General features: G+C 45.1%; 8 protein-coding genes across 16 annotated transcripts in view; 5 read left to right on the plus strand and 3 right to left on the minus strand.

The window, feature by feature from the left end:
- Nucleotides 1–6,241, plus strand: part of LOC144142592 (putative E3 ubiquitin-protein ligase UBR7) — an 18,092-nt gene extending 11,851 nt beyond the window's left edge. For both annotated transcript variants that reach the window (XM_077674199.1, XM_077674200.1), the window contains exons 8-11: nucleotides 439–791; nucleotides 3,889–4,057; nucleotides 4,925–4,986; nucleotides 5,885–6,241. In XM_077674199.1, the coding sequence (XP_077530325.1) occupies nucleotides 439–791; nucleotides 3,889–4,057; nucleotides 4,925–4,986; nucleotides 5,885–5,977 (677 nt within the window). In that variant the 3' untranslated portion in view covers nucleotides 5,978–6,241. The remainder of the gene's footprint in view (nucleotides 1–438; nucleotides 792–3,888; nucleotides 4,058–4,924; nucleotides 4,987–5,884) is intronic.
- A 3,886-nt stretch (nucleotides 6,242–10,127) lies between these two features.
- LOC144142594 (zinc finger protein-like 1 homolog) lies at nucleotides 10,128–14,756 on the minus strand. The gene is made up of 6 exons (XM_077674203.1): nucleotides 14,474–14,756; nucleotides 14,093–14,204; nucleotides 13,264–13,469; nucleotides 12,500–12,668; nucleotides 12,045–12,171; nucleotides 10,128–11,390 (listed from the first exon to the last, which is right to left on the minus strand). Exons 1-6 carry the CDS (start codon nucleotides 14,573–14,575, stop codon nucleotides 11,171–11,173), a joined length of 936 nt encoding a protein of 311 aa, XP_077530329.1. The 5' UTR covers nucleotides 14,576–14,756; the 3' UTR covers nucleotides 10,128–11,170.
- On the plus strand, nucleotides 14,668–26,260 carry LOC144142591 (UPF0415 protein C7orf25 homolog). Of its 3 annotated transcripts, none has more exons than XM_077674198.1 (4): nucleotides 14,668–14,806; nucleotides 18,322–18,634; nucleotides 20,281–20,574; nucleotides 22,167–26,260. In XM_077674198.1, exons 2-4 carry the CDS (start codon nucleotides 18,347–18,349, stop codon nucleotides 22,803–22,805), a joined length of 1,221 nt encoding a protein of 406 aa, XP_077530324.1. In that variant the 5' UTR covers nucleotides 14,668–14,806; nucleotides 18,322–18,346; the 3' UTR covers nucleotides 22,806–26,260. The 3 variants fall into 3 exon arrangements, with proteins under 3 accessions (XP_077530324.1, XP_077530321.1, XP_077530323.1); XM_077674195.1 differs by lacking the exon at nucleotides 14,668–14,806 and adding an exon at nucleotides 14,977–15,187; XM_077674197.1 differs by lacking the exon at nucleotides 14,668–14,806 and adding an exon at nucleotides 14,980–15,037.
- A 2,437-nt stretch (nucleotides 26,261–28,697) lies between these two features.
- On the minus strand, nucleotides 28,698–37,352 carry LOC144142593 (selenoprotein N-like). Its single transcript, XM_077674202.1, has 7 exons — nucleotides 36,858–37,352; nucleotides 36,021–36,361; nucleotides 33,878–34,029; nucleotides 32,743–32,927; nucleotides 31,140–31,349; nucleotides 30,099–30,274; nucleotides 28,698–29,006 (listed from the first exon to the last, which is right to left on the minus strand). The coding sequence occupies exons 1-7, from the start codon at nucleotides 37,164–37,166 to the stop codon at nucleotides 28,916–28,918; spliced, it is 1,464 nt and encodes a 487-aa protein (XP_077530328.1). The 5' UTR covers nucleotides 37,167–37,352; the 3' UTR covers nucleotides 28,698–28,915.
- Nucleotides 37,353–37,634: 282 nt separating this feature from the next.
- Nucleotides 37,635–65,411, plus strand: Frtz (WD repeat-containing and planar cell polarity effector protein fritz). Its single transcript, XM_077674206.1, has 26 exons — nucleotides 37,635–37,984; nucleotides 38,076–38,120; nucleotides 39,792–39,836; nucleotides 40,734–40,804; nucleotides 41,371–41,430; nucleotides 41,544–41,664; nucleotides 43,352–43,551; nucleotides 44,967–45,067; nucleotides 45,863–45,925; nucleotides 46,022–46,121; nucleotides 47,105–47,141; nucleotides 47,222–47,292; nucleotides 47,579–47,629; nucleotides 49,527–49,598; nucleotides 50,485–50,576; nucleotides 51,361–51,465; nucleotides 52,119–52,224; nucleotides 53,076–53,190; nucleotides 53,682–53,805; nucleotides 57,971–58,034; nucleotides 58,366–58,468; nucleotides 59,997–60,145; nucleotides 60,636–60,979; nucleotides 63,110–63,186; nucleotides 64,078–64,106; nucleotides 64,725–65,411. Exons 1-26 carry the CDS (start codon nucleotides 37,924–37,926, stop codon nucleotides 64,764–64,766), a joined length of 2,448 nt encoding a protein of 815 aa, XP_077530332.1. The 5' UTR covers nucleotides 37,635–37,923; the 3' UTR covers nucleotides 64,767–65,411.
- Nucleotides 65,412–67,188: 1,777 nt separating this feature from the next.
- Nucleotides 67,189–75,163, minus strand: Ccdc53 (Coiled-coil domain containing 53). The gene is made up of 5 exons (XM_077674207.1): nucleotides 75,049–75,163; nucleotides 74,462–74,626; nucleotides 72,753–73,022; nucleotides 71,664–71,728; nucleotides 67,189–70,308 (listed from the first exon to the last, which is right to left on the minus strand). The coding sequence occupies exons 1-5, from the start codon at nucleotides 75,097–75,099 to the stop codon at nucleotides 70,224–70,226; spliced, it is 636 nt and encodes a 211-aa protein (XP_077530333.1). The 5' UTR covers nucleotides 75,100–75,163; the 3' UTR covers nucleotides 67,189–70,223.
- A 117-nt stretch (nucleotides 75,164–75,280) lies between these two features.
- Nucleotides 75,281–120,487, plus strand: Tnpo-sr (transportin 3). Of its 2 annotated transcripts, none has more exons than XM_077674205.1 (25): nucleotides 75,281–75,587; nucleotides 80,394–80,483; nucleotides 82,080–82,193; nucleotides 83,934–84,007; nucleotides 85,338–85,401; nucleotides 86,723–86,815; nucleotides 87,751–87,897; nucleotides 89,884–89,958; nucleotides 91,381–91,481; nucleotides 93,619–93,694; nucleotides 93,880–93,942; nucleotides 95,164–95,310; nucleotides 97,465–97,572; nucleotides 98,311–98,408; nucleotides 99,009–99,148; nucleotides 100,595–100,786; nucleotides 105,005–105,096; nucleotides 105,271–105,353; nucleotides 107,759–107,960; nucleotides 109,065–109,181; nucleotides 110,690–110,784; nucleotides 112,772–112,928; nucleotides 115,799–115,963; nucleotides 116,832–116,944; nucleotides 120,292–120,487. In XM_077674205.1, exons 1-25 carry the CDS (start codon nucleotides 75,462–75,464, stop codon nucleotides 120,350–120,352), a joined length of 2,793 nt encoding a protein of 930 aa, XP_077530331.1. In that variant the 5' UTR covers nucleotides 75,281–75,461; the 3' UTR covers nucleotides 120,353–120,487. The 2 variants fall into 2 exon arrangements, with proteins under 2 accessions (XP_077530331.1, XP_077530330.1); XM_077674204.1 differs by having other exon boundaries at nucleotides 75,283–75,587; nucleotides 115,796–115,963.
- Nucleotides 120,488–123,443: 2,956 nt separating this feature from the next.
- LOC144142598 (CUGBP Elav-like family member 1-A) overlaps nucleotides 123,444–137,954 on the plus strand; it is a 479,679-nt gene continuing 465,168 nt past the window's right edge. The window contains exon 1 of one of the 5 annotated variants that reach the window (XM_077674225.1): nucleotides 123,444–123,574. The gene's annotated coding sequence lies outside the window, so the exon portion shown is untranslated. Of the gene's footprint in view, nucleotides 123,575–124,183; nucleotides 124,333–137,954 lie in introns of those variants that run through there. The other 4 variants (XM_077674223.1, XM_077674226.1, XM_077674222.1 and 1 more) reach the window with 4 other exon arrangements.

The raw sequence follows: 137,954 nt of genomic DNA on the forward strand, positions 1-137,954 counted from the left end.
GCAGGAGCGGAAAGATTTCACCACTCGCAGCTGGTCACTTTTCAGAACAAACACGGTGAAGAAAGTTATAGCGTGGACAAATAAAGGGAGTGTCATGTCGTGACTATTAGGTCATTGTGTGACTCGCGAGCACGGCAAGCGAATGAAAATGCAGTGCGAATGGGGCTGATAACGTTTTGTGTTTCACGCTTAAAGGCGAAGCTTCAGCGGCCTTCAAATTTCTGATTTGTGTAAAGCATTCTGCTTACATGTACTGTGATGCGTGGAAAGTTTTGTGTTGGTTGCACGTAACTTTGGAAGACCTCCTGCTTTGTGCACTCTAGCAGCATTGTTCATCTCCAGCTATGCCAACCGCACGGTGTGGAATATGATGTTCAGAAATATGCTTCGCGGTGGCTTTTGTGCTAAAAAAAAATATTTATTTTGATGTTATTGCAGTCAAAGCTGAAGACAGCACAGTCGGGTCTTCGAGGGCCAGCATGTCAGTCAACGCCGGTGCTACGTCAAACGGAACAGCGCACCCTATCAAGCAGGACGGTGCGAAGGGTAGTGGCACGACGTCCGTGACTGACAGCGACCGCAACGGCGACGCTTCGTGCTCCTGGCAAGTCTCCAGACCGGCCAAGAGGGAGCGGGAAGAGGCAGAGAACGGCCTACTGTGGATTTCGGACTGCGTCTTGCGGCGTCTGCGGAGCAACGGTGGTGGAGACGTCAAGGAGGAGCTGCGCAACGAGTGCGCCTACTGGCCGCTCGGTTGGCGGTCACGCCTCTGCCGTTGCATGCAGTGCCTGGTGAGTTAACTGGTGTGGTAGGCCCTATGGTAGGCACTGTGTTGGACACTGTTGTAGGCACTCCGGTAGGTACTGTGGCAGGCACTCTGGTAGGCACTGTGTTAGATACTGTGGTAGGCACTTTGGTAGGCACTGGCTGGCACTGTGTTAGATACTGTGATAGGCACTCCGGTAGGTGCTGTGGTAGGCACTCTGGTAGGCACCGTGTTAGATACTGTGGTAGGCAGGCTGGGCTGCATTGTTGCGTCTTGGCCATACTAACAGGATTTTAGAGGATGGTGAAAATGGTGGCTGGGAATGGATCCGGACAGTGCAGGATAAGGCGCTGTTAGAGAGCTATGGGAGAGACCTTGGTCCTGTGCTGGACATAAAGTGAACGACGATGATCATGGTTTTGAAAAGTGTCGCACAGGGGGAGCTGTTCTTTGGGCTGCAGAGACAGTGGATACGTTGCTGGGGGGTTTATACGAAGGAGATTGAATGAAAGAGCTTGCGAGAACCTGAAAAACTTGGAGCATTCTTTGTCCAATTATGTGAAAATGTTCATGCGGTCTGCTGCAGATTTGTGCACTTCTGTGAGAAGATTATGCAGTGCCAACTGGTGCCTTGATGCTGTAATGTTGTTCAGTGATTAAGTTTGATGCTTGCAGTTGGTTTCATGGCTGAAAATGCAGTGCATAACGCAAGTGTAGGGTGAATGAAGGCACAAGCTGCGCCCCGTTTTCATTGCATTATATTTATAACATTTGCATATATCCTTAAAAATTGTACATATTTGTATAAGTTATACAGTCGAACCCCGCTACAACGAACGCCGCTTCAACGAAATTTCCGCTTCAACGAAATATTTCCAATTCCCCGTCAGCTAGCCATAGAAGTCAATGCAACGAAGTCCTCGCCACAACGAACCATTTGTCAGGCTTGCTTTCGCTTCAACGAAATTTTCGATGATCTGGGCTGGGTTTGAACAATTATTTTACAATAAAATAAGCATAGCGCCAGCTATCTGTAACTTTTTATACATTCAGGACGCTTAGTTTCACCGAAAATGCGCGTTGCGACCACACCGCCACCCAAAACAAAACAAAAAATAACTCATAGGCGCACGCCATTGCTTGATGGTGATAACGATGTGGCTGGCCGTGTTTACACGAGGCGCAGGCCCGCGTCGCCAAGGCGGAGCCCCAGAGCTACAGCCAATCCGTATCCAGTTGAAATTGCATGAATGTGCTCCGCTGCTGGCGCGGTGCCGTCATGTATGCGTTGTGAGCAGCTGTCCTTGCCGTTTTCCTTTTACCATTCTTCATAGCCAAGAGCGAAAATCATGTTTGCGCGTTTGGCCTTGAAGCCTAGTCATCCTATCTTAGTCGCGAGTGCGCGGTCATGTTAAATGCAAGCGCGCGCGTCTTGCCTGCCAAGGTCAGTAGCTGCCGTGCCCTGTCAGAGGATAAGATAACGGCACTGCTCCTGCCACAAGCGAGAGGGGGGCTTCCCACGGCCTAGCAGCTATCTGCAAGTAATCAGCTCGGTGGACACGCCTTGTTGTGCAGCGATACATTTTGCGCCTGCATATCTTCACCCCCCTCCGTAAGGCGTTCTTTGGGTGGTGAAAAAAACAGATAACCATTGGTATGTTTGTTATCCGAATAAACATGAGTTATTGCGCGTCACTCCTTTTTCTAAACATTGTATTATGCTGCCAATGTTGCGGAAACGCACGGGGCTATTTTTCTGGCCTTCCCGTGGTGTGTTGGGGCAGATTTCGCCTCAACGAAATTTTTCGCACGTCCCGTCAATTTCGTTGTAGCGGGATTCGACTGTACATCTGTGTGTGTTCCTAGTACAGTAAAACCCCGCTGACACGTCCCCCGGTCTTACGACGGATAACTGAGTTCCCGGCAAACTCTCCATAGAAACAATGCATTAAAAACCCCGATTATACAACGCCCGGGTGCACGCGGTCCGCTTCTTAAAGGGATAAACTGGTTTTATTCCATCTTTTATACTGCCTCGCCGCCTCGTCTCAACATTTCTTTATTCTTCATCCCCGTTTAACACTGCTTGATGTGAAAAGGCCTGCAAGCGGGCCACACCACTTGCTGAGGTGACGCAAGCAAGCAAGCGGGTACTGGCGGGCGGGAGTTAAACTTCGAGATGCCGGAAGCAGTCCAGGTGCTCGGTGGACTGCGAATTTGAGGCTTCCATAAGGGCCAACGAACTTCCTGGGAAAGCAGATACAATGCAAGCCCATGGCAGTGATCGAACACTTGCTTTCCTTGCCTGCTCGATTTAAGTTTCTTCGTTTCATGACGCCTCTCTCCCCGAGTCTCTGCTCTCTGCTTATAAGTGTCTTTCAAAGCTGCGCCGTTGCCCCGCTTCTTTCTTTGCCGCTGCTTTTCCATCGCTGCCTTGTACTATCGTTCGTTTCGCTTGGCCTTCTCAGTTTCACACTCGCCTTTTTCCCCTGTCAGGTTGCTCAACCACGTCAGTGTTATCTCGCGTGCACGCGGTGGATGGCTGGCGGGGGGCACAAAATAGGCGTTTTATTTTTAGAAACTTCACGTTTCAGCTAGGGGTCTGCAAATTACGCGAGAACGCGCTAATTATAGTAGTTTAAAAAAGTTCTTAGCCGACGTGTCACCTGAGACTGTCTACTAGGCTGGTATTTACCCGTACCCCGATTGTACGACACCCCGGTCATACGGCGCTTTTGCGCGGTCCCTTGAAAGTCGTATTATCGTGGTTCCACTGTACACGACATATACATGCAGTTTACACGTATAGCATATGCAACTGGTTCACAAATTGGTTCCCTTGTGCACTCTGTGTTTACGTGTCACCACGGCGCGCTGAAGACCAGAATCACTGGCAAAACGCACGCACCCAGCGCACTCGACGAAAGAATTCTGAGCACTTGGGCTGGGGACATGGAACTGGAAAGCAGATTGCCGAGACGATTCACCTCTGGTTTCTCTAGGCTACCCTTGTGCACAGTTGCGAGGAATCATTCTCCTAGCCCTTCGATCGTGGGTGTGCAGAGTCCGGGTCAGAACCTGCGGCTTGACGTGTCATGACAGCGTGTCTCTTCTCCTCCCAGGCCCTGTACAGCGAGCAGCGGTGCCTGTACCTGCTGGACGAAGAGGACACGGTGCAGTCGTACGAGGACCGGGGCAAGGCGGCCCGCGCCCAGGCACCCCCCGCGGGGGACCCCCTCATGTCCGCCCTGGGAACGCTGGGGCACGTGCAGCAGATTGAGGCCATCCGGGGTAGGCGTCTCCCTCTCTCTCTCCCTCTCCTCTCCCCCTCGGTCTGTGTCTCAAGGGGAAAGGTGCACTGTTGCATTTGTGAATGCCGTCAGCTCGGTGACGGAAAGTTGTGCACACGGAGGTCGACTTCTATGCAGTAGTTGACCGATTTCGTGGACCTGGAAGGGCAACGGAAAATAGTCCGAAGAATCTGCCAGTCACAAAAACTAGCCTTATTTCACTTAAATAGGACTGAAGAAGCTTCGAATGGAGAACATCTGCTTGCCCGAGGACGCGGATTCAATTCCCGGCTGTGGCGGCCGCTTTTCGAAAAGCGAAAACGCCCGTGTGTGTGAGATTTCGGTGCACGTTAACGATCCCCAGGGGGTCAAAATTAATCCCGAGCTCTCCACTATGGCGTGCCTCACCGCCTGTGTTGCGTTGGCGCGTTAAACCCTACAATCAATCAATCAACGTCTGCTTGCCTCTCTGCAAGCGTCGCGTTCCATGAGACAGACCATTTTAAACTTTAACAATAACATCACAACTATATGAGTTCCTCAGAAATTATATTTTTCAATAACATATTAGGCATGACTTCACTTTTTTGAACGAAATTTCATAATTCTCAATCTTTTCAACAATTTCACAAATCTAAATTTTTTTCACGCAAACACAAACCGTTATGAACCGTTACGAACCATTATTTTTTTCGTTCCGGAGTTGAAAGGGAACGGAACTTTTATTTATGGAACGAAACAGAAACCGAAACGAAAAACATTTCATTCCGACACCCTGCACGTGAGTTATTTGCAGTTAAAGCAGTTTATCAAACAGGCAGTGCTTCCTTTTGTGGGGGCCTTGACGAGTGTGCCATTTTTGTCGCAGGTTACAACAACCTCAAGACCGAGCTGGTGGACTTCCTGAAGAAGTTTGCCGACACCCGAAAGGTGAGTCTTCTGCCAACAGGGTCAGTTTTAGCGTCTGTTAAAGTGCAATACATCCAGTTCCCAACTAATTCAGACTTGCTGTAACGCATATATTTTTCATCTGTTTTTCTCTGTGACCTACTTTTACATATCTCAGTTCATTGAAACAACTGCGTTTCCAAAATTGGAAAATGTTTGACAATTTCAAATGGTGCTATACTTGATTCAAAGCAGAGTCGAATATTTGCTCACTCCTATTAAGCGCAAAATGCAATAGCAAGGAAAGCCAAGCTAGTTGGTAAGCTTGCATTTTTGAACGAGGTGGACGGTCAGTGCCCGTGTCCCCGTCCTTTTAACACTATTCAAAAATGCAACAAAGTGTACACTGTGTCTCGCGATCAGCCAGATGTTGGTGAAAATTGTTTGGGCCGTTGCAAGTTTTCAAGCCCAACAGTGTCCCCACATCAGTAGAGATCTCATTTGATACCCTGGGCTCTGCTATTGGGGCTTCACTTATCCATGGTGGTCTTTTCAAGAACAGGTTGTACGAGTTGACAGAATTTCATAACAGTGTTTAGGTATTCACGTTAGGTGAACGAAATCGAGTTTTTTATAATAACTAGAAACGTTCCTGTTGTCATGCGAAAACTTTATCGAAGGTTCGCTTGCAACGGTTCCACATGGAAAGAACTTGTTTAGTAAATAAGTTTATCTTTACTGCGCTTGTTTATTTATTTGCACTTTTATGAGAAAAACATTTTGTTAAGGTTCCTGGGTAGTTTGGACCTAAGCACTGCCACTACGACACAGTTTCACGAAATCCCATGTGGCTGAATATTGTTCGAAGTTGGCTTCCAATCAGTTTTGCCACATGGTTCGGACGTTGGTTTCGACTTATGTCGCTTTCTGGCTAACGCAGGTCGTGCGCGAGGAAGACGTCCGGGAGTTCTTCAGCAACATGCAAGCCCGCAAGCGACAAAAGGTTTCGGGGGTACCCTACTTTTGCCGATAGCAGCACTGCTCCTGTCACAGACCTGCCACGCGTACTGCCGTGACTCTTCTGACCTTGGTGAGGGGTGGCCTGCCTCCTCACCGAGTTGTTGTGTTCATGTATATTTGTCTCGTTTTCCGGAGTTGGCCGAAACCTGTGACGATGCCGCTTGTCGCACGACTCTTGCGGCGAAATTGACGCGCGTATTGTGCACATTTGTTATTGGAGTGTGCTTAGATGTGCTGTATCGAGGATGTATTCCGAAATAAACTGTTGTACGTGAAATATATCGTGACGGAACTTTGAATGGGATGTCCGTACTAGCGTTGCCATGGAACTACAGTCAAACTCCGCTACAACGAAATTCACGGGGATCGCGAAAAATTTCGTTGTAGCGAAAATTTCGTTGTCGCGGAAAAATCAGTAAATAAAGAAAACAGGGCAGGCGTCTAACTGGCGTCGTGAAATCTCCCACCTACCTTTTCGTCCCAATGTTGCCAACTTGCTTGGAGCTCGCTCCGCCAAAAATAGCAGCCTTTTTATAGCACGGAGTTTATATCGTAATTTGCGGTCACAACGCGTCTCGCGGCGCTTAGACCAGCGTTGTAATATGCGCGTCGTACTCGTGGAGATCCGCGCAAAAGCAGGCGTCGTAAAATCACAGCGCGGAGTTTATATTTTAATTTGCGGTCACGGATATGCACAGGATATGCACGACACTCTGGGAGCATTTTATTTCCAAAACTTGAAAAAATCGCTGATTTTTTACTGTTTGCGCTTTCGCACGAGCAACGGGAGAATGCGCTGCTCACAGTCTGCGAGGAGCTGCATGGCGACATCATCGTCATGGGCGCCAAGGAAACTACGTAAAACGTCCAAGGAGTCCATGACCTGCGACGCGGTCACTGACGTCGGGACCGTCGGAACACCATGCCCGACTTCTTCGTCGTCGGATGAATCGGCGGCGGCGGCGGAGGCGGCGCGAGCACTCTTGAGGTTCTCGGCATCACTCAGCTCCTCGTAGACGATCACGTCCGCGTCGGCATTTACGTAGTCGCTCAATGCTACGTTCTCAGGAACAATGCCGGCTTCCTCGAGAGCTGCCGGCAGCTTCTCGATGTCCGGATGTTCGGAGAAAATGTTGCTACTATATAATTTAAATTGTTAGAACTTATCAAAATTAGTTAGAGTGGTTCAGTCCGTTGCAGATCGAGTGACTTGTGTCCCGGGAAAATTTCGTTGAACCGGGAGAACAATAAAAAAGTGGTTCGTTGTGGAGGGAGTTTTAATACATTGGGGCCTATGGGATGCGGGCGGGGAATCGAAAAACCTTCGTTGAAGCGGGAATTTCGTTGTAGCGGAGTTCGTTGTAGCGGAGTTTGACTGTATACTCCGTTTCATACATCAAGTGCAACGCTGTGAAGGCTACGCAAGTAGTCCGCAAAGAAAGAAGGTGTATCGCTCCGCGCGGTTTTGTAGCCGTGTGGTCTAACGCGTCGCTCTGGAGAAAAGACGCTGAATTTTTAAGTGCATGGGTTCGACACCGCGTTCCGACGTTTCTTTTTATTTTTTATCACATCTTCTGCGAGTTCAATTCTAAATCTTATTTCGTTCCCAGTAACTTATTGCGCACATGCGGAAATGAACTGCGCGTATGGGTTCATTGGATGCATACCGTGCTCATTTGTGCGGGCCGAAACAAGCTCGCACCGATGTTTGACCAGCAGTGGCGATTTTGTCGCGATTCTGCTGGATCGTCAGTTTACCTCGTTGATTCTATCGAGAACTTTGTGTAAGAAAAACACGTTAATTCATTGATTAGTTAGCACAGCTGTTCCAACCAGGGTGAATTACCAACAGGTGCTCACTTTCAACTTTCGTTTTTGCCGTTGCCCTGATGATCCACTTCTTTCTGGGCCTGTATTAAAACACTCAGCATGTTATTGATTATACCGGGCCGCCAGCAAAGCAACGGGTTCAGTTTTTACCGAAACAGCTTGGAACCGACTTTGGCACTGCACTGTGGAGTAGCCTGAAGCACTTGGTGCGAATAACGTACCATTTGTTATTCATGGGAAAGGCGAGAAAGCAGATTTCTGTACCTTAGAATACTGATTTATGGCACAGAAACGCATAATACATATTTTAAATTTGTTATTCGCCCCTCTCCAGTCCGAATATATCCAACATTTTTGTGAATTCTTGTGCGTGATTTATTTATTTGTTCACTACAATGTTTCACCCCGGAAGCAAGAGTTATATTTTCTTGTGTGATTGAAAATGGAGCTCTTTAAGCTAGGCTCTTGTTCGCAAGAGAATCATAGATAGGTCAATTGTTTTTACATACCGAACCTTGATATGGCCTTTTTTTCTGTGTTAAGGAAATGTCTATGGTATAGGTTAATGCTGTGACAAAAAACAGTACTAGCTCGTGAGTTTTAATTTGTTGCCATACATAAATGCATACGGATTGTGTGTCGTACACACATATTGCAAGAGGAGGCTGACTTTCGCGGTTTAAAAAACAAACTCAAACTTTATTATAGGAGAGCACCTCTGGTCGATTTCCTGGTGGGTTCCGACTTCTTCCTTTCGTTTCGTTCTTCCACCCACTTTTTGCAGAAGTTATATGACTGTTCCAGCTGTATACACTTCACGACCGAACAGGACAGCACTGCAATGTAGCACGGGTCACTTGGTGACGTTAAACCCCACAAACAAAACCACACAACGAGGAAACACAGTTTGCTTTGTCGCGGTAACAAAGCCTTCTCGGTGAATCGGGTCAGCCTGAAGCAGCCCGAGCAGGCTTGACAGAAAGGTGTCCACGCTCCAGTTCTGCCAGATGCCCCTCGTGAACAAAGCCGCCACTGAGAGGTCACACATTCCTGGGAAGTTCATCAACGATTCGCCCTGCCCTGTCTTCGGAATTCCTTGATCGCCCGCAGGTACCTGCGGTGCCAAACAATGATGCCAAGATTCCATATTCTCTGATCATAGGTCAAGCTCATATCCTTCATTAACCTCCACAAGGTGGTTTTCGTGAAGTTCGGCAAGTCGTCGTCTTCGTTGACAGCCTTTCGCACACTGCCCAGTGTCGGGATCTCCCTCTTTGCGTACATGCTCTGCACTTTCAGACGGATAGTATGGACTGTGAAGCTGTCATGCTTGTCGGTTCGCCTGCTTGATATCGTCACGTCGTGAGGTCTTCTCTTTGGAGACACCAAATTCTTCCCACGCACACACTCCGCCTTCAGTTTCGCCACGGTACGGGGAGATACTCCAGTGTCCTCGCTCACAACACTCAGTACTTCCTGCACACATTTCGCCGTGAAACGCATCCTGGTACGGGCGTACACATTTGCAATTACTTGCTTGGCGTTCTTTGACAACCTTGATGTGCAAACCCTTGAAAAAATGCGTACAGGAGACATGGCCGAAGCCCGAGAGCTGGACGCCATTTTTTCAACGCTGCCTCAAAGAGTAAACAAAAAACGGCGTTCAAGGTTGCGCGGAGAGCAAAAACCTGATACGAAAGCGACAAACATAAAATACAAACTTGCATATTTCAATCGTTTGTCCGGCAATACGGGTGTTTTTTGTGAAGCTGATAAATATTTATGCTTTAAGGTTGCCGGCGAAGCATTTATTGTTTCTGGCTCACCGCAAGCAACCCACTACTTTTGGTCGCGCAAGCACACAGCGCAAACAAGAGCGCTAGCTTTGACAGCGTTGCACTTGATGTATGAAACGGAGTATAGGCGGTGGTTGTGAAGAATTTGCGATCCAGTGCGATGTGTAAAAACAGCTACAAGCAGCTCTCCACATCCGTATTAAGTGAAGTGATGTACGAGTCGCGTTAGAACAGCTTTTCTCCCAGTTTGTTAACGCATCGTGTAAAAAAGCATCGTCAGTAACAAATTCACAAATCTAAGTAAATCCATATTTCTGTTTGCAGATTTAAGGTTCCAGACGGGCCAAATTTACAAGAAAAATTTCTTTGGGAACAGACAGCGATCCAAGATTTCGCCGCCAGCCAGACATGCGCCTATTGGGTTTCCCGAGAGTAGCGAAATTAATGCTTAAAGTATATAAAATGTAAACCAGCAGTTTCTTGTGAAATTTTTTGACTGGTTACTTCAGGATGAATTGAAGCAAATTCGAAACGAACTCAAACTCTCACTTTTTTTATTGCAATTTACAGGCAGACAACATAAGCACGTAATACAGGAGTCTTGGGTTAATTTGCAATAGCACAGTTGTAGGCTGGACGAAGTACAAAATGTGTTATCCACTCCGAAAAGATTGCTTCCCTAAGTTTGACTGATGCCTTTGCTCGTGGCTGAAGGTTAAGACCAACCCCAACGTCTTGCACTTAGTCAAACCCAAACATAACGAACTTGGATAGAGCAAATTATGCTTTACAGTGAACTCTCAAAGTTATTTCATTATGGAGTTTGTTGAAATGATGTCACGTGTCGAGAATGCGATTTCATTGATGGTGCTAAATGCAGTGTTCAGGCGAAAATCACTCCCTGCTTTCAATAAATACATTCCTCTGCAATAAATTTATTTTGGAGTAGATTACTATTCATGGTGATTGGCATGGTCTTTCTTTCGTTATCACTTTTTCAATCAACTTCATATTGTTTTTAAAGGAATTTGATATTGAAAATCGTTATAAGCGGGTTCGCTCATATCAAGCTACTTCGTATAGCAAATAAATCGCATTGAATTACACTGTTCGTTAAAGTGAGCAGTTTTTTTAGCCTTTCTCGGACATCCAAGTCAGGTTCATGTGTCTAAAACTTGACAGATTGCTTCACAGATGTTGAACAGTATGCGAAGTTGTCGTTTTTTTTTTTTTTTTTTTCAGGAATGCTAACTGTATGCTGTTAAGACAGGTGGATCAAATTGCAAAACCAAATATTTCCCACACCTGTATGCACAGACTCTTTGTTGGGCTAATAGGTTGACACTTTATTTACTTCGACGATATTGAACTTCTGTAACAGCACCGACCCCTCAGAATAGCGAAGCTGCTTGGCAGAACCCCTTCCTTTAGTGTCCACTTCACAGGGCCTCCACAAATCCTAAAGATTGTAGGCTGATAGAGACCTCTTGGAAAACATGCAGACTCTTAAGTTGGGCCCATAAAGAAGTGACATTTATTTCCCTTTCCACAACGCGGAACCTCTGACGGCAGAATCGACCTCAGCGCGGCTCGATCCCGTGTGGTTGGTCGTTGACCCTGATCTCTGGGTTGAACTTGGGGTCCAGCAGGGGGTCAGACTCCGCGGCAGCCCGGCCCCACTGGAGAAGGAAATAGACGACGGTAAAGAGTCCCAGGACTATGAGCAGAGAGAGGACGACCCAGCGCTTCAGGAACGTGTGTGGGTCTCGCCTACGGCTGCCGGCCATGATTGTCCGCGACCTACAAACAACACAGAACATTCAATGTAAACATTAACTTCGGCTAATTTTCCAACGGAACTTTGGTACAATTGAGAGTTGTGATTGATTGATAATGGTAACCTCTTTACACCTTGCTGGTAATGTGTGTTATAGCACCAAAGAAGCTTGTGTATCTGTGTTCTTTCTTAATTTGGTACCCTAGGTGCCTTCTGGCATTGCGGCACATGTTGTGCTAGCATTTTAATTTCTGCACTGTTCTTGGTGGCAAGCTCAACTTAAAGTCTCCTCATTACAGGTGGTAGCCGTCTTGGTTATGCTCCCCCCTCTACTTTTCTTCCATCAGCTTTGCAATATTTTTGAAGCTACCTCTACAGGCTCTTAGGTTACTGCCTCAGTACGAACTTTAAACCTGAAGGCTTCAGGTAGATAAATATTGCTCACATGGATTGGGATGGATACAATTACATTCCAGTACAATGTGCCATCCGTTGACAGGAGGTTGAACTTGCAGACAATGTGCTTGAACATTTAGCACATTACCAAATCGATTCAAAACTTTCTCAACATAACCACAATACTGGCTGCTCACATAATGGAAACAACCCTCCTGGACTTAGTTTTTAAAGCATCAAGCAACAACATTAGCTCGGAGGTGGGAACTGGACTGACTCACTTGATCCAACGCGACAAGAGCTCGAATCCCGACCGCCGCTTGTACTTGTCTTCGTCATAGTCCGGAGCTGACGTGACAAAGTTGCCCTGCGTTGCGGTGAACACCTTCCGCGACGACGTGATGTTGCCTGTGATGCAGCCAATAAAAAACCATTAGCAGCTCACGTTTCGCTCTCTGACAGCTTGCAATAAGTAGAACCGGTGAATTGCACAAATTGGAGCAAAGAAAAAATGTATATATATACTGGTGCGACTGCCACCCTAGCTAGTCGTAACAATGCATTTCTTACATATCACTCACCGTTCTTTGCTCCCCGTATTTCAGAAAATCTTGAATATTCTTTTTTTTTCCCGCTCCCCTGTACTCAACCACCTCACCAAAACATTTAGAGCCAAAGCATTGGAATGCGCAGCTTGTTTCTGCTAGGAAGTGCGACAACTTCGAGCGGGCCTTACTGTTTGTCGCGGAGCCATAGTTGCCACTGGCTTCGGGGCCGCTTGAGTGCAGCAATGGTGCTGCACCGGAGGATGCGTTCTGAGCACGCCACTGCTGTTGGGAGGCCGATTTCACCGGACTGGGGCTGGGGGCAGAGTGGTCGCCCTGCTGTAGTCCGGCAGTTTGCTTCTGCAACGCAAATGTTGCGGAAGTTCTCAGATTAACATTTACAAAACTTTACACCTATCTAGCGAGCAGATCGTAACCCTATCCAACTCACCCTCACCCCTGAATTCTTCCTTAAAGCTATAAAGTACAGAATAAGTTCAGGGTTCTGCTATTTAGTGTACAATTTTTTTTGCATGGGGTAGATGCATCTCCTTTGAACCAGTGTGGTAATCACTGCCACCTGTTGACATTGAAGGCAACTTCTTGCTCACCCTAGACGCGAAAATGGTAGCGAGGCATTTTCAGACTGACACGCAACTACAACAGTAATGAACCCGAATTTCTCTTGGCACTGAAAAAGAAGAAAGAACAAGATTTTTTTTATATATAAAATGGTACCCTGAGCGCAGATAGAGCAATGTCAGCTGCATTGACTTGATAAGCTTCAGTAACAAGTGCGTGCAAGCTATACGTTGTTGCAATATCCTATGCCATTTTGTTGCGACCCTGAATGGCCTGGCTGCAACAGTTGGTTGCTTATCAGCTTGGTACGGTGACCAGTAGTAATCGGACTTTGTTAACATTGTGCGTTCAGAGAATGAAAGTGTACCCTCACCTGCTGTGGAATCTCGGGCAAGGAAGGCCCAGCATTGGCCCACGAAGCAGCTTTGAGAAGCACTTGCAGTGCATCAGCAACCGGCGAGTCAATGTTACTAGCCGGGACAATAGCCGATCCGCACGTTGGGCATCCGAAGCCGGCAGGAGCCGTGTGCTTGGGCATTCGCTGACAGTGGTCGTCCAAGCAGGCCCAATGGAAAACATCTGGCAGAAAAATGTTCGTACACAAAGCCTTCAGTAGAGAATACATGACATGGTATGGAGTTAATGCTGGGTTGCGGCAGCGTTGCTGATCCAGCTACTAGTACGGCTGTGACTGGCTAGTTCGTAGCATCAGATGAGAAGTGTCGGGTACCAACACAGTAAGCAGCAATCGATACAAGCAGACTTTTGTTGTGCTTCACGGCACAGTGACAACAGTGATCCTTCAAACATTGCTTATATGTAAGCTGCGAAAAACGAAGCTTATGATTTAAGCGTAGTCCTGAAGCATTCACCATCAGTTGACTTTGCAGCATTGTTGTGCAGTGCAAAGATCAATATCAAATTTTGTGATCTCGAGTGACACGTTTCAAAACTAAGGCAAAGACAGTGGCTCTAGGAAAGGTATGTTGTCAATTGTCTAAGGGGGTGTACTTCTCGTGTTACTTGAAGCCCAACCAGGTGACTTACAGTATGTTCTTCGCGCGTAAATCAGCTGCGAATACCACAACGTCACTGTGACGCAGCACGGACAAAAACTGCGTGGGCGTGGCCTCGAGGGCGAAGATCGTGTATTTAGCGCATGCGCACAGCGGGATTCAGAATAAAGGAACCGGCAGACTTACGGTAACACAGAAGTCGGGTACACGTTCCAGTGGCCAGGTCCTTCCGGCATATTTGGCAGATCGGGTCGTAATCGCTGTCTTGTAGCCACTGAAGGTAGCTCTGAACTATGCACTGCAAAAAAGTGATCGCGACATTTTTTTCGACTCGGCAGTTTTTCTTCGGCTACGTAAGACACCCGGCAGCTATTCTGACCAAATTCACTTTGGTTCGTTCGACTAAATTTTAAGAAAGTAGGCAACATTTCAGAGCAACTAACGCGAACTAGTCAAGCAGCAAGAAAAAGGTCAGAACCACAGTCTCTAGCCCACCACTGACATTACTTTGTACTGGCGCTGAGTAGACTACACGTAGGCGCTGTCAATCACAGAATATATCCTTACCGTCGGGTGTTGGGCGACCATGCAATGTTCGCAGACGTTAACCCGGTGTTCGTAGCAGAACTGGTTGGTCACTTTTTTTCGTGGACACTTGCACAGGCCCATAGCGCCGTTCTGTTCCGGGCTTGCGCGCTGCTTTGGTGATGCTCTGTAAGTTTAGAGCCTCATCGATAATCGGTCAGCGGATAAGAGGCAGCAATTGTTTTGCTTTCGATGGACCCTTCGGCTGCCGGAAGCAACCACTGTCATAGCTCGCAGTTTGCCACGACTTGCAATGGAAGTGGAAGCGATGCGAGCAGTTGTTTCGGCAGTGTCTCGAGAGCTAGCCGCGTGAAGGTATGTACTACAATACAAAAATCAAACAATTTAAAACTTCAATTAGTTCTAAAATAAAAATATACTAAATTAGCATTCAAGGATATATTTATTAGCTTTGTTAATAATTGAGTAGATTAAAAAAAGCTTAAAAATGTGCGTGATTACGTTGCGGCGCCTGTGCTTAATTAACTTCATTTTATTAGTGTTTTGTAAACAGACGGCAGATTCCGGCAGCGAACGTGAAGCAGTGTGTGTAACATTCTTTTTTGTTTTAATTGCCGTTATTTTCTGTGCCCGCTGTTGTCAGCTTGATTTAGCTCTAGTGACGCTCTCTACAGGCTGTCGTCAGTTAATCTGCATGTCTGCATGGGTCGCTGCCGCTGAAGTCTCAAGAAGCAGGTGAGCTTGACTGCTACCAGCTTCAAGGCTGTCGGCTTTCGGCTGCAGTAAACGACCTTCTGAGAATGTTGTTTACTGCGCGAAAGCTCAGAAATGATCAGATCTTGCCAAAAAACGCTTACCCGTAAGAGCTGGCGTTTTTCTCCAGCAATTCATTGCCAGCTTATTTTCACTGCACTGTGCGCGGTCCGTCACGAATGCTTACGAGTCCTCGGGTTTCCATTGCTGTGGAGTGAACGTAACGTTACTTTATTTTTTTACTTCAACTCTTGAGAGTAAATGTTCGCTTAAATATGGGTGTCAGATCAAATCTTTCAGTTTTGTCTGTAGGCCTGTTGCTACGCCCGCCCACTCGGATAATCTTCCGTAGCTTGCTTGAATCTTTGACTATAGCTTTCGGCGACTTGTGACGTATTCTCGTCCAAAAAATATGAAGCATCCTGCAGATCTGCGATTTTAATCGATAGCTTTATGCTAATCCTCTCTCCTAGTACCCGATCCCCCTTTATGGCAATGTTTTACGCTGGAGGTGCGATAGGATACACCCAGGCTCCCATGTTCATTCATTTATTGGAGTATGAGGACGCGGGTTCGATTCCCGGCCGCGGCGGCCGCTTTTCTGATGAAGGCGAAAAGCAAAAAACGCCCGCGTGTACGAGATTTCGGCGCACGTTTAAAGATCCCCAAGTGGTCAAAATTAATCCGGAGCCCTCCACTACGGTGCGCCTCATCTCCTGCGTTGCGTCGGCGCGTTAAACCGCACAGTCAATCAATCATTTATTCGAATACCTGCAGTTAACCTGGAAGACATAACAGTAGGGTGGGTAAAGGGGGTTAACACACACAAACGACTCGCACCAACACTTAAGAGCATCACAACTCAAACTACATGTTACGGTATAAATGCACGTACAACATTTCGTACAGCCTAAACACACGTTCAACCAAAATTGACCTAATGGGATAGCCAACAAACGTGGTCTTTTAAATGAAAATCTGACAGTCCTGTGTACGAGAAAAATCCTCCCGCGCAAACTTGTGTGAAAGCGTGTAAAAAAAAGTTTGGAGAGGGGTTAGAATTCGGGAGGAAGGAGCGACAAAAGGCCTATCTTGGAGCAAAGCGTACGTGCAGCGAGCTACTGCATGAAACACAGCTGAAGCGATAATGGTGGGCAAAACAATGTCCAACACCGCTACACCACATTGCAATGTCCAACACCACCAGCTGCACGTTACTTTGGAGGCTGTGTCTAATCTCACGGCAACCGTGAGAATTGACTTCGGAAAATTGTCACGGCAGTTTGCATAAAAGCCGGCTGGCCTAAAATTCGCTGAATAATATTACCTCCCAACGTAACCTAACCTAGCGTTTCATAACCTACTCATATCCAGCCCAACTGCATCATCATAACCTAACCTATATTGAACCTAATCTAAGCTATTCAAGAAGGCCTGTGCGTCAATCTCCTGATATAATCGGGAACAGCTGCGCCATTGAGCACCAAACCGACCCTGTTGCGCCAAACTCGAATGTCAGCACCCTCCTGCGCCGCAGACCGCGAGTTGAGCTGCGAGATACGACTGCCATGGTGTCCCGTGCTCTAAAACTTGGCTGAAACAAGGTGGTTTTTTTATGGTTTCGGTTTCATCAAGGCTATGAGCAGGTATGGAAGTTGGCTTTTGCTGAGCTGTAAGGCCGCAGGCACAACGCGGCTTCTCCGCCCTCACTTTGGATTTATTTTTGATGCATTAACACGGTGTTGTTTGCCAGTGCCAGCTACTGCGCCTCAATAAATGAAAAATGACCAAAAGTGACTGAAATGTTTTTGTGTCACATCGCAAACTGATAGAAAACAATAATATTGGCATGGAAAATTCAGTTTATTGGAGGTGAAGTTCAATATAATCGACCATTTTAGACGAGTGTAGCTGCATGTATTGAACAAACAGGGTCTTGGAAGCTTTGCCCTTGCTAGTTAATTTTGTTTGCCCTTGTTGTGAGGTAACTACTTATTTTAACGTGTGCGCTTTGGGGTTAGTATTACTTGTGTGTAGTATGGTCCAACATTAATTATGCCTTCTAACACGCTCACTTGACGTAGTCTACGGCGTACGTTTGTCGACTCCTGCAACACCGTGATGGGCTATGACAAAGCTATGTTCTGATTTGCTAGCACTGAAACCGCTGCTCGATAGAAAAACTATAAGCAAACGCCTTGTTGTACTGAATGCCACCGTGAGGTCCCTTAGCACTGCCATCTACCGGGCACAAAGAGAGGCCTGTTTTCTGTTTCCCTTTGACTCTGCAGTCAGATTTACCCTTCGAACTGTGATAACGCGGCACACTTGCTCCGCATATTGTATATTTCCAGGTGTAGCACAAGAACTGCGTTCCTGGTTTGGAGTATAGTTCTAGTGCACTGTAGAACTCTTATATAGTAGATAAATAGATTAAACTTAATTGGCAGGGGGCTGGCAGAGCAACCTGGCCAACCCCCTGCCGAATGGCTTTTCTGGCTGCTCCAAACCTGCTCCAAAAGGCAGTTTTGCCTGCTCCCAGGACTTCTCCCAAACCCATGTACCCTGTTCCACCCCTGTATAATAATAACCAGAATAAAAAAGCATTAACAAAAGCACTATGAGCGAAAAAAAAGCTAAAAAACGAAAAGAAAACAACGGCCATGCCGGACTTGAACCTCGGCCTTCTCGTTCAAAAGCAAGTGCTATAGCACAGCGCCGCAGGGCCAGCCGTAGGAACGAGTTTTCTTGAGGAAATATTCGTCCCATAAAGTCTCCGGGGGGCGTGCTTAGCCAATCAGAGGCGACTGCCACAAGAAATTCCTGATGGTAATTCTCACGGTTGCCGTGATAATAGACACTACCTACTTTGAAATGGGTAGGCCAGGCATCATATGTGCTTCTTACAAGGCAGCTCGTGAGCAGGAATGAGCTCGGCTATGATGTGCCAATGCTGGAGCCCGGGCGCAAGAACAGGCCCTAATGAACCATAATGAGTAACCCATGGGTAAACACCAGCTGCACGTTACAGCTACACTGGTTAAACACCCGTATGGAGTGCATGGGCGAATTTTCACAATATCACCAAGTGTCCTTCACTTTAAAATTACCTGCAGGTTCTGCAGCTCTTCGGGTGACGTCATGGTGCTTGAGCAAGACAGCGCCAGAGAGAAGGTCCTGGAGAAAATCGGCGAGGCCGAGAAGCTGCTGGCGCAGTGCGACACCCTGGTTGCCTGCCCGGGCAAGAGCAAGCTCCAGCGCAAGATCCAGGCAGAGATCAAGTTCCTCCAGAAGCTGTGGAAGACGCCTGCTGGGATCAAGGAAGAGCACCTCCGGTGCACCAACCTCGCCTACCTGTCGGCCGTTGTCACCTGCTCGCTGGCTGTCACGGGCCTGGTGGACGTGCTCAAGCCCTTCTCCTTCCCTGAGGTGAGACAGGGGCACTCTTCAACTTTGGGAGGTTAAACACGCCAAAACTACACTTGGGTTATGAGGCGTGCGCGCCGTAGTGAAGGGCTGCGGGTTCATTTTGAACTCTTGGGGATCTTTTGCGTGCACCGAGATCTCGGCACGGGCGATATCGCTTCTCGCTTACATCTGAAAATCAACCGCCACTGCTAGGATCAAACTCATGTCCTTGGACTCAGCAGCACAGCACTTTCGCCACTGCGATGAGTGAGAGGGGCATTTTAACAAGATGGCGTTACTTGGCTAAGTTGACAACAAAAGCGCTCACCCAGCTGGCACCTGCAGAAGGCTTTCACAAAAATGCACTCAAATTACTTCATCTAGCTGAAAAATTCGGCCGCCTTCGCAATTGAGATGCGAAGAATGAGAAAATAGCAGAGCTGGTGGTCTTCGCTGGCTTTAACTTGGATTTTCTTAGGTCTGCCCATCTTATCGGTCGATAGGACACTGATACCTCTGAGCGCACACCGTCCCTCTCAACTAGGAGAACGCCGGTATAGAAATGAAATTTAAAAAAGTATGCGCTTTTGTAACTCCATAGATATGCCCAGTAAAGCATGAGGAAAAAGTGTGTACCTGTAGTTAAAGTTCGAGATATGGAAGCACGGCACTGTGCCTGAGGTTGGGAGCTGCCTTGCAATCTCGCGTAAGGTGCATAGTTTGAACCTGATGTTTTATGATAGACTGTCACCGCTATGCAGTCTTCATCGTAAATTGCTTGCATGCTTTAGCGTTCTCATAAGGATATGCTTAGAAATCCACAGCAATGTTTTAATTTGTTCCTGCTGAACCTCTGATTGATACCTCGTTCCCACTGCTAAAATGTCTTTCCAGTTGAAAAAGTTGACGGGAAACTGATTTGAACAGGAATGCAAATTATGTGTTACGATTTCCACAGCCATTGCCTGCGAGATGTTCACAAAGTGGTCTCACTTTAACACAGCCTTATTTGTTTCAGAAGCCGTGTTTTATAACGACTGGTGTTGTTTGATCTTGCTGGGAGAGCCCTTCAAGAAGGCACGAACTCTTGCAGAAGCGTGTGCAAGGGTGATTATTACCAGTATATTCTGTGATTGACAGCGCGCCTACGTGTACTCTACTCCAGTTATAGGTGGCTCCGTGCTCTCGCGTTCTCATAAAGCTGACCGGGCGTGTACTATTGGTGGCATGACATGCCATTCATGTGCTTTTGAGAATGCAAAGACCGGCAACAAAAACACAATTTTTTTTGCGTAGTGCATGCTTCGTGGACAGTTCAGCGTTCTTCATGGCCACCGAAATATGTTAGTGAATAGGCTAATACGGGGCAGTGAAATGGTATTACCAGCCTTGCTGAATCCCCTGTGAGGGTTTCTTTTTTGTGGACATTAACTGGGCCGAACCTGGGCCTGCTCGTCTTTAAACGACAACTCTCGCTTTCGTCACAAACGCAACTTTCCCGGCAATGACAGCTGGAACTTTACAAGGTATTCAAGGGTTGCAGCCTGTGACCTGAAACGATGCTGTTGAGCTTGCGACAACCTTAGTAGCTGGGCCGTTTGGCTTTTTTTTTTGTGTGTGCTCTATTTCATCATTGCTGCCATGGTGTCCTTGTATGGAACTCCCAGAGTGATGCGGAGACGGAGCGTCTGAGGCGTTGTCCCGAGCGCACCATCGTGGACGTGGTGGCCAATCACGGAGCTTCGTGGATCAAAGTGGTGGCGCGGAACCCCGACGCGCTGCTGACGTCGTCCCTGGGCGACGGGGAGTACGGCCGCCGCACCATCCTCGACCAGTTGCAGGACATGGTGGAGTGCGCGGGGTGTCACCCGCACCTGTACAGGGCGCCCGACGTCAAGGTGTGGACGGTGCAAGCGGTGTGCAAGCCGCTGCGTGAGATCATCCAGGCGGTCGGAGCAGAGGTGATGGTCACCACCTTATTTGAACTCATTGAGGGGTTTGTATTGTGTGCCTTACCGGATAGCTGTTTGGTAATAGGGATGAAGCTAAGGAACAGGTTAGGGCAGGTGAATCAAGTTTTCTAGACTACAGTTTACTTTGCTATCATTGGTTTGAAAGTCTGATATCAAGCTCCCTACCCAAAAGAGTGACAGACATTTTTGGATGCCGTGTGTAGCATTATAGCCATACACTCTGTGCCGGATATAGTTTTGTCGCAGAATGTGTTTTATGCCTAGCTTCAAGCGAAACTTTGCCCGTAGACAATATGTCATGAAGTAATACCCCTGTCACACGGCAGGTCTACTGACATTTAGAGCAAATGTCATTCGCTCTAAATGTCATTAATTGGGTGCTACACGAGAATACCGCATGACATTTAGTGGCTAACTGAGGTCCGGGAGCTCATTCAGCAGCCAAATAATTAGCCTCGACAGCAGTGGTGCGTCACATGAGCAGAAAGTTCAGTAAAAAACCAAACAATACTGTTTATAAAAACTGTTAGTAAACTTAGTTTTCCCCTTCATGATGTTTTTTAAATAAGGAAAGACAAACAAGTACTAACAAAAATGAAAATCTCATCCCCAACGTGCACACTACCCTAATACGGATTTTTTACAGACTTGTCTTGGTTTGTGATGTCTGCTGATGTCACCTAACCGGTGATTTTCTTATTTTTATTAAAAGAACATAATCCTTTGTTATGTGCTAAAAAAATATTACGTATGAAAACATTCCAGATGCACTTGAAATATAATTTTGCGGTTTTGTGAGCTCGCTAACCGTCACCGCTACCACTATCAAATGACATTTGTTTCACTGTGTAGACCCGCACGAAACCGGATGTCATTAACAGCTAATGTCATTCGCTTTCAGTGACATTATATTTGCCGTGTGTATAACATTATCACCACGTTGAGCCGCTTCTGGCTGGTGTAAGGAGCGGATAATGCCAAGGTGCAAATGCTCTGGAGATAAGCACAGCGTTTGATTTTGAACAAATTTTGTAGCAGCATGAGAAAGGGTTGGGACAATGGTCGTTTGCATGACCGCTATATATAGTATATATATTAGGCTGGTTTCAATGGCCTTGTGTTGTTTCATTTCGTTGTGTACATGCCAGCAGTTTGTGTGAGGTTTTCACTTTATATAGTTTTGATACGAGCTTATTAACCATGGAAACATGGTTTTTGCAACTTCATAGAAGTAATTTTAAAAGAGAAAACTTCTTAATAGTAAGTCCTGAATTATCGATTTTATTGTAGCACGAGGTAATGGAAGTACACAGGTACTGATAAAGTCGGTTGCACCTACAAAAGCTACTGTACTTAACCTGTCTGTAGGCATCTGTTAGGGGAGGCCTTGATGAGTTGAAGCACTGAGCTCCTGAACTGCGGTAACAGGACTGCTATATAAAAGGTACAAATTCAAATGAATAGTTCTGAATAGTTGATAACTGCCTTCTCTCCCTTCTTTTAGCTTTTCGTTCTTTCCTAAACCTAAACTTTTTTGCATCGAGTGTTGCTCCACATTATTTATTTCTCTGTGCGCTCAGGTTCTCAACCAAGAGGACATCGCGCCGCCGCCGTGTGAATCAGCCCTTGACGTCGCAGACGACGACGATGTGGCGGGGGGCATCGACGACTGCTTGGAGAACATAACCACCCTCAAACTGCACGAGGTGCCCGCAGACGCCGTGTTGAATCTGGACGTTTCCAGTATGATCGCGTATGCTTCGGCGCTGACCAATGGCCGTTGCAACTTCCGTTTCCGCGAGAACGTCCTCACTGAACAGGCCGAAAATGAACGACGCAACCCCGTCCGACCTGCTCTCGACGAGCTGTTTGCGAACCGCAAGCTGGTCTGCTGCCAGTCCGCCTTCGACGACTTCTCGACCATCGTGAAAGTCATGGCCGGTCCGTGCGAGTCGAGGGCAGCGCAGAGACTCTTTGAACGTCTGGAAGTTGTTCCGGACTCTCCGTCAGAGCGTGCCGCTGCGCTTGCGCTGCGAGGGAAGATCCGGAAGAGGTCGAAGGTCATCTTTGGCACCGGTGACCGTCTGAAGGCGGTGACCGTGACCGCCAACAGCGGGTTTTTGAGGGCAGCGAAGGCGCAGGGCGCCGACTTTGTGGCGTTTGTGCACGAGTCGCGGGCGCTGACGGAGGCGAAGGAGGTGAACGCGACGCCGATATAGGACTTTTCTTGAAATTTTTGAAGAATGCTTCTTCCCCCCGGTGCTTTATCTGCGCAGTCTTCCCACAGAAGTGCTCGATAAGAGTTGCATGATAGGTCTTGGATGGACGAAAGTATGTCTTGAGATGCATGTGTGAGGTGCTGGTCTTTTCAGGTTGTGAATGGTCTTATGTGCCATTGCGTACTCGCAATTGCTGTATGTGTGCTTTTTATTTGCAATGCATGTTTATGTGCAAGGCAGCGTTCTGAGGCAGTGCCTGAGCCAAAGTGGCTAACTAAACAGTATGGTTTTTTTTTCCTGAATAATTACTTGCAACTGTCCCTTGAGTGTTTGCCAGCAGCTTTTTCAACTACACAACTATGCTAGTCTGATCTGGCAGACCCCCCTCCCCCCCATTTACATTTTTCTTTTCCTTTTCCTCTTCAAGCATAATTTCAAATTGGCATGCTCTTCCCTTCTACATTACTAGTGCTTTGGCTTCCATACTAAATTGACCGTGCTGCAGAGCTAAGCCGCATGCTAACAGCGTTCTGGGCTCACCACAACATATAGACCAGCAGCCATGACTGCTGCAATGTCTTTATCTGTCCTTATCCAGAGTTTTTGCAGCAGCACATTTGGGAGAATTCCGTGCTCGTTTCAGTCTCAAACAGCTGCTGAATTTCAGCAGCAATGGCCATGCTCAGCTTAACGTGGATGCTGAACATTACGGCACCCCTGCCTTCCCAACAAAATGCGCCAAAGTAAAGTTTGCCTGTGTCGTCGAACATTTGTGTGCGGTGTCACTCATTAGTTAAAATGAATTTGTCGGTCACTTCCAGTTATGAAGTCGCTTCCAATGCATCATCTCATCCTCTCTGTCCAGGCCAAATGATGTTCATTGCCAAAGTGCAAAAGGATGACCCTGTAAATGCTAGGCATTTAGAAATGAAGCGAATTAAGATTTTCCAGCTTTCCCCTCTGGACTGGTGGTGAGAAGTGGTGCGCATAATTCCTCGCCCAAACAGCGGAAACTTGTTGCTTCTAACTTGCATGCTGACTTATAATATCTTTGATATCCTGCGAGGCTGCATACAGAAAATTTGATCCAAGAAAAAATAAAAATATGTAATACAGTGTAGACCATTTATAACGTAACCGCTTATAGTGCGGGACCGGATATAACGCGGGTTTTTGCGACCACAGGTTTGCCTCCCATAGAACTTAATGCATAAGCATACCGCTTAAGATGCGGTTGGCCGAAGCTCAATACCGTTTATAGTGCGGTTTTTCGGCGGGTCTGCTGATCGACCGGCACAGCTGAGGCATCGTTTTAGGTTAGCAAAAGAAAAAAGAAAGGATGAAATCGGCCATCTAACGCAGCGTGCACCCCTTGCCCTCCTCTAACGTAGACACCCAAAGAAAAAAAATAGGCACCCTTTAGTTCGTGCGCACCTGATAACCACAACTGACCTTGCTTGATGCATCTCGGAAGATAGCGACAGTCTCCCCATCCGCGCGCGGCAAGTTGATTTTATTAATCGTGAACCGCATGGCCCGTTTTCGCGCACGAATCGTCCACAGCGTTGCGCATGTTTTTTTTTTTGTTTTTTTTTCGTGTTCGTGTCGACGATTCCGCGCTCGCGGTGGCTTCTTCGCGTGGCAGTGGGAGGAGCCTGACGACTTGCACCAATGGGGAGACGCGCACCTAATGGCGGGAGATTCGAAGCGCTCCGAGCCGGCTAGCCGCGCCAGAGATGTTTAGGCTTACCACCGCGGTATTTTTTGATGGGCGCTTTCACAAGCAGCGTGGATGGCAGTTTATATTCCACTTTTTGCCCACATTATTAGCTCCTTTCTTGCATGAGCATCTTCGCTTGCGCCCCGTGCGGCATTTTAGCGAGCGGTTAGAAACGGTCGCTGGAACTTACTGGTACTGCCTGCACCGCTTCACGGCCAGTGCCGACGCCATGTTGCTGCCTTTTACCGCGCCGCCCACACCACGCCAGTTGTATTCGCGCTGGCGTGCACTGCACGTTTTCGCGATACCAAATCTACCACGCGGTTCACGCTTCAGAACGTTGTTGCTGATAAGCCACCGCTCTTTCCCTTTCCGAACATTCGAGCCGCGCGAAGCCGAAGATTTCCGTTGCCCTGATGAGCAGCCGCCTTCGGCATCGTGAACACAAGGTGGGGCAAAAAAAAAAAAAAAAAAATCCCGCTGGCGGTCTTATCACGTCTTGCGGCATCTGTTCATAGACGCTAAAAACGCAGCCATGGTCTCAAAACAAACACAACGGAAGTTAAAGCCGCGCTCGCCGTTTGTGAGACTGCGCTTTTGCCCTGCAGCAGCGGCTGATGTTAAAAATAACACGAAATATAGACCGTGCCTTCGTTTTTAAGTGCTGTGCGTTTCAGTGATGATAAATATAGGTTGACTTGAGAGATAGGTGGCGATGTGGTTGAATTCGCGCGTGTTTTGGTTATAGTGCGGTACCGCTTATAGTGCGGATTTTTGCGGCTCCCGCGACATACGTTATAAGCGGTCTACACTGTATATAAATTGCTTGGAGATTGGCACTTAGCTTTCGTGGTGCGGTTTTTTTAATCTTGTGGGAAACGGTGACAGAAATATAGCTACTTGCACAACAAGCACAACAAACAGCCATGCTGCTTGGAACAAATGTGTTTTGGTAGTTTTATTTTTTTAACCAGGAAAGTTTACTGTTTGAGTTCCAGCTTGCGAGTGTGTAGAAAAAAAAAAAAATTCCTCTGGGCTCTTGGGTGGTCTGCTTACGTGCTTTGATGGTGAAAGCCTATGGCCTCCCCTGGTGATGCTTATCAAAGATTCAGGATCTTTTGGCGCGAAATATTTTGATGCGCAGGTTGGCAACACTTCATGTCGCAGTTACTCCAGGATGACGGTTGGCGTGTATCTGTTGTACTCGATATATTCCGTTGCGAGATAGGTACAAGCCCACCACTTCCAATGCGATGCAGAACGTTTAGTAAGTGTGTGGATATGCTGGCCGAATTCCAAAGCCAACGTAAAATACATGAAACTGCCCTTATTTATGAAAAAAAGAATGTGCAGAACTGAGCTGAGAGAACATTTTTTAAAGCAAAAAACATTGAGGGTAAATCTTTACAGCGGCAGCCATATTTCGTACTTTCCATTGCAGCCTTTGTAATTTCAGTGGCTATAATCGTGTTTAGGGGGATTGCAAAAGAGCAATAGTAATTTTTTGGTTTCTGTAGTTGTAAAATATTTTGTACAAAGAAGTTTACAAGGAACTTGCAGGCTTGCTATGTACTGCTTACACATTGCAGATTAAATTATGCATAATGCGAAAGCATTCCAGTGGCACTGCACCGAATTGGTTGGTGTTAGTAAGAAAAATGGGCTACCAAAGTTAATAGGGTATTACAAATTCTACAGGTATTACAATATCTATAGCAATAAAACATTATGGACAGTTCTGTGCACAAAATGCTTTATTGAAGCTGCAAATATGCACTGCAGAAAGCATCCATCATCTTTCACCGCTAGGAACGGTTTCGAAAGGCAACTTCATGAGGCAGGCACATTTGAGCTGCTTAAGATAACATTGACATGGTTTGTTTGAAGAAAATAATCAAAACATTTGCAAACCACACACACACACACAGGACAAAAGTTTCTGCCATAAAGTTTCTTTGCACACTGTTGCACATATACGATGAAAATAAATATACACAGTGAGCCTTTGTGCAACCAGGTATATAAAGTGATGTCCTGCAACAACACATCAGCTTTGAAGGCCACGAGAAAACCAGCGATGAAAAGTCTGTAGTGACTTTAAGGCCTGCTGGACTATGCTTTTAGCTGGGAGCATTCTTAAAGTCCATGAGCTGCAAAGTAGAATGTTCTATTCTAAAATTTGCAAAGCACAGGAGTTGAATTTGATTTGAGGCACCACTACAGCCACACACACAGTCGTGTTTCAAGGTGGTGGCTTTGGATGGAGGTGACAAAGTTGTTAGTGAGTTTCTACTGCTTTGTCAGTCATTATCTAGCTTAGTGTTGAAATTTTATGCTAAAACTGGTACCATTCGTATTGTTGAAACAAAGCAGTCTATTGAATGAACCAAACTTGTATTTTGTATTTGTGGTTCCTCTAAGGGGAGACATATTAGACTAGAGATAGTAAGATTTGTGCTGGTGTCAGTAAAGAATCAACCGTTCAAGGGGGTGGGGGCAAAGGTTAATGCGTCGTTTCCACTAGTTAAAAAGATCACGAAGCAGCTGTTGTATTAATATCAGCCTAAGTGCAATAACAACTGTAACAATCAAATTTTCAGGTTTTGCCAACACTGTTAAAGTAAATCGCTCTGCGGTTAGTCTGTTCCCTACGGGCATTCGGGTCCTAGCCTCGCAACTCTTTTGTAAAGTCTCCAAAAAGTTGTCTAACATTTAAACAGTTTTAAAATCTCGCTATACAAGATAGTAAAACTTAACAAGTATTTATTGTTTTTTTTAACGCCGTAAATTTCCCAAACAGCTATAAAGTTTATTGCAAAGGGCATCTAGTGCTCCAAGCATTGTGGATAGTGTACTTGTTTCTTCAAACATTGAAAACCAATATCTAAAACCCGCAATTTTGGACAAATCTTAACGTTCACATGTGGACGGATAGAAGCAACAGCGAAAATTGTTGTGACAGTTGCTGCATCTCGCGTTACGGTTGCGAGAGCAGCAGCTTCTTGCTTCAAAAAAAGCGAGTCAAAAATCTGGTGTTCATACCCCTTGAAGTAGGGCAACAGTTTGGAAGGTCATCACACCCTCCCCAATTCTATCTCCGAAATGCTTAATTTAACAAGCCTACGGAAAGGGCATGTACACCTTCAAATGAGAAGCAGAATAAAATTATGCCTGCCACAACTGCAAACAAGGATACAGTTGTCACAGCTCTTCAAGCATAATTTCACTCAGCCGGCCAGGATGGGATTCTTTCAGTGCACAAGCTCTAAGAACAAATAATTAACCACGGCTCAAATGAAGCCTAAGGCGCTGAGTGGAATAGTTCACACTTTTTGCACTGTGCAAACAACAAGCTGCCTGTCGTGATAAATTTTAACGTCTGGTCTGCTAAACGTTTGTACTAGGTCGACAGCAGAGCTGGAAATGATATGCATTGCTACTTCGACGACTTTGGTATCGTGCAAATGGACCCTACTGGACTTGAAGGACGGTTCAGTGTGTGCAAAAATGTACAAGTAAGGCATCTAGGTGCTCGATTGTCACAACTGACGTGCAAATAGAATCAATTACTGCATTAGGAGTACTATAGCAGGTTCTATCGGGGCAAGATGCAACATCCAAAACTGCAGATTTCAGCTTCTCCAGATGGAATAACAGTGTTCTTCCAGCACATTTGTGTATAGCGTAGTAACACCACTTGGCTATTATCAATGGTGTTATCAATGGTGTTATGTATTTGACCTGTGCTGAATGAAATGCAGAATTTCATACATTCATGTTTACATTTGCCATACCAATGGTGGCAGATTTTGTTAGCTAATGAAATTTAAAAATATGTATAGTTGGAATCGTCAGGCACAATGTCAGCAGAAATCTCACTCTGGAAATGGTCTGTGCATTAGGGAGTCACAGGAAAGTTATTATCACACTAGAAAAAAAAAAATGTTTGTAGTCAACGCCGCCGGGTTCATCTGAAGCAAGGTTTGCCGACTATTACTTTATGAGAAACTCGGAATTCTTACCGCGTAAGTCGTAACAACAGATTTTGTGGTCTCGGTGACACAAAACATTCCACAAACTTCGTAACAGCTACACATCGAGTAACAGCGTAAAAAAGATATTGAACTGTGGCTGCATTTGTGACTTAGTTATCACAGGAAAAAGTGAAGATATACTGGAACTTCCGACTATGTCTTAGGTTCCGACTAGCAAGTGGTATATGTAATGTTAACGCGAGAAACGACGATTCAGTTACATGGTCATTGAAATAAGCGTGAGTAAAAATATACGCGTTTGATTTCTTTCGCTAGCTACCAGCAGTGTGTGAAAGGCACTAAGGTGAAGGTTTTTGATTTCTACTTTGATGTACTGGGATCTGGAGGTGCTCCGTTTAAGGTGCATTGAAGCTGTACTTGGTGCGGGCGTCGTCGACGCAGGAGGCGAGAAAGTTGTGGTAGGCCATCTCGATGGGGTCAGAGAACCTTAAAAAAAAAAAAGAGAGAGAGAGGGAGAGAGAGAGAGGATTGAGAGGGTAAGGGAAACGAGGACTTTTTTGAGGCCAAGGAAAAGGTTCACGAATACAATGATGAAAAGAGAAGATGACTGTTCAGTTTCTCTGATGCAACACTGACCCCCTCATTTATAAGATGAACGTACAAATGTGTGCACACACATTTCAGAATTACTGTCAGCCAACGCACTGGCCAAAGCACAAGGGGTACTTATTGTTAAAAAAAAAAAAAAGAAACTATTCACAGTGAATAAACAGCAGTACAATAGTGTACAAAAGAGATAAACCATGATGTTCTATGTCTGCAAGAAAATGACCAATTTCGAAAATGTTGAAGGAAAGGGGATTTCACTCGTCTACATTGCTAAGGGGAAGAAAAGAACGACCAAACTTAAAGAGATCCAAAAGAGGCTTTTATCAAGGGTGGCAATTTATTGCAGTTCAGTTGAAAGTTAGCGCTTGTCCCGTCTCCTTTCTTGTGTACTGTCTTTGGTTTTTTGCATTAAACATATTTAAGAATTGTTGCACTCAGTTGATAGAATTCATAATAAGGAGCTGTAAGGCTGCCACCACATGTTTTTTGCCCCCCCAACAAGCTAAGTAATAAGGTGAGCCATTCCATTGGTTCTGCTTTGAAACATCATGTGATAATGCTAAAGCTGATCCCATTTGAAAGCTGAAAGCTAAAGCCTTCCGTTTGACGGTAATAGGAAACAACTCTATGGAATTTCACTTGCCTCTTGAAACCGCACTTAATTGAAACTGCAATTTAACGTCAATATGTCTACTTCTTCGCTGTATCCAAACTTCATAAGGCATGGATAAACTGACAGAAATCGCACATAATCAATAGATACAAACAGCTTTGTTGTAAGTGATCCTGACTGTTCCTGACGAAAACCAGTGTAGAAAATATTACAAGGAAGCGCGAATAAAGCCGATAAATAATGGGGGTGTGCCAATGACGATAGCGGCATTTAAGAAAATTGCACTGAAAAAACGTCACGTGTGTCTTAGGCCCTCAACAGCTCCTAAACCCCGAGAAAAATGCAAAGCTTGTTACCTGTCAAGTTCTCCCTCGTCGAGCACATCCGCAGCGAGGAGGTCGTTGGCGCAGACGCTGCCGACGACCGTTGCGTCTGGCAGGAGGCACATAATCTGGACGGGGAACTTGTACTCGCTGAGACAGGCAGCAGCCATCTTGCTCGTTCCTTGCTTGGCCTCCTCCGACGTGTATTCCTTTCATCGAGAAGAAATTTGAGGCGAAGTTTTTTCTAACGCGGGCTTGCTATTTCTCTTGCTACTGTTCTATACCTGGCCACAGTAACCTGGTAGGTCATATAGGTATGCTGCTACACGCACTTCCCATCAGTTATTAAAGCTGTCAATTCAGTGGTTCGCAGACACTGCAGTAATATTTGTGAGCAGGCTAAATTTAGCTGTTTTACATTTTTAGAGCTGTTCGGGGGTTATATTAGATTAGTATATAGCCAGGATTGTGACCTGCCATGGTAGAGCTAGTATGGAGGGAGTACAATTCCCGAGATAAATCGAAACTCAAGTTGTAATATGTGAACCTCAAAACAAATTCCACCATATTTATCTACTAAGAATATTCTGTAAGACAGTGCAACGCGTAACATCCTTCTGATTAGTAGTTATTTCAAAGTGGCATAGCTAATAGTACAGTTGTAGAAGCCGTTTCAGTTGCTGCGCAGGGTTCTGAGACGCGATGGTGAAACTGCTCACTCAAGCGAAGTTTCCATATGACAGTGGGGCAGTTTGTCCACTAGTCTAAAACTAATAACCTTGTGAGCTTGCAGTTCACAAATGTGCTCACAAGTATGCAGAATCGCAATTTCAGAACAATGCTAACTTAACATTTCGCAACTCATTTGGTCATTATCGTGACTGCAATGGACGCTTTTCCTATTGGCTGATGTCCGCAGTAGCTTTCTTGAAGCCACACATAAATCCATAAGGCAATAAATAGCCAATAAATTATATAAATTGATAATGAACATATATAATACATACAATATATACACACACACACACACAACTATATATAACCACTAGATAAGATACACGCACACCCACTCACCCGTAGTTGACTCGTGAGGCTCCAGGTGTTCACAAAGTGTGCCTCCAGGAGAGACTGAACGATGGGGGAGGCAAGCGGACCCTGCCGGAGGGTCCGCGCGCTGCCTCAGCACGACTGGTCGTCCAACGGACCCCAGGTCACGATGGAGTGCACCAACTTGTTTCGTTTCGCAGCTTCCACGACTGCGACGCTCAGATTGTGATACGGCACCTGTAAAGGCGCACAAGGGTGTCACACGATCCGTAAACCGAACGGATATTGAGTTTTTCTTCGTATTTAAACATAAGACACAATGTAGGGCAGCAGTTGATAAGGGCAATCTGACAGTCATTGCAGTACTAGAAAGAGCGGCAAAAATGCCTGTCATGGTGGCCATGAGAGGCTTCAACGAAAAATTGCTGTTGAGGGGCTGTTGTCGATGGAAGAGTTGTTATGGCTTTGAGAGACATACGAATATACCGGGTGAGCGAGGTATTTGAGAACACTATTCCTTATCGCCGTACACACCAGCAGCCTCATCATATATATCTAGACGTGTGGGTTCTTGTTCGTCGACCCCTTATTAATACTGCAGAGTTTGTTCATATATGGAAGTGTACAAGTTGAAGCAGGAAATGAAATGCCACGCGGTCCTCGCTGCCCTGGCCGCGCACCACAGCGACTTGGATATTGCCACCTTTCGGAAAGTAGCGAAGTCTTTCGTTTACAAGGTGCGGATGTGGCATCTGTGGCGACAAGGAAAAAGGCACATTCAGCGGTCAGACATCGTCAGAACCCCTTAATTTTTCCGGCAGTGGTGTTAGCCGTTGTCCGCAATGAGGGTGACGTCATGCCGCCAAACTTTTTTTACAGGACACCGCGTTAATGCTGCCGTTTACATGGATGTGCTTGCCACAGTTGTAAAGCCATGAATAGAGAATGTTTCTAAAAGCAGACGATATGTCTTTCAGAGAGATTCGGCTTCTGTCCACACTGCCTGCGTCACCCAATAGTGGCAGGGCTGACAACTTCTGCGACCCCGTCACTCCCTCTTGTGTCCTCCTAGTTCACCAGATTTAAATCCGTTCGACTACTACGTCTGGGGCGTCGTTGAGAGAGAGGCCAACAAAGGGCCGCATAATGAAAAAAAGACTTTCTGAAGGTCACCATTTCTCACTCAAAGGCCAACATCTCTAAGAAGCACCTGAGCCGTGCATGCAGCCGTTTGTGAAGCCGAATCGAATCGCATATTGCTGCTCATTGCGGATTCATTAAATAGTTATGGAAATAAACCAAGTACTTCACAAAGTCTGGTGAAAATATGTCTGATTTTGCTGGGGATACCCTGTTGTGCGCGACGCAAAACGTTCTGTTCTCAAATACCTCGCGCACCCGGTAGATGGTAGTACGTACTTCAGAGCTGTCAAGGCATGATTCGTGTTTGCAAATCCGCTCAAAAATTGGAAGCGCGCAAAATATGGAAAATGAAAGCTACCGATAATGGGTTTGTCTCCGGTCGAAGCTCCCCCACAAGCCCCCAACTTTTAGACTTGCTGCCAAGCGAGAACAGTTTGGTAACGTCGAAGAGGTAGTCTGAAAGATGCAGGAACTACCTATCACTTACTTTGAGGAAAGGAAAAAACATTTGGTCCAGCTTTTTACGAGCGTCGGCGACTGGTGTCCCTGTTGTTTTGGGACCATCTTGACTCGAGGGAGCATCCAAGCCCAATGTCATTTCCGTGACCTTGCCGATGTCCACCTCTGTGGTTTCAGCACCTCCTTTGTACCGCCGTGTAAGCCACTCCAGATCTGGAAAGGAAAATTGGCAAGCACTGATAAAAACCCACTGCTTCCCACCCTCCCCCCCCCCCCCCCCACACACACACACACACACACACAAGAGACTCAACTGCAGACTAAAAAAGATGAGAATAAAATATTTTGCCTGTTAATCTGAAGTAGAAAAGTGGTTGAACCTAAGCTCTTTAACTTTAGCCCTTGGAGTCCTTCACTACATAACATGCATCATGACCAAGTATGGCTTCAGCAAGCAAGTTTAGCATCTAAGAATTTGAAATTCCGTACTTTTTCTTGGTTTCTGTCCTGTTCACTCAATAGTCTTCTTTCTTTATGTAACTCTTTGAATGGTTGAATGTTTTCTTACTGTCTTCATGACGCTGCTGTTAAGCTGTGCTTTCTTTCGACGGCACTTAGATTAGTTTATTGCTATCATACTCCTTTGCACTAGTTTCAGGGTTAATTTATCACCCAAGCTGTCCAGTGCAAGCGGTGATGCACAGGTACATGACAGCCAATCACGTTTGGCAGCACTTCACATTTCAATTTGCTCCGCATGCCCACTAATACTCTTTTACATGGTATGTATCGCCAACTCGTACATAAAATGTTAGGTACGTTGGTCACTTCACACAAATAACCAATTTTCAGCGCGCGGCTTCAAAGTGTCAATTGCTATTCAAGCTCAAATCTGAAAAAAAAAAAAAAAAAGACAGTTATGCTCTTAGGTCATGCAAGTTGCAATTTCACACCAGTTCAGCTCAACTTCAGCCATAAGTTCTTGTAGAGTGCAAGCATAAAATTTCTCACTCGCTTACTTTTACAGTTCATAAAAATGATTGGTGCAGATCTGCGCCTTGAAGTACACCACATCACAAGGGGGTTTCTTGCCTGATTCAACAACAGCATTACTTTGCGCACGCCCAAAATGCAGCAGGAACAACAGAAGCAGTGAAACACACCAACGTTGAGTTGCCGGTGGGTAGGAACGTGAGCCTCAAAGTGGTGCAGTGTGGAGCCGTCTTCGCTGATGACCAACCGCCCCTCAAACTGAGCCGGTGTGAACCAAAGTGGCCTCTGTGGTGGACTGCTTATCTGGTATTCGATATGGGACCTGTGTCAAAGAGAAGATAGGTTACGTTGAGGGGTCAGAGCATTGGTTTTGCAACACAATGTAGATCCCGTGTTGTGGGCTGAAGTAAAAACATGGTAAAAATGGAAGAATCAGTATTGGCACTGTGTTCTCGCGGCGCCATCTGTGAGCTGCTGTGCGAGAATTCCCTAAGCTCGGTGCAATGTGCTGTGACACAGAGGAGTTTATTGGAAGCACTCCGAGTGACACTCAATCTTTTCAAGCAGGCACGTAAACCGGAGAGAGGGAAAACAGCTTAACAACATAATTTGCACTTGTGTCATTGAAATTGCAAGGCAGCTAGATCAAGTGCGGTATAAACAGAAGCATATCTTAGAGCCCTGCACGGGCCTGATTTTAAGGCCCGAGCCCGGCCCGAGCCCGCTTCGCGAAGCCAGAGCCCGACCCGGGCCCGCAACACCTAGCCCGAGCCCGGTCCGGGCCCGAGCATTCATAAGTGAGTCTGGCCCGAGCCCGGCCCGGGCCCGCCATCTCAAGCCCAGGCCCGGCCCGGCCCGGTAATTTATTTTTTGGCCTAGGGAGGGCCTGCGCGTGTGTGACCAGGCCCGGTCTTTGACGCTGAAGAAAGTTTGTTTATTATATTCCGGGCGATCAGACGGAGCATCTAGTCTGTACAAGCACGTCATGACCTGAACGCAAAAAATAAGGGTTTAGAAGTGCGCGTAGTTTAGATTTCACCGTCTGCAGTTCACGCCACATCGGCATAATAATAGCTCGTATTCTTAGACGAGAGACACCATCACCTTTGATTACCAGGCTCTTGGAAACTTCACGTGGTTGTCTCGGCCACAAGTTGGTATTGCGGAAATTTTTTGATACGCATTTGAATCAACGAGTATGTACGCGCGTTGAAATACTTCACCTGCAGTGGTTGTTAAGCGGTGGTGTTTCTCTGGCACGCGTGTTTGATTCCCGGCCACGGCAGCCGCATTTTGATTGGTGCGACATCTAAAACACACGTGTACATACATAGACATAGGTGCACAGCTCCGGGATATCTGAATTAATTCCTTCCCCTCTTGGGCATTACTTGTAATCGTATCTTTGGTATGTTATACACCAAAATATAAAATCTTGATGCAGTACAAGAAATGTCATTAAGATTGCAGTATAGTGGCCATCAGACCTAGCAAAACACGTTTTTAAAACAATGCCTACAACTAACAGCAAGAATCGCGCAAAAATAAACCAAGAATATTCATTTTGATGCTCTTTTCTACACTTCACGTCGGACCTATTAACGGCCGTGCCTATGAATTCAAGCCCGAGCCTGGCCCGGCCCCACGGTGTCGAGCCCGAGCCCGGCCCGGGCCCACGGCGTCGAGCCCGAGCCCGACCCGGGCCCGCGGCATTGAGCCCGGGCCCGGCCCGGGCCCACCAAAAATCGACTTCGGGCGGCCCGGCCCGGCCCGCGGGCCGGGTCGGGCCCGGGCTTTCGGGCCGGCCCGGGCCCGTGCAGTGCTCTAGCATATCTACAGGAATTACACCACGGCAAATTTCCACCTACTGCCATGGAGGAGTGTTAAATTTAAAGGGGATGGTAACAAGAGCAACCCACAAAATCGCACCACAGGAATTGTGTTGAACCAAATTGGAACTTCCCAACAGGTGTATGTTGCCAAGGTAACCTTCTCCCCAATCTTTTTACTTATAGTCGCCACAGCGCCGGCAACCAACTGACCTCGCGATGTTCCAAAAAACCATAAACTTCCTTCGTTCATAACAAGGGGGCGACAATAAAACATGGCTCCATCAACACGTGTTCAAAAAACGGGCTTACCATATGTGTACAGGCCAATTAAACTTGCTTGTACTCACCCTTACAAGAACAAAGTACACACAAGCATTCTTCTAGCAACAAATTTCAATTGCCGTCACCATTTTACCATAATTTTTGGTAGGAGGCCCCGTGAATATGAACAAATTAGAGGTAACGCAAACAGTTCACATACCTAAACAGGATGTCAAGTGTGCCGTTTACACGTCCCACAACCACAGCAGCTGTTCCAGATGGAGAGGCCCTTGTGAAGAGAAAGACGTTTTCGTGGAACATCCCGAAAAGTTCATGGAGCAACTGTTCGGCAGGTGTGTTAGGCACAGGTGGTGTGTAAACGTCACCCTCCACGTGTCCATCACGATGTGGCGTGTCCGCACCTTCCAGCAACCACCATGGATCACCGGGAACATTGCCTCGAGGCGGAAGGAAAACCGAGAACTTTGACAGAGGTAATGTCTTTGAAGATTGATGCGGTGTGTTCCACGACTGGAGTGCTTGCAGGTTGCTGTTGGGCTCCTGCGTTGGGTAAAACACAACTTCAGAACAACTTCAGAACAACAAATGAATTTAGCGTACACTGCTGCTTGTATGAAGGCCAAAATGTGTGGTGGCAGCTGATTGGCTATGCACGTACTTTACCTGCTTTGTACGTGATTTCCCATTCTATAGTCAATTCATTAAAGGTGGGATGCAAAATAGGTGGCATGGTTTCAACTAAGAAGAAAGGCTAGCCGGTTATAGACAAACATGAACGTGTCGTACATTTTCTAAGCCGTCATTATAACCTGAAACTACAGAAAAACCTCTACGAAATCCTAGACACAGGAAATTGACTTCGTTATAAGCGGTATTTCAATATAAAGGGGATGAGTTCCTCTTCATGCACTAAAGCGGTGAATGAAAATTTCGCATAGAGAGATAATCGGAATAAACGATTCCTTTGTAACGACGGGTTTACTGTCATGCCTTCGACAAGACACGTTCTTTTCTATACGACAGCGATTACACTCACCGATAGGATCTCTTCGGCGATGTTTTTTGTCAACGTATTCACATCTACGCCGTGAAAAACGCTTACAAAAGTGACGTTTTTATGTCTAGAAGTTCCTTGGCCGGAACCAACTGAAGCCAACAATGTACCGACAATTGCATAGATGCTTGAAAACTCTGCCTTTCTGAGACAGTCTAGGATGACGTTGTAATCTCCTAACTTACTGAGCGACGTGTTAGTTAGAGATGACAGCGCGAAAATAGCTGCCAATGCCGCGAATACTGCGGACGTAATGAGAGCGGTTGAACTAAACTGTCGCGAACTCGTCATAGCCGCTGAAACCAACACATCTCGGGTGCCTTCTGTTTTATCTGCTGCTAGTGCGTCAGCAAAACCTGACAGCTTAATGCGAGGTATCCCAAGAATTCGTGATCGCGATCGCGAGTGTTACACAGTTTTACATGTTGCTGTTTACGTTTTCGCTGCGCACACGCGCAAGCCCGCGAGCCACCTCTACCGCACAAAGCAGCCGTACTATACTTTTATAAACTGCATAACGAAACCAAAAAGGATAAAAATATTTTGAGTAAATTACATAAAACATTACTTAAAATATTTGTTTTTTAGTAAAAATAAAAGCTTTTTTAAGATTTTGTTCTTTTAAAAACATACAAGACCAACGTATCGCATTAAACTACAGCGCTAAAAATGAACATAGCGGTACAAAGAACCACAATGCTGTTTTCAAGCAGGAGAGTCATTTACCGGTTCGCTATGTAATTTTTACGTTCCTGAGGTCCCAAAACAAACTTTTGTTGTCTGCCGGCCGCAATGTGCGGGTTTCGCGAATGCTTTAGCTACAGCTTACTGTACTTCAGTGACGGGACGACAGGATGATCGATATTTTTTGGTTTAAGCTAATGAATTCTGTAATGACATCATACAATTATTTGTAATTATTTTATTGTTATTAGAATCATCTTGCGCGCTGTGAAGTGCCGGGTGGCCGGGGTTGAACGCTTTCCTTCTGGAAAAACTTCTGTTTACATAGCTTGTACTTACGTTCCTGAGGCGAACAGTCGTTACAATGGTGTCCTTATTGTGTGAGCTTCAATTCTGGACCATGAAAGATGATGTTGATGTCAAAGGTATGCGTTTTTAAGATCCCATTTGTCCTACTGTGTTGACAGTTCAACGAACTTGGATATGCAAATCTGATGTTTCGCACCCTTCGTTCAGACAGTGACTTGGGCTGCTTCAAGCTGTACGACAAAGGCGATGTTGGTAAGTAAGTCATTTGTTTATGAAGACCTGTCTTTATGCGGCACCGAATTCCCTCACGGCGTCTGTACTTCCTGTACGCGCATATTCAAAATTTTAGTTTCCATGTGCAACGAATGGTCTGTAATATAATATGGCTTAAAATTATGTTTTGTTGCGTATTTCCTTTACTCTTAATTTCTGGTTCATTCCTGCCTGACATTACATCCTCGAGGCAATGGAACTTGGTTGTTTTGAACTGAGGTTGTTTATGGCGCAGATTTTCAGTGTGTAAGCTATCTTATTCATTTTAAAAACAAACAGAAGAGCATTATGGCCAATTGGGCTCGCAACATTTGCAGTGTTGTGGCCAATTTCAGCTACTGCTGCATGCGTGTTGGTTCACTTTTTTTTTGTATACGTGCAAACTAAGTAAATTAAAAGGGGTACTGTTTGGGCCATTTGTGCTGTCTTTGCCAGTCAGAACCAGGTGCTGTTACAATTACCTTAAAAGACACTTCAAAGCCCGTGTCAGATGTGGGGGAAAAAAAAAGCAGCACGATTCGGGCAGATCACAAGTGAAGCCAAGTTTGTACAATACCACTGCAGAATTCAAGTTACTGGGTTCAAGACCTAGCCCTGTGACTGTGTAAACGCAGTGAGGATTAACTGCATGTTCTGTGAGGCCGTACGAGCAGTCATGCATCACAAAATAACAATGATATTGAGGAAAAGTTTCTTGAAGTGGTGAGGTTTATGCACATTTTAGGGGCAAAAGGCCCCTTAGGGTCTCGGGCTGTTGGCATCTCGTGTCATCGTCTCATGTAGTCATGGTACTAAAACACCGGGACACTCGTTTTCCCATGCCTGGCGCTAGAACAAAACGCGTACTAAAAGAAAAGTGCATAATGGATAAAACCGGTTCAAAATAAACTAACAGGATTTAAAGATTTGTGCCTGTCCGCTTCAGCAATTGTCAAGCACAAGCAGAAGCTGTTTGTAGACGGGTTATAATTTGTGTTACACTCAAGCACCCACCGGCTCTCAACGCTAGGCCTGATCGGGTTGGGTGGTCGGTCGAAGCAAGAAAAGCCATACTTACCTGGTGCCAGGGCCTCGTTCATCACTGAGGATGAGCCCCCGGGGCAAGGCGTGGGCAGTGCACTGCGCTTGCCTTGACCCCTCCCACTACTCCAAATTGGGGCAGATAGGGCATGCAAATTGCTTAAATCTGGTTCAACGAAAGAGAGGGCGCCACTGCCTCAGCAAGTGCGCGATTGCTCCTCCCACCGGCGCTTCTCCGGCGGCCAATCAGCGCGCGCCGTGTGGCAAAAGAAGAGACTTGCAATCTTTTGAATACACTTATACACTGCATGCGTATGAAACCCTCCTTAGGTTTCACATTAGTGGAGATCGCCTGGGATTTTTGTTTATATAGCTCTTCACATACCAGGCTGGCTTGTTGCTAAAAGCACATGTGGGCCTCTTGAAAGAGACTTTATTGCAAGTGGGAAGTTAATCCACGCCTCGCGTCATACTTTGTTGAAGTGAAGGGGCAGGGTGTAAACAGCAACCCCCCTGCACTGAAGGTTATTGTTTCTTATACACCAAAACCACGTGTAGTGCTTCCGGCGTATCGCATGACCATATTGCTTGCAGTCAACGTTCTGTTGTGGCATGCTTTCTTCGCTACAGATCCGGAGGAGCCGTATCTTGAAGCGAAAGAGGCCTATGCCAAAGGTAAGCAGCCATGCTCCTCACTGCATCAGCGTCTCACTCATGCGTGAGGGTAAGTTGCTGCGCTGGGTTGCTGCAATTCGAACGGGAGAGATAGTGGTTCGGAAAAGAAGGAAGGGGGGAACAAGTGGGTGTTGATGCCCATTTTAGTGTCAGCTGTGTGTTCGGCTATGAGGATGTGTCTGTCCACTGGGGCCCTCTCATAAAGGATGGTGACACGTCTAAGTGGTAATCTTAGATGAGTCGCAAGTGCCAAGCATGAATCGGGGCAGTGATGAAAAACCTGTGTCATGGCGCAGGGAAGTCGCTCGCACCCACACTTGCCCTAACAAATTGCATGTGGCTCAGCTCTTAAGACCAAGGGGGGAAAACATTTTGGAGATCGCTCACATACAGGCAGCAAGAATTTCGTAGCATAAAGAGTAAGTGGCGCAACTCCTGCAGTCATATCAGATGCCATGCTGAAGACCTGCTTCTCCCTAGGCACACGCCCACACCAAAAGTGGGCACGAATGGGTCGAAACTGCAACGTGCAATAACTTGAATCCATCAGTCAATCCGTAAATCTCACTCAGCCAGGGATTTCAGTCGACAACAGCTTCATCTCGCATTGCAATATGTGGTACCTTTGTGCAGTCATTCCTCAAATTTTTTGTTCGCACTCACACTTACAATGGTAAAGCTCTAGTTCAAGGAAGTCCTGGTAACAAGCCTTTTCCAGATTCACACACACTCTTTCAAAAGTCATGTCGGTACGAAGTATCGAGGCTTAATCACATTGTTTAGCAAGGCTTAGCCTGTCATCATATGATAGCGAGTGCTGTGCAACAGGAAATTCAGCACTCTACCTTTTGATAATGTGGGCTTTTATTGCAACTTTTTTCTCAATTTTCGTTACAGCCAAAGGTATCATGTGGACCCCATCCAATAAGCGACCTGAAAAGCTACGAGACTGCATTTGGGAATTTGAGGCAAGAAAAAGGCATATATATGTCTACTAACATCTCTCGCATCTATGTATCTTTGACAAGTATGCCTAGCGTCGGATTTATTTTCATGCTGATATGTATAAGGAAAGTCAACCACCACAAAGCCAATGTGGCTACAAACATTCAGGGCTTTTCAAAGTCCCCCTGTTGCACCTCAGAACATGCAAAGTTTCGTTTTTGCTTTCAGCTTTACAAGTCTGTAGTTTAAGACAAGAGGTGACTTTTGTAAAATGGATGCGGGTTTCATTCCCGGCCACGGCGGCTGCTTTTCTGATGAAGGCGAAAAGCGAAAACGGCCGTGTGTTCGAGATTTTGGCACATGTAAAAATTCCCAGGTGCTCAAAATTAATCTGGAGCCTTCCACTACAGTGTGCCTCATCGTCTGTGTAGTTTCGGCACGTTAAACCTCATAGTGAATCAACTTTTGTAAAACAGGTTTCTCGGTGCCTTCCCTAACACGTGTTGAAAACTCGCTACAAAGCCAGTTGAATGAGGGGTGCGTGTAGGAAGAAATGTGACCGTACTGCTAAATGTTTTGCCTTGTGCAGGATATTCTCAATGCCCAAAAGTGCGTTAGCGCTAGGTGGATCACCTCTGGTTTGCTGCAGGTACGTTCTTGCATGCTCGTCTACACGACTTGCCTGCACTCATATACAAGTCTAGTGTATAAGTCAGAACGCATAATATGAGCATTGGTAATGCTTTTTCGTGCTTGTTTCAGTTCTTCTTTCAAAGCGGCGTCTGTGTCTTCATTCAAGTCAACCCTGACTCTTGTAAGCTGCAAAGGGTCAGCGTTGATCGGCACCTCGTTGGGAGGTTGGCATCGGAGCACGTGACAGATGGTATGTAAATTTTATAACAATCTCAGCTGTCAGTGGTGGGATCGCTACAGAAGAGTCGATGTATGTCCCCGTTGACTGTGCCCTGGGTGTACAGTCATCAGAAAAAGTTCGGGGATCATTTTAGGGAATTCTTCTTGTCTCTTAAAAGCTTGCCAACCGTCTTCTGTGCCCTAATGAATCTTTGCTTTGACATTGGTTTGATCGAAGTGTGCATTAGGTGCGGCTTCTGTGCTGGGAGAAGTTTACTTACATGGTCCATAAACTTTTGCCCTTGACTGTACATACACACAGATGTGTAAGTGGCATGCGCTCAAGGGAGGTAGGGGATTGGCCTAGACTTGGTAGAACAGCTCAACAAATAATAGTAAATTAAAATAGTTCTTCAACTTCATTCATTCTTACTCATTTATATCCATCGATCAGTTTTTGTCAGACATTAATTTTACCCGAGAATAACTTCGCCCTATGTTGATATTCACAGCACACCTATGCCGTCTCCCCAAAGATTCTAGAAGCATCGTGAGGGGCCAAGGTCAATTTTTTGTGCAGTACTTGTGACAGCAAATGCTGTAGTGTGGTGCTGAGTGGCAGCTGAAGCGTTTGCTGTAAATTGACATGTTGGGCACATGTTTCACTTTTCGTTGGAACATGTAGGGTGTGTGTGACGGTTTGTTGCACTTCGTCACTACTACTGTCATCTAATTTTAATGTTGCCAGGCTTTTCAAACTGCGTGTTTTTCTCTGCTTCCCTGCAAGGTATATTACATTCCACTGTACTGAAAACATATAGTTGTGCGTGCAAGAACTAAGCACTGTTCTTAATAAGCACGAAACTTAATTTTCATCGACTAATCAACAACTCGAAAATGATGTACAAATTTACTTTTGAATGCATTTTGCTTGCCTTTACCTCGTGCAAAACAAAGGGGGTGGACAGAAAGTAGAAGCAGCTTTGACCAAAGGTTCAGCTCACTTGTCACCGCGAAATCGCTGAGAGTAATAAGAAGAAAAAAAAAAGGATTGCAGGAACTCCCAAGTTCAGCCTCACTGCTATACACCGATGCCTTGCTGGGAAGACGTTTCTCCAGGCATCACACAAGCAGTCTGATACCAGAGCAGGAAGGTCCCACGGCCTTTCATTGAATACCTAAGACACTGCGTGAGACCCTGCGTATCACTATAAAGCAGTGCTGGTAAATCAAGCCCTTCTAAAGTTGGCTTCTGTACTATGCACGAGTGCATTGCTCGGAAGACATTCATAAAGACAATATAAATGGTCTTGCATGAAAATACGAATGCCATAGGGCCTTTGATTATTGCATTTTCGTATGCACTGAAATTGGGACACATCAATTGTTAAAGACAGACGTGTTTCTTCTTTGAGTTCGCATAGAAATGCTTAAGCTTTTAAAAACGTGGCCCAGTCGTGGAATCAGTGGTTCACCTTTACATTAACCAAAGTCACGTGTGATCCATTCAGTTGTAACAATTGTAACAATTCAATTGTAACAAACCAATTTTCTTTCCTGCTTCTCACAAAACAAGCTGTCCTAGGACGGAATAAGTTGTCCGCCTTCACATTCACCAAAGTTACGTGTGATCCATCCAGTTGTAACAATGGTAACAAACAATTGTAACATATCAATGGTAACAAAACAATTTTCTTCCCCGCTTCTCACGAAACAAGCTGTCCTAGAGAACCACAGCCTGCTCATCGCCTACTACGAGCCCAAGATGACGTACGCCTGCTTTAGCAAGCCCCTAATCGGTGCCGATGGCGTCCGCAAGCTCTCGTCCATTGACCCCAAGCTGGTGACCTTTGACATCCTGGGCCTGCCAGGTCGGCGGCTTGAGCGGAGGCTGACTGTCAACTCCCTCAAGGACTGGGTGAGCAAGAGAATGTGAGCTAGTTCACGGGGCTGTGAAGACTGAATGCGAGTTTGGTTCATTCGAGAAACTGCTTTGTCCTGACTACAATGGCACCAATTTTATCGCAGACTTCAAGCAAATAACGGAGATATTCAAGCAACACATATGAAGCAGCGGCGACTCCCCAGATGCTTTTGGACGATTAGTCTACGACGTTACAGAATCTTGTTTGTGCGATTGGTGGCTGCTGTCATCCTAATCCTCTTAAGAAACATGACTGGGCGGTTATGGTGGGGCCTCTAGTTCCGTTTAATTGTATCACTTGAGTGGTAATGTGCAGTTAACATGCTGGTGACTTCGTTTGTAGTCTCTCCCTATTATTCATCGCTGCTGACATTGTGTAGTGCAAAATTTGAAAGATTTTCAATATTTTATTGCATTCTTCTGGTTGGAAAATTCGTTCATGGCTGGAATGAAGCTGAGTGGCTTTCCAAAGGCTGGTTCTTTCGAACGAAACAAAGTTGTATTTTGTTTTCGTGATTCCCCTGAAGGCATGATTTGCTGTTGAATCAATGTTGTGTAACAGTGCACGAAGCCCTCAATCTGGTATGATAAAAGAAAAGGGGCCTCTTTTTGTGTGTGTGAGATGTGAAAAGTATTTTCAGCCCACACTTCTTCTCACATTGCAGGGGAGATAGGCTAGATCCAAGGCCATGTTTCGTGCTTGGGAACTTTGCTTCCACATTGTGTTATTCCTACACAGTTGGCAATAGTTGCCAAGGTTTGCCATCTTGGTGTAAGTTAGCTGATCTGATTTCTTTTGTCGAGATATATACTTGCTCTGACTTCACCGTGACTGTGAAAAATTGAGAACAGCCGTCATGCGAGTTTTTTTAATGCTGGAAGCAATAATAGTGGACTAGCATTAACTTGCATGGCTATGAAGTGCCTCAGATCAACTGGCTGGAGAGCCTCTCCTTACTGAAAAAATTGTTTTTAAAGAATGTTATCAAAAAGTATGTGAGCATGTCCAATAAGTTCTTTTATGCCACTACTTTGTCTTCTGACTGTAATCTGTATTTTTTTCAGCGATTTTTTTTTGCACTTTTTTAATTTTTTTACAAGCATTAGACACACAGCTGTTAGAAGTCATGACCGCGAACATCACTTTGTTATTTTCCATAGTCGCGTTCAGCAGCTGCACGCACAGTAAACTAAAAATATTCGCGTCCAAGAGTATTTCATTCGATTTGCAGTCAGGCTTTGTTATTTAGTCCAATTCACAGTAAACGGGAGTGATATGAAACATGACTCTCCCTTACATCGAAGAATGCATGTTCATTCATTTAAGGGTCTTGTGTAAATCTCTGAGCATTGCATGCGCATATTGCTCCAGAGAGCATGAACGCCTGTTGATTTTATTTTCTACGCAGGTCTTGAACTGGTGGTCCGTAGGGGATGGTGAAGTGTGGCCCTGGATGCCGTCAACGTCAAACCGCGAGCGATCAAATATGGTTGTCTACGCTCTTAATGGGTGAGATGTAGGATTACTAATGTTGCGTACTGAATGCTTGTTTCTTTTTTTTTTTTTTTTTTATGGTGGCACTTGTATCGCACTATGCAATACTGACCCGGAAAATCCTATTTGCCAGTTTTTACTCATTGAAGCTGTCCATAGAAAACTAATCATTACTGAAGTGCACTAAGTGAGTCCTCTTGGGCTTCTCTTACGTGTGCTAAATTTTGTGCAAGAAGCTGGCTTTGTATAAAATGCAACTGCTGTGCCTTAGAGTATGAATGCCAAAGTTTTTTGGCCCAGCTTATCTGTGGGAAACAGGCACGCCGTGCATTTAAAAGGCTGGGAAGGTAATAATGTTGTGCAGAACAACGATGCACAGCATTGCTTTATTTTGTCATTCTGTTTGCACCTCTCATAGCGATACATCAACCAGCCCAAAACCCAATTTTTTAATTAAAAATGATTTAAGCATTAAAAGTTTTATCAACTTTACTTCATTAACTGTGCTTTTAGTGCCAGCTTGAAAATAACATTTGTTTTTCTGCAGAAGTGTTGGTAAAATAAAGGGCAGTTATTCACACCGTACTAAAGAAAACAAAAACATTGCTCATGAACTGAAAAGTATAGATAATGTTCTGTATCTAAAAGGGATGCGTTCGTTTGATTGCAAAAACGGAAAGTTTGCAAGGGGTGAATTTTCCTGTATACCGTATATGATATGCTCAGATCCTTCGAAAATGCAACTACAGCATTATTTGCAAAACTGATAGTACCATTTTTTTTTTACATCGCAAATTTCGTTGCTTTCAGGCCAAATGTGGAATTGCTGACCTACGGGCGTGTCGACAAGATCCCTGTCCTGGTGTCGTTTAGGTAAAACCCTCATGTCGCACATTTCTGGCTTTCCTATCCGTGAACAGAGCTGTTTAATTTTTTTCTGCTTTTACGTCTTTGTTCTCACGAATCCAGCCAGTACCAGTCAAACAAGCTTCTGATAGTCGAGGAGGACGCTTCTCGCGGCGGTAGCGTTGCCGTCGATGTCTGCATCTATGAGCTTGGCAGGGGGAAGGTGAGTGACCGTGTCACGTAGTTGATGACACCAAAGCTTTTCCTTGCCACCTGCACTCTATTTGCTGGGTGAATGTAATGCACAAAGTGTGCTGTTGTTTTCATAAACCAAATATTGTTGCTTCTAAATATGGTGCATTGATGTCAGCTGGTGAGCAGCAAAGTAAAACTGCTAGTTGGAAAAGGCAACAGCAAAGGAGTAACTGCAGTATGCCATCTCTGGATGGACAATTGCATGCCGCCAGTAAGAGCAAGAAATGTGTTCCGTAATGAATTATTGTTGCTTGTCTTAAAAGGTTTTCAGGAAATAGCAAGCTGCACACATTGTGAGTCAGCTGTTCTTGTCAATGATTCTAGAGTTGAATGCAGTGCTAGGGCGAACAGTGGTGTTTTGCAGTAGCAAAGCAAAACAGGTAAACTACTATAAATGGTACTTCCCTCGTGTTTGACGTTAGTTTTCGCATTCATTCGCTTGTCATGAGTGGTGCATGCTTAAAATTTCCATACGCGTTAATGCAGATGCTTAAAATTTTCAAGTAACAGTACTGAGGGGAAGGGGACTCGCGTATTAATATGGTTTTCAATGAAAGTACAAAAAAAAGTAGAAAGCTACTGATATTTAAATGCTCCTGATGTTCTGAAAATGAGAATAATGTATGTTCAGGTGTCAAGTGTTTTGGAATGAATACAAGTCTCTGGTTAGTTGCTTGTTGGGCTTTGAGGTAACATAGTGTTTGTTTTGAGGTAACATAGTGCTTGTTTTCTATGTCACACTCCTGGTTTTAGAAGTGTAGTGTTAATTAAGGAGCTTGTGGTATCAGATATCATCTGTTAAATTTAACAGTGCTGCATGTGGAGATCCCCCTGTCCTATATATTTTTTCTATATATATTCCCCATATGTATATTATCTATACATTATCCATATATATTCCCCGCATGCATTCTCCTTATGTTGCCATCGGTTCTTTCCTTTTTCTTTCAGTTTGAGAGGGTGTCCATGATATCAATCTCCCTCCAAGGTGATGTTGAATGTTATCTTGGGCCTCTTGTATTGCATGAATGAAAAACGGCTGCTTACAGCATGATTATTGTTCCTTAGGTCGCGTGGTTACATCCCAGTGGAACAATGCTGAAGACAAGCTCGTCTTGCTTTGCGACGACACCTCCCTGGTGAGCTCCTTTCACCGTGATTGACAGTCGTTTCGGTTGTCAACAATGTCCCTGTGAGGTTACTCAGTGCCCGTTTTGTTATTGCCCTATTCCACAGGCCAGCTAGTTAGCTTTGGAACTCTTGAGGCAATAAGCAGCGTTAGACATTAGCTGTGATAATCCGACTGCGTCTTTGCAATACTCTGTTTTGAGCAAAGCCGCGGGATTAAATGTTGCAAACCGAATTTTTGCCAGTAGAGACTTTTGGGCTGGCTCGAAGCATTCTCCTCTGACATCCCCTGTGCAGGTTCTCTACGATGCTGTGCGTCAGACGACCCACTTCACGACTACCTCCTTTGTAAGACCCCCTTTCTTCTGTCATCACTGTCATCGTCGCCGTCGTATACAAGCCCAGCAGTTCCAAAGCGATGCAAACGTTATTTACAAAAGTTTATGTGCCACATGCCACTCCCAAGCCTGCCTAAAATATATCAAACTACCCTTATTTACAAAAATAATGCATAGAACTGAGCTAAGAGGACATTTTACTGTAAAAAAATTACGTGTCTCGGAAAAAGCTCTCTCTCTCTCTCTCTCTCTCTCCCTCTCCCCCCCCATGTTCGTCTAACCATTCCTGTCTTTTGATGCCCCAGCCCATTCATTACCTCTGAATTTTCTGATTTCATCCCTCCATCGACTTACCACTAACTGTTCTCCAAAATTTTGTTTCAGATGTATATTATATGTTTCATCGAGCTCTTATTGAAGTTACAGAATCTGAGAAATGCAACGGCGGGTGGTGGTAAAAAATTGGCCTCTTTGCTTACCCTGAGGAAAGGAAGGATGTGGCACCTTTTGGCGTGTTCGCCCTCAAGTATGTTTACAGGGCTTCGGAGCTGTCCTGGAGAAATGGCAATTGTTTAGTTGGCCATCTGAATGCGGCGAATTTGTAATTTTACATAATGTATACCATGCGCACTGATGCTCATTGATTCGTTATGGGGTTTAGCGCACCAAAGCTTTGCCTAGGCTATGAAGTGCATCGTAGTGGGGGGCTCGTCTGAATTATTTTTAACCACCTGGGGATCTTTAATGTGCACTAAAATCTCGAGGCGGGGGCATTTTCGCTTGTCGCCTCCATCAGAAAAGCAGCCACCGCGGCCGACGTCGAACCCACGTCCTTCGCCTCAGCAGCACATATTAGTCGCGTCCGTGAAGACCCCGCTACTCTAGAAATAGTTACCCAGTACGCGCTTGAAAACGGTCTGTACAAGGTGGTATAGCTGTCTGACAGACTTTCCCGGACTGGCCATTCCCATCCACGACCAATGTCAACAGTGCAAACTGTGCATTTTGGTGCCACTGACAGAGTGAAATGTGCATCTTGTGAATAGGACCTTACAACTAGAAGTGTGTACACTGTGTGAATTGTGATGAATTGTGACCTCTCCCTTTCTGCTCCCCCTCCGCCATCCTCACTTCCCCACAGGGCCTCATGGCCTCTCGTCCTTAATAAAGTATTTCACTCACTCACTCTGCACTGCTGTTGCTTACGTTGAGGCATTTGTTTTTCATGTGGCCATTTGTAAACTGCAGCGTTATTTTTATTGTTGTCACATATACAAGTTCACTGTAGTAGCAATGGCAACCTAGTGAAACAAACTGTCTGTACCTGGGAACAGGTAGTTTCATGTTATTATCATCACTTGATGAAGTAGACTGTACTTGCACTTATACAGTACCTCGTAGATTACGTCACTGTCTACATGTTGGCAACTGAATAATGTGTGAGCACGCCGTTGACATCATGGTAATTCATCTCTCTACACATCATAGCCATTGAACCTTTTCACACGGTACTCAGAATACCGTCACCTTGCCCTTATTCCTCTTTCAACCTAAGTATTCGCTTTCGCATGACTTCTTTTTCGTCAAAAGAGGCACAGCTCGAAGTGTGCTAGCTTTTTTGCAGCCTGACCAGTTACTATTCCAACGCTTCTTTTGGTCAGTGCACTATTTTAGACATGTAAGGGCATCGCCAGTTCACACTTTATGTCAAACATGCCTTGTGTTGACCTGCATCCACAAAAAGGTAAACTTCGAAAGCATTTGTAAATTAAAACGCTCTTCCAACCAATAATGTGTAGGGCTTACTGGAGGGTAAGATGCTTGCAAGAATTATCTAATGGGATTCAGCTGTGACAGTGATAATCCTTTCTGCGTATAAATGAGTGAAGGCCTGATCTCGTGTACAGGTCGGTACAAAGGTCACCTGGCATCCAGGCGGGTCGGTCGTGTTCTTTGCCTCCGAGGATGGGCAGCTTCAGGTGAGCACCTCAATGCTTTCTCCAGTCCCTGTTACCACTGTGTGCTAATATAAATAGTTCTAATTTGAGTCGACGGCTGAAGGAGACTGTATGTAGGTACAAAAACCATGCTCTGGACTTGTGCAGGTCACCAGAAGTGGGCGGACTTTGTGCTTCGTGCAAGCTAGAGACAAAATTTTGAGCTTATGAAGGGGGTAGGATCGAAGCTTTGTTGTTCGTATGTATGTATTACATAGCTGTATTTTTTTCAGTCGTAGGCATCACAAAGTACAAGATCGAAGGGTGTAGGTTTGTGTACAAAATACTGTTTTATTTTTTTATTTTTAGCATTTTTTATTCTTTTGTGCAGCTGGGCTCTGGAAGAAAACAGTGCTGTACTGTGGCTGTTTCTGCTCCTTTTTGTGTGCTTCTACAAAGTTGCAATGGCATTAGTATAATTTTAAAGAAGAATAAAAATAAAGTGCTGAACATATGTGGAGGAAGAAGACAGGATACGACAGAAAAGAAACAACAAATCTTGTCTTCTTTGTTTATGTGCGTCTAGCGCTGCATGTTTTTTATTTTTCTTTAAGTATGAACCAAACCTGCTCTGTAACAAGTTCTGTCATTTATCTCAGACATTGGTAAGAGAATGGGATGTGCTTCCTAAAGTTTTGTTTTTATTTCAACTGTATTTGTTCAAAGCTTACATTTATTGCAACTTTTATTGCAACTGTATTTGTTCGATGAATTTACAAAATCAAGTGGTCAGAGAGTGGTTGAAGGAAGCATGAACTTCTCAATTTGTGCAGCTAAATAAAGTGTATAGATAAATCGGTGTGTTGTGTTCTGTTAATTCAGAACTCTGCGCTGCACTTTAATTTTTTTTTTCTCATCTTCAACGCAGTGTTTTGACACTGCGTTGTCCACAATCCAACTACGGCTCAATGATGAGCTGGCCAGCCCAGCACCAACACTGAATGTTGGATCCTACTTGAGGTACGTTTCAAACATTTCTTGCAGTTTTAAGCGAGCTTGTTATTATCGTTATCGCGGTTATTCTCTTCGCTAGAAAAGTAAGACCCAGAGGAGCTGAAATTGTGCTTTTTAAAAGTTGTGTGACATTACGACTTTACTGGGGTATAGACCAGCACCCATGCATGCGTTCATTGAACTGAGCTTCATTTTTATGCTTTCAGTTGCATTTTTTTGGCAAGCGTTCTGAATTGTAAGAAAACACCTTTATCTGGAAAGCACTGAGCTGGCGATCTCCCAAGTGAGGCATAAACAGTTCAAACCTACAACTCCTTTGCATTCTGTTTGCTTAAGATTTAGGTAAGAATCTGTGAGCTCAATTTGCCTTGTGGTGGGTATCGTCAGTGGGAACATTACACCACCTGCAAGTTTGTAAGATAGTTGAAATTGTCATCTAAGGAAACCAAATGACTTCAGTTTTTCATTTCAGCAAAAAAGGAGAACTAATTTCATGGCGGTAAATTCTTAGGCTTAAACTTCAAAATTTTGCTCAATTTTGAATATTCCAGAGTATTTGTGACATCAGAGACCAACAGACCAAGTCAAACTGCCCCGGTTTCTCTCTTTTTTTTTTCTTCTCGCCTGGCTTTTCGCATGTGCATGTTGACGTCCTGTGAAAACTTTGAAACTGATTGATTGACTGATTGAATACTTTTAACTACGGAGTCCCCAGACAACCTGAAGAAGCTGTGAACACAAGTTGCGGGTTTCCAGAACCCTTCATTAGTGAGGTGTGTTCATTTTGCAGCGAGAGCGCTACATTGCAGCGGTTGATGTGGCAGTCAAATGGTGATGCCACCTTGCGATGCCCAGGCGTACCGGTCTCAAACTGCGCTGCCCTCCTCTTCGACGGGTACGTCTCCTAAAAAAAGGCTTTTTTGTTTTCCCCACATTTTTTTTTTCCTTGTTGTTATTTTTGCCCAAGCCTCATTTGCGTGTGATTTCGGGGTGTGCCTTTGAGTACATGTACTTGGTCATTTTAATTTTCTTTTTTTGCTATCTTTGGCAGCCCACTCGCAGTGTTTTTAAACTCTTCTTGCTTTTAAGTTATGCACCCCTTGGAAGCATAAGCATGGCATGAAAATTGCAGACAATGCATGCAGTCGGGGGCAACCATCAACTTCATTCCTAAATCATTCTCACTTTCATATAACATTTCTCCCACGTTGTGTTTGGTCTACATTTGTACAGGCGCTTGTCTTATGCATGTCCAGCTGTATTTAGTGGGTCGTGCAGCCTCTGTTAGCTTTAAAAAAATGTATGTAATCAGATGTCGGCAATGTAGCTGCAACAATACAGAAATTGCAGGAGCTTTCTCTGGTATTTCTCGTGCCTTGCCCTGTCTTTCATAAAATTTGGTACCTACGAAGTGTTCAGGAATAGCAGATCTGGTTTGATTCGTAAAATAATGAGCTGCCCAATAAAAAGACTTTTGTAGTGCACGATAAAGTTACTTAGAGCTTTCAACTCAACTTTTCTTAATCGTAATCATCGTCATCAACGCAGGGGTCCGCTGGCGATCTTCAAGCTGACCCTTGGCCTGCTGACCAGGGGGCAGCTGGGACCCCTGGAACTCGTGTGCCAGTACCTCAAGCACTCGCAAGCAGATGAGGTGATTCGGCTGCCTTTGGCTTGGCTACTGCCTTTTAGCCAGCCTTCGGCACACGATAAAGATCCCCAGTTGGTCAAGATTAATCCGGAGCCCTCCACTACGCACGCCTCATCGCCTGTGTAACATCGACATGTTAAACCCCGAAATCAATCGATCATTCGAAAGTTTTTAGCCAGCCGGATGCTGTGGAGTGTGCGGTCCTATTTTTTTAAACGTCTGTTGGATTGCGACGGTCATTTGCTGAGGAAGCCAGGAATGTGCTCTTTGATCAAAGAAGTATAAACTTGCTATTTTTGTGGCTCGTAGAAATAAAAGATCCCAATTTGTGCTCTTCAGCTGATTTATAATTTTGTCTCGAACACTGGCGTTCGTATGCCCCCTCCACATATTTTTGATATACCCCACCACTTCTGGAATTCTTTTTTGAAACATTTCCTGACGCTGTGGCTTTGTGAATTACAGCTTTGTGCATTTGAGATTTATTTTTATTGAGGATCCTCTCAGTTTGCTATGCTTGTGACAGCCCACGTTCTTTTGTTGTTTCTTGGTTTGCTTATGGCTATTCTCTATTGAAGTTTTTGCTTAAATGTCTTGTTTTGTCCTATGTTGTCTTGTCCCCACATGAACCTAGCTCAGGTTCTCATGTGTTAATCACATGTTCCGACCTACTGGTTTAATAACCATCAGTCGAACTCGAGCAGAGTAATGGCGACTGAAACTGTGAAGGGTAAACCACGGCTCTGCAATGAGAGTATGGAAGTTCTGACACACTTTCAGCTTTGTTCTGATTACTGACGTCGTCTTTACTCTACTCGTAAATGATGACTATTTCATACTGTGACGCGTCGCAGGCCATTTGCCTCCTCCTGAGCCTGGACTGGGGACGGGTCGCGGAGCAGGCGTTCCACTGCCTCAGCAAGATCATCAACTTCCTGCTGCGCAAGTCACTGGACGCTAAGCTCGAAGGTAATGTTTCATGCAGTTGACTTTGTACGGAAGGCAGTGCACGCTACTGTGCTTTGAAGGTTTGCTAACAAGAGCTTTTGTCTACATAATTGAGCCTTTTCCTCATTCCTTGACCCTTGCTTGTATATATTTTTATTCTTTTCAGTCCTACGGTGTATTGTTAGTGTTCTGTTACTTTTCATTGGAAACTTACTCACACAGGCAACACTTCACATCTGTAGTATTCGTAATACACTATTGCACTTAGCGAAAATAGCCTTGTAAATAGTTGGACAAAAATTTGGCTCATGCAGTGTGAAGTACCGTTAAAGACAGTGAATTTGATACAATTGTTTTACTCCCTGTGTGTTATAATGCCAGAGCTTTGGTATTGGTACGTCATACCGATTCCACTGTTACAGCTTGTTAGTAGGCTAGTTAGGGTGTTTTGTCGGAAAAGTGGCTGTGGCTGGACCAGTGGCTTCAAAAGGACTGCATTTTTTTTTGTCCAGCTCAACTGGAGACGGCACTGGGAAGCTTCTATGGACCTGCTCAGCCGATACCGGAACCTGTAGTCGCAGAATACGGTGTGCGGGTCAGCCACCTTGCGAGACGGTTCTTCCACCACCTCTTGAGGCAAGAAATGACACAAGAAATACTTTCCTTATTTGCCTTGTTTTCTTTTCTGTTTTGTATAATGGGAATTAGTATCATGAAGCGCTGGCGGTTAGGTATACTGTGATTTCTTCTGATAGCATTGAAAACCACAAACTGCTCTGGGGATGTGCGTTGTGGTCGTACTGTAGCGAGTTATTTGTGATTATAATGCTGCTACTGGTTGTAACTTGCATGCGATGTTCTTGAGTTGTCTGTTTTCTTTTTTTGTAAAGAATGGGTGGCAGTACACTTCCTTGTGGCACACCGTGACACACGTGTGGTGCCATGGAGTTTTCAGCTTTAAATTAAGGTAAAAAATTTTTTTGTAGATTTCTTTTGCCCTCTTGGGTTCGAAACAAACTGAACCTGATAAATGACACTTTGTGCTCCTTGTGGTGAACGCAACCCAGCATCAAGTTGAGTAATAACTCGCCATTTGCAATATTGAGTGAAGTTGCATGACGAGTACAGTTTGAGGCCTAGAGGTATAAGTGCCCCTAAACGCTAAAATGCTTCTGGCTGTATTTTGCTGACACACCGCCCAAAGCCGGCTTGTGTGTGTGCCTTTCTGCTTTACATTGCGAGCTGTAAGAATGACTTCTCCTCAAGCTGTCACCATGTGCAAAGAAGCCGCCTTTACAGGTTACGTTGTGTTGGTGAGATGGTAGTATAGTGTTGGGATTGGTTGAAGCGGTTTGACGGTTCACACAAAGCGAATGTGGTTGGTGTTCACTGTTGAATATTAAGAAATCCATAGTTCATTCTTGCACTAGCAAGTTTTGACAGAATTACCTATGTGTTTGGCTTTACTGGTGTACACCAACTATTAAATTTGTCAGAACGCCCGAATTATGGACCATTAAAAGTTTTGTTCTTACGTGGGTGTGAAAATCATTTTGTGGGTCCCTCAAAGGTGTTGGTAAGTCAGGAGGAATTCGTTGAGTCAGAATAGCAGAAAGCATAGCAAGCAGTGTGGCCCCTGTTGTTCTCATTATTTTAGCATGCTTGTGTTATTTTCAACACTGTTCAAATTTATTATATTGCTGTCGTCACATCTGTTGAGGTGCTTTGTGCAGAGAAACTTGGTAAACCTGAATATCGTCTGCTCATTGCTGCGTTACAGGTATAATATGAGAGAGGAAGCTTCATTTTAGAGCTGTTTTTTCTTTGCCCTCTCTGTCAACATGACCATGCACACCGTGATATGCGCACACTAACAGAGTGACTACCAGGAAATGGACTGAGAACTCAGGGAAAGGGTGTGATAAGATAATTTAAAGGGGCCATGCAGACACAATACAAGTTTGTTTTATGCGAAAGATTTCATGTTTTATAGTGCCCTCAGCTTGTGTCCGGGAGCAAACGGTGCCGGACTCACTCAGAAACTAATCAATTTACGCCAAAATTTTGATTCTCTTGCCAAATGTGTGTTTTCGTGACATCCGCCATGAAGTCACAAGGGCGGGTATTCCAATGAACTTCCAGTGCGTCATTAGGCTCTTCAGCCTTGCTTACTGCCAGTCCTCCCAGATGGCGCTACCATACTCATCCATGGACCGTTGGCCGCTGTTGCTTTGTTTTTGATCGTATTTGCACCTGGCTTGTTTTTGTTACGGTAGAAAGTAATCGTTTCGGGAAACATGGGGTGTGCTCCACAAACAGAGCCACGTAAGACAACGTCGCTTACGCCATTGGCCAGTGTTGTGTAAGACAACTCCAATATAGTGAACTGCTGTGCAGCTAAAACAAGCATAGCGTGTCCAGTGCCAACAGCAGTGTGCATTGGTACTTCTATGCTTTTGTGTATTTTCATAACTTTAATGGTTCACCCCACAATTCTTACTGCTATTAAAAGAATGTGCCATACATTTAAGCTCAAATAGCTTGTTCGGCAAGCTTATTAGCCCTGCCTAATTTGTGTTTGCTTTTGCCGGCCTCTGCCAATCGCACAGCTGGGCTTATCACATCATCACATCATAGGTACTGTTGCAGGAAATGAGTGCTAGTGGGTCGCATGGCCATTCCCTTTTTTCCTAATTACATAGCTTTTTGAGCAAAGTGTGTGTTAAAAGTGGTGTCAGTATGATTTTAACGAGGCAATCTTTCGAATGAACCAAACTTGTGTTTTGTCTGCATGGCCCATTTTTAAGGGGGCACACTGGTCTTAGAAACTTTTTTTTTGCTTTCCAGCCAATTTCAACGAAACTTCGTGGGCTTGTAAAGGAAAGTTTGACATCCACCTAAATGCAGCCATACGGCTACAAAGGAAAGCTATGCAGCTTTCTCAGAAACTTCTCAGAAACTTCATGGGCTTGTTCAGTTTTTTTTAGTTGATTTCAAATATCTAATTAGTTTTGATTTGAGGTGACTAGTTTTTGAGTTAATTAAAAATGTTCCTTGATTGAGAACAATAGGAAAAAAAACTATACAACAAAAGATTACCAGCAAGACATGAAGTTGTCGAGAATGAAATGTGGGAAGCAGTTTTTTTGTTTTGCAATCACATACATGTTTACATCAATTCTGACGTCTAGGTTTGAACTACTCCTGCTAACCAATTAAAAATAACACTAATTAAACAACTACTGAAACATAACATGCAAAATCTGCTTGGCTTAAACACTCAGCTTCACAGTTCAAAAGAAATAATCTTCCTAGCTGCGCTACATGCTGGGATGTACCTCTCGAGAATTTTGTAACACTGCGATACCACTCATGGCGAAAAAGTGGGAGATTATGGGAAAATTGTTATTTCTTTGTTGAAATTGGGCCTCTATGGCTTTTGTAAGTACCTGCTACTGTTCAACAAACGGAATTTTTGGAGGAGAAACTGTGCAAATCAAGAGAAAAGTGATGGGTACCTAAAAAAATGCTTTTTTTGGGGCAATTTTTTGGTCGCAAAGACCCATGCGCCTCCTTAAGAAGCAGGAATGGAATCGGAAAGTCGAGGATAGAGTGCTGTTGGAAGCCTTTGAGGGAGGGCTTTGTTCTGCAGTAGACGTAAAGAGGATAATGATATGCATGCTGGTGCTTGCCTTATTAACTTAGTTGCTGCACGTGGAATTCATGCACGAAAAGTTTGAATTGCCTGTTTTTCTACTCTACTCACAGGCTTGTCTCATTGTGAACTTTTTGGGCTGACTTTCTCCTAACATCTCCCTGGTATGGCTTACACATTTCCTTCCTGAAATGCATGTCTTTCTCTCTCTCTCTCTCTCAATATGTTTGTCCGGAGAGGCTGTTCTCTTTCTAAATGTTCTGGTGCGGTACATTGCTCTGAGAGTAGGTAAACTTGATGTGCCGACGTGTGTGGCGAGATACAGCACTGAAAAGGAGCTTTACCTTGATATCAACACCATTGCGACTTAGGAGACACAGTGCAGCTTTATATTAAAGCAAAATTACCTTGTTTTAATTTAAAAATAAAAACATGTTTTCACATTAAAACAGAATAGTGAGCAGTTTCAACGTTCATAGTTCTGTAGACTTAAATAGGATACATAAGCAGCTTTTCACATAGATGAGGTGCTTGTTTGCGAGTCATCTGAAAAACGTAGCACGATCCCTGTCTAGTTAAATGACGTAACAGCTTCACTACTCAAAGAATAAAAAATGGGCATCTAGTGAGGGCTGTTCTGTATCTCTGTTGTTGACAGCGTTATGTGTAACGAATTTCGTGCTCAAAATGCAAGTCCAATTCTAAAGTCTTTTTTTTTTCATGTGCCAATGCCACCGCTGTGCCGATAAAATCATCACGGGTGCCTGTCATCCTCGGAGTTATCGTGTCTCACTAAAGCTTCCGACCCACCAGTTGGTTGTGTATCTCTTAGATACTATAATAGATAGGTGTAGCTCTTAGTAGGTGTATCTCCTAGATTCCATAATAAAGCACTAGTCTGAGACTGATGTCTTCATTTAATCTATGAATACGAACAGTCATTCAGTGAAAATTCGAGCCCTCGGTTCAGCTGTATGCAGCGGCTTTAAGCAGTGACTTCAGCATCATGCGAGAGGCATAGCAAAAACTAACTTACTTTGATCTGCTTTGCATGCGTTATGCTAAGACTCGGCAGTGCTTACTAATCTGAGAAATCTCTCACTTTCCAACGGTTCCATTTTTCCTCTCCCTCTGCAACTGTTGCAGGTACGACAGGCTGGACAAGGCCTTTCTGCTGGCTGTCGACTTGGGATACTGCGACCTCTTCATGGTGAGCCTGTATTCCCTAACCGCACTATGTCCTGCGTCTGGTCTGCTGATCTTTGGTTTGAGGCATGTGTAGGGTAATGCCGTTACTTCAGTGACAAATACAATGATTGCCAGCTGAGCGCTACATTTTGTGGTCCAGTTTAAAAATACATGTATCGACAAGCATTACTGTGTTGTACAGATGAAGCAATACATGAATCATGTGAAATCTCTCTCCGTGCACATTCGATTCGTTTAAATATGAACGTGCAGTTGTGCGGAGTACTTAAGTGCAGACTGTATTGAGCATTGGAAAGTTTGATGTGTGCACTTTGCAACTCTTTTGTTTCCAGGATCTGCACCACATTGCAAAGAGGAAAGGGGAGAATGGTCTTATGGATGTCGCCTTGCGTCGAGCCAACGCTCTGAAGCCCAGTCGCGTCCTGTCAGATTGCGGTATGTTTGGTGAAAGGAGTTATCATTGTCTTGTGCCCATTTTTTTACAGCGAAGCTGTTTATGGGTAGGATCTGGCAGATTATCTCCAGCAACAGAGTGATGTAGACAACAGTCGCACTAAGCGCCAACTCAAATAATTCCCGGGATTGTGAAACTACGTCACCACCTTAAGCATATAAAAAGAATTCATTAAAAAAAAAAAAAAAAAAAAAAACGTCCTAGGGCCTGCATATTTGAATATAAGATGGCTTGAATGCTCCTTCAGAAATGTATTCCCTGCAATGAATTTGTGTTTAGAGGTGCAGCTGGCTTTAAGGGAATCAGAATAAGCTTAGTCTCTGTAAGCTGGCATTCCCACACAGTGTGCTGTACAGTGAAACGTGGCCATCTACGCAGGGAGTACTATAGCTACAAAAAGGGGCTTCAACTTTTGTGTCATCAAAGGTATTCCAAAACAAATTATATGGCAATTAGCCGCTAAGACGACTCTACTATTACGCTGCCGAATTTTATTTACTTGTCCTTACTAGTTAGTCGACAGTGAAGTTGTAAATGGTACAAAATTACTGCTTGCTGTTAAGACGGCCATCAACAGAGGGAGAATGGTTACAGGAAACGGCTCTCACTGTTGTTTTACTGAAACTATCCAGAAATAAATGATATGACAATAAGCTTGTAAGACAACTCTAACATCATGCACCACGGCTTTGCTGGTCATCCTTTTTCACAGAGTGGAAAGGCACTGAATGTTTTTGTTTGTTTGAATGGCCGCCTCGTGTCTTTACTGCCACCAAGTTGGTAGTATGGAACTTGTTTCGAAGGTGCATTTAAAGATGCTTCCTTGTGGTTCACTTTTCTTCCGCAAGGTCTTGCGGTTGATTTTTCCCATGAACGTCTCATGACCTTCAGCATTGGCAAACGGAAAACGGAAAATGTTGTGGTTGTTCTCTTGCCTGTGGCAAGTTTTCTATGTAAAGGCCGTGATTCGGCTTGACACAGTTGCTTTAGGATTGTTAGATTGTGGACTTGAGTTACTGGGTTTGATCAAACCCTCCATAGTTTGTTTCTTTCTTTTCTTTGCATAGTAGGAACTTTTTTATGATTGTGTATTCTTTAACAGTCATACCAGTGAAAGATCAGAAGAGTTTACTGCAGTAAAAACAATAATTACAGTACACACGGAGCTTGTTATGTTACATGTATTGGTGACACTGAACTACTTCAAGCTTTTATAAAAGAAAGACATGTTTCGACATTGGGCTTAGTGTTAGCATATTCCTTGCTTTCTTTGCTTTATAAGCATAGTGGAATTAAAATGGCTTTGAAAAATACAGCAATCTCGCAAATTGAAGAGTACCTGTTAATAAGACAGTCCCAAATGCCTCCTGTTCTTTTTGGCATTGCTTTCACGGAGTTTATTGTGACAGTGGACAGACGTAATCAATTGTGGTTACTAGAATAGCCACATGTAGCCCTAGAGGAAGTCTGTAGGGCAGCTTTGGAACAATTTTCTCATATTTGGCACAGATTCAAACGACTTTGATTCCTCAAGTGAGCTCACCGACGACTGCTGCTCGAGCGACGATGGGGCCCGCACAAATCCAGCTCTGGCTACGGCCGTGGCTACGGCATCTTTTGGGGTTTCGGGCAACTCTGGATCTGCTCACTTTAGACTGGTAAGCATCTTGAAACTCAGGCCTGCCAGTCGCTAAAAAAGAAAAAGAAGAACTACTGCTTCGTTGACAACCATTGTACTAATCCTGCGTATATCAACTACTGAGCTTTGAATTGGAGTGCTTCGCTTCTGCCTGCATTTATGTCTCATTGCCATCCATCGTTAATGAATGATACTGTTTCTATCTTTTGTTGTTGCAAATACTAAAATGGTCACGTTAGCAGTTGCTCTTCATAAGAGTGATTGCTGCTTACCATTTCTGAATGTAACTGCCTTTTAATTAACAAAGTGATAAAAGCTGACCATCAACTCATTGGTCACTCAATTTTGTGTCAACAAGCGGAAAATGTTTTGTTTGGCTGCTGTTTTCTTGTTCTTGCTGTTTCCCACTAAAACTTACAAAGTTGTTTTTTTTTTTAACTTTTCTCCGTACCGGCACTTAAAATTACAAGATTTTAAGAGAGTAAGTGAATGATGTCTTTCTTCTCCAGCCCCCACAAGGTCAGTCACCAAACTTGCCACATGGTGCTTCCATCGGTCATCCCTCAATGGTCAACAGCGGTGCCAGTACCAGCGGTTACCAGTGGCCGCCCCCGCGGGCTGTGCCGGTAACGAGGGCTCCGGAAGAGGACCTCATCGACCTCAGCGACGACTACGAGTGCACCACAGAACGGGTGCGAGTTAGCGGGCCGATCGTTGATCCCTTGGTTCCGCAGACGCTGGCTTCATCCACGATGCAGCAGTCTGTCATCCGGCCCATTCCGAGGATCCAGCTGCAGACGGACTTGAGGAGAATGCCTCTGGACGTTAACTCTATTGGAGCGGAGGTGTACAAGTGGGTGGCGTTTCTAGCGGCGCTGTTTTTTGCGGTAATTTGGTCACGTGGCGAGCGCGGATCACATTAGTTTGATGAGCTTAACTTTAAGATAACATTTTGAGGCGAAAGCCCTAGGCGTCTCATCAAACGAGAAAAATGACCGTAGTCGTCGTCATCGTTGTCAGTGGTGGCGTCAGTATGAGTGTTACCAAAATGGTCACCACCATGAAGAGAAAATGAATTGGGTTCGTGTGGAATTCAAACCTCGGTCTGACATAATTTAAAGTTTTCTTTTTTAAGTTACGTCAGACGTAACGCGAGACATTCGGTTAAAGCTCCATCAGACATGACTTTATTTTTATTTTGGGTTCTGTCGTACGTAACTCAAGCCACCATGAAAAGAAAAATCTTGAATGTGATGGGAAGCAGCATATTATAACAGCATGGTTAGCAGTATTTTCTTGGTTATGTATTAGTCTAGTCATAGTTGTCGTGGTCTTCTAGACTTTTTTGTGTGACTGAGCTCCTACTGCGCTCATTGATTGACAATAGAATGGCCCTAGCAGTGCCAGATGTTTCTCATAACTCACTGCTATTATTCAGTAGCAAGGCACAAAAAAGGTTTGCTGTGAATCTATTTATGCTCCGTCCAGAAAAAAAAGTAACTGTTTGAAGGAAGTTCAGAACTTCAAAGTGCCGGCCTACATGTCAGCATCTAGGGTCTCACCGTTCATGTGTCAAGCAAACAAGACAAACCTAAACGCATCAAAAACCAATCTTCTGAATGTTACAGTGTAGGGGGCACTAGCAGTTGGCTTCAAAATGTTATTTTTTTTTACAACCTCAACACCAGCGAAGGCAAGGAGTGAACAGGATGTTATCTAAATGGCTTTCCTGTTTTTTTTCTGCTACGCTTTCGCAATCTTGCTCCCTGCACTGTCCTGCGATTCTGTCCTTTCTCTTTTTTCCTTTCCTGCTCTGTCAATCTACAACTTGTTCTGTTCACCAGCCTGGTCTTTCGCATCCTTTTCTGTAATTGTCTCTGTTGTGCTGTCGTCTTTTTTACGAATAAACTCTGTTCTCGTTTTCCTACTCTGCGTGTCCTCTTTCTTGCCTTTTTCGGCCCTCTGAGCTTTTCTCAGATGTCTCTTCCGCTCTTTTCAAGCTTGTCATCAATAATATATCTTTCGCGGAACTCGTAGAATGCCCACAAATTGACACTGTGAACAGAAATAACAGATCAGGTTGTTGTATAGCTCAAAGCACAACAAAACATTATCTAGAAAAAAAAGGGCAGGAGGTGTCGTAGGTGAAGTAGTAATCGTTACTGATGAAAGAGGGTGACTGGTGTGAAAAATGTTCATGCAAGTTTAATGATAAAAACTATCTGAGAATACAGGGTGTTGCAACGATAAACGTTCCTCTTTTAAAGTAACGTTTTCCTAGCGAACTGTTTGTTCGTTTATGCTCAAGCTTTATTACACGTCATAATTTATAGCCCATTTTATTTAAACCAAAATTTTGGCGGACCTTGACTGGTGATTTAAAACTAGAAAGAAAAAAAAAAAAACAATTTTTGTCTCTGCAAGCTCTGGACGCTATGACGTGGAATACGAGTGATGTGCAACGGTGACGCCACCTGTTTGTGCCAAAGAAAAATTCTTTGTCTTCCTTGAGGCATTTTATTTAGGCAAAGACAGAAGGCCCATTCCACACTGCTCATATTCCGGTCATTGTGGTTCGGGCCTCTATAGACGAAAATTGTTTTTGTTCCATTTTGTACCAAAAACCAGTAGCGCACCGTCTTCAATTCTGGCGTTAATTGAAAAATGTGACATTTTTGCAAAGTTTGAGCATCAATAATCGAGTGGTTTGCTAGAAAGAAAGGTTATGAAGAAATTTAGTTTTCTTTTTAAGGCCTTCTCGCCTGCTCACAGCGTAGAAATTTTCTGGTTGCTTGTTCCAAGCATTGAAAAACGTTCTTTTTTTTTTTCTCAGGAATCAGAGCTAGTTACCCAAAATGATGTGTCAGCACAGCTTTGAGACAGCCAGCTACCTGTTAATTTACTTAATTATGCTGCCAAGGTGCTCATCTGTGTGAATGTTATGTTGTCGAGACACGCACAATTCGCTTTGTTCCCAACTCAGTCACCAGATGGTGTTGCCGCAGACGTCAGCGTCTGCAGCCACAGGAGCTGCTGCCAGCCTGGCACCATCACCAGACGGTATGTAGTGCAACGTTGAATTTACGCAGAATTTATCTCACAAAACTCCCATATTTAAACTGAAGCAGTGAATGTCATTTATAACATCAGTATTTTTGGTTTTACAAGAGCTTAACAGGGTCCTTTTTGTTAAAAAGCGAAGCTGTTCAGCAAGCCGTTATTTTTCGTGTCCGCAGTTAAAAATAGCAAGACAAAGCTGAGTGCACATGAACGCGTGTCTCGCGGCGACCGCCAGGCAGTTAAAAAAATGGAGAAAATGCCGAGTGCTCGTCTGTGCGTGCCTCCCGACGACCACCCAGCGTCCCCGGCACATGTTTGTCAACCCACGCATACCCACTTTGGGAGTCTGGCCAAGATTGGCTAAAAAAAACTCCAGTGTTCGCCATAATTGCGGCAACACTTGCTTGGAACGAGAAAGACACGTCATAGCATACGCCCCTCCAAGGTGGTGTCCAATGCTCATCACTTCCAAAGAAATGAAGGAAGCTCGCACTTGTAGCAACAATGACGGAGTGGAGGTCGTCGCGGCAGCGAAGAAGAAGCAAATCAGCTGCAGTTGTGGACTTAAACTGTCCTGACGGTCATGAAGCTTGCGTACAGCTTCGCTACCTTCAAGTCTTACGCGTTAGTTGAGCTTCCTTCATTTTGTTTTCTTCTGGCTTTTGGTTAGTTGTTGAAATGGGTTCGCTACTATCAACGGACAAAACTCCAAAATTTTAGAAAGCCATAGCTTGCCAGATATTTGAATGCCTTGCTGTAACGTTTCACAAATTAAAATGAAGAACAAAATTTCCGAGCAAATGTTTAGTCATGTTTCACAAACAGGTGATGTTTGTGCACTTTTTTTTAATGATGTAAGTTTTGCTGAATGTGGCGACTTTTTTTTTTCAGGTGAAGAAGCCGCTGCTGACGAGCTGCTGGTAAGGGCACGAGGATTTAGTTTTTCAAAATATGTTAGTTTCCAGCCCATTCAGCTCGAGTCAACAATTGAAACTGATGCTCGTAAGGACAGATTTAAGCAAGATGTTTCAACTGATTCCTGTAGTAATTCCATGAGTGTATCACTCGTAATGTCTTTAGAAATTTAGGGCACGTTGCAGACCTGTGAACATTCATTATAGCTCATTAAGGTGTACAAACACAAAAGAAAAATTCTTTAGAAAGACAAAACCAGCTTTAAAATTATTTACCTGTGCCTTTCAGTCAAAATGGGGGACTTATGGGTGCATTAACACAATTGCTTTGCAGTTCATTCTGTTGTATGTTTGTAGAAATGTAACATTTTCATTAGTTACAGTTCAGCCCACTTATAACGAACACATTGGGAAACGGAAATCAGTTCGTTATAACTGTTTTTCGCATCATCGTAATATAATATACATGTATAGAAATCGTGATGGGAAACCAAGTTTTGTTCTTTATAGCTGGGAGTTTGTTAAAACCAGGTTTGCTATAAGTTTGCTCTACTGTATTAAGTATGGTTGAATTTTATAGGCTTAACATGTCACTTTGTCTCTCTCTCTCTCTCTCTTTTGCAGCAAGGGCAGGCCATTCAGTGCATACATTTCGGAGTGGTCTAGAGACCTGAAGGCGACCAACCAAAGAAGCACCGAAACTCATTTTGTGTGGAAATAAGTATATTTATTCTCGATTAACGTGCGGAGGGGAACGGTCTCTGTGTACACATCTGCATAACGGGGTGTCATCATCTTGTGAACTTTAGCCAGGAGCTGTTACACGAGTGAAAAACAGTGTTGTGCAGTATTAACTCATCTCATGACTTTCACGAGGCGATTGTGTACTTAAGTAAATTAACGTCTTCATTTTCTTCATGCGAATACCGTCCACGACCATTTCTGAAATGCCTTGAAGCTTCCGACTTTTTCTCTTTGGGTAAAACGTTACAGTACGTTGATATGCATTTTTCAACATGAAACACTTCTGGAATGCCCAACAACAGTCATTACAGGACAACATACAATTGTGCGTTCGTCAACTAACAATTCTTGCCAATGGAAAACTTTACGTACCAAGCAAGCCACATAGCGCAGTAATAAGTAAAAGCAGCTTTGTGTTGACTACGTGTAATTTCACTGACAAAAACTTGTCCATTTTGCAATAATGTGAATACAAGTAGCATTTACTAGAGACTGCCGGTAGACTACAAGGGGTCCATGATGGCTGACATGCCCTGTGAGGGAAATAATTCAATCCCTATGGAATGGTCACAAAAGAATAGTCTTAGATACGAGCAGATCTTTTGTCTTGCATCCACAGTTTCAATGCAAAGCAGCCATAATGAGTTCAAAAACAGTTGCGCACTGGCATTCAACAAAGCTTTCATGACTGCTGTTTGGCACAGATTCCTTCCATCGTTGTAGTGCGGTTAAAATATTGCATGACAAGGCAATCTAAGGCAGTTTTTCTTCGACTGCAGTACGAAAAAACAAAAACATAATTAACAATTTAGAAAACCTAAACAGACGCACATTACTACCAAGCTTTGTAGCTAATTCAATAATGAAAAGCCTGCCTAACGTGCCACTCATAATCAGGAACTCCTATTCCGAAACCTAGGCACAAAATGACTGAATAAACTGGTTGAAGGAATAGAAAGTAGTAGTCTAAATGTGTGTTTTTCTTTTCTGTCAAAGGCAAGTTATGAATTTTGTCTTTAGGAGGAACAAGTGGCAACAAAACAGCTGCACCTTGTTGTGAACAATAAAGGCATGCTTCACTAAAAGCGAGTTAAAAAAAAACCCAGAGAAGTCTTGCAGGTGAGGCATTTACAAGATCTGTTGGAGTTGAGACACACGAGTAACATTTCAGCAAGGACGCGTAAGCATATACAGGAGTAAAAGCATTAAATAAATATATCGTGCATGCCTCACTCCTTGAGGTGCTCTCTCTTTTTTTCTATGGTGACTACAAGCAGAAGACGCTGCTCAATTTTCTGTACAGGAATCTCCAATTAGTTTGTTTCTTCTTCTTCTCTTCGACGGGACCTACAACAGGCGTGCGAAGATCCGCGCCGATTCCTTGCCCTTTTCACGTTCTGAAGTGGAGTCCTTGGTTCCAGTTTTCAGAACATTTTCTTTTTCGTGGCGGTGTAACGTGTCATGTACTGCAAGAAAAAACACAAGACAGGGCTGTAGTGTTGTACACACTATGCTGTGCTCTTTTTTTCCAGACTTTACTGGGTGAAGTTACGGCAACATACCAAGTTGCTTGCACTAAGCCTGTTTTTGAACTTACCGACTTGACTGTTTCGTCTTTTAGGACTCATGTAGGTAAGTTTACAAGTAATTAATGAGAAAATGGCATAGAAAAATTAAATTAACTCGCCATTATGGCCCCCTGAAAGTTGATTAGGTACTTGTTGAGTATCTCGTTGAGTACTTGGGTGGAGGCTTTGAGCAACCCTATGGCAAATGTTTTTTGGGCGTGTAGAGTACATCCTACGAAGAACATTTTGAGTACATTTGGCACAAAATATACCGAGGCCATCCTGAGGACGTTGCCGGAACAGCGAGAACGTTTGTGCCAGTTCAGAACGCGTCCTATGGGTGTTGTGTTGTTAGGGACTTGCTTATTGTTGATTTGCAATGAACACAACAAAGTAAGATTGTTTAGATTGTTTCTATTTTGTGATTCAGCATAACTCGGTTATTTGCCTAATGAAACTTTGATGGTCTACAGTTTTGTCCTAGCCAACAACTATAAGGCTGCCCCTTCCATGGCGGGTTGGTGATGCTGCGCAAATAACACGAGTGGTGGCTTCGCGTTATTTCAGTTGAAACTGAGACTAATGGTTATGCGCAACACCTGATGAGGCAACACTTATCGAGTCGCCTTTCATGTGTCGCCTTCTATAGCACTTGTCCTGTCACTTTTCATCCATTCGTCCTTTTTAGCACCTGATCACATCCTCCACTACAACTTCCCATCGTTGTACAGTCGTCTTAGTGGACACAACAATTTATTTTGGTCAAGGGCCAAAAGTACTGTCCTTTTAAGCAATTTATTTCGGAATGAATACATACACATGTCAATCACGTCTTTCAACTACCACCAGGCATAAACATGTTCCATGCATACTGAGGCAAACTGCCCTACCCTGCGAGGCTTCCGACATATCACAGTGCCTTCGACTGCCGAGAACAGCATACAAATACTCTCAGCACTCATCTCGGTCTCCGTGCAACTTTGAAGCGTGCTATAAACAGCACTACACACCTGGTAGCAAACCATCATAAATCTCTGCTCGAATGCCGCACCGTTCTTTGCACCAAATCTGTTGTGTAAACAGTAAGACATTAGCAAAGCACCGGGTGAAGCATTAAAGAGCCCATTTTGAAAATCATCGCCGTTCACATGATTCCTAATTACTGATTTACAACATGTTAAGATGACACGCTGGTAGCCCTGTATAAATTTTTGGAATGATGAGGGTGCCAAACAATGTTGCGCAGCAAGATGCGAGGTCTGCATGGGTTTTGCTAGATGTATGCAGAGAACAGCTACTTGGGCATCTGCTACAGATAATCATGACAGGTGGTTAGGGTAGAAGGTGCAAATATGAAGTCTCGTGCAATACGGCCACGGACCGAACATCAACAGTGTCATTTCGTCACATAACCAAGTTAACAGTGCCCAGGTCTCCTCCTCACACAAAACTGGGATAAGTAGTAGTTGCTTCTAGGATACCATTCTAATAAAACAATTGTAGTGGCTTGAAATACTCGCATGCTTTTTTTTGCCTCTGCCAAAACTGTCCAATAGGTTACTTTTGAATTCAATGCTATCACTGTTGCTACGACCACTAACATAAGCTTTATGATTTGTCTACAAACCTTAACATGTCACTGCAAATATGTAATGTACAAAGAAGGACCGAAGATACTATGTACAGGGAACGTGGACTAGAATGCTGTGAATGTAAACAAAAATGTCCTCCTTAATTTGCTTTTCAGAACAAGGGCGGACACAAAATAACAGACATATGCTTGTGATAACTGTGCTACAAGCCGTTTTAAGGGACTTTGAGCCAACTGTCTATCGAATGGTACATTGTATGTCGATTAGGCACACTTTTAAGTGTTCAACTGTCAATTTAAAGTTGTCATGCAGCACAGGCATAAGACAGGAATACTCGAAAAAGATAGCTGCAAATACCCTTGGTACCTGCATGAATATACTGATGACATAATATTACCTATTCATGAGAAACCACCGCAGAACACACTTTCAACCCATCACAAAGTATGTTACAAAGCGCGGCAACCACACGAAGGCAAACAGCATGTTTATCATTGCTAACGACACGGAATGAAAAAGCTTAGTGCAAAGTATTACTACTCATCATTTTTCATTGACAGTAACTGAAATAAGCATTGATACTGCGGCCATTCCGCGCAGAATAATTGCTATTTCGTAGGGCTACATTTAATACAGAACGCGAGAAGAAGGTGAACAAGGCAAAGCAATGCAATTAACTACATACGAAAACCGGACTAAGCGCCCCATAGTTGAACGCCATCAACAAAGTAATTACGGCGCTTTGCATTTCGATAATACCAGACAGTTCCATTTAAATTGCGTGTAAAGCAAAAAAACTGCTTTCCCACGTCAATCAACATAAGCGTCAAATGATAACGAGCATGATAATTGTATTTACAATTTATGTGGGCATTCTTTGCACCACACATGCCTGTCCCAAGAAGCTGCTACAGACAAACCTTGTTAATTCAAACTTGAGGTGTTACTAAAAAATTTGTTGAAATAAATGGAATTCGCATTAGTAAAAGCAGTGTTCAATACACATAGTTATTATACATATTTAAATACACACCATGTCAAATATACACAGTGGAATGGGACCAAAGAGTCAAATCGAATAAACCAAAGTTTGAGTAAGGAGTGTTTGAATTAACGAGATTCGACTGTACTATCTCGTCATGCATGATGTAATAGAAGGTTCGAGAAGCATAGCGCACGTGACACTGCACTCACGCAAGCAGCACTGCGATTCATAAATTAAAAAACTCCTCTAGCACAAGTCCCTCGTTTTGTTGTTGTTTCAAGAGCAATGCAGCATTATCTACATTCTTGAATGTGGTCTGCAGCTACTGAAAACTCCCTTCACAAAATTTCTCCCAGGCTGCCAAGTCCCTCGCAAGATGCGCAACTGTCAATCAGCCGTGACAAACCGTGTTGAAAAGTAATTTGACTCCGCTAGCTGCATTGGATGCCAGTAGACACAAAACACTAAGGGTCCGTGACGGCCTTGTCAATAAGCGAGAATCAAGTTCGTCAATACCGTTTCTGCTTTTGTGGGTGAATAGTTTTCAGAATCGCACAATATTATCTGTCTCGCTGGAAACCTAGCCAGGAAAAAAAATGCTACACCTTTAGCTATACACAGTATCTCAAACACATTTTCAATCCATAATCTATTTTTATACATAAAGATGAAGTCCTTTGTATGGACACGAGAAAAAGAATGAAACATTAGATTCTACTTGCTATAAACATAACTTAGTAAGTGGCAAAACATGTAAGGACAGAGGCATAGGAATGTGGGGCCGGCAGTGTGAAGGCAGGCTTTACGCAGACCTGCACACTAGTAACAGCTATTTGTGGAAACCCAGTTAAGTCATAGAGTCATAGCAGAGAAGCGAAACTTTGAGTTTCGCAAAGCCACTCCACTAGCTACCTTCTAAGCTGTCATGCACAGGCGCTGTGGCCTTGTATGAAAGAGTTCCACAGACGTGGTGGTAACAATTCCGCAAATCGGCAATGTAGTTAACTCACAGTGCACCACATGGTGGAAATGGTGCCATTTTTTTTTTAATCCCACACTAAGCACAGTAGGAACTGCCACACCACATTCTTTCAAGAGAGTTGGAGGCTGTAGGAGGTCCAGCAATGGAGGATGCTCTTGGTGGAGTGTGGCGAGGGTGGCCTTGGTAGGTGAAGAGTTGCTCGCAAGCGCCCTCGGAATGTAGTGGTGACGAGTGACTGGCAGCTCGGTCACGTCAGTCACTCAAGCTGCTGTCTTCGGAGGTGTCGTCGTCGGCAGGGCACAGAGGAGCGCCAGGAGGGGCGGGTGCGTCGGGGTTGCTGGTGCGGGCAGAAAAGAAACAACGGAGGCATCAGTTCGCAGCCTTGAGGAACACCAGAGTGGGTTACTCATGCAATAAAGGTTGGGTCTCTACCGCAGGCACTGTATTTGAAGTCTCTGACAAAAAATGAATAGAGTCCAAACACGGTCATAATGACCTGATTACTTGTATTTCTTGTTTGGCTGTCTTTACGGGCAAGGCACCAATCCCTTAAGAGTTCGATGTCAGCTCCGTTTCCATCACACGAAAGCCGCACCCTTTGTTTCCCTATTTGGTGCAGAGTGGTGGATATCTCATGGGTATCTTGGGTAATGCAAGGTGTAATACCCTGCACCAAATATCAGGTGTACACACAAGATTGGCACCTCAGACTACTCTGTAAGGTGCTTGGTTTTCTAGCGCAGCACCTGCTCCCATTCCTCAAACTTGGTCGTGTTGCGTGATAGAGGGAGAAACTTATCTGCCGTGCCATCTAACTGTTCAGCCAGGTTTAAAAGAGGAAGGCATTCCAGAAGCCTTGCTGCCGTTGTCAATTGACGTAACTGTTTCAAGGAGGCACCCCGTAAGTTGGAGGAAGTATGCATTCAGCTTTTCACATACTCGATCAAACCTTCATGACATCCGACAGTTACCAAACACATGCGACAGGCCAAACTGCCGGTTGTACTGTGGCACCCTTGTCGGAGCGCGCTCACGCGAATGCGAAAAAAAAAAGCGCTACTGCATCGCCCCTGCTTTTCGCAACCTTTTAGACGAAGCTGACAAACCTAGATGGTTCTAGAAACGATAAATACATAATGCCAAGAAGGTCCGTGAAAAGCTGAGGACAGTGTCCGCTGACAATCCCCCAAAGCTCATGACAATGTTGTGAGGTGGCAGAGACAATTTCAGAGCGGTCTCTAAAAAGCCTGGGACAGGGAGGAAGTGATCACTCAAGTGGAGCTCCTCCTTAACTCTCAAAATAAGGAGTTCTACAGTGCTGGTCTATGCTGGTGCAACCATCGACGACAAAAAATTCATGCCCTCTGGAGCGAAGACATGTAGAGAAAGATCAACTCCGCTCGAATTTCACTCCTCATGCACCTTCATTGCAACAACACAGATTCCGTGAATGGCCCTTGTACATTTAGTGACCTAACTAGCATTCGATGAAATACTGCTCCATTCTGAAAACTGGCAAGCGGAGCAAAGACCGGCATTGGTAAATCAGCCCTACATTCAACCCCAACTTGAAGCAGCAAAACAGAAATAAAAAGTGGAATTAGAGGCAGATTTTAACTTATTTAAGTGTTTGCGGCTGCTGACGGAATGCTTGTGGTAGGGCCGAAATGTTCAAAGGACCGGGTCACTTACTCTAGAATGCTGGGATCAACATTTTCTTGGCGCATCTTGATCTGAACAGCACCCAAGGGGATACCCTGCATAAGGGAGAGAGACACCACACGTTAGTAATGCCCATAACTTCACCTGCACCAGCTACCGGTAAAGGTTGACCACTGTTGAATACACATGGCAGATGTAATTCGTCAGCTCAAACCTGCAGTGGTCGCTTGCGGTATGTATTAGCAATTTGCGTGATGTGCGTGTGACAGCTGCAAGCGACCATATCCTGAAAAAGAAATTACTCCGGAATTTTTTGTTTTGTTTTCACGCTATAGTGGGGCCAGTTTGCATTCGCCTCCCTCCTCTTGGCATGTCAGCGGCTTGTACTGGCTCACACCAAGGGGACATCAGCAACTCCCAGTACCAAGAGTCATTTGTGTTTGCGACAATTTCACCTGTTCCGATGGTTACTTGTGAGCATTGCTCATGAATGCTTCAAGGCTACCGGCAATCCATGGTAGCGACCCAGAGGACAGTAAAAAAATTTTGTGAATTTGCTCTTTTGCTAGTCTTAGAAACACTTGTTAAAGTCTGTCTCTCCTATTTTCTCTTTCGTAGACCTTTCTTTGGCCTTTTTTTTCATTTGCAAAGTACGTTTGCCCAATGTATTCAGAAAGTGCACATTTTCCAGTCCTATTTAGAAAACCTCATCTACCTTTAGAAAAATTAACATCTGCCTGATACGAGGCTTTGTTTCACTCTCCATACTAAAACTGGTGAAAGCCTGGCATCGAATGTTATTACCATTAATTGGCCAATGATAGGTACCTCGGCCGAATACCACACCCAACACCGAGTTGTACGACTCCTTGATTGCAACTCCCAGTTTCTGAAAATGAGACTACTTACATCTTTTCCATTGCACGTTTGCATGATTGTGAATTGAATATTGTTGTTGGCAAACTCGGTCCACAGCCAAGGAGGCTAGTTACACAATTTCAAACACTGCTTCTATGCAGGGCCCAAGATCCCTACCAATTAACTAGCACGTAGTGAAACAGTTACAGTCACTCAGTCACAGTGCTAGTGCTACCTACACAAGAACCAAAATCCACTCACAATGTTGAGCATCTTGAAATATTTCATGAACCTAGGATCCTTGGAGACCGTGTTTGTGGGTGCAGCCGGGGTCTGGGCTGCGGCTTCTTCCGGCTTCGTCTGCTCGGCTTCGGCTTGCTGCTTTGTGGGGCCATTCAACTGCTGCTGCTGTGGCTGGCTTTGACTGGTTGCGGCTGGTGTCGCCGATGCTGCACTTTGGCTGTCTCCGGCCTCTGGCTTGGCTGCAGCGCTGTCAGTGGTGACGTTCTCCAATCCAGGAATCGATGAGAGCTGAATGAGAAGAAAAGTTCAACGTAAACAACACTGGCAGGTGGTCAATGCCATTTGCACGAGTCACAAAATTGTTCAAGACATTTCGGACAGCTGGTCATAGTGGTCATCCCTGTTTCACATTCAGTTTGAATAGAAAAAATGGCTGACAATTACTGTACTCCCTAATGCGAAATTTGTGCACAGTGCAAAGTGCGATCTTCTCAGTCACGGCGCATAGCTGCTGTGTCTCAGGAAGTTATTGCGTGATCAGCGAACGCACAGCGGCACACGCTACTCTGCCGTTATCTCGCAGCGCGTCGCTGCCGCCGCTGAGCATGTTGTTGTATATCGTGTTTGAACCTCCCGTGCTAATGTCCTGTAGTTAGGATGAGCCACAGAGAGAGTTGCTTTATCGAAAGAGAAAGGAGCAATGAGAAGGACGCCGATGGACCTATGTACGTGCATCACGCAGTGTGTGCTGGTCTTCTGTGGTGCCGCCTTGGCATACCGCCCTCCCCCTTACACTTTCTTCCCCCGTTTTCCTTCTGTCTTTGGTGTTTCCTTCGTTTACTCGCTTACAAGGCCGACAGAGCCATCAAACCACTGTAGCGGGCACTTAAGCGATGCGCACTAAGAAAAAAAAAATCGGTTACGGTGACCTGTTACCAAACCCTTACAAGTTATATGGGGGAAGAGGGCGTTACCTTTTACTACTTTGATGACAAACAACAGTATGGGCAAAATCATCTCTAGCAGAACGAAATCAAAACAGAACTTAAAAGTAATACCCTGAAATCTGTCACTTTCCTCTTTTCGGTGTCACTAACCAAATGACAGTGTGAGTAGCTTTTTCACCATACACAAGAGCAAAGGAAACGAAAAGTGTCGCCTATCGACTGCCGCTCCCATTCGAATTGGCCCTATAAGGGCCGGTCCAAATGACTACTTTGTTGGCCTTTTTTTTTTTTTTTTCAACCACAATGGCCCGATATGTTGGTCCTAGTGCATTCGACAACTTTATTAATGGCAATCATGAAGAATTCTGGTACCTAACAGCTTTTCTGCAAAAAGAATGAAGACGGGTCAAGGGTGTGTATGATCACAATTATTCCGTATATCAAGTAATATGCAGTAAATCGCATATTATTGTGTATGATCCCGATTATTCCGTATACCAAGTAATGTGCAGTAAATCGCACATTATTCACTGTCTCAACCCAGAAAATGCGTGAACTTGTCCCCGCTTATATTGAAATACCCGTTATAACAACAAAGCTTTTTTTCTTTCTTTGCAGTTTCCGTGGCTCAACTGCACGGGCTTACCATATTTTAAAACAAGCTGCCTGAATGCAACTTGGGCAAGGGTCTATTGAGAGTCGCCAAATTCCCCCCCCCCCCCCCCCAAAAAAAAAAAAAAAGTGCATCACTTGCCGAAAAACAATATGTGTTTGACCCACCTTGGCTTCCAAGATGCACATCGACGCCTCTAGTCGCTGTATTCTGATAAGCAAGTCTTCTAGCTTCTCGTCGCAAGTAGTTGCGAAGTGGTTCAGAAACGAAGTCGTCCTCGTGAGAAAATAATTGAGAAAAGCTAGGGTTCGCTTCTGCTGGATCGGCGGAACCTGGAGGAAACGGGGAGTTGCGTTGAAGTGGACAATCAATAAACGTAGCGCAATTACTCCCAACTCGACTGCTACGCGAGACAGTCGAAGAGTTCGTCAGAGCGACAAGGTGCATTGTAAAGTTATACACGCAAGAAAAATCCCTTGCAAATTGCAGCTACGCGTCTAAAAGAAATTGCAGCGCAGATTAAGCCCTACCTGTCAGCAAGAGGCAATCATAAAAAAAAAAAAGAGGAAAATTAAAACACAACTTCGAGGCAGCGGGTAGCGAAACTACACCCACTACGATCACTCGGCGTACGAGTCGTTAGAAGGCCTCTAACAGCAGGAACATCTTTTTTCAAACCAGAAGCTCTCTAAATGAACCGATTAAAATTTTAAGTTTGTGTTTTCAAAGCGGTTCTACGTGTACAATTGATTACCTTGGTATAATCAACGCCGGGCCCGATAATCGGCAGGCCATCGTCGTCCATGACGGAAACAATAAGCTCCGCATTTACTGCTGTTCGCAAATAAAAAAAAAGCGCAAAGCTTTTATTTATATAAATCCGGGCTGCTAGATATATTATCATTCATTTTTATTTACACAAATTTAGTTACTATGGGGGTATTTCTAAAAAGTGGACATACCCGCCGAAAAAAGAAAAGAAAAAAGAAGGGCACAATTTTGGAAGCTGCGGAGCTAGTTTTTAATGGCGGTTAGCAGTTGATGGGATCTCTCACTTAGGCATTCAATCTTTTCCCAAGCGTGTTACGATTAATTGCGGACGTTCGGTAGCACGAACCGTTACCGCAAGCTTACAGACAGCGGTACCGATCCGGAAACCGGGTCGCCATGGACGATGCAAGCGGGATGCCGTCGCTGCAAGCGGTTATCCAAGCAATCCACGCTCTCTACAGACAACCGGACACATCGGGCAAAGAGAAAGCATCGGTGTGGCTCGGCGAACTCCAGAGATCGGTGAGTTTTTATTAGCCTTCTTTATCCGGTAGTTTCCTCACTCACACACTCATACAATAGGATGCACGGAACAATTATGGTGCCCGCATCGGCGCGTTAAATGAGGCTGGGAAGACTACGTAGGAAAGGGTGTTCACATGCGATGGTTGAAGCTGTCAAGCCATCGCATACTCGGCTGACGTAGAAGTTCACCGCTGTTTATTTTGGTTTTCCCGTCCTTGCCATCGGGTCTATTCTGTGCTCGGGCATCAAAGGCGTTCTTTTTTACCGCAGCGGTGAAAGTGATCGGTCCGGACCGGTTCCTTGGACAAGTTTGTTGTATTGAGAGTCGGGTTTTGCGGATCATGTCTTGCGAAAGAAGCCCATTCTGCGCCGAAGCGCGTTGACCCTTTTCCGTGCCCGCGACACCCCGCAGAAACGTCAGGTTTCGGGCCGCTCACTTCGCGATGTCGCTCCACGCTCGCGGAAAGTGCGCTGCAGTCAAGGTGGTTTTTAGCTCACCGAGAAATCGATAAATGTAAATTCATAAATGGTTTGTAAAGAAATACGTGGCAAACGCGTGATTGTAAAAAACGTGGCAGCGAAAGCGGTGTTGAGGGCCAGATTGCTAACAGTAGTGCCTGCTATTCGTTGCTGTTATCGTGGCCAATTTGTTTCCGAGTTGAACGTCAGGTTTCTGCAAACTAACCTGATGAGGTCTCGAAGTAGCGAAACCGAATTTCATTGAAGGTTTTGAGGTTCTAACTCCGAGCCCTTGAGAGGCCGGCACCCGGATATTTTTTTTTCCTTCGAATTTTTTTTCGCCCGTTCGCTAGTCTGCCAGAGGTGCGCCCGAAACTCCCAATTCCTCCTCATATAGGTACAAACACACACACCATGACTGAAAACTTTTAACCTCGGGCATAAAATCGCTGCCCATCTAGGGAAGAGAATGGAGAAAGAGAAAATGACTGGGACAAATGACACAAAAGGAAAGAAGGGACTGTCCAGTATCGTTGGCGTGTCTCTCTTTTTGAGGTCACCACACATCATTAGTGTTCCGCCCCACGACCATTCTGAGGCAGCTGACCGGCCTGTCTGAGCAGGGTCATTTGAGCCTGTCGGTGGTCCTGATACCTTTTTTTTTTTAGTTTCGTTTCTTTGTGCCCCAATGTGTGTAAATGCACACGCAGGTGATTTCTGTTCTGCCTTGGCAGTTCTCAGCAATTGTGGTATAAGTTGTACTTCTGGTGTGCTTGGCGTGTCAGCTTCCAGCATGGTGTTCGCCTCTGTGGGCACCAGTGCAACTATGCAGCACCTCCTCGCGGCTTCGCTACATGTGCAGAAAGCTCTGGAATGCCTCCAAAAACAGCATGTCACTTCTGCAGTTGGGTAAAACCTAAAGGCCAACTGCACTCAAAATTTCGACCTCTTGAAAACACTATTTCCGTATAGTCTGCTGAAAAAGAAGGCAAAATGGAAAATATGACAGCTGAAATGCGTGTGGACGCCGCAAGCGGTTGGCAAAAATCGGCGATTTTGAAACCGAAATCGAAGTGAACACGGCTATTGAAGTGACGATGCACTGGGTGGATGGTCGGCAGCTCGGGAGCAAGCCTGCGCGCGAGCTCTACGCCCGCACGGGGCAGCAAATGGGTGAAACGTTTACAGCAGAGCTCGACCGGTTCTCCAGCTGCGTGGCTGGCCAGAGGAAGAAGCCTCCGTCGGCTGGAGCGTCGGCTGGACGCGATCTGCCGGCGGGTGCACCGTGGTCTAGGGCGGAGCTTTTTTAAACGTTTTCAACTGATTAACGAGGCGTTTCACGGGGCTACCACTCGTGTCCCAGCTGATTTGGTGGTACTTGCTACACATTAAACATTATAATTTGGTTGAGGTGAAATTTGAGTGCAGTTGGCCTTTAAGAACGACAATAGAAGTTGCCCCTGCATTTCATTCCAACAGCTGGCTGTTCCTCCGCACAGCACAGAGTCTGTTACTGCGAGTATTTTGAACGTGACGAGAGTTGTTTCCTTGATTTTTCGGACTTCATGCGCTTATAAACTACTGCAGCGACAAAAAACAAACCATGTGAGGAAAAGCGATGATGTCATTCATGAAAGGGATTTTCAACTTTTTTTTTGAAATCTTAAATGCTCGCCGAATGTAGCCAACCAACACATCCAGTACTTAGATTAGGGGGTCGCAAAGTACTTCAGCCAGAAGTTAGTGCTCTGTGCCTATCAGATTACCAATGAAATTGTTCTAAAGATTTTTCTTGTTCTGGTCTTGGCATTCTTCGATTGCTGGAATTACATCATCACAGGGGTGTAGCGGCAATTGGCCGGCTCTCCTTAAGTGGTAGCAATGAACGCACTCAATAGCTACTTTAAATGGAAAGCCACAAAAGCAAAGCAGAATGGAAGGTGTATCTGCTGTGACCAGCTACTTACACATGTCACTCCGGGCTGGCGATAACTGTAGCTTTCGCAGTGTTTCCATGCATGAAGGAAAGAGTGAAAGCATGTATCTTAAGTGTTACGGAGTCCCTTTAAGCACAATCTCCTCTTAAAATGTGCAAGCATTGACGTCGCGGCCCCGTCGCTTCCATGGGGTGATACACTACATGAAGTATCGCTGTTCTTAACTTGTATTCGAGTGTAGCGGAGTTTTGCTCCTGCTATGCCAACGACGTGTCACCTCAACTCCCATAGTGGTGTTCTACGTGTGCCATTAACAGGACACCTCTGTACCTGTAGTGGTGCTCCGTGCGATTGGTACTACTGGCGTGCACTGGACGTTACATCCTTGTTCGTGAGAGAGGGTGCCTCAACTCGGTGAGCACTCGGGGCATCTTGGGTGCTAGCAAGGTGTTGGGCTGCTGAGCCCAAGGACGTGGGCTTGATCCTGGCCGCGGTGTCTGCTTTTCAGATGGGGGTGAAAAGCAACATTGCCCGTGTGTCGATATTTCAGCGCACGTTAAATATCCCCAGATGGTCCAAATTACTCCGGAGGGGCCCTCTACTACGGCGCCCATTATAGCTTTGGCACACAAAATGCCCAAATTTTTTAAATTTTAATTTACTGTAGCTTTTCTTAGCATATATCACTTTCGTTAATAAATAGTGGTTGCTCATGTGTGACTGCTTAGAAGTTGTATGTGGGACTTACTGTAATGCTGTATCGTGTTGCATTTTGAGGTTTCACTAACCGCACTGTCCAGTCAGTGAAAGAGGAGTGGTCAAAAACTGCTTCCGTAGGATGTGGTGCAAGCGCACTTTGGGTTGATTAACTGGTAGGTTAGCCGTTGATTAACCAGGCTTTGTGTTTCCATGCACTCGTGGTCTTGAATTTGTGGTTCCACTGTTTGCTGCGGGCTGGAATACACACCAAAGAAGCGAACGGGCAATGTGTTCGGGAAAAAATGGTTCCTGTAGGTTGACCCAACTTTCTTCGTTGTGAGCCTTGTGGCCTCGAACCTTGTCGTTCGCAGCTTGAAAACACCCTGGGAACTTGGTGGTATGTTAAAAGCTTCAATTTTGAATGGTGAGAGTTCCAAACAACGTTGCACAAAGAAGAAAAATTACAATGGCATGGGACTTCGTGGTTTTCGGTGCTGTCTGGGCATTTCAAGTGGAGGGGGGGGGGGGGGGGGGGGTTCTTGATTCTCTGTTTTTTTTTTGTGTGTGTGAGCATATTCATAAGTGTGGGTGATTTTTTCCTGTCCTAATTTTCTGTGCGAGTTCAAAGAATAGATAAACATAGTGCTAGCACTAATGAAAATTATTGAACAAGGGGTTTGCTGTGGTCCAGTGGTTTTACTTTTTTTTTAAATGTTGTATGGTTTGTATGCTAGTTGAGTAGGAGTTGTCAACTCCATAAAACAGCTATTTTATTGTTGAAATAGTGGAGAAGAAAAAAACGGAGCAATGGGGGCCACCTTTGTGTGTAACTTGTGTGGAGCGATTGCTGCTCTAAAATACAGTTGTGAGCAAAGCAAAAGGTGCCGAAAAATGAGAATGGGAAAAAATGGGCTAGGGAATCAGTGCCATTTATGTGGATCATGGCATTAGGTAAGAGAAGTAGATAAGGTAAAGAAGTAGAGCACTTACTTGGAGCTATGATTACTGGATTAATTCTGTCTTTACATGCATCTTTCACACTGGAATGGCAGCCTGAGGTTACTCCAAACTGCTGACAGCCACAAAATTTTGTTATTCCGGGGAGTTTTAAGTTATTAGAAGTTTTTGCTTGGTTGACGGAACACTATCAAAGAAGGATATTAGCCAGGAATGAATCTAGGTCAACTTGGGCGATGTAGCAGCTACAATGTGAAATGTCGTGCATAAGCAGTTGAAAACGGTTCACTTAGGCTGGGATGTCAGCACTGTGTATTTGGTCTCCGCATAGGGATCTCAGTTGATTCGTGATTGTCCTGTATTGTGCTTATCCGCATGCATTACAGACAGGAATTTGTTGCTGCTAGACTGTGCGTGTCATTTTATTTTAGAAAGAACGTTGGGCTACAAAAATGAGACATGGAAGTTAAGCGGGAGCATTATTTAAACTGAGTGGCTTAAAAGTACCAAATATATACACCATGCAAAACATTTAAAACACGCTTGAAATAATTAGAAGTAAGGAATTGCAGATGTTATGTGATCCTAAGCGTATAGTACCTGCTTTCCTTCCCTCCTTCCTTTTGCTTCATTACCTCTACAACAGCCCGAACTTTCTTGCCAAATGTTGGGCAGTGATCTCCCTCTCAAAGGCATTGTGAGAGCTGCTCTAAAATAATCATTTTTTTTTTTTCATTGTGCATCATTGTAGGTCTGCGCTTGGAAGATAGCGGATGAGCTACTGCAGCAGAACTTGGACCTGGAGTCTTGCTACTTTGCCGCACAGACCATGCGAACAAAGGTGAGTGGCAAAATGTTTCAACTAACTTTGTGCTTGTAAGTTGGGGATAATGCTTCAAAAGGGTCGTGGCATTGATTTTTGAGGTTAATATTATTACACACTTTGCCTCTATTACTCACCAGAAAATCCCCCACCTGATGTACGAATGGCCTGCGTTTCGTCAAACCTTTCCCTTAATTTGATCTTGCTTGCCACACCGACAGAGGAGCTCAGGAAGCGGCACACAGCAAATGTTCATCAGTGGAACGTCCCTCCGTGTAAAGCGAAGCAAGGTGCAAAGCCAGCTGTCTTCGATAAAGGGCAGAATTTGTGGTGTCACTTCGCCCACTCAGTTTGGCGAGCAGTGATGTGGCGGTGGCAGCAATTGCGAACTGGTGCAGGTAGCCACAACTGCAGCTATCACAGCTCGCCGGAATCGTGCTCTTAGTGAAAAAGTTCCAAATGCTGGAAAAGAACTGATAGTATAGGCAGGAATTGCAGTAGAAGTTTTCATCTGCGCTGCGAGTGAAAGGGGTCGCCCAAAACCTACCACGAGGTTAGGCTTGAGCCCTTTCCGGCAGCCCAGCCAGGAAGACCTTGGCTGCTCCGAGCACCCTGAAACTGCCGCCGCGGGTGCGCTGTTCTCTCATTGGGGCAATAAGTCAAGCCCTGCCCATAAACAACTGTACTGAGACAGAAATTGTGGCTGCCACACTTGCCAGGGTGACCTCTGGTAACAGGGTGGCCAGAACAATGCACCTGCTGCGTTGTGATGTCCAGCCATAACAGTGATGTAGTGGCGTGCTTCCTTCATACGTGTTTTCTTAGACTCAAAGCAGTGGAAGTTTTCATTGCGTTCTAATTATTTCTCGTGCACTCAAGTATTTATTGTTTCACGATTGCCAGGTGGATAAGCATCGATCAAGGAAATAAAAAAGGCCTTGAGAATTCGGCATCAATACTTTAAGAGGGCACATTAAGAGCATCCAGCAGCGCTTAAGGCTTTCCGAGGACGTACATTTGCTCTAAATGTGGATGTAATGCAACAATGGGATGTGTGGTTTTTAGTTTGTGCTGTGTATCACGAGGACACATCATGTATGTGAAGTATGAAAAGGGTTACCAGAGTTTATGTCCAACCTTGATGTCTCATATTCCAAGACTGTCGCTTGGCATGTAAGCATTTTTAAGTCGATTGATTGATTGTAGGGTTTAACGCGCCGACGCAACGCAGGCGATGAGGCGCGCCGTAGTGGAGGGCTCCGGATTAATTTTGACCACCTGGGGATCTTTAACGTGCGCCGAAATCTCGTACACACGGGCGTTTTTGCTTTTCGCCTCCATCAGAAAAGCGGCCGCCGCGGCCGGGAATCGAACCCGCGACCTCGTGCTCAGCAGCGCAACGCCTTAGCCACTGAGCCACCACGGCGGGTAGCATTTTTAAGTCACCTCTGTTCATATTAGAATGTGTGGTGACTGTACCTTGCCTAGTATGGCTCAGCACCTGATTGCATTTTCGTTCAGTTTTCCCCAGTCGTGTCAGGAGAAAATTTCCCTTGCATGCAAACTGGGACAACTGCTTCACTTTTGCCCCCTGCGTTTTTGCTAACGTCGCAGATTCAGTACGTGTTCCACGAACTCCCCCCTGACGCCCACGCTTCCCTGCGGGACTCGCTCATAGAGCACCTGGCAAAAGTTAGCAAGGACACGGCACCGGTCATCGTCACTCAGGTGAGCCCAACACCCGTTCCCTTTCTTTACTCCAGCCTCTTTTTATCATTAAAGGGGCAGACATGTCCTGTAGCTAATACGAAAGCCAGTGTTTTATATACTGGGGTAACCACAAGGAATTTCTAAATAAACTTGATTTTAGGATGTAACACACACGCAACTTGTCAAAAAATGCCACAGAACTCCGCCATGTTTGCTTGTACTTAGATACGGATTTGTTGCTTGCTTGTCTCGGCTTGAGATGTGAATGTCACCTAAAATAGAGCTATACTTTTTTCATTTAAAAAGTTCATATGTTTTGGTTTTTAAAAAGTAAAAGATTTAATAACATTAGGAATGCATTAATCTTATTACAGTCGAGTCCACTTATAACGATACCATATATAACAATATACCTAGGGTTGCCACCTGCCCGGTTTTGGACCGGCCCGACCGGTTTTTTAAACAGCAGGCCGGTTGCCGGTCCATACTTAAAACCGCCCGTCATTGGCCGTTTTTTTGGCCTTTGCGCCGTGATTATGTCTGTTTTGGCGTTTTATAAGCGTCAATTCAACAACTGAGACGATAAATATGTGTCGACAAGCTGCGCAACGACACGCGAGCAGAAAAAATATGCGGACGAGCGCGTTGCCTGAGATAGAGGGGGACCTAAGGGAGGAAGAAAACAATGAAATGCTGCCTCCACGGTCAGCATTGCGGTTGCATTTCAGTGAAGCACATACCTAGCTCTGAATCACTTTCAGTACAAAGGTTATGTTGATTCCTCTCTGAGAAAACGCTAAAATAAATGGCACTACATGTCAAAAACATGGCGTCTGTTTTTCAACACAAATAAACATTCTATATACCCCCCCCCTTCCCCGAAGGGCTGTTTTTTTGTTTTTTTTTGGGGGGGGGGGGGGGGGGAAGGTGGCAACCCTAAATATACCAGATATAACGATGAACAGCTCTGGCACCGTCAACTTTTGTATTCTTTCTATGTTAAAATAAACCGCTCATTACAATGCTCCAGTGCCACGATACCGGATATAACTATTGAATCCGGTTATATTGTCCACCAAAAGTGCAACAGTGATTACTCTAATGACGCGGTTGCGCAGCCTACTCAGGTAGTGTCTTCGTAGGAGGCCCAATGCGTGACACAGTCTCTCGGGGACTTTGTTTCCGCCAAGGACATTTACCTCATCTAAGTGAATCACCTGTAGATGCCCTTGGAAAATATTTGCGCTAGCTTCGCATGCGGCAAACGAAGGTGACTGACTGTGGCTTCTTTTCCGCAAATTAGTAGTAGTATGACCTTGCTGGCATGCGAATAAAGTGTTTTGAGCTCTGTTCCGTCTTTTTGTTTCGCAACCCGCTTATAACAATTATCGGTTATAACGATGGGATTTCCTTGGCACTTGGATATTGTTATAAGTGGACTAGACTGTATCTTGAAATTCTGCGAGTATCCCAATCGTCACTGCTATCGTTACCAAATGACATTTACTTTGCTGCGTGGACCTGCACGGCCCAACCGAATGTGATAAAAGCGAACGTCGTTTGTTTTCAAACATATTAGATTTGCCGTGTGACAAGAGAATTTTTGGGTGTAAACTCCTTCAGAGTTCATTCGTGCGATAGCTGTTGACTTTGTTTGGTGACTGGTTGTGAAAGGCTGTGTCGCTCGTCTTTGTGCGGGTTGCTCCGAATAAGAACAGCCCCCGTGCCACTGCGCGATGTCTTCTTCCTTTGTTTCAGTTGTCCCTTGCGATGGCGGACCTCGCCCTGCAGATGGCGGCGTGGAAGTCTCCAGTGGTTGACCTCATATCGAGGTAAGTGCTGGGCGTCGTTGCCCGTTTGTAACGTTACCATTTGTCCGACCGGCTGTCGACGTAGCAACTTTCTCAAGTCTCTCCCTAATATTGCACACGGACTGGCTGGTAAGCTAGTTTGGCCACATTGGAGTGGAGTAGTGGTGGGTTCAAGTGCCTCATAACCCGAGAGGTGCAAATGTAGTAGTAGTAATAAACATTTATCGGCTTAAGTTTGAGGGTAGGCAAGTCTACTTTTTCTTTTTGTTCTGTTCACCGCTTGCTCTCACTGTGAGAGCTGTGTGGGACAGATGCGTGTTCTCACACATTTGATGTCACACAGCAGCCCATCAGCCAATGCTCTCCCCACTTTACAACAAAAATCAGACAGCTGCATGTCACTTGCGTACATACGGGAATTGATTGATTGACTGATGGGTTTAACATGCCAACGCTACACAGGCGCACCATAGTTGAGGACTCCGGATTAATTTTTACCACATGGGGATCTTCGCTGTGCACCGAAATCTTGAACACACAGGCGTTTTCCCCTTTCACCTCCATCAAAAAAGCGGCTGCCGCACAGCTAGGAATTGTTGATGGCCCTGGGTCATGTTTGATGATCCCGGCAGGTATGGTGGTAGCAGGGGGCCATTTTGGAATGCTGTGGGTTAAGCAGCCTGTTTTGTGCCTAGCTCTGTAAAGGCAGTGTGTCAAATTAGCCTGTAAATTGCATTTGTGCGACTGAACAACACATAAGTGAAGCTGACTTAAAAGAGGCTCGCGCATTTACCGTATTTTCACACATATAACCCGCACCAAAAATGCAAAAATTTCAGTGGCAAAGTAGGGGTGCGGATAATATGCGGAGTTTTTCCTTTAATGCAGCTTCACGGCAATGCGCTTTGTGCCGTTGCTTGAGCAGTAGCTTCGGTGCAGCCTTTCCTGTATCAAACGTGCGGGCAATACGCGAGGATTTTTTTTTTTTTCTTTTCCAGCAGGCTGAAAATGGGGGTGCGGATTATACGCAGGGGTGGGTTATACGCGCGAGAATGCAGTAAGTGACAATTTCTGCGTGGGAGTTTCTGCAAATCTTTTTGTTTACGGCACCACTGGTTTGAGCGGCACATTTTACCTGTTTTTGCCTGTTGCGTAATGGAATCATTTGATTTTTCTTGTGTTGTTGTGCCTGCTCCAAAAGTCCCATTTACAGGTGTAGTCCAGGGGAAAGAGTGCAGTAGGAGTGCTTTACCTGAATTTTACGTGGCTGTACTGTGCGGTGGGTCTCAGTTGGTGGTCAGGTGTGCTTCTCTTCGTGTTGCGTCCCATCATTTCTCATCTGTGGTCGCAGGTTTGGCTGCAGCCTACCCCACATCCCTGTTCTGCTCGAAGTGCTCACCGTTCTTCCTGAAGAGGTCAGCAGTTTCTGTCTATCTTATTTCACTGTTTTCTTTCTTTTTTTGCCACGAGTAGCCACAAAGTCACAGCTGACTCTAAACGAATCAGAGTTGAGGGGGCTGTAAGAAGAAAACAGGGTGGAGAAACGGTCTCTTTTTTATTTGTATTATCATTATATTTTTATTATTTATTTGTATTATCATTATCACTAATTATTATTGATGCACTTTTTGTGTGCATGTATGTGTGAGGTCAAGCGATTACATTCGTGCACACAGCAGGCGTGCATCATTTTATTAATGCCTCTGTTAAATGAAGTCGGGGCTGCTTCTTGAGTTTTGATCCTGAGTTGCACTTTTGAATATGCCCGTTCGCACCCATGCACGTATGGCTTTGCCCGAACTGCATGTTCGAAAGCTTTTTCAGCCAAAGTGTGATTGAGGCATAATCTGTAATGATGAAGGACGTAAGTTATTCTAGTGAAAAAAATGTCCGCGTATCTGCTCCTTCCCTTGCAAATGTTGACGAAAGACGTTAGTCGACTGGCGCCCCTGCCATGTAAATGCCTCCCTTCTCTTTCCCGCTCACCTCTCATGCTGTTCCTCTTCCATCTCATTCCTCCCAAGATAACACGCTAAGGGTTTGATCAAGTCAGTTTAAATTTACCATGTTCCACTGCTCTAAACCGGGTGCCTCGATGCCAGTGCTGCTGCACATCGGAGACGCGCGTGAATTGAAGCACCGTACTCAAACGTTTAGAGAACCAAATTACCCTGCTCCACAAGCGTTCCAAGTGAAACGTGGAACCTATCTAGTGGAACCTTTCGTTGCTGTTGCCGTTTGATTTCTTAAATGCCACCGGGAGCTATATTAGCGAGGGCAACAGCAGGCGACAGAGTGAATTTTTTTTTTAGAATTTCATTTGCTATCGCAAAAACTAAGCATCTATGAATTTTTTTATGAAGGAACACTGTAAATATCCCTTGTGTACTAATTTCCTGTCTTATATTTGCATAATGTCTTGTTCTTGTTCAACAATTAGACGTCTAGATTTGGCTGTGGGTACATAAGACTATTGCGCAGCTTATGTTTCCCTTTGGCCGGGTGGCTCAATCGAGTCACAGACAGACAGACATACAGACAGACCAAAATTTCTGGGTTTAAGTAGCCCAAGAAAGACTATCGTCTTTAAAAATTGAAGGTTGGGAACAACCAAAAATGTCGCTTATGGTGTTGTGGTCGATTGATCCCACCTAGATCTTGGCCCTCACGTGGCCCTTTTGAACCCCAGCCCTGAAGTGGTCTGACCGTGTGTGTGCCCTTTCTTTTGCTGTGCAGCTCAACAGCCGGTCACTACGTCTCGGTGCCAACCGGCGCAATGAGGTTGTTGAACTCTTCACCCAGGTCTCGGGACAGGTGGTTCAGCTGCTGGTGAGTGCGCCGCCTTCCTTCACTCCTACCCGCAAGGGCCGATGGCAGCCTTTTCTTTCTGAGGGATCTCTGTGTGGTAGTTCTATCTTTCCTCTAGAGTTTCTGTAGACAACTACCATGTGTAAGGAAGAGGCGAATGGTGCTTAGCATATAGTCAACCAACCAAGTTCCACTAAGCACCTGAAACGTTCCACATGCTATTAAAGGCTACACAGGGCTGAGTTTGGTAAACATTAGTTTTTTAACCAAGCGAAAAAAAATGGCATCTGAAGGGTTGACTGTGACCAGTGTGCATTAGCGAGTGAGTTTCTGCATTTTTGCGAGTTTAGTTACATTGGCAGAGACTGGCATTCTGTTGTGCTTTTTGCCAGGGACGCCAGTTCAATTTCAGGCTGCAGTGGCCACCTTTATGATGGAGGCGAAAAGCGAAAATGCCCGTGTGTTCGATATTTCGGCGCACATTAAGGATCCACTGGTGGTCAAGATTAATCTGGAGCCGCCCACTATGGCACGCTTTATCGCCTTTGTAGCATTGGCGTGTTAAACCTCATGAGCAATCAAAGCTGTTGTGCCCTTCAATTACTGGCAGAGATGTGGTAAAACCAAGTTAGTTGTGATGAAATGTTGCTTCAAACAAATCTATCAGGTGGATGAGTCTTTTTCTGTGATGCCCTTTTGAGCATAAATTGAGCTTGTCTCTTCAGCCCTGCTGGCACCGTTCAAACGGGAAGTGCTCTGAGAACGCTGAATGGTCATGTCAGCCACGCCATTGTTTACTTTCTGCTTCAAACATATGGGGAATTTACATGTGGGGGCATTTTCCTAGGAAAAGGAAAGTTTCAACTACAGGCAAATGGATGGTTGTGGGTTGTATTATTATTCTTCACCTTCTGCCCTGAGGAACGTGCCCGCTGTCTACTGTTGGCTCCGCGCAGGACGCCTGCCTGCAGCCGGCTCAGAATCCGGACGAGCGGCGGCGCGCCCGCGTGTTCCGGTGCCTGGGAAGCTGGTTTTCGGTGAACGGTCTCCGGTTAGAAGACCCGACGCTCCACAAGCTGCTGACGTGCGTGTTTGAGGCCCTGGTGAGGACAGAGCGCTTGGTAGAGCATAATACCTTATCTCAATGGTTCTCAACCATGAGTGTGCCGAGGTGCCAATTTGGGGTGACAAATGTGGTGGAGGACCCCACGATGAACTACATTGATCGGCGTCATAATGTCAAACAGTTTGCGCCCAATGCAGCTGAGGTCGCCCACACATATTCAGTGTCTGCTTTTTCAGGCCGACTTTCATGCTGGTGCATGTGGTATCGTCAAAAAATTTGCTCTAGCAGCTAACAGGCGCCCAAGCGCTTATACCCTACTTTTTTGCATAGCTGGCGTGTTGTGCAAAAAGTCGACGTTTAAAGATATGCTAAGCAGAGGAAAAAAAAGATGCATGTAATGCAGCGAAGCCACGTTTTTGCATTAACAGACATGGAGATTTGGCAAACACGAGAGTTGAACGGGGGGAGATAGTTCCGCGGAGGGCTTCGCGGACCCCGAAAATGCCCTCGCGGACTCCTTGCCCTTGGGGTCTGCGGACCCCTCATTTGAGAACCACTGCCTTATCTGAAGTAACTGGCATGCGGCCATGGTCAGGACAAAACAAGGGGGGCGGTGCTGTACTGTAATTGTGGTTGTCAGATTGTAATTTTGGGCCGTTGGGAATTGGTGCGGCGTTGTCAGGGGGCAAACTTTCACCACTACACAGTAGCCCGAGACGCACTGTACCAATGCAGGGGCTCCAATTCTGGCTGTGAGAAACGTAAAATGGGTACCATTCCTGCTTTTCTATTCAACCTCGAGGAAACACGTCGGGGGCCGATCTGACGCCGTACAGGCTTGCCTTTTGGTGCAATGAATGCGGTAGTAACAGTAGCTAAGCACGAGCACCTTAAAAGGGAATTCCAAACGGAACAAAAAGGGCTTTGAAATACATATGTCATCTCCAACGTATTGCCAGCTAAAAGTGTAAAGGCAAATTAGATGAATCTAAGTGAAAAATATGAGTGCAAACTTGAAGGTGCTGTTTCTATTTTTCCAGGTATGAAAAGAGCTCTTAATTGTAGGTGCTATTGAACTTCAGTAAAGCTTGGTGTTGAGCTAAATTGGGCTAAACATGTTTAAACGAAAAGCGCTGAAATTTACGAGGGACGAACACAGTGAAGAAAACGATCACCGTGCATCACCCATTCCATTCGTTTCCTTTATTGTGTGTGCGTCCTTCATGAATTTCAGCACTCTCCTTTTAATTATGTGGTGTCTCCTGTCTCCTCAGACACCCTATTTTTCTTTTTTTGTTGTTTTCCAGTTATCAAAACATGGTTGCATGTACTAAAGGTTTGTTAACACCTAAGGGACATGGCTCTTAAAACAATTTCATTTAATTTTTAAGTAAACTATGAAACTAGCCAGTCTTGCCGCTTTTCCCCACTGATTTCAAATGTGCCATTATTTTTTGAGTCGGTCAATTAATTCTTAAGATAATTTGAGATGATTAGCCATTTTTGGAGAAACAACAGACAAAACAGTGGTAGTCACAAAAATGTAGTCTTGTTTGAATGCTTGTTTGAACCGAAACTTGTTTGAATGCTAATCTTGGACATCGTCCAATCACGTAGCACCTTTATCTGACGTCAAAGCGGTTAGTTGGCGCAGCCACCGCAAACCGCGTATGGTAGTTTTTCTTCTTCCAGGCTTTATAAAATAATTACCGACTTATCAACCGGATAAACAATGAAAAGTGTTCATTTGAGCAAGCAAAAGCGGAAGCTTGACAAATTCACTTCAGTGTCCCTTTAAAGGGCCAAGCAACAAACTGTTGTCAAGGATTTTAAATATCTTTAAAGTGTATTGCGTGGGTAATTTGTAAGAGAAAAAGTTTTTTTTTTTTTTTTTGTAATTGTTGGACCATCTAGCACTGAGGTTGCTTTATTAAAGCCTGCTGTCACTGGGGTCTGAAGTGGCCATGTTAACTCCTTCCAGCGTGTACTGCTTGTTTCAGGGCTGTGCTTACTTGCATTCCAGAAAAACCCAAGCTCAACGTCCAGTGTCCACGAAACGGCCACCGATTGCATCTGCAACGCCCTCGGCGTTCTTGGGGTAAGAGTTTTCAATAAACGCTTAGTACAGTTAAACTGTGCGTAAGATGAACAGTACAGCCCACCACTACAGTAGTTCTCAGAAGTCGATTCCTTGCTCATGAAGCACTAAACCTGCCATTGCAACTGCCTTGACCTTCCGTATCCGTCATCAAATCTGGGGCAGCGAAAATGGCTTGTGGCAAAGCCAACTTTATTGCAAGTGCTCAGTAGAAGACGGGTCGGCTCGAAAACAGTCGGCTGCTAAGACGATATCATTACTCAAATTTTCATTGACTTGTCATAATTAGTTCACAGGGAAGTTGTTGCAGAATTCTCTCCTGCTGTCAACATGGCCTATACCAAGGTGAAACCCCAGTCCTTCCAAGTTTTATTACGTAATCACAATATGACAGGTAAAGCGCAAACAAAACTTAGACAGGAAAGAACGCCAGATGGAGTGTTCCGTCCTGTGTTCTTTAGCCAAGTTTTGTTTCCACGTTCTTTAGCCAAGTTTTGTTTCCACTTTACCCATCATGCCCAACTCGCATTTCTTCTTAAGTAATCACAAAGTCGTAGTCACTGCAATTACCAAGCGATGATAAATATAAATATATGTACACTCTCTAATTAACCATGTGTGGGGTGCGCAATTTATGCAGCTTCGTTGGTCATCCATTTTCACGGAGTGGGATGGGTCCTAATTTTTCGAAGCTTAACCACTGCATTTTGGCCAAGGTGGTGTGCAGAAACGACTTATACTACTCGCTTTGAGATTTGGTGTGTGGTAAGGAACCGCCATCAGTGGTCAGAGCGGAACCAGTTCTGTTGTCTTCGTTTTACGGCTTGTTTCGTTATCGTGGTTGTGGCTTGGGGATGCATGTGCATGTTTTGCTTCTTTAACAACAAATCGTTTAGCAAATCGTAATTTTTCCCGTCCGTAGCTAAAAATACGAAGAAATTGCCGAGCGTGTGCACAGGAGCTTGAGCCTTGCAGCAACTGTCCGGCAGTTAACAAAACCAAGAAAACGCCTTGTGCTCACGTGTGCGTGCCTTGTGACGACAGCCCAGCATTCCCGGTGACGTTTGTCAGGCCAATTCCAAGAAAGTTCCAAGATTGGCGAAAAAAGAAAAAAAGGCTCCAGCGTTTGCCATAATTGTAGCAACACTTGCTTGGAATGAGAAAGACACGTCATAGTGTATGCCCTTCCAAGATGATGTCCAATGATTATCATTGCAAAAAAAAAAAAAAAAAGGGAAGCTCGCACTTACAGCAACAATGATGGAGTAGAGGTCATTGTGGCAGCTAAGAAGAAGCAGTTCAGCGGAAATTGTGGACTTAAACTGTCGTGATAGCCATGAAGGTTGCCTACAGTTTCGATACCTTCAAGTCTTGCACCTCAGTGTGAGCTTCCTTAATATTTGTCTTTCTTTCTCAAAACAGCGGGCCTCCGAGCCGACCCCCATGGCCCAGATCCTGGTGCAGGGCGTATACTCCCTCGTGGACTCTTACCACATGTCAGTGGCTCAGGAGGACCAAGACCGGTATGGACCACGGGATGCTGGTCACATCCTGCGTGGTGCCCTTTTTCTTTTTATGGAGTGAAAGCCTTAGGGGCCCCATTGTGTGAGAAAAGAACAGTGTTGTCAAGTACAGAAAAAGGCCGCCACTGCGAAGGGTAAAAGATGCATTTGAGTTCCTTTGGGAGTTGGGCCCAGGCCTCCAGGGTTGGAGTTGATGAGTGCAATACCACTGTGCTTCCTCAGCAAGTTGCCAAGGGCAAACTAAAGTTAACCTAGTGCGTGGTGTGTGACAGGTGAACGGGACAGCACGTGAGGGGAACAGGTGCACAGCAGCTACGAAGAACTTTGATTCTGTGCAACCTGTTGCGTTAAGTGTCGCCTGCACTGTTGAAGCGATTTGAGCTGAATGACGGAGGAAGGAGAGCAAAGAAAGGGACGTAAACACAATGTATCAGTAAAGGAGAGTCCTTGATAAGTGTCGCCAGGAAACGGCACAATGCTTTTGCCTTCAAAGTATCTGAGAAGCTTAAGTGCCCCAAGAAATTTTGGTATACCCCTGTCGCATGGGCACTTTCACTTGTGGTTGAGTCGATCCTGATCGAACTCAATTCGGATAGGGCACTGCTATGCAGCCAGTTGCAATTGGGATTGAGGTCCATTGTGCTCCCCTTAACCCTGGTTCCCCAAGTGCAATTAAATTTTTCGGGCATGATCGGAAGGGAGCGGTGATACTCTCGTCCCAGTTGAGTAATGCCACAGAAGGTGACAACGCCAACTAATGCTGCAAATTGTATAAAATAACGACTTAAACAAGGGTGTTATTGTATTTATTCAGTAAAGTATACCTGCTTTTGCAAAATTTCAACAGGTCAATCCCACCTAAAAACAAAATTGTCGTAGCCACGCCTGCCAACGGCTGTATCGAGTACAACAGTTATCGCTAGTTCAAATTGCAGTATTGTCACTTCTGGTGTGAATATGAAAGAAGAACACAGAGGAAGCCAGCCGTCGTCGCAAAAACGGGACTCACAGACGGCAACACAAATTGCTCGTGTTGCAACAAACAACCTCATTACAGCGGATGACCTTGGCACAAGCTTTGGCTGTGCAGGGTTACCTGATGTTGGCCGCAAAATTTACTATTTCGGTACCATGTGGTGCGAGAGCGCAAAATTTCAATCAGGATGGAAACGTGCTGTGTAGCAGCAGCGGACCGCTGAGCGCGCTCTAAAAGTCAATCCCGCTTCACTTCAATTTGGATTGAAAGTGCCTGGGTGACCGGATTACTTGTTGTCACGCAGGGTTGCTGTTGGGTTGATGGGGACAGGTCAGCCTGCGGCTTAAAGTCTCAAATTTTACTTTAATTGTTAAAGATGGATTCTCTTTGTTAGGTGCTCTTCTAGTAGCATGCATGTGGCCATGATTAAGGCGTATTGACGAGGTGGTCTGATGTTGAGCTGGTCTGATGTTGAGCTCAACCCTTCCACCTCTTGTACAATAAACTATCCGCTGTTTCAGACTCCAGAAGTTTGAAAAAAAGGGGAGCACAGACTCTTCTGAGAATATAGTGAAAGCTGCCGTGAAGTGTTGGGAGATATGGAACATAGGTAGAACACACAATGCTTGAGGGGAGAGGCAGGTTGAAAAGTTGACTTTTTTTCGACAATTTTTCTTTTTGTGTTTTGGATTGAATTATCATTTTGAATGTTAAGGTATGCCAGTTCAAAATTTCAGTCGAAAATTTCATCAGAAGTAGCCAAAAAATGCGTCTCAAGTTTCTCGCGGTGACATAGGAAAATCTCGTCCACTAAAATTGGTGTCTTTTTTATTCGTTCGCCTCGAGGCAGCGGCACTGTCTACCATTTCCAATCACTCAGGAGAGTAGAGTTACATTTAACTGTTTGAAAACAAGTGGGATGCAGTCTGTGTGGCATTCTTGGCGTTTTTCTCCCCTCCCGAGCGTTTCAAACGAAATGCCTGGAGAGGCAAAAAATTGCACGAGCTGAGTGCCTCTTTAATGCTTTCTTGTTGGCCGTTTCTATTTATAGATACTTTTGATTGTCGGCTTATCTCCTGTTTGTCTCCTTATTTGCTTGCTTTTGTTTGTGCTGTCTTCGTCTCTCTTCTGAACTGGTTCTGTTATTCGGCCAAAATGCAGATCTGTGAACTACTGCCGAATCTTCACGGAGCTCGCTGAGTCATTGCTTGACGACATGATTCAGCATCCAGGACAGGTGGGTTGAACTTTCGATTTCGGGGAACACTTTTTTTTCTTTTTCCTAGCTTGGACCCTACGTAGTTTGCCCATTATGCCAGTGGGTGTAGTGTTTCTGGTCACTTTTGTGCTAATCTGTATCAGACCTTGACCGATAAATCACAAGCTGTCTCTTCTTTTTCTAATTTTTGTTTCTTTCCTTAGGGTCTTGGAGACCCACGGTGCCTGGATTTGCTTCTGACCTGCGTTGGCCACTATGACTACGAGGTGAGTGGCTCATGTTGCAAACGAGTGGGATTAACAAGCATTGCGGTTAGCAGAGTAGATTCTGGAGCCTATTTTATTTTTCGTTTCAGAAAGTAGAGGTTGGAGATGAAACTTCCTTGCCTCCGTACTTGGTCTGCTGAGATATGATGTGGTTTGTGTCTAGAGAGAGAGAAAAAAAAAATAGTTTAATTTATTTTTTGATGCACATGGTGTTGCAACAAAATTGTCTTTGAACAGATTTCATTGATAGAGGCACTGAATCCTTTCCAGTCAGGTTTTGCATGAAAGTCTCAATTTATGGTCTATTTTGTATAACACAGGCCACACCAGTGCCCTGGTTTCAGTTTTCGCCTGTAAGAGAGAGAGAGAGAGAGAGAGAGAAAATTTCTACGCTGAAAGCTCAAAAAGGCTTCTTCTGCACCCACAAACAAAAACAATGTCTTATTAGAAGGGCAACACAGTTGCCCACGTTTTTGCAGAAAAAGTGCAGTGGCCATGGTATTTGACCTTTGTTCAAAGTTTGACAGGAATCAAGCCAGCTGTGTTGTCAAAATATTTTTTAAAGACATAACACGTTGTATGGGCTAGTACAGTTGATTCCTGTTAAGGTCGTGGGAAATGAATTCTTCTTGTTTCCAGGTTGCGAGTAGTTTCATACTAATATACACTAGAGGGAAATCTAGTGCAAGTGTTAGTGGGCCACATTTCAGTGAGTGTGCCGTCATGTATCACAGGGACGCGTTTCATTGCTACGTGGCATGCCTCACCAACAAACCAAAAAGTTGCCTGTGGCTGTGAAAAAAATATATATATTATCGTAAAAAAATTATTTAAAGTTGTCAATTTTATTTACCGATGCAATAGTGAAGCTCCCAAACATTTATTTGTCATAGCTCCCTTTAGAAGCTTCGTGCAAGACAAAAAAGAAAGAAACAATGTTGCCCTTTTTGGTTGCTTTTGGTTTTAGGATTGAAAAGAAGCTGTGTGGCTAGCCAAGACGAGTTGAAGAGGATAGTTGCTAGCTTCTATGGCGGTGTCCACAACGGCACACGACTGCAGTGACCAGTTTCCCTCTAGTGTATATTAGCATGAAACTCTGTGCCAGGCATAAGCACTGATATATGTCATGCGCCATTGTTCTTTTCTGCGGGGAGTTGAATGTCTCGGAAGCGAGCTGTTTGGCGGTACGGTGACCGCTGTGGTGTATGTGTGTGTGGCCAGGTGGCGGAGATCACGTTCAACTTGTGGTACCGGCTGTCGGAGGCCCTGTACAAGGAGAGCAATGACGTGCTGAACGCCCTGTTTGGCCGCTACATCCAGATGCTCATCGTGGCCCTCTGCCGGCACTGCCAGTTGGACCCCGACAAGGTGGGCATCTCTGCGTTTACCTCGACACCCTCTTCTAGGCGCCCCACAGGGTCCCTCACGGGGGAAGAACAAGACAGGAGTGGAAAAGACGCTTCCTAGGGCGGCTAGATAGCGTCAAAAGCACTTGGCCTAGCTTGAGCTAGTGGCATCTGTTGTGGGAGAAAAAACGCTGTGGCTGCCGGGATCAGCATTCCGCTGTGCAGCCATGCGCTGCACAGGAGGTATGCGTTTTCTGCAGCAATCACTGCCTCCGAAGAACTCGCTCTGACTGCCTGTGAAAAACACACACTTAATAAACAGGGTAACACGTAACACTTTAACAAAAGTGACAATGCATCTGCTAAACATAACCGCATAAAAAAAAAATACTTCCCTCACAGCTCTGCTGGGCCCACACAGCTCCGTCTGCCACACTGGTCACCGAGTGCTTGTAGGCCAATATGGTGTCCCCCCTGCACTGATATGGACCCGCCCTCAACCTCCAAAAAGAAGCAAAACACAGGCTAATGTCGCAGACTCCAGGGTAGGTCGGGTTAGACGTGTAGAGAGAGAGGGCACGATGAGAGCCAGTGGTCCGTTCTTTGCCGTCTGTTTCTTTTTATTGTGAATTTTTCCTTGCCCTCAGCCAAAGCCAGTTTGTCGTGGCAATGGAGGGAGGGAAAATTAAAAAAAATACGAAGTGTTTGTCGCCGCTTGAGCCAAGCAAGCGTTGATTCAGCAGGACTGCCTATGCAAGCACACACCGTACGCCAGCCGCCGCATCGTGCATTTCCAGGCACGCGCAAAAAAATGCTCCGCTAAGAATAGGTGAGATTATCAATTGCCAGCCCAGAACTTCTGTTTTCCACTGCTGCGGCAAAAAAATGGCACTAGTGTCACAGGACTAACTCCCGGTTTGGGTCCCTATACACCCTGCCTCGTCGACACACCCTCTCGTTTAGCAAGGGGCTGAGGGAGTGAAAAGGGGTAGTTATAATGTGGTTGTAATGTTAGGCATAACTATAACTGGTGCAATTGCTATGCAAGTATAATGCAGATGTAATTATGACAGGCGTAATCGTAATGTCGTTTCACCTTCACTCTGGTTTTGGGCTCTCATTTCTTGAATCCCCTGTGTGCTGACAATGAAAATCACTTGTGTTGTGCTAGCAGGTGCTGTTGAATCTTGTGCTGGTAAGGCGACATGTGCACCTTGCCTTTGAGTTTCTCTAATCTTGATAAGGAGATGATAATTGCGAAATCAGCCGTAACTGTCGGGCAGGCTGACACACGGCCCCTGGTTGAGGTGCTTGGTATGGGCTTGCAGAGTCTAAATTCAGGCAGCCCGTGTAAGTGCCACATCAGGATAATCTCTCTTGCTCGCAATTTTTAATGCGGAAGCATTAGATGACTTAATAGGTTGAAAAAGTGGTGTTGCATTGGTGTGGCGGACAAAGTGACATTAATCAAAATGGCTGGCCATCATTTAAAGAACATAAAAAGCAGGTCAAAGGATGCTGGGATTGACACCAAATTTCTCGGAGAAGCTTCTGTAAACAAAGTCAACTAACGGAGTTGAAAATTTAAATTTTGGCTTGGATTGGAATCGAATCAGGGGTTTCCAATACCGTTACAGCTTGTTGGTACTAGCTGGGTGGACCTAGTGGATGCGTTGACGCCTTAGACTTGGGTCTGTATTTTTGAAACATGTTCTAAGGTCTACGTGACTAATTTTGAGCATGCTAATTGCAGAAGCAACAGTTAAGTAAGTAGCAAAACCCATCTCCGCTAAATGTTCACCAAATTTGAGTTTACTTACAAATACGGGCTCCATGCGAAACTTCCGCTGAGAGCCAGCCACACTGTAGCTGGCACTGCCGAGTCCAAGAACGCGGATTCAAGGACACAGGTTTGGTCCCGGCCGTGGCAGCAGCTTTTTTGATGGAGATGAAAAGTGAGAACGCCTGTGGGTTCGAGATTTGAGCACACCTCATGAACAATTCCCAGGTGGTCAGAATTAATCCAGGGGAGCCCTCCACTACAGCGCGCCTCATCGCCTGCGTTGCGTCGGCGCGTTAAAAACCCCACCATCAATTGTTGATGCGTTTACTGGTGTGCAAGAGAGGCCAGGCGGTGTCGTAATACTCTCGTTTCTCCACAACCACCACCTTGCAGGAAGGGGTGCCCAGTGAGAGAGACGATTTTGGCGACTTTCGGAACCGAGTCGCTGAACTCATCAAGGACGTCGTTTACCTGGTGGGCTCTGCAAACTGCTTTCAGCAGGTGAGTCAACGTGAGGGGTGTGTTTTATCCTTCTTTTAAGAAAGTTGTTTTGATGGGTACATAGACAACGACCACTCTGTTGTCATGCTTTTTCTTTTGGTTTGCGAATTGGCAGCATGTGTGGGGGAGGCATCGTAAGTGATGGGGAAGGTGGCCTTGCAACTTTTGTGTCGGATGAGCTGTTTTGAAGGTGTCAAAACTGTGTCTTAGTGCGGCAAACACTTTGGAGAATTACCGTATGAACTTGAATATAGGTCAAGTCCCCCTTTTTTTCCTTAAGAGTACACGAAAGTCGCCACTCGTCATATTGTCACGGAGCTACTAGTACTATTTACTAGTAGTATTTACTAGTGGTCTTTGGATAGTTTGGAGAAGGGCCACTAGGGAAATCTATCTACCATTAGAGAGAAGGGCCATCCAGAGGGCACTCACAAGGGAAGAAGATATGGGTAGGCGTTTCGAAGGTTCTCCACCAGGTGTGCAAAAAAATAAAATTAAATGTAAAGCCTGAGGTATGAAAGTGCGCATGCATGCACAGCCTAGCAAAGTACATTACTGTTTCTTGATATCACGAACGTATGAGGTACGTCAAGCTCTGTGACACTTGTGAAGTCACAGCATGAAGTGTATCAAACAAGCTTGTAAGTTGTTGCTTTTCTTATTGGTGACACAAGCGACGGGGAGCTCACGTCTGCAACCAGTGTCTTTTCCTCCTGGCCGTTCCTCATTTCTTGGCAGATGTTTGAGAACCTGAAGAACCAGGGTCCGCAGGCCACTTGGGAGGTCACTGAGGCCACCCTGTTCGCCATGGCTGCTGTCGCCAAGAATGTCGTGCCGTAGGTGACGTTTTGTGCATACGTGCCTGTGCTGCCGTGCGAGCAACTAAAACCGCTTGTCAACTTTTGCTGTCGCTGCATTGAGAGGTTTGGACGTCCGCAGATAGACTTGTATTTCACAACCTGAGTACTATAGCTTAAGATGCAAAAGCTGAAAATTGCAAATAGTTACAGCACTGCGTTCTGCAGAATTGGACGGAAAATGTGCGGACACAGTTGTGTCTATGCGCTGAGTGTACAGGCTAGTTTTCTATTTTCATTACTCTTGGGCAACGTGAGAACATGTGTAGTAGCTGGTTTGGAGTGAACTGCAAAACAACCTCGTTGCATTTCCGAGCGCTTTGGTTGGATTGGGAGCTGTGTTACACCAAGGGATGGGCAGTTTTCTGAGTTCAAGGATGAATTTTTCGTTTCCGCGATACTGGGAATGGCGGAATGCATGGTTAAGCGTGACCAGCAGGTGTAATGATGTGTCGTGAAATTGTGGCACACTTTGACTGCAATAATCCACAGAACGAGAGCCTACATTCAAAGTGTGCAACATATTACATTGAGGTTTGAATGCTGTGTGTTTCATCCTTGCTGTCTGCCTCATTTCAGGGAGGAGAACGAGACGGTTCCCGAGGTGGTGGAGGCCATTTTGAAGCTTCCCGCTGAAACGCACCTGGCTGTACGGCACACGAGCATCCAGCTGCTTGGGGAGCTGTGCGAGTGGATCGACAAGCATCCCCAGTACTTGGGTGGGTACTTTTACTCTGCTCAAAGGGCCCTGCAACTGGGAGCATCAAGGGGCCCTGCAACTGGGAGCAGAACGGAAAGGTCTCTGGGAAGTCTCTTCTGGGAGCCGATCGGGAACTTATCAGAAGAAAAAAAAAATATTTGCATGCATTCAAAATAGATCATTACGTGTCGTTGGTAGCAGCATGCTCCAACAATTTGTCAAAGTCAAAAGAGACAAGCATTGAGAAGCGAAATCGTGAATTTTGTTAAGTGACTATTCGACTGTATAACACCTCCAGTAATCTAAAGCTGGAAGGTAAGATAGTCACATAGTCAAGAACGATCCGAGGTTCTTTTAGAAAATAAAGTTTATTTGAGCGAACCTGTGCTTAGCACTAAACAATAAGAAAAGCATAAACGCATAAATAAAAGTGACAAACACATTGAAGCGGTGCCAAATCAAATGTTGTGCAATTGGTTTTCACACATTTACCTGGGAGTGCAGTCTTTTTCCTTAACATCCAGTTATATTGAGAACATTGTCAATCCAACAAGATCGGTCTTGGTGAGTGTGGAATAGAATACACTCTTTCCTATCAAGCGAGATTTGGGTGCAGCCTAATGCTGAAAGGAGCAAATGGATATCCCACTTCTAGTGCTGGATAAGATAACCCTTAGAAACTAGATGCTGGCAACGAAACGAAACGATTCACTGAGCATGGTTTGCTCCTTTATAATAAAGAGAAAAGTGTGGTCTGCCATCTGCGAACATTGCTGCGAACATTTCTTCAAATATCTGATTGCGCCTGCTGTCTTGTAAACAAACCTACTTTTATGGTGAAAGCCTAAAGCGCCTCGTTCTGGGAAAAGCAGTCATTGTTGTCTGGTCAAGAAAATGTCCGCTGCAGTAAAGAGTAAAAAGGGAGTTAAAGAAAGAGTTAAAAAAAGAGTAATCATGCATGATACGGTGGGATTTGAACCGTGGTCTGCACAGTAGTAGTCCAGTGCTCTACCAACTGTGCTATCTCCACTCATTCTTTCTTCGTGTTTCATACCTATTTAAGCAATTGGCCGGGAATCAGGAGCTTTGAGGGGCTAATGTGCTTGCTTCATAAAATTTGCAAAACTGTAGATTGGAGACCTAAATATTATAAAATAGTGCATGCCTCATGACACCTGAACATGATGGCACAGGAGTAAAACAGCTGGAAACTAGCAGAGCAGAACCTTGATTCTAGGGAAGCTGTGGTGCATGCCTCAGCTTTGCCATACGACAAAGAAGTGTGAGTGAAGAAAGAGATGCAAATACGGTGTGGCAGTAGAGAAGTCTTTAAGGAGTTGTATGTACCACGCTTTCGCCTTCAAGGCACATGTGCAGATTTAAGTTCCCCAAGAATTTTTTTCCGTTATGATGTCGACCTTTCGTTAACCGTTGCCACCATTGTCCCTTTCTTTCTTTGCTGCAGACCCCGTGCTGACCTTCCTGCTGCAAGCCCTGCAGACGCCCAGCCTGTCGAGCGTCGCGGCCGCCTCCCTGCAGAACGTCTGCTCCACCTGCCGGGGGCAGATGGTGGTGCACTTCCCCGCCCTGCTGCACATTGTGAGCGTCATGGACACCCTCTGCCTCTCCACCAGTGCCGCCCTGGGGCTGCTCAAGGGTACGCACGCACTCACACTTCACGTCATCATTGTCTGGGGAGTGGAGGTGGGGAGGACTTCTTTCACTCTTTGGCAAAAAGGAGAAAGAAAAAAAGAGCGCTATCACCAAAACCCTTTGATGCCCAGTGTTGCTCAGGAACAACTCAAACAATATTTTTTTCTCTCACACTTTGTGTTTTTTTTTTTTCGGCATTTAACACCATCTGTTGACAGCAAAGGTTCTCGGACCTTCAAAAGTTAAAAAAAGAGAGGGCAGCATGTACTTCTGTGGACTAAAAAAAAGTCATGTTTATGCGTGTCAACACGCATAAATCCCAGGGGCTCAATGGGCTAGTGACAGGTAAGCAAAACTGTGCAATTCCGTTGTTAATACAAATGATAGCAATACAAACTTTGCGTAATTGTCTTCACGTGAACCATCAATCGTGCTGATTAAGGTAGCTTCCTTGTTCAACCGATATAAGGGAGCCAGTGTGTTTCCCAGTGCCCAGTGGGTCCCAGTGTTTGCACCAGTGAACCAAATTTTTTTCTTATTCTTACTTCATATTTGTGATGTCGGAAGTTCTTTTAGATCATAAAAATAATTTCACAATCCCAAGCGAAAAATTAAAGTTTTGGGCTTCGAAGGGTTAACAGATGTGTGGCAGAAGTTTACGCAATTCGAGTCCGCAGAAAATGTATTTGAGAACTTTTTGGACACTGTTGGACCTAGGCAGGTAGACAACTTACGGACCGGAGTTGTAACGAATTTTCTTAATGCGGAATCAAAGTCCAAGAACATTTCATTGCCGAGAGAGATTGAATGCATGGTCATCTATACGTGTATTCAGCGGGGACCCGATAACATTTATTGCCGCAGTAATTTACAAGTCTTGGGATTTCATTATCGTGGGGTTGGCCTGTACTCCCAAACCTGCCGAACAACATGTTCTGAAGGAGAAAAATCTGCATGCTGTGGTACCGGTAATGGGGCTAACTTGCACAGTTTGGTTGCGGCTGTCCGCATGCGAGTTTACGAAAATTTTGACAAGGGAGCAAAAAAGTGTTTTGTTCTTGTCTCTTTTTTTCGTTAATAATGGGAACAGTTTGTTTATGCGGAGTAATCTACCTTGTATAAGAACATATAATAACTCAGTCTTCTCATTTCTTACACCTTCTGCACTTTGGATAATACCTGTAGCTTGTTGTTGACGCAGAAGTTGCGAAAGCATACTCTAAGTTCCATTGTGCTTTTAGTTGGGGTTCAATATCTGGCCGTAATTTCAAAGTGAGTGTGTTGTTAAAGGGGCACTGAAGGCAACCAGCAAGTTGGTTTCAGTTGAAAGTCTGTCCTCCCCATAGCCATTTTAGCATTGATTCGGTGCCGAAAGATGCCTTAATTGCTAAGAAATTGCCAATCAAATGCTGATCAAAGGTGACGCAAACAACGACTGCAGCCACTGTTTGCATCATGATAAACCGCAAGCAAGCGAAGCAGTGGTGATGCACAATGGTATAAAAGCAACCGAATACAACACTGCCATGAACCGAGCAGGTTGGTCAGTTTCAGTCTATAAGTCGTGCTTTCCTGATCTCCCATGTCCTTTGCAGCTCCAGACCACTAAGCAAAATGTTCCTTTATCTGACCCGTGATCAGCATAGATGCTTTGTTGAAGAACAACATGCTGTCCTTTTGAAGCCCTGTGAATGTTGGCGCCGAACCAACTGCTCGTGCGTAGCTTCCATGCTTCCTCGAAAAGCGATACCGCCGCCCCAAAAATGGACGAGTAGCGCCACCCAGTGGCAGCCAGGAAAGGTGTTGCGCTCGCCAGACAATTTAAGCATTTCCGGTGCAAGTTGCGCGGTACAGCCAGTGGGGGCGCCACCAGTCCACGTTTTCGCTATTTTCCGCCTTATTTAAAAAAAAAAAAAAACCTACGCGGAAGGGTGGTATGTTTGTGTTCTTGGTGAGCTAATCGATCGATCTAGAGCAACTTTTATTTTGACCTTTAACATTTTCGTGACCGCGCCTATTCCCATCAATAGTATGCTATCGATGTACAAGTTCAAATTTTGGCCCGCTCCGAGTGCTCCTGCACCGCTAACTCCATCCAAACGGTAAGGGAGAAAGTATTTTATCAGTTTTGCTTTTGAGTTTCGTTTTTCGCCGCGAGGGGATTTTTAAATGTCCTTCGCCGGCGGGAAGACGAGCTCACGTGGTTGCAGTTATGGCGTCACCGCCGCTCGCCGATGCTACGCGTTAACGGTGAATTTCTACGGAATTGCGATGTATCTGAGCTTGAATCTGTGCGTGATGGTAGCAGTGCAAACATGGAAGACGACTTCGATTCGTCAGACCTTAGTACGGACAGCGAAAGTGCATCAAGTCCCCCGGACCATCAACAGGGGTGCGCCGCTGAGTTTTGCTTTCTTTTCCGGTCGCTTTATCACGGGCACGCGTGGTTGTAAACAGATCCGGCCCTGTTCTAAAGGCCACAGCTCTTATCTGCAGGGTGTTGACTTTGTTCAGGCGAGACCACTTAGCGCCATGTGCATAGATAGTCGAGTTATCCCCACGAAGACTGCCCAGAGTTGACCTTGGCTTAGCGCTTCGGAGCAGCGCAGTTGTTCGTTGTTTATATTTATATGTTTGTATGTACATAACTTTTGTACTTACAGTGCTCATATTTCCAGTACTGTTCTATAAGCGTTTTTTTTTTGTTTAGAGGGCATATTTCAAATTGTTTTTATGCCTACCATGTGCAAAGTAGCATTAAGGTTATCATCAATTTTTTTCTTTTTGCTGCTTTTTTTTTGTTTTCACAATTTTTTTATAAAATTCGCAATACATCTGTTTGAAATTATTACTGTTGGAAAGCGCCATTCTTCCTCTATCATTTCATAACTTGCACTTTAGCATCCATCATTTTCTGTGGCAAGAAAAAAAATATTTCCTGGGCTACCCAAAATAAACCGATTTTTTTCCATGGTAACGAAAGTGTTAAGTGATCGTCATTAGCACTGAAGAAACCAAGGAAGTGTTTTATGTGAACTGGGGAGCTGGAACTTAAATACTGAGGACAAAATGTATTAAGGGGGGACGGGACACTGGTCTTAAAACAACTTCTTTTAATTTTCAAGCAAACTTTGGGAAACTTGTCAGTCTTGCTGCTTTTTTCCGACCGATTGCAAATATACCATTATTTTTTCATTTGGTCAATTAGCTTTCGAGATAATGAGAGATAATTAGACATTTTTAGTCAAGCAATAGACAAAATAGGGTTGGTGATAAAACTGTAATCTTTACATTTTCCAATTCTATGATGAACCCTGGTGAATGCAATGATCGAAGCAGTTTTTTGATGCATCACCTGGAACTAATTTTACAGCTCATTAAATTTTATTGTTTGAAATGCGACTGAAGATGGTTCCTTGCCGCTGGTGCCTCCAATGTTCAAAGAGCTGTAAAATTAGTTGCAAGCAATGCATCAAAAAACTGCTTCGATTATTGCATTCACCAGGGTTTATAGTATTGAAAAAGGTAATAAAAAAGTAAAGATTACAGTTTTATGACCAATACTATTTTGTATATTGTTCCTCCAAAAATGACTAAGTATCTCTAATTATCTTGGTAAGTAATTGACCAACTGAAAAAATTATGGCATATTTAAAATCAGTGGGGTAAAAAGCAGCAAGACTGACAAGTTTCACAGAGTTTGCTTGAAAAACAAAAGAAGTTGTTTTTAAGACTAGTGTCCCCCCTTAAACGAGTAGCGTGCGATGATGCTTGAGGCCCATAAGCGCTGCCGATGGTTGCAGGTTTGGAAGCTAGCTTAGGGCCATTAATTTAACCTGCAACAGCATTTTTAGAATTTAATCCAAGCAGGCCAGCCCAGGCAAACCAAAACCAAGGAAGTGTACATTTAATTCAGAGGTGAGTGTGGAGGGGGAGTGAAAAAAAAATCGACATCACACAGCTGTTGCAACCTTCAGTGTCAGCTGAAGTTGATTTATAAATCAATTGATCGACATTGTCCCTCAGGCATGTGGCTCCTATGTATTGTTATACAGTTCCCCTCCCCCCTGTGAGTTTGTGTGTCGGGTTTGGGTAGAGGAGCTCATTTTTGCTGTGGCATCCAATGCCATCATGGCAAGTGACCCACTGACAGCCGATGCTGCGGGAATTCTTTTGTCGTTCTTCGCTCGCCTTGAAAGTCGGCACTTTCGTTTGCTTCCAGGGACCGTGCTGGTTCTGGCCAAGATGAGTCCGGAGCAGATCACCGACGGCATGCGGCAGCTGTGCAGGATTCAGACGGAACGTCTGACACAGGTGAGGCACAAGCACTTTCCGACAGGCACTGTCCCCTCTTCCTCTTTCCTCGTATCTGCCTTCTCCTGTGCCTTTCCTGGCCTACATGCCGTATGTGAGGCCAGAAGGAAATCGCCGAGTGCCTTTGTTTTGAATGCGAGCCAATCCTCTTCTTCTTTCTCCCAAATGACGCAGGTAATCAACGCGGAGGACACCAAAGCGGAAGGTAGCAGGAGCGAGCCCATTGTATTTCTCGACAGGCTGGCAGCCATATTTAGGTGGGTATCTTCAGTCAAGGCCTGCTTGTGTGACGGGAGTGCAAAAACTGCCTCATGCCATCTGGGCAAAGTCAACTTGAAGCTGCACAAAGGGGAAAACTACTGTATAATACGGGATATAGGTCAACCCCCTTACCTTGTAGCCAAAAAATGCAAAAAAGATAATTCAATACACGACATCGTTTTATTGACGTATAGCGTCTCAGATTACTCGGCAGGATTGTCTGCAATGTGGTCGGACGATTGCTCGCTGGCTGTCGCTCACACAGCAAGTTGTCCTCTTTGCAGTCCAGGGAATTGCTTATGCAGCACTTCTTAAACATTGACAAGTCCATGCCATCAGGAAGCGAGTGCAAAGCATGGGACACTCATGTACAGACCGTAGCAAGAGCCAATCTGTGGAGGCAGCCAGCAATCATCTTGGGGTATGCATTCGTAGAGACGTCGCACGACACTCGCGTACAAAACTTGCCACTTTGTACAGCAGTACTAGTGCACAGAGCAGTGCTCATGAAACGACGTCTTCCGAGCGTTGCATACCGAGAGCTGCCCCTTCAGCTAACACCAGTAGCGTACACTTCTTTTGGTGACACCGAACTGGCGCAAGGTGGACATTTTGTTGGTTTTCGAAAACGTTTAACTTTTCTTCTAAATGCTCCTGTGAACTGGCACCAAGTGCCTAAACTCATTTTGAGCAAGCAGAAAGTAGCACGCACACATTCACTAACTCAAGAGAAGCAACCAAACGAAGATGGCGGCGCGTCCGATTGATGGTGGTGGCGATGGTGCCTTTGCGGTTTGGATAGGCTCGATGGGCTGCCTGGTTGCCAGATGACAACTAGAATTATGCCAGTGACCACTGTATAGGTCGAGGGGGGCCTTTTCGGCAAGTTTTTGAGCAAAAAATCTCGACCACCTTCCACCTTACATGGTATGCCATTTCAGAGCAGAAAACTTGTACTATTCAAGTGTTTCCTTTGTGTGTGTGTGTACGTGTGCATGCATGCGTGTGTGTGTGTGTGCATGCACACAGTTCCACTTCGTAAATTTTGCTCTGTACGAAGGCGAAATTGATGGACTACAGTGGGGCAGCATTTAGAGGAGGACCAAGCCCTCCTTGGTTAAAATGTCAAATTTATACCCTCTCCCTCCCATTTGTTTGTCATTTTCATCGCCTTCGCCTCTTTGATAATGCTCACTTCTCAGTTACAAAGTCAAATTCGTGCCCGGGCACTGCGAGAAAATGGTTAGACGGATATCGACAGGCCAGAAATGTTCGTATTGCGATGTCTATCCAAGCCATGCCATGTTGTTGTATGATGGTGTGTGTGAGGCGGTGAACAAGCTGTTCAGCTAGAAGGGCTTCCGGGGCTTTTCAGTGCACCTTGTAAGCTGTAGGGTTGAGCGGCGCAATGTAGAATGCAGCAGTGTAATTGGCAATGCACTTCCCGCACCGTCGCCTCCAACCGGTTGATTTCCAGGGCTTGAGGATGACTTATCTTGTATTTCATGCACTTCATTTCCCCACCAGATGCATAGTTTTCTGCAGGTTTAGCACTTTTAATGGTGTTCAGCTTTCCAAAGGGAACTTTCGGTTGTCGGCGAGCAATGGTGTCAATTGCAGTCCCTAGCGAAAAATTTTACGGGCTCTCTCTCCGTTTTGTTGAGTGTTGTGGCTGCACTGGTGAGTCAGCGCATGTGCTAAAGGGGACATTAAGACAAAATATCAGTCTGCCCCCTAAAAACACCGCTTTATCCCAATGGCAGTGATAATGAAGTGGCAAATTATCAGTGCAGTTAACGCTCTGATAATTTGGTGTTTTCTTTATTGTTTCACTGCTGATGTTGAGGACTGCAAAATTTAGACGCAGTGTCTAGAGTGCCGTCCGACAACAATGAAATTTTTAGGACTGAACTGACACGGGCCAGAGCGTCTGCTGATGTGGTGTAGAGTTTACGTCTTAGCTTCCTGTTACTAAGGGCAGTGGTTCGATTCTGGCTCTTGCCTCCTTTATTTTTTTTTTTTACATTTTAAATTTCAATTATAATTTTTATGGCTTTGGTTAGTTTTTGATTTATAATTTTTTTTTCCTGTTTGTTAGGTTATGTGAAGTTAGTTTGCGTCGTATTACGCTAATGGAGACGCAAAGTAGTGCCAGACGTTGCATTTTTTCATCGAAACGCCGGTGGATGTTGCTTTTGTGGAGTGCTTATAGTACCGTCGGACCGCACTCTAGACAGCCAATTAAAAGATTTTTGATGTTTCCTGCATTTTTTTTTTCGGTTAGTTTTTTTCGTGGCTGGAACAAAGCTTAGTGCGTTACTAGAGGCTAGTTCCTTCAAATTGAACACGGTTGTCTTTGGCGTCCATTGCTTCGTGAACTTCCCCCTCTCCCCAACACCAGGAACACGAACGTGAACGTGCCACCCGGCCAGTCCCACCCGTGCCAGCCCGTGGTGGAGGAGGTGTGGCCGGTGCTCTCGCAGGCCTGCCACCGGTACCAGGCGGATGAGAAGGTCACCGAGCAGTGCTGCCGCTGCATCCGCTTTGCTGTGCGCTGCATCGGGCGCCACTCGCACCTCCTCCTCCAGCCGCTCGTCACGCAGGTACTGTGCGAGAAGAGAGGCTTTCATACTTTCTGGAGTCTGAAGAAAACATTCCTTGAGGGGTAGACACTCGCCGGCGGGTATCATCCATGCTATATCTCTTCAACACCATAAAGTTTCATACTGGTATATATTGGTGGTACATACTGGTGTATACTAGCTTCATACTGGTATAGAAAATTGGTACATACTGCAATCGTGCGCCATTATGTCTTCCGCAATAGCAGCGAGGAACGTTCCCTGCCTACTGGCTTGGCTAGCCAGATTTTTGTTCTTAAAACCAAAATCGACAAAAAAAATTTTTTTTTTCTTGTTTGCCTTCCATGAAGCTTCTAAATATTCCCTGAAAAATTGCACCTTTTTGAAGTGCCATTTTTGTAGTAGTTCAACAGCTTTAAATAATCATTTACGAAAATGTTGCGGCTTTTTCGTAGCCACAGGCACCTTTTCAGCCTGTTCATGAGTCATGCCATGGACAAGTGGAACATGCCTATCCGGTACACAACAGCATGCTCCCTGAAATGCCGCTTGCGCAGACATTAGAGCTGGATTTCCCTCTAGTGTATATTAGTATGAAACTTCATATGAAAGTTCATTGCACGGGTATGTGTCGATAAACGAGTTGCAGTCGATGGCGTAGTTTAGTTTCGTGCCTTTCAGCTATACCTGGGGTGGTATTCTCGTAACTGTCCCTTTTGGAAACGTCCCTTTTGAGTCCCTTTTATCGTGACGTACTTCCGGTTAAAGCAATGAGCGTTGGCAGTAGGTTTGTTACGCTTGCGTTACGTCACTTCCGGTTGTTTGCTTTTAGCCAATCAGGGCTCGCCAAAAGGGACACTTTTGAAAGGGACGCAAAAGGGACAAAACTCGAGAATACCGCCCCTGGGCTCTGAGGCCTGCCGCAGGGAAGAGGTGCGGAATAATGTAGGATGGCTCGGGATTCTTTAATGCACGATGAATGCTCGACACACCAGTGCTTTTGGTTCTTGCGTTTCCTTGAGACAAACGGCCCCTGTGGCTGAGCGGGGGACGCATGCTGACAGGTGAAATTGCAGTCACGGAATCAGAAAGCCGCTGACTTTAAACGTCGTTCTCCATTTGCAGATGGTCCAGCTGTACCAAGTCCATCAACACTCGTGCTTCCTGTACCTGGGGAGCATCCTGGTGGATGAGTACGGCTCCGAGACAGGGTGCGTCCAGGGGCTCATCGACATGCTCCAGGTGTGTTTACGTGCACTTGTTTGTTGTTTACTTGTTGGTTTTGTCTGCTCATTTTGTTTATTGTTGCTTTCGGGCACTAAGCCTGCAAAGCAGTAACGGACGTCAATACACTTGAACCTGGCTATGTCAAACAAGTGCTTACGTCGAAACAGTCTGAACATGGCGTTCAAAATTTTTTGTGTCCGTTGTGTTCCTTGCACAGCGAATTATCGATTGTCTTGAGCTGTTTTCTGAACTGCTCTACATACAGATGAACACATCTACAACAAAAAATTTCAGCCTGACCTTACAAGTGAAGTGGTTTTTGTTGTGGAAGCCTAAGGGAGGGGCTTTTTACAACCGAGCAGCTGTTTGAAAATTATTCTGAGCTGCCAGTGTATTTTAAAACATAATCTGTGGCTGCCGAAAAAATTTCTCTGCTTGTCATGTGGCTGCCTGAGAGATGTAATGGGGAAGGTCGATGGGACTCTGTGTCTAACAAAATTCGTCGGCTCAGTGCATTATGCGTCTTCCATTGGTGATTCCAACTGTTGTGGCTTGTCATGTTAATACAAAGCCCTTGTATTATCTCTATTGGCACGACAGAAAGTCTCTCGTTCGTCTTCTGCGCTTTGTTTCAAACAAGAATACTTAGCTACGCGACCATCTTCCAAGCAAGCAACGTGTTGAGCATAGTCAAGTTTTCAGTGAAACTTTCTGTGGTCAATGGACATATCAGTACCTTCTGGTGTACCTATTCACGTCAAAGCAAATAATTCTCTTACCAGTCACCATTGCTAGGTGCCAGTCCCTTTTTTTGTTGTTTTCTTTGCAACGATTCAATATCAGAGATAGGTAACTATAAATCTGCAGGCATAATCTAGCTTGCTCATTGATGATGTTGCTGTATCTGCATTTTGGATATTGTTTTTTTTTTTTTTTTAATTTGAAAACAGCCCGAGTAAATTTTAGAGGTTGTAGGTTATAATAACCCATGTTGGGTCACAGCTCGAGTATTATCTATCTGGGATCCCATGCAAACAGAAAAGTCGTACAAACAGCTTTCATGTATTGAAAAAAAAAAACGGCTTTTTGGTACATTTAGGAGACGGGACTCGTTAGTCTGACTAATGCCGGAAAATAGTATCTGTACCCTTGAAGTTTGCGCGAACATCATTTGAATTGCCAGGTAAATGAAAAGGAATCTCTGGAAAGCCAATTTCACCACGGTGCAAGTGTCGTGGTCACACTTTTCAGTTGGCTCATATATATTTTCAAGCTTCAGATTCTTTTTCTTTTTCTTTTTTTGAGCTGTACCAGATTTCGGGTAGTGATAGTTGGCTGACACACTTCACTTTTTCTTATTGGGCCTTTGTTTGTATTTGTGCATATTTTTTACGGCATGTTCCCCCTGCTGTTAGGGGCCAGCGCATTGGCCTGCAGTGTTTTGAATTAAATGGAGGAAGAAATAAATGAATGAGAGTAATGCCCACCTTGATTCCCTTCTTTCGTCTCTGCGACCGACGCAGGCCTTCTGCGGCCCCACGTTCAGGCTGCTGGCGAACGCCGACGCTCTGCGAAACCACCCCGACACAGTCGACGACCTCTTCCGGCTCTGCACGAGGTCTGTGTTGCCTGCCTTTTGTTTTCATCTGATCCCCCCTAGTGTTCAAACCTGCTGTATTAACTGGAACGTACCAAAATTATGTACCAAAGACTCTCTGCATCTCCTCTTCCGCTTGAAATGCGGGCAGAACTACTAAAACGCTGCTTGGTAGGGGTGGGGACCAAATCGGTGCGGTACTTAAACACGGTCGTTTTCAACTCTCTGTTTAGCATACTTCAAGCTAATGAGGTCATTGAACCTTGGTAGGGTTATTGCTTTATGGTAGTGGGCATACGTGCTACAATATGCTATAAGCAATTTGCATTACACTTGTTTTACGGCCATTTTTACGTACTCGTTCTGGATGCTTGACACTACAGAAGTGATGGCGTTGCATTATTTACTTCAAAAACTGCATTTCCTAATTATATACGGTTGTGAGTGAGATGAAGCCTGCTGTGGTCAGAAAGTTGTCTTAGCGGTAAAATGTGGTACAATTTGTTTTGAAATGCGTTTACTAGACTGTGAGTCAAAGCCATTTTCTGGGGCGATATTATTGCGCCAAAGGCACTTGGCAATTTGTATCATCTATTGCGCCGCCCGAGTGCATTCGTAACATTCAAAATTCAATTCAATTTATACAGTGCACTTCAGCCCAAGACTTTTTACAGTTCATATTGTATCGAAATTTGTATCGGTTGTGACTAATTTTGTTCTGTTTGTTGTCGTGCCTGCTAATAAAAGGAGTTCCTGACATCTGAAGAAAAGAACCATGCCAGTATCTGCTACGCATTCATTCCAATTCTGATGTGCATACAATCCCCACCCCCCACTTTCTTTTCTACTTGAAATGGTACTTTCCAATGTGTATTTGTCTCCACATGATGTTTCTCCAATTTCGCAAAGTTACAAATGAAGAGCAGGTAATAATTACAGCCACAGAGGATGTTCAGTCATTGACAAATGAAACGGTGACCAGGAAAATATGAACCAGAACACACACACATAGCGCAATTTCTTTCCATTCAAGTCATATTGGCACGTGGCCTAATTAATTACTGTAACAAGGGTGGGAAATGCGGCTTTCCCAGTTATATACCAATAGCACACCATTATTGGACCTTCGCAAACAGTATTTCTCGATATTGCATGTTCTGGCCTATATTTTGATGTTCACATTTCATTTCCCCTTGACTGTACATGTTTGATAGAATTTAAGCTGACTTCAAAGATGAAAAGATCACATTATCGCCTTTAAAACTGTGAAGCCAAATTACCTAGAATAATTAACAAGACTGGTCCTTCCTTCCCACCTTTTTTTTTTGTGTGCGTGAAAAGAATAGTTAACTCAGTAGGTAAACAATTCAGCATCTCTGGTGAATGGATGGCACGCAAAGTGGCCCGATGGCTGGCAGAATGAGAAACAGGTTCTTCAAATTGATGACAAATTTCCCAGTTAATCTCCCGTACGCGAAGTTGTGAAATTGGGTTGGGAAGAAAATTGGGTAAATTGGTATCTGGGCCAATTGGTATGATGGGCTGGGCTGGACAGTGAGACAAGACACGTGTCTCAAACACCACCACAGCTCGGTGACTTGAGCAGTTGAATGCACTGCGGCGCCTTCGACTTGAAAATGCGTCTCAGAGTCACGTAGCTCACACTGCAAGAGTAATCTAAGCATGCTAATTATAGAAGTAGCAATTTTAAGAAGCAGCAAATTCTGTTCCCTCTTCGTGTCCCCTTTGTTTGGCAACGCGAATGCGGGCATGCGCCGAGGCATTGTAATGGATCGAAGGAGAAACAGAGACGAAGTGAAAGGGATGATGGTAATAGTAATGAGAGGACACGTTCGGTGATTGCACACTAGTGTGTGTTTGCACTCACTACGTCTGATGAGGTGTCCTCGTAATGTTTCCCCTCTGCCCTTTGCCTGCTTCGCACCTGTTTCGTCCTCTGTCAGGAAAGCTGAGCGAGCGTGTTCTAAACCTGCCCTTCCCACCACAGGTACATCCAGAGGATGCCCGTGGTGTTTCTGAAGAATCCGGCGCTGTCCGGCATCATCCAGTGTGCCCTGGCGGCGTGCCCGCTGGACCACAGGGAAGCCAACACGTCGGTCATGAAGTTCCTCTGCGACCTGGTCCACTGCGGACGCGGCAAGAAGGTACTGGGCGACACTTCAGGAGATTCTCAGACTTTCCACTCCACACCCGTGGTACAGTGAAACCTCTGTTACAAAAGATAGACACTTGGTTATGAGAGGCATTTAAATGGAACTGGTTTCGTTAGTTTTCCCATGTTCGCCGCGTTTGCAACATCGCGTAGGAGGGACCTTAGTTACGAGAGACTTGTTCCCCGGGTCCCTTGCGTGTCTCTTGCTGTAAAGAAGTGTAACAAGACAGCCGATCACGTTCGAACTTTATGGGTGACGTGCCGGGAGCGGCGTCACGGCCGTGGCCATACAGGCTGAAGGTCCTAAACTGTACTCAATTTAACGCGCTAGCATATAGACTCGTTGAGGGATTTTTCGTGGGCACTAGGTGTCCGCTGCTGTTGTGGCCCTTAGCCGATCTAACCAAGTGTCCATGGAAAGACGTCACCACTACCAACAGGAAACAGTGGCAGTTTCAGTCAAAAGCAAGCGCCTTTAGACGACAGCAACTGGTGCTATTAAACTGCATTTGGCCAGTTCTGGTGAACGAGTTTACTGTTTCGAGGAAGAGAATCCCACCCACTGCATACTCAGATGCTGTGTAGACATAGTGGCTGTGGCGGTCTCCCCTTACGCACGTAGTTAATTATTGTAAGCCAGGCAGCATTAGCTGGTTGGATGTGGAAGAAAAGAGGAGTGGGCATAAAAAGCACTCTTCTGTACTTCGTCAAAAACGTGTTAAAATACATCATTGTATTAATTAGTTTGGTGGGGGGGGGGTTCTCCAGCACTGTTTATTATAGTGGCTAAAGCATTGCTTGATGCATTTAACTTGGAATTCAACGAGATGATGCATGCGAATAAAAAAAAATTGAAGGGGGCGAGGGGGGAAGGGGGGGGGGGGAGTTGCCAGCGCAGTTCAGCATGCTCAGATTGAGACTTGGCTCAGCTTCAGCTATGCTGCATGGCCATATCAAACTGGCAACTTGGTTGCCGGGTTAGGTCAGTGGTTAGCGCCCTTGACTGCCGCTCTGGCGAGACCCGTGTTCAAATCCCACACGAACCCAAACATGTCTGTTTATTTTGTCTTTGCAGCGACGGCCTGTTTGGTACCGCTCTTGTTGATGCTGATGACGACTACGGTCACTTTTTGCATTCGATGAGACACCTAAGGCTTTCGCCCTAATAGTGCCATCTTGGGTTTTGTGAATTCAGGCTTTAAGCATAGCGTGATTACCGATTTCCTTCGTGTTTGTCCAGGCGGAGGGCTTTGTGCAGCCATTCACTACAGTGATATTTCGTTTCAAGATACGTACAAGCCCCGCACTTGTGGTGTGATGCAAAACATTAATTAAACTTGTTGATGTGCCATGGCCCACCTCCAAACCGACCTAAAAGATAACAAACTGCCCCTGTTTATGAAAATATGGTGCAGCATTGAGCTAAGAGGACACATTACACTAAAAAAATTATGAGTAATAAGAAAAAAAAATGCTGCATTGCTAGGGCTCGAACCCAGGGCATTTGTTCCGAAACCCAAGATTTTTCCCCTTAGCTACTGAGGTAGGCAGGGGCAGAAATTTTTTTAGCACAGTTGAACCTCGTTATAACGAACACTGATATAGCGAATTATTGGCTGTAGCAGACTAAATACGATCTTTGGTTGGTCACGGTTTATTTCAGCGACACTTATTCTATTATAACGAAACTGAAACCGTGACGGTTGCGCGATATCAGATATAACGAAGAAATATTTGACCAGGAGGCTGAAAAGCTAACTGGAAAAGCCTCCCGTAGGCCTAAACTGCAGGAGAAGTATAAAGGCTCTTTTGTTCATGGACACTGTGGAAAACTTCATCCTGCTCAGTGCTGTGAGTATTGTGCAATATCGTGGGGTTCTTTGGGGCGACCTAGCCAGTACTCCGGCGTAGGCCACCACGCTAGCTCCTGGCGTGTCAACCACGCTAGCTCCCGGCGTGTCAACCACGCAGGCTTCCGAGCCTACGGCAGCCCAGCAAGGTTCGCCGATACGAGAACACAGTAGACAGTAGTGCCGAAGCACAGCCATTTAATGGGGGAATCCCAAAGCATGCAAGCACAAGGTTCGACGGCGTTCACGAATCACGCCGTCCGGGTCGTGACCGCGAACGGGAGGCAGGCACTCACGGCGTGCGACAAACTGTTCCCGCCTGAGATACCTGTATCCGCCGACATCGCCGCGCTGTTCAGCCGATCTTGCCCCGACCGGGCCTCCGGTGAGACTCTCTCCGTCTTCCACATGCACACGTTTGTGTCGCCCGCGCGCCTATGCCTCGCGCGGACCGGTGGTGCCATCTCTCGGGGGTTGCCGATGAACCATGGAGCGCCGAACTGGTTTCAGCGCAAAGCGTCTCTCCCGAAGCGCGCGCCGGTTTGGGATCGCGAGCCGCGGTTCTCCACGATTCCCACAGTATCCACCAGACGAAGATCACATCCTTCATCAAATAAATAAGGATGCAGTCTTGCTTTGTCAAGCGAACTCTGTTCTGTTGTGATTTCACATACTCATGTTCAGGTTCATTGAGCTCGAAATGCAACGAGGAAAAAGGGAAAGCATAAAAAAATGCATTTTTGTATCAAGTCTTTTTGCGCGAGTCAGATTGTCGATTTGTTATAGCTGATTTTTACCTATCGGTTGTAACGAACTAATCTGCTGTCCCAATACTTCTTCGTTATAACAAGGTCCGACTGTAGTTGCAAAGAAGAGTAGAAGGGGTGTTCAAAGTGAAGCCGCAGGTGGCGCACAGGAAATGCCGGGCTTGTACCCACCAGGGAGCGGAATCTCGTTTCACAATCACCAGTGCCGTTCTGTCGTTGTTTCCCCCTCCCCTTCCTCCCAGGAGGCCCCCGACTTTGCAGAGCGCCACTCGCTGGTGGGGGCGCTGCTGTCGAGCCACGGCCAGACCATTGTCACCACCCTGGTGCAGTCGTCCATCTTCTGCCTGCCCACCTCGCTGCTGCACGAGGTGGCCGAGGTGCTCTTCGAGATGATCGAGTTCGACCGACAGGTGAGGGGCGCCCTGTGCGGAAGTTCTTCTGGAAGCGCTCTCTGTTCTGGCTGGCCTTGCGCCAGAAAAAGTCATAGTCGTCGTTGTCATCACCATCACCATCATCATTCATTTTTGAATCAAAGTGGTTTTACCTGTGCTGTAGCAGGTGTCATGTGAAGGATCTAAAGATGCAAAAGTGCGAGGAAGGGAAGAGGAGCGGATATGGGTTGAAAATGCAAACAGAGCTAAACTTCATAATCATGGTGGTAATAATAATAATTGTTGAATTCTTTTTTTTTCCCCCGAGGACAAAGCAGTGAGGGCACATGATGGCAAAAAGACCATGATGGGGAAAAATAGTGGTGATTAGACGTGCTCTGTGTGTATTCTAATGTAAATAGGGTTGTTTTCTTCTAAGAAAGGCATTGTAGTCGTGACAGTAATAGTAATATAAAAGAGAGAGAGAGAGAATAGACATGTACTCGAGCAAACGGTGGTGGTTGGGCCATCACTCGGTGTAGTGGGTTGGCCTCAGTCGAGGTACCCTTACTACAATAATAATGATAATGATATTAATAATAAACCTGACAGAAGTTAATAAATTTCCAGTGTTTCTGGTTGTAAATGGGCAAACTTCTTTCCCTTATCAAAGCCATGTTCAAAGTCGACAGTTGATCAGCTTTTGTAGAGAAAGGGGGTAGACGGAAGCAACTTGCCGTCCCATCTTTTTCTCTCCCTCTTTCTTTCTTTCAGAATGAGAGAAAATACCAAAAAAAGAACTTTGTTGGGGGAGAAAAAGCCTGTCTGGGAATGATCTGGCTCCAGTGCTCTTGGGACCAGTAACTACCCTACAAGCCTTTGCTCCTTTGCTCTCTCTTTTTCACAGGCACTGTCAACGTGGCTGGAGAATGCCCTGAAGCTCCTGCCCACACACAGCAGCGGTGGGGCCGTCACGGCTACGCCAGCGCAGCTGCAGGAGTTCCTGTCGACAGTCACCAGGTGCGTACCATATTTTCGCAATTCTAACAACCCCCGATTCTTAGCACCCTCCCCTACTTTCAGGAAAAATTTTTAACTTTGAAAAAGAGTTTGCATGTGAATCTGAGCACCCTCTTTTCTAAGCAACCATCGCAAGGTGGATTTGAGACGCATGGAAGTGCGCCTAAGTTGATTCTGGGGCCAAGTAGTAATTTATGAAGTTTGAGATTACAAACCACTTCAACGGAACAGAAGACAACTTGTTGGGGCCATAGAGTTTCGTACTATAACAACTAGAGAGGAATCTGGCGCTGTGATCGTCCGCCGCGAGGGGTGTGATGGGTAGTTCTGGATTCGGATTGGCACTCGATGGCTTGTGGAAGCTACTGTGGATTGAATCGTGCAGTCAGTTTCGTTTTTATTTTGGGCTTGCATGAACATATTTGCCTGTGTTGGAAGAAGCGTTCAATAATACGTTTCTCCTTGAACTGAATGCTACACGCGCGCTTATGCCCCCCTCAGTGGAAATGTTTTACAACCAGAGTTGTGAATCGGGTGGGTCACCAATTCGTTGCCGGCACAGCGAGCACAAAAACACAAATGACGGTGCTGGATGCGGCAAAGTTGCCTGCGAGTTAGGTGTTGCGGCACTGCTCATTCGGAAGAGCAGTGTATTTTCGAAGCCAAAGACGGTTGCGAACGGCTTAGAATAGGCACGTTTTTCGTGCGAACCCTGGCTCCTACGGCGTAGACTGGCAGCTGATAGGAACACAGCTTGATGAATGTGACTAATTCAGGCAAGAATAAATTCTTCAAAGGTAATTGGTTTCTTTTTTTTTTAGGAGCCCAAAACTTTTCTTAGTATTAAAAACTACAAGCGCCGAAAGCTTTACAAGTAGTTTTTAAAGAAGTCCGCGCGTGTCCTGCTGTAGTTGACGGTGAATGGCAAACCTACTCCAGAAACCTCCTCGACTCCGCGTCTGCTTTTCATTTTAACGCGCCTTTTTTATTTCGTATGAAACCGGTGTTTTGGTCGCTAACTTTCTTGTTTGTCAAGTAATTTGTAAACAGCGAACCGGGCAATAAGAGTTTTTTTTTTTTTTGGTCAAAAACACAATTGGCGCAGCCATAGACCTGTTTTGATCCATGCAATCTGGTTCCAGAACTACCCATCATTCCCATCGAAGCGTATGCACCGCCTCGGAGTTCGCGTGGACACTACCGCCAGTTTCCCCTCTAGTTATTATTGTATGAAACTTTATGGTTGGGGCTGCTGAGAGCGGCAGCCTAAGCCGCAGAACAAACTCGAATGGTAGTGAGGGTGGCTGAGGATCAGACGTAAGTGGTCTGTTCACTGTCTGTACTTAGTTTTCTTTTCAGTGTTTGGCAAATAAAACTTAATTCCTTGCGCTCGTCTTGTGGAGATACGGCCGCCAAAAAAGTGGCGGGATTGAGGGGGGGGTTAGGTTTTTCTAATCTTAGCACCCCCCCCCCCCTCACTTTGGGCGTTGTTGTGATAGTGGAAAAAAGGGGGTGCTTAGAATAGAGTAAATGCGGTATAATATCCGCTACCACTCAACTGCGGTACTTTCCTCAGATCCGAAGGGAATGTTACGCCCCAGCCAACTTACTGTTCTAACCAAGCGTTGCGCGTGCCTCCAGAAGAAGATTTGTGTGAGAAGCATGTGGTACAGTGAAAGGGTTCGGTGTCCCCCTCCCACTCTCGACTACATGCAGGTCACAAAAGGCGCGAGAGAAAACACCAAGGCTATTTCAGGCGTTACCACCTCGCCACTTCAGCACATTGTTAGCAACAGAACAAGTGTTGGCCTAGTACCGTATTTATTCGATTTAAGGCGGTCACGATTATTAGGCGAGGCTGCAGTTTGGAGAGCCAAACGAAAAAAAAAAGCATATTTATGAGGTTCGAATATAAGGCGGGGTACGTCGTACTTTGAGACTACGGATTCTGGGAAAAAAAAAAAAAACGTGTCTTATTAAGTAAAGCTGTATGGTAATTCACAGTGATCAAATGTAGCGCAGCAAAAACGCACGGGGCGGAAAGAATACACACAGACGAGCGCTAACTTCCAACTGATTCTTTATTCACATGACGGCAAATATATGTGCTTAGCCTTAGCAGGAACAATAAATAAATAATGTCAAAATGCTTGGCGCGTGCTGGGTGCATTCGCTCTTTCTTTGCCGGTATTTTTATTTTTGTTTTCCTCTTCATTGTTCCTGCTAAGGCTAAGCATAATATTTGCCATCATGCGAATAAAGAATCAGTTGGAAGTTAGCGCTCGTCTGTGTGTATTCTTTCCGCCCCGTGCGTTTCTGCTGCGCTACATTTGATCACTCGTCTTATACCCCTGCTACACTAATGTCCAAATGTCATTTGAACCAAATGTCATTTGAACCAAATGTCAAATGGGTTGCTTCGAATGCCATTCAGAATCCACCGTGCTACACTACAATTTCGATGCCATTTGAAAGCTTTCACAACTGTTCACTGTGCTGTAGTGGCGCTGTCGTTGCCCCAGTCCGTTTTCTGTACACTAATACAACAATCAAACTTAGGGGCAGTCCGAGGCAGTAAAATGATATCAAATTAGAAGAGACACCAGTTTTGACTCTAAATATGGCTGCCTTGCGTTGTTTTTGTTTGTGTTTTTTGCAACTGACCCACTGGTTTTGAGAGTATGAAAATTAAATATGTTGATTTCGTATTTTAAGTAAATAAACAGTGAACAAAGTTTCACAAACAACAATATTTTGTTTGTTTTACGTACGAAAGTATTATATTTTTTATTGCCGATCGAAGACGCTGCGTCCTAGAGTGCTGGAAATGGCATTTGAAATCTCCAATGTCTCTCTCGGTGCTCATTTGGCTCGAATGTCATTTGAGCCAAATGGCATTTGAAAACCTAGTGTAGCAGCACAACTTGGCATTTGAGTCAAATGACATTTGGTTCAAATGACATTTGGACCCTAGTGTAGCAGGGGTATTATATTCGAATAAATACGGTATGTCTGGCGCCAACGTCATAACATGTGACAAGTGAACAAAATGGCACGCGAGTAAAGCAGGTGCACACCAGCTACTGGGAACTCTGATTCTTGGCTATCCGTGGCATGACGCGTTGCCAATCCACCTGTCGGAAGTAATTCGCACCAAAAACTAAGAAACAAAACCAAAGAAATAGACGCAAACACAATGTTACAGTACAGAAGTCTTTGGCAAGTATCGCCAAGGGAAGCCATAACTCTTTTGCCTTCAGAGCATGTAAGCAGACTGAAGTACCGTGAGGAACTTTTTTAACAAGGGCTTTCATTTTCGCCTTCCTCTCTTTTTATGTTTTTTGCAGTGCCGAGCACATGAGGAGCATTTCCACATCCCTACGCGACTTCTCAAGGCTGTACCGATGAGTGCGGCTGCTGTGTCGGATCTTCTGCTTGGACAAACTGCGTTGTTGTGGAACAGTGTCATCTTTGGGTTCTCTCTTTTTTTAGTTATTATTATTATTATTTCTTCACGCAGCGCTGCTTCAACATGATGTCGCAAACTCTTTTCTGTTCTTTTATCGCGTGAGGAAGACGTGTGGGAAAAGCCACGCAAAGTGTCAATGTACATTGTTGACTTTTTTTTTTTTTTTTCCTTTTTTCCCCCCTTTCTCTTGTTATTGTCATGACTGTCCTAATTAAGAAGCTCTTAAAGTATTGGATTCTACTCTTTTTTTTTTTTTTTTTTGGAAGTAACATTACACGTTGAACCGGTAAACTTCTAAACTTGAGCTGCATTTGGTCCCATACTTTTTTTCCCTGCTTTTAACATCCCCTCTGCTGGAATGTGTTTCGAGCTCATTTTGGTGTCTCAGTAACCATTACTGTCGACAGCGAGAAAACTTTTCGGGCTCTTGTCGGATTGTTTCCTGTGTCCTGGCTTCAGCCCTGGCTGTTTGTTACCTCTGGCGTACGAGTTTCTCGGGAAGCCCAACCTTCCAGTCGAGCCTCAAAGACGTTTTTGCAAGATCCCGAGCCTGTTTGCACTTTTTCGCACTTTACTTTGCGCACTGTCATCTCCGTCGGTCTCGTGACATCTCTGTCGGTCACCTGTTATGACTGCCGCACCAAGTCTGCTGCTTCTTCTCCCTCGCATGTGGCTGTTTTCGCTGAATGCATTTTCGGCGTATCTGCACATGGACAGGAGAACTTTGTGAACCTTCTCCATCAGTTTGTGAAGTTTTGAAATTGAGTTCCTTGCGGTTTAAATGTAACACCTTACTGGATTGGTTGTGACCGACCGATTACGTGCATTTAACCACGGAGAAATAGAATGTACCGTGTGGGACAGAGAGTTGCAGGTTTCTGCTGTCTGAAGTAAATCTGGTGTTAGGCAAATAGGGGATGAAGAGAGTGCTACTTTTGTTAAAACGGCGAACTGTTTTAGAATAACTGTTGAGTCGTGCTGTGTGTAAGATGTGCTTTATACGACGGTGCTGAAAGACGCTCTTGATTTTTTAGAATGTGGTTAAAGATGGAAGGCACTCCCGGAAATTGTGCTCTGTTGACTGTTTAAATCGCTTGGAACGTTGAATGGACTGTACGGAAATGTTGATAGTTTGTACGGAAGAATTTGGTGATGAAGTGGTTGTTGACATGTGGAAGGCGTTAGTGACAGGTTTTGGAAGATGTAGTATTAAAAACTTCGTTGGCTGCCTGAATAAGTCAAGATTTTTGAAAGCACGTCTGTGTGGTTTCTATGCACGTGATGCGATGCAGTGGTTGTTCAAGGAAGTTTTGATTGGTCAGGTTACGTGCGCCAAGCTTCTCTAACCTTCCTGTGGCATACATTGACTTATCTGATAGTGTTTTTGTTGATAACTACGGTGCGCGGTCAGATCCCTCTACATGAACCAGTGATATCGTATCACTTGAGGAGCAGTGGATTTTTCTTTTAAAGACAGTACTGAGCACTCATTAGAGGTTGAGTCTGCCGTACATACTTGCACTGATTACATTGCATTTGCAGGGGAAGCGGTTCAAGGAAGTCACCACTTTATCTCTTTTTGCTTCTGCCAGCGTTTTACAAGTACCGATCCTTTTCGTGCAGCCATCACCACTCGGTCTGTTCAGTAGCTCTTTAGTAAGCAGCAAGGAACAGCTATCTTCAAGTTTCTGCTTATAATAATGGCATATGACCCAAGCAAGTGTAGTTTGTAGCGTTAATCACTGTGGACTTCATCTAGATTGGGCAAATAAAGTGCAAAGTTTCGTTGGCACTGTACCCGTTAAAAACCTGTCTAATCTACCATCTGCAATCATTGAAGTTGTGCAGAGAGTGCAAAAAATTAGGGATGATTAGTAATTAGTAATGATAATCTTGGCTAGGAGGTCTTGCAGACTCATTGCTTAATGCTGTTGGCTGACTTGTTTAGTTCCTGATTAGGCTTACATGGCAAGCCAAAGCAAGATATGAGGAAGGCATGAGGTTATTAAATCTCAGGTGTTGCAAACTCTTCATTCTATTCACGGCATAATTGCAAAATGCTTAGCTCGCTGCTTGCAAATTGTTTTTACAGTTGCTGAATGAGATGTTTCTAATGTGTTGCGTGACTGTACGAAACTGTATTTGAAAGTGCTTGTGCTTATCATGCTTGGAGGGTTGTGAGGAGCCTTCAGATTTGCCCGTAGCTGTGTGTAATTAGAGAGGATAGAACAGCTCTCACATTGTTGCTTAGGGGATGCCAAATGCATATTTTTGTAAGGCAAAAGACTGAAATGTGTAAGGCCATGGAAAATGGCCGTAGGTTTTGGAGTATATGGCACCGCAGCTTATTGAGAGTTTATGAGCCTTGTGTTTAACCAAAGCAGTGACCATGTTTGTTTCCACCTTCTGCGTGGCATTTTATGCCATTTGCATTTTTTTTTTCTGATTTAAAATATGTTTTGTTAAGACAAATCTTGCTCTAAAAATTGCAAGCTTGTGTGTTATATTGCTTTTCAGATGTGAACAATTGTTTTCCGTTATTTATGTGAGATACATGCTTTTCCACGTGTTAACAGTGCTTGATGACAAGATATCGTCTGCACAGCTGTTTCAAGGAAAGACGGAAGATTCTGGTCGCTCATGTTGGGGATGTCGTTGTCTGCTTTTGAAAGCGTGGGTTTTATAAAAAAAAAAGAAATGTACATAATGTGAACAGCCTGCTTGTCTTTTCTTTGTTTCTAATGTCACGCAACACACCTGACATTAACAATGATACACGCGCAATTGTAGCAGCGCGGTTCGGGATGCGCCGCTTTGGCCCACCGCAGCTGCCGTTTCTAGGTTGCACATTTCTGCGAAAGTTAACCTATTCAATTTGAAAATATATTGCCAATCGACAGCGTATGTGGAAGTTGTGGCCGTGATTAAAGTAGGTCAATCGTAGGTCAATCGTTTACTAGTTGATTTAAAAGTGTCTAATAAAACGCCGGGAACTCAATACCAGGTACGAAACTGCGGGTAAAGGCACAGAGGCTTATTAGATACGTGCGTGCGGCTTCACGTGTATCTGTTTATGTGCTATCGTCTGCTTTTCGTAGGTGTTTTCGTGTCGCCGTTCTTCTGGATTACTTTCTCGTGTGTCCCGGCGTCTCTTAAATGTGGTACGTACTGGTCCCCGCTGCTTTCTATCACGTTCTTGAATATGCTACAGCGCGCCACCGATGCGCCAACGCGGCAAGCGGCGAGGTATCGCGCTTGCGTATACACTTGGCTCGCAGACGCGCATGTGGCTTTCGGAGACGGCAAATAAGAACCCCGGTGCTGCACCGTTTCTTAACATTTCGCCCTGCGCGCTTAAAACAAAAATCGAATGTATCGATTAATTACGTCACGCAATCCCCTTCTAAACCCGCTTCCTGCCTGCTAGATCTGCGCGGTCGTATCTTGTTTGAGCAAGGATTAGAGCTCTGTCGTGAGGACGCTCGCTCAAGTCACAAGATTTTCGCCGCGGCCAAATTTTGTTTACTTTGTTATCGTTCTGATCTTGTTTTGTTTTTTCACTGGTCCTCTCCTGGCACTCCGGTTAAGTACCTAAACATAACCCTGCCGTTTACTTTATAGTACCTCCTACAATTTTCTTTTATTGCGCTAGCTGTGGCGCTGCGTACATAAATAAAGATACAAAACGATGCACTTGTTGAAAGCGGCATCGCTCGCTCGGAGCGTCACGATCGCGCAAAATGCGAGCGTCGAAATGATTTCTTTCTGCTTTGCTGTTCTGTCCGCCTCCCGTGCTGCCATCCAACGGCAAAGTCCTCGCCACGCCATTTTGTTTGGTGTTGTCCGTGGTGTTTTTTCTAGTGTTGTTTTGTTTGTGCGTCTATGTGTGTTGTCTGTCTGCGTCCCTTGTGCTCTGTAGGTAATGTGCCTTTTACCTATCTTTCCAATATCTAAGCGTACCGGCCCTCCCGAAGGCGGGAGCGCGCCGGGCCTATGCGGCATCGGGCCCGCACGTTTAAAGGTCTGCCGGCATGGCATGCCATTTAAGAAAGTTGCACCTAACCTGCGCTCCGCGTTTCCCAATCGGCGACGTCTCTACGCTGGGTTGAGTTAACCTGCGGGCGTTCCAGCCACGCCGAGCAATGCGATCCTCGCTCGAGCTTGTAGAGGAACAACAAAAAAGTGCTAAATGCCACCCCCCCTAGCGCAACGCGCTAGCTGGTATCAACCGGTGCCTTAACGGAGTTGCTTGACCTCTCTCGTCGGCTACTGAGCATTCCGGTTAAATCGCGAGCACGCCTCGCAGTCCTCTGAGCGCACTGCCCGCGAGCGAAGCTGGTATATACGAATTGCGAGGAAACAAAAGGCATGTCCCCCGATTCGGCTTCGACCGAATCGGCACCGATCTCGAAAACGCCCGGGTCGAGGAAAGACGGGGAAAAAAATATGGGCGTCCGCCGAGCGTGAACCGCGTTGTTCGGGGAGACTGCACATATTTTAGGCTAATGGGGACCGTCGACGGACAGCACGCGGTCCTGGAAGACGTTCCTGGCTTTCTTCCCCGTAGCCCTACGCGCGCCTTCTTTTTTTTTCGCCTCCCGAGTCGGAACTCTCATAGAGCACGCATGGTCTCAAGTCTCCAGCGAACCGAACTCGCCGGCTCAGATAGCTGTAATCGTGATCGCCCCGTTCCACGGACGCATATTTTTCGTTCGTCCGTGGCAAATCGTGATTCGATGTACTGGTTCGTTCTGCTTCGAAACGTGCTCGCAGCGTCGCGATCGGAGGGAACGTACCGATCGCAGATTTCCGCCGTAATCTGTGCAAGCACCGCGCTAATGAGTTGCCCGCACACGCCGCATTGCCTCGTGCTTGCATCGTCGCGGGTTCGAATGCCACGGCCACTCGACGAAGGCGAGGTCGTGCTTCCGTGTCGATCACGTCACGTGCGTGTCGGTTTTCGTCCCCGGGCAGCGCCGCGAGAAAATGCGGGAGCGGTGAATCGGCGATGAGTCTCGGCTGTCGGCGTTGCGTGTGCCGTGCCAACGACTGCAGCGTTAGCGCTAAAAAAAAAACAGCCGTGTGAGGAGAGGTCGAGTTGCAAGTAATGACGTTGGTTAGCGTGCAATGGTTCACCCTGAATGCAGCTGGCATGCTGTGGGTTTGATGAAGCAGCGATGGGCGGTTGTTGATGCGTTGCTTCGTGCTGCCTGTGATTTGTCTGCATTTCAGGACATCGCTTTCGATTTAATTTCAAGCCCACGAGCTTGAGTAACATGTTGACATTTTGGAAAGTCGATGTGTGCTTCACCAAAAAAAAAAAAAAAAACCCTCGTGTGGAGGATACTCTGACTCCAATTAACAGGTTGAAGTAGATTTGGGCCGGGCACACAGCCGGTACACGTATATAGGTACCCAATGAATGGAACAAAGTGAATGCGAAGGAATAATATGACGAGTAGTAAGGGCATAACTATGTGGATGAATGAGTAACATTGTTGGTCAAGAAATGAATTCGAATAGGGGCATTTAGAAATCAGCAGTATATATCTTGGCCTTACAAATTAACTGCAGTTGACAACCTACTAGAGGTGGTGTCGTGTTGCATAACTGCTGAGAGCTCTGCGTGCATTTCTTTGCTTAGATGCGAACCCTTCCTTTGCAACGCAAGCTAGAGGTGAAGCCTTGATGGTCGCAAAGTAAAAGTGGTAAAACTTTTGGAGTGGTATTGTACGAGTCTAGCTGTTCACTGGTTGTTTGGGACCTTGACACTGCCGAGGTTACTGTAGCTCACAGAACCATCTGCCGTGTTCATCTTTTAAGGAATGAACTAGATACAAAGGGTGTTTATAGTCAGCTTCCTCGAATTCGCTGCAGAAACAGTGTTCAGCAGGCCAACTGCATCACTAGCTTGCTAGTCTTTCCAAGTAACTATGGGGTCATGCCTGCCAACTGGAGTTTGATCTGCTAGCAGTCATTTAATGTTTTTTAGCTCCCCTGTTTACCTTTAACCGGTACTTTTATCTGTCTGAAATGACAGCGTCTCTTACCACTCTTGAGCGTTACAGTGAAAGTCATAGCTGTAAATCACTCCTGCAAAGCATGTTCTTCGCAGAAAGGGAACATGCTACAGTGTTTGTTGTCAAGGTAATCGTTTTTAGTACACTGCATTGGTACATTTTGGTGGTGTTCTTTGGAACTGCGGAATCTATCGTGTTTACCACATACCTTGATGGTGTCTTTACAAGGCGTGGACCAGTGTAGCTTCGTTCCTATAGTAAAACACCATCGATGTGTATCCATATGTGACGTTGGAGCATAGTGGTGTCAAATAGAGTACGTGGTGGAGTTTGCAACGTTATCATTTGCCCGGGCATTTTTGTTGTGTGTGTGGGTCAGCCTTGTTAAATGATTTTAACTGAGGGATCAGGGAAATTGTTTTGGCTGAAAAGCGGGCACTTTTTATTGCCTCCCAGCTTTTTCAGCTAGGCTGTGTGGGTGTTTTCCTTGACACCTTTTAATGAAGTAACTGCATGCGCGCCTATGAAGTTGTAGTTACGGGCTTTGTGTACTCCATAGTCCATTTATTTTCTGGCACATTGCGATGACAACCCATTGATTCTTGCTACAATTTATGGTACAGAATTTTTTTTTTTTTCAATTTCTCTCCATTTTCTTTTCTTCTTGCAGTTAGCGGAAGTAAGTCAGACAGTAGTAGTGGGCAGTTTTAGGGCTTAAAATCATTAATCGTGCTCAAAAATGGGTGGTGGCATGCTGCAACTTTAACTTAATCACTGCTAACCAGTTACTCTAATACAGACTTCGTAGTAGCTCCATGGGGAACTACAGAGGAGTTTAAAAGAAGATGCTGAAGTAACTTAGGGGCAATCGTACCACAGGCTGATGTTGTATTCGGAATGGTTATTACACATTTCCTAGTGCTGCGTTACCTGCACACATGTGAACTAAATTTGTCCCATTGTTTCTTTGCTACCAGCATGGCATTGAGAATTGTGGCTCAGTGGCTAAGGCTTTGTACTCCTGAGCCCAAGGACGCGGGTTTGATTCACGGCTCCGGCGGCCGCTTTTCTGATAGAGGGAAAAGTGAAAACGCCGGCGTTTTCGAGATTTTGGTGCACATCAAACATCCCCAGTTAGTCAAAATTAATCCAGAACCCACCACTATGGTGGGCCTCATTGTCCGTGTGGACGAGTTAAACCTCATAATCAGAATCAAATGCTATTGAGAATTAGTGATAAGATCTATTATTGCACCATAACAATCCTCATCCACAGCCCATTTGTTCCCACTGCAGGACAAAGGACTCTCTCTCTGAGATTTCCAGCCACTTTTGTCGTGAGCTTTCAGTCGATTCCGTGCCGTCAAATTTCCATATATTGGCCCTTCATCATTCCCATGGCCTACCCCAAATCTGCTTGCCATCCTCTCGGTAGCCACTCCATTAGACGGTCCACCAGTGGTCCAACATTCGCATCACATGACCTACCCAGCCCCACCTCTTATGCTTAATTTGAGCTGGAATGTCTTCATACCAAGTTTGTTGCCTAATTGTAAGCTCCAGCATTTTTTTTCTGTGGCTTTTGTTGACCACCCTAAGCTTTCCTTTAAGGTACCCAAGTTTCTGCCCCATATGGTTTATATTGGGTGTATGCCAGATTTTTCATCGACTCAGGTAGCTCACTGCTCATGCTTTCTGAATACCCCCCCAACGCAGGCCAGCCCACACAAATTCTGTACTTAATTTTCCTTCTCATGATTTGGATTAGCTCTGATAACATTACCAAAGTAGTTGTGCACTCACTGGTTTAAAAATTTCATTACCTATAAGTGAAGTTCGCTGAGCATTTTTGGCGGTGCCTGCTTGGTCGAATCAATGAGATGATTTCATCTGCAAATCTTAAGTGGCACAAGTGTTCCCCGTTTATTCGTAAGCCCCCCCCCCCCTTTTTTTTTTAATATCAGTTTCCGAAGCACCCCCTCTAGGCAGGCATAGGGACCATATCTCCTCCTCTCACACTTTTTCAGATACGAAACTTCTTGCACAAAGGGAACGTCTAACTGAAATCTTTGTGAAGTGCCACCGAAAGAATTGATTCATGTGCTTGTATGCCTGGCTTTTACCATTAACTTTAGTTAGCAACTCTGTTTGTTTACACATTCGAAAGCCTATTTTAGAAAACCCAGTTCTACTAATTTCGGTTCCCCAAATGTTATCTGCTGGACCATATGTATTTGGGAACTTGATCTTACAAACAAAAATTGACCATCCGGCCCAATTGTACTAATCTTTTCCACCGAAAGCGTGAAGGAGATAGCCTTGCTCACTGCACTATTTCATGCCACCAAGAAAAACAACTTGCGGAGGAAGTGTGTACAAGGTTAACCGCCCTAGGAAAAGCAGACTCAAGGGACACGTTAAGTGCAGCATGCCAAAAGGTGAAAGGAGGCTGTCAATGCAGTTGTGAGCGATGCGACTCTCTAAGGCCATTGTTCGCGCACCAGTGTAAAGCAAAAAAAAAATGACTTTTTTTTTTGCTATAAAATAAGTGTGTTTACTTGAGACAGCCTTGTGTTCCTCGATTTTATGAAAGTTTCGTAGCGTCATAAAATCAGGTTCGAGCTGGGTTTTGTTTTTGGCTTGTGAGGAGCAACATTGTTGCGTTGATCAGCAACCTCGATAGCATAAAGTTACTACTTAAGCTTACGAAAGAAAAGAAAAAATGAAAACCCTAAAAATGACTGTTTATCTTCGAGTTGCTTTGAGCAAAAGCTGTTTGCAGTTACGTTAGCACACTCAAACAACTATTAATTCACGTTGCTCAGAAGAGGCTTTCCTGATGGCACTAACATCCACTGCTCCAGTTGTGTGACTTGAGCTGACTTAAGAGGCATACATGAGTGAGCGCAATTGTGTCTTTTACACTGCCCCTCTCAATACTTCCTCAGATATGGGAGACTGTGAGAGCACAGGCTTCCATAACGATACCGTTGGTGAACGGTAACATTGGTTTACAAGAACCTTCGCCGTTGCTTGATTCGAAATAGTGCTGAACACTTCCGGCTTGCTTGTTCCTCAAATTTCTTCAAATTCACGTTCCGTTCCCCTGACTCTCCGGCTGTCCCAGGTGCAATTTGCTCCGTAAACACCGCTCCTTGCTTTTCCGAGGACCTTGTCCGTGCAGCCGGGCGTCTCATTGCGCAGACGACTTCACAAGCGCCGTCTGACGAGTCCTGTCAGCAGTTTCGGTGGAAAGGGGGCCTCTTGGCTGGCTCTTTTGTGCTTGTTTCTCGCTGTCGTGAATGACACCGTGCTTTTGGAACTGGAAAGTGGCAGCTTTTGGCCTCCCTGTCGGTTCTTGGCAGCCTCCTCTTTCTTCCTGCCATCTGTAGTGAACTGTCTTTTGGAGGTAATGGTCAGGGTAAGATGGATGGCTCTTGGGAAAACAAAACGCCGTAGCTTCGATGCTGGGGGCTTCTTTTATATCTTGTAAGTTTTGCTGATCACAGCTTTGCCATAACCTTTGTTGTGTACCTCTTATTGTAGTGGTACTGGGGATTGGGAGAGGGTTTTCTGAGATGCCTGTTCACTCTGACAGTTCAGACCAATCTTTCACTAGTGGAGTCCTGGCTTTTCTCTCTGCAAGGTTGTGCGCTTCTCGGTGGTCTGTGTCTTCGCCATTCATTTAGAGTTGAGCAGTGAATGCTAATTCGCTTGACGACCAACAAAATTCTTCATAAATTATTCTTTGCAGATTTGAGGCCTTACTTTGTCTCAGTGTGGCAGTGTGTTCTCCTGTGCACAGAGGCTTGCAGTTGGGTTAGTTTCGGCTTTGCTCAGCACTGGATGAGAAAAGCATCAGTTTGCGGGGGAGAATTCGTTCCAGACAGGTCAGTCTGGGTTGCTTCGTGATATCTCTCGTTTTCTCTCCAGCGCAGCGAGGGGGATTATTTTTGGCTGCATGGGACGCACCTTCCCGGCTTTCCCCGTTTCACTTTTTGGCTGGCTCCTCGCGGCGGTTGACTATTTGCAAACTGTTTACTCCGCACTTCAGTTCTTGCTACACAAATTTAGCCGGAGCCTCGCAACAAAGTGATAGACGAGGAGAGTGGTTGACCCCTTGGGTTGAGCTTCGAAAATGGTTCAGTACTCCTCCGTGGGCTTGCCTTAGACGTACAAAGTAAGAGTGCGATCTAAGAAATGATGTGGCGTGGGTGTGGTTTTTGTATATGCCAAGTGAGCTGACTGCTCCCTGTTTCATTTGAGGTGCGGGTCTATTTTGGGACGTCGAGTGCTGCTGTTACAGTTGCTGCAACTTCGTTGTTAGCGGGTTTGATAGGGACTTCGCATCTGTTCGGGGCACGCCCGGCGGTGATGAATTGGGGTTGGCGCGTTCGCTTTGTTTCACCGCGTGATGGATGTGTTTACTTTGATGGCCTAACTTAACGAGGCTTTTCACTCCCTCTTTTTCTCTCGGTTTGAAACAATACAACTAGCCTCGCGTTTTTAACACTTTGGTGGGTCTCTTTTTCTTTGGCCGTCCCTTTTGAAACAATACAGCCTCACGTTTGCTCTTTGTTACGTGGGCTTGGCAGGTTTCTTTCGCTTTGTTTGCGTCATGCTGCCTCTAGTTTGGTACTGCTGTGCAACGAACTTGTGATGAAAAAACAGCGACCTGTCCAACTTCTTGCATTAGTTTGCGGTTTTCCGTGTTTCATTAGCTTGCAGCCATCCGTGAAGTTTCTAACTGTTACAGAATTAGGTTATTCTCACTGCTGTACCCCCTGCTTCTCCGTGTTCAACTGCATGTGCAAGTTTAAGTGAAACTCAGATTTGTACAGGCTTCACATCTCCTTGTTGCCTTTTTGCAGTAAGGCATGCACATGTGTTTGGGTCTAACGGCTGTGGCACACGAAAGGCATTTCACCGTAGTCTCTTCATTCCCGTTTAAATTAGTTCATGCATGCCACTGCATTCAAGCAAGTGCTTAATGACTTCTTTTGGTTGTGTTCCGCTCTCTAATCCCGCTGGAATGAAACTTGTGCTTTAAGACTGCAGAACGCAGGAGTTGACAGCTAATATCGATAGTGGTTCATTACTTGCTTTTCTCTTCTAGGCACCATACATTGGTTACTGAAACTTGGCTGAGTATTTCAAAGCCTCTTCCGATGGTTGGACGTTACCTTCAATGTGCTGGCTTTAGGTGGTGGACGTGTTGAAAGTATCGTGGTGGGCAGAGCAGGTGACCACAGGCCGGGGCTTTCCCCATGGTGGGCGGCGGTGGAAATGCCACCGACTCCTACGCTTCACTGACCACTGCCTTCTGTAGACCACCCACAGCTCCGACTGACCCATTTAAAATGTGCACCGGAGAAACTAAACACAGCCACTGTGCGAGAGCAACGGCAGTTCATCCCACCCATCTCGTTACGTGAAAAGGAGTCCGAACAAATGGCGTTGAAGTTGCGAAGATTGCCAGCAGCAGGCAGTGCTTGTGCTTATTGCTTCTTTATTTCAAGAGCTTCTGCTCTTCACCATGCCACAGCACTACAATACTCAGTATTCTACCAGAGTTGATACATCTGCGTGACGAAAATTTGTAATTCAATTCAACATCGCCTTGTTCTTGAAATGCGTACCCCTCAAAAATTTCTGGGGAGCACTCGGCCACAGGCACATGCTTTCAAGCTCTTTTCACCTCCATTTTAATGTTTTTGTAGTGAAGGGAAAAGGGATGGTAAATACCTTATTTCAGTTGAAAATTTCTCCATCGATACAAGAACAAGGGTCACTCACCGAGGCTTCTGTGACCGCGGAATGGAATTTCTCTTAGCGGTCAGGGCTGAGCTAGTCGGACACCTCCTTACTTGGCCCCCATCCACACTGATTGAACTCGAACATTTGTAGCCTGACATTGGTGCAAGTTAAACTCTAGAAATGTTTGTGTCATTGTGTTCTAATCATCATGAGCCTTACTGGCAGGGAAGAAATTTAGAGTCTTTGCTTCAGGTATTTCGACTGCATTTAGGCCATGGATGGTGCACTAGATTGTGAGTGACAATGAAAAGCTGTAAAGAAACATCATCAGAGTCGTGTTTTTGGTGAATGTTTATTGATGATTGGGTTTATAAAGAACCTTGCAGTCTTGTTTCTTGCGACCGCAAGAATGAAGCTAGCTTGTTTTTGTGCACACTGCATCTTCACGGGGTTGTAAATTCGGAAAAGGGAGGTTGCTGCCAAATTATTGCATATTGAAGCTTTGCTGGGAAAGCATTGTCTGCAAACAAATGCATAGCCTCCTCACATCGCAAACCCCCATGTTTTGGTACGTCATATTCTGATGTGGCAAGTTTCGTCTGCATGTTGTATCTGTTCCAGACCAGCGCGTGTAGTCCATTTTAGAGAGCTTAAAGGGGCCATGAAGAGAAAATACAACTTTAATTTGAAAGAACTAAAATTCAGCATCTCACTCAGCTCCATTACAGCCACAAAAGATGTTTTTTTTTTTTAACGAAAAAAAAAGCAAGAAGTATTTAAAAACTTTCAAATTTTGCGCCACAGTGACGTGTTATGAGCAAGAATGACGTCATACGGGCCAACAATAAAACATAATTTTCAGTGCGTTCACTGCACGTTAGCATTCAAGTGATGTGGTCAAATGGAACTAGAGGCCCCATTACAGACGTCCAGTCATGTGTTGTCGCGACAGGTCAGTTAGGCGGCCGCCAATCGCACAAACAAGGTTCCGTCACGTCATAGAAAAGTTGCGGGAAATTGGCTAGGGGCTCGCGACTGCTTCACATGTTTTCTTCAGTATCTCCTTTCTTTGTTCGAAGATTGCGATGATATTGGTATCATTGTTATCAGGACTAAGTAGTCTTTCAAATAAACCCAACTTGTATTTTGTCTTCATGGCTCCTTTAAGGCCACACTGAAAACCTTCGCCTGTAAGAAAGTAGGAAGAGCAATATTTCCGTCAATTTTTATCCCGGCTACGGAAAGGTTCTGTGGTTGCTGTAACTTGCGCCGAATGATTATGTTTCCAGGTAGTGCATTTGTCTTTTCTTCACACGCTCCTATTGCGTGTTGGGATCACCTACCTGTTGTTTTCCACTCATATAGTATTTGCTTGACTTTCGTGTTGGTATATCACTAGGCCACACGTGACGGCACTCATTTCCAGACAAGTTAATCACTGCGGTCAAAGAGGGTATAGAAATTTGGTTGTGTGAGATTTGAGACATATTTGATGTGAACAGTTGCCATGCTACTCACTGAGCACTTTGTAGTGGTTCGTAGGGTTGCAGCTGCAGCATGTGGGAAAGTGTAGAGTGAAGCGATGATTGAGGAGAGTGGCGTTCTGGGAGGTTTGGAGAAATTCTTGGTTCTTATTGGGCGGGAGGAGACGAATAGATGAATGTTAAGATGAAAGATTAGGGGTGGAGAGGAGGTTAACGCCTTCCAGTATATGAAGCGTCCACTCTGCCTGGTCATACCATCTGCAGCAACGAAGACTGTGGAGCAAAATGCGAAACGACGGACAGTAACATACACTGATGCGTAGCCTGCCATTTCACATCTCAGTAACAGTTGCTTAGCAATTTCAGTAGTTTTTTAGCGTTCCTTTAAAGAGTGAAGACCCGGGGTTCTCTTACTAATGTGTCAGACCCTTCTTGTAGGGGTAGTGTTGGGGGGTGGCATAGAAGCTAGGAGGCTGTTTTTAGCAGATGAATAGTTGAAAGGCCTTCGTATCAAGCATCTGAACAAGGTAATTTTCCATCTAAAATATTCGATGCCTGCGGTATCAATCAAATGATGAATGATGTATTGGCTTTTCCCATTGTATCAGACTCATACTATCATGATACTAGCCAGTTTCACTGGACAGCATGACCAACATCTCTTTACGCTAACCAGCTCAGATTTTTTAGGAAATCGTGGTTTCCTAAGTGGATTGCATCAATCGCATAATTACTCACGCTTTATCAACTTGTCAGGAGAGTTGTTATAAGTGCGGCCATATATTACGAAGCATAAATGCATCCATATGCATCACTGAAATTTTTCCAATATAATGGTACACCTGACAATCAGAAATTATCGGTACAAAATTAAAACAAGTGATTCGTTGTGCATACACATACTCTAATGATATAACACGTTTCGATCTACATGGACATTTTAACACATAGCATAACTTCTTTTTTCAACGAATCTGTGTATTTAACTCTCTTGATTTGTCAATATTCATCATGTAAGCCTTTATTTGGTACCATCAGTGTGCAGGTCTCCTAGTATGTTAGCGGTTAGAAGGCATGTATATAAGTGCGCTGGAAGTATGTATTAATTTTGCAGATTTCTTTTTATGGGTTCATTTATGGGTTCATTGGTAAATAAAAAGGTACAGAATTGTTTGTGCTACTGTTGCCTCATGTAGAGGGCACAGTTGCCATAAAGTCACTAACTGGCCTTTTTAGTGTGCTCTCGAGCATTTGTGGGGTTGAATGAATAGTTGATTTGCTTTTCAGTAAGCGGATCGATTGGGATTACTTATGAATACTAGTCATTGTAGAGCCCCTGCAGAAGTACACAAAGAAAATCAATGATAATAAGAAAATAATATTGAGATATTGGTGGTGGTGATGATGATTATGATAGCATATTTTTCACTCTCCTAAGGGCAAAAATAATTTCAACGCCACTGCTGCCATAACACCTTGAATATCTGGTGACTGATGCGCCTCTGGGTGAGGCAGCGGATAGAGCACGAAGCTCGGCGTGTACTGAAATCTCGTGACCCTGCGTGTCATCATCATCGCTTTCTCCTTGTGCATTTTCTTCTCTCCGTTACTATGACTGAGAGCCTTGGCAAATTGCCCTTGTGTCTGTTTGTAGGCTTAACGTTGGGTAGTCATAAGGTTGAGTCTTGCGACATGCCAAAGAGCGTCGAACTCGTGCTGAGTGTCACGCGCTGTCTTCAAGGGGCCATGAAGGCAAAATAAATGGCTGTCCATTAAAAAGACTGCATTTTCCCAATAACAATGATACCAATTTTATCGCAGACTTCTAACAAAAAAATTAAAGCCGTTCCACTCAACGTGAAAGCTGTCGGAAGTGCAGAGCAGTGATTCGCTATAATGGGCTGTAGTGTCATTATCCGTTCACGGCTACCACCCAATGCAATTCAAATTTCCTGCCTCCGCCGTACTCGCGCTCCCCCTGCCTGAAACTGTGCCATCGGGAGTTCTGTTCTTTTTGTGCTTGCTTTTCCTCCCGCACGTGCCGGCATTGCACTGGCACTTTTTTTCGCTTACTATCGTAAAAACCAAGCCAACAAGCGTTCCTAACTAAATGAACGCGGGTGCTGCCGGTTAATTGCATGTATTTTGCCTCAAATGTACCGGCCGTCTTCTTTGAGCTAAACAACGGGGAGATGTATGGCAAGCGCTAGTGGTTCATGAGTTTCGAACGCTTATGACTATATAAACCGCTTGGCTTTCAAAGTCTCTGGGCTACGCTGCGACGGCAGCCGCGACAATGGAACGCCGTGTGGCTTCATTTGGGTCCAGCGAGTAAGCTGCGACGACAAGGCGAGCCCCTAAAGCGCTCTGCACTTAAAACAATCTAGATGTTGAAAACAGGTGAAGTGTGGGTGACCCCCTGCCACTTTCCTGGCGACGTCTCAATGACGTCATGGAATCTTGTGTAATTGGCAGCTGCTGACCAAAGCCACCGCCACGAAACGTAACTGGGCAACTGTATTTGTGCTATATTTCATATTGTAATTCTAACAGGCAGTTAAAATGCTCATCACTCTGTTTTTAGTGGTTCCTCTGTAGCATCACTGCTAACGTCGTGTAGCGCCAAATTTAAAGGTTTTCGAACATTCTGTGCATTTTTTAGGGCAAAAAAAAGCATCTGTTGTGGCTGGAATGGCGCAGAGTGCCAATTCTTTCAAAATGAGCTAAATTGCTTTTGTCCTCATGTCCAAATTAAGGTGCCTTGTACAGGAAAAGTATTTTTTGTTCAATTTGATAGAACCGGGCTTCGGCAAGTCAGTCAGCTCCATTCACAATATTCTTTGTTAACGGTAAATCGCAAGAAATATTGAGAATGCTTCACATTTTGCGATACTGGGGCGTGTTGTAGACCAGCATTAAAAACAGTTGTCAGCGTGGTAACGGCTGGGTAGCATTCAAGTGATATGATTTAACGGAGCTAGAGGTAGGCCCCATAACAGTCGCATAGTCATGTTGCTTCAGAAAAGTGGCCATGAAGTCTCCAGAAAAGTGGCCATGGAGTCTCCACTGCTTCATGTTTTCCTTAAAATCTCGATTATTTGTTCGTAGTTAGTGATAAAATATCTCGACAAAGCCGTCTTTTTAATTAACCAAGCTTGTCTTTTGTATTTGTGGCCCCTTTAAGTTTTTCGTGGCTTGTACGGCAAACTTCGGGCGTACCGCCACGCAGGCCACTCTCTCCCGCGGACGGCCCCTTTGTTCTGTCGTCAGACGAGCAGGTGCGTGAAACCGCGCGCACGTTGGCCTGCTGCTCCGACGGCGGCGGCGCGGCGGCGGCCTCGAAATTGAGACTTCGAGCGGCGTTTGCAAAGGTTACGGGAGCTCGCGCCGCGGGGAAGCCTTGCACGTGGAGAGGAGGGAGGCGACGATGCCGACGATGCGACTGGCGCGCTGTTTGAGAACGCGGCTGCTGTGTCGCCTCCAACTGCACGTGTACACACCGGTCGCCTGCGTGTGCAGTCGCGAACAGCAGCGGGTTGTTTTCCCCGCCCTGCGGGACGCCCGGGGTTGTGAAACGGGAGTCGCTGCGGTGGCGCTGCCATCGGACGGCTTTGCCGGCATGTTTGCCGGAGACAACGTTCACGCGGGGAGCGTCATTGGATGACGTTAGTAAGCTTATTCGTCATGGGAGCTGACATTTTGCCATTGGGGTGTGCTGGCGCCGATTTAATTGGCGCACTCGACGGGATCGTCAAGCTACGCACATGCGCAGGACAGTCCAGGACATACCAAGGCGATATCATTGTTTGAAGAATGAAAATACGTCAATAATTGTAGAAGTGTCTTCACGTTTACGTTACAGGTGTAGCGCGGTGAAGTGAAACTGGCTGGCCTTTTTCATTTTCGCCTTGAGGGAAGCCATGTCGGCGTTGTAATTGGTGTAGTCGACAGCGCGATCTAACTGCGCGATTCGTAGCTTAGTCCAGAAAGTGCCGGGATCTTCTGAAGGTTGCGTAGACGACTGAATGAAAGAGAACACCAAGACACGTGAAGAAAAGAAAACCCTTTATGGGGACGTCGACTCTAACGGGGTGGGACCAATAGTCTCCGCTACGCCGCCCCGACGCCCGTACAGTGGATCCATTGTCATCTAGGCGCCATCTGCGAGCGTGACTATATTTTGCTTGCCTTGTTTGTGAAGGCGGATTCTTTGTTTCTCGTTGTGTGCTGCGGCACCTTACAGTTGACGCGTTTTGACCTTGTTGAGGTCGGAACAAAAG

The sequence above is a fragment of the Haemaphysalis longicornis genome, unplaced genomic scaffold (assembly GCF_048455015.1).
Source record: "Haemaphysalis longicornis isolate Haplotype H1 unplaced genomic scaffold, Haemaphysalis longicornis Haplotype H1 scaffold_6, whole genome shotgun sequence".
Classification (NCBI taxonomy): domain Eukaryota; kingdom Metazoa; phylum Arthropoda; class Arachnida; order Ixodida; family Ixodidae; genus Haemaphysalis; species Haemaphysalis longicornis.

Coding starts and splice junctions, on each gene's coding strand:
- LOC144142594 (XM_077674203.1), bottom strand. CDS start 14,575: ATGGGCCTGTGCAAGTGTCCACGAAAAAAAGTGACCAACCAGTTCTGC. Junction 14,205..14,473: donor TGGTCGCCCAACACCCGACG/GTAAGGATATAT, acceptor ACTTTTTTGCAG/TGCATAGTTCAGAGCTACCT. Junction 12,172..12,499: donor CTATGGCTCCGCGACAAACA/GTAAGGCCCGCT, acceptor GCTGCATCACAG/GCAACATCACGTCGTCGCGG.
- LOC144142591 (XM_077674195.1), top strand. CDS start 15,147: ATGTCTGCATGGGTCGCTGCCGCTGAAGTCTCAAGAAGCAG. Junction 15,188..18,321: donor GCTGAAGTCTCAAGAAGCAG/GTGAGCTTGACT, acceptor AATTACCTGCAG/GTTCTGCAGCTCTTCGGGTG. Junction 18,635..20,280: donor AGCCCTTCTCCTTCCCTGAG/GTGAGACAGGGG, acceptor TGGAACTCCCAG/AGTGATGCGGAGACGGAGCG.
- Frtz (XM_077674206.1), top strand. CDS start 37,924: ATGGTGTCCTTATTGTGTGAGCTTCAATTCTGGACCATGAAAGATGAT. Junction 38,121..39,791: donor GTACGACAAAGGCGATGTTG/GTAAGTAAGTCA, acceptor TCTTCGCTACAG/ATCCGGAGGAGCCGTATCTT. Junction 47,630..49,526: donor ACTTCACGACTACCTCCTTT/GTAAGACCCCCT, acceptor TCTCGTGTACAG/GTCGGTACAAAGGTCACCTG.
- Ccdc53 (XM_077674207.1), bottom strand. CDS start 75,099: ATGGACGACGATGGCCTGCCGATTATCGGGCCCGGCGTTGATTATACC. Junction 74,627..75,048: donor CCGGCGTTGATTATACCAAG/GTAATCAATTGT, acceptor CGTTTCCTCCAG/GTTCCGCCGATCCAGCAGAA. Junction 70,309..71,663: donor GTTGATCCCAGCATTCTAGA/GTAAGTGACCCG, acceptor TGCCCGCACCAG/CAACCCCGACGCACCCGCCC.
- Tnpo-sr (XM_077674204.1), top strand. CDS start 75,462: ATGGACGATGCAAGCGGGATGCCGTCGCTGCAAGCGGTTATCCAAGCA. Junction 97,573..98,310: donor CTGCAAACTGCTTTCAGCAG/GTGAGTCAACGT, acceptor ATTTCTTGGCAG/ATGTTTGAGAACCTGAAGAA. Junction 100,787..105,004: donor CGCCCTGGGGCTGCTCAAGG/GTACGCACGCAC, acceptor GTTTGCTTCCAG/GGACCGTGCTGGTTCTGGCC.